Here is a 144,179-nt window from a genome sequence, read left to right as displayed (position 1 = left end):
TTTGTAAAGCTAAGAGGAGCAGCAGATTCAGATAACAATTGATCCCAATGAGTGACACCTTTCACATTGTCTTCACATTGTTATATAAAGATTTTGATTCTAGCTGCTTTAAGGTTTTGACCATAAAAACAAACACTCATACATACAGGGTGTACACTGTCTGCAGGTCTGTTTAACATGATGTTTCACACACTAGAGTGAGTAGCTGTCAAATTTTGCCAGCTACTATGTGGAAAACGTCAACGTTAATATAAAAACAATCTTTTGATTCATAAACACAACCAACAGTATCGCAGACAGTGTGGATTGAAGCCACAAGGCAGTTTTAGAGTGAGCGTGTTTAAAATAGCGTGCAGACTCTTTCACTGCCAAATGCTTGAAATCCATGTCAGGTAATAGGAGATGTGCCACGACCTGAATCAGAAGCAACACAATCGTAGCTGTCTGTAGTTTGCTGGGATGCTGAGATGTGCTTGCAAATGCAATACAGTGCGAGCTAATGGATCTCTCTTCCACACACATAGGGCATTGAAAAGCACAGCACTCATTAGAGCAGCTTTCAGGTCTTTGTTAAGTCAAGTGTGAATATTCACGATTTCAAAAAACACACATTTGCAACAAATTATTTTCAGAGTCAAGTCCTTCCAACACATTGGATCATATGTGAACTCAGTGTTGTCTTACAGCAAAACATCCTCAATACAGCCTCTGATACTGCACCTTTGTTTGTGAACATAGAGACACGATGACATCTGCATGTCTCTATGTGTCAATAAGCAGTCCAAACAGACGCAACAAATTTCCATGCTCTGAACACACCGGGCTTTCAAATCTTTCAATTCAAGGACTGAGAATATGAATATGCCACATGAATAACAAATGACACATGCTAACACACTCCAGCTCATTTACACAATTTTTCCTTTGTTGCATTTTGATTATATAAAACCCTGTCAAATGTCTCCGGTCTGTGTATTAATGAAAAGTTTCAACTTTAATACTTTTGTTCATTTTGAGTTATCTTAAAGGACATAGTCTTCCTCCCCCACTTCATGCATCCACTACAGGTCCAGCGACGGGGTGCCAGAAGAGTCGGAGGAGAAATGTAGGCTGGCAGCTCTTGTGAGTCACTCTCTGTGTTTGCGATGGTCCAACATGCCTACTTACGAGTGATTAATCCTCAGATTCTGTTTTGTTTCAGGTGGAAGTCATCGCAAAGAAATGCCAGTGAACAAACGATGGCTTCTTTAAAAACACCAGATTGCACATCGCTTCCACCAACAGATCTTCCCAGCTGCCCACAGTGGCAGCAACAATCCACCTTCACGCTTCTCCCTATTCCCTGTTCTGCCGCCCTCCCTCTCCCCTCCCCTCTCCAGTCTCTGTGGTCTGTTTAATGAGCTCACTCTGAGCTGTGTTTAAGCTCATTAACCTTTGTGGGTGGTGAGTCCCACTGAGAGGGAAAGCCATTGATACACAGACACAGATATATAGAGGGAGGTTTTTCACACTTCAAACACTTTGATTTAAACTTATTAACAATCTGCAAATTATACTTAAAAATACATCTTAAAATATGAAGACTTCAATCCTTTATAGCTCGAAAATGGCAAGAATTTGAAAAGCTTCCCGATTTGCTGAATAAAAAACAGCTTCAAACAACTTGATATGGTGACAATGAAAATGACTGACATTATCTATTAATAACAGCCTCACCTCTGTCTGCCTGACACAAAGGCTTAATTTCCCCTTACATTTACTTTTAGGGTTGAAAATGTGAGCCTGAATAAAGTGGGATTGTTGCACGTGCATCTTCTAATGGGAAATTGTTAATAACACTGATAACCATTCATTAAGCCCCGTCCCCTTAGTTACTGTTGCGATTCCTTTCCATTCCTTATGTTATTGCATGGCACGTATCCCACATACAAACATAGCAAATGTGATAGAAGACCTTGGCCATATCGCCCAACCCAACCAAAAAGAGATGAACTAACATGGCATTGTGCTAAAAGTCTGAGGCTAAGGCTCCACGTCCTGGGCAAAATGTCAGCCTCATCAGTTGTAAATAAGGAGGAGCATTATTCATGTGCTGCAGTGTAGAGCTAGTTAGTCCAAGTATGATAAGAAAAAACAGCATGTTTTCGCTTGTACAAGAGAAAAGGGTTTTAAAGAAGAACGAACTGTATTTGGGAAAGGTACCACCATCTTGGATAAAGAGTTTGGCTGTACCAGTTTTGGCATGTGTAGAAATCTAAATGCTGACAGGCTTGCCTTGCCTAATTATGGCTGTTACACTACAGCTGGACTATTGCTGTTTGGAGGAGGGGGGTGGACTGCCCAGCAGATTATTTCCAGACAAATCTCAAACACGGTAAGAGGAAGTAGGAAAGAGGAGTGAGAATGGTGTCAATCTCAGGTTCCTCCTATTTGGTCAAATAAAAAGAGGAAGTTGGTGTCAGGCAGTCCTCAGACGGCCTTTATCTGTCACTCTGCAGTATGACGGAAGGAGAGAGAATTTCCTTTTCCTCAGAAAGAAGTGCAAACCACATCCTCAAAAATAACACAAGGTGCAAGCTGAGCATGTACTGTTCCACAGATAGATAGATAGATATACTTTATTTATCCCAAGCTGGGAAATTACAGCCTCGGATCAGACAGTCTCTGCAGCTTTCTGCTCAATTTGGTAATTTTGTTACACAAACAATCTCGCTTTTCAACACATTTTCCCGATTTTTCCCTCTCTGAGTGACTTTGAATAAACACACATTCGCACGGACACTTCCATGAACAGATTATCTGTGTGCACACACACACAACAGTAGTAAAAAGCGTGCGAAGTGCATTAGCTGCGGCTCTGACATCACATGCTCCATTACCAGCTGGCATTATGCCCTGTTTTAGAGCCTCATACCATCCTCCCACCACACCAGGCCAAGTATAAATAGGAACCTCGTTTCACTTCTGACCTTTGACCTCTAATAAAGCAACTGAATATGGTTCATTTCTCACCCCTTTCTGTAAAAATGTCTCCTGTGGCTTTTCAAGGCAAACTGCATTAAAAGGGAAAAATGTTCTCCTTCGGCATCATTCCCACTGGTTCCTGGCTTGAGTTTGGTGGGTTCAAATCAAAAGTCTAGCACTTTGATTTACTCTTGGAGCTACCTTGCTTTTTTTCCTTTTACCAACTGTCTACACTTTGTCTTCCTTGTCTCATCTCTTTCATATCACATTAGCGGGGACTAAAACAATATTGCTCCATTGGTGCTGTGAGCAAAATAGCTTGCATGCAGAATATATGAAATGAGTAGACAAATATCCCTCCCGTCAGTCTCTGCACTGTCCCGTGGGACTTGTGGTTATGATGCTTGCATGTTTCTTCAAGAAAGCCTGGTTGTTTCCATCCCTCTGTCTCTTTCTGATTGTCTTTTCCAGCCACTGCTCCCGGGGGAGGAAGCCGTCATATTGTTTCTCCCTCCAGCAGATGCTCTCCTCCTGCCGTAATCTGTCGGCCGCTGAGCCAATATTATTAGCCGCTGATTTTTACAGGGGTGAGGGGGAGTGGGGGGGGGTTGAATATTCACATCTTCACAGCTCAGTTCACTTATTCTGTGGCAGAAAAGGTTAAGAGCTAGTGAGACCGGAGGAGAGGATTAGTGCTCTGAGAATTGCTTTTTATTACTGTTAAGGTCACAGCCATATTTAAAATCCATGAGAGAGCAGCATCGGTGGATCTGTGGCCAGATGGGAGAGCTCGTCTGAGCGCCTCGCTGCAGAATCAGCTCTGACTTTGATTTCATTAAAGAGACACTGTGAGGCTTCTTATGAATACAAGATAACCACGTACGAGCGGGAGATAACCGCAACAATGGTATCGGCGATCGCTGGAAATCAAAGTGTATCCACACGGAGAGGAGCAAAGAGCCTGTTTGTGCCATGTGATATAATGGTCTGAAAAGGATTACATCATCGTTTGGGATGTAGGTGGGGGGGCTGGAGAGAGAAGACTTGGACTGCCACCTGGTGTCCGTGCCACCAACTGCACCCTCCTCTGATCTGATACCACCAGTGTTGAAACAAAGCTCCTGTGGGTGCTGCTGAATGAGAACATTTGTTCTCCCAGACGTGCTGCATGAATTAGCAGCAGCACCGCTCCTCTATGCTACATGAAACAGGAAAGTGTCCGCACACAGGCAGAAGAGTGGCAGTCACAGTTTTCCATATGAGAGCATGGTAAATGGTCCTTGCATGCACTCATACATCTCCACTCTGGCTAAAGTGTCGCCATTGCTAAAATGCCGTCAGACAGCTGCGTGGTATTTGCAGAGCTGCAGCATGCAGGGCCCGCGTTTCGTGATCAAGTCATTACTTGAGGATTAGGACTCCTCTTTCAAGTCGACCATCTCTGAAGAGCCCGCAGTGCACAGCCGCGAGGGAGCCATCGGGCCTCGTCTAGCGATGAGCTGGCAACACATTGTCACATATTCCCAGAAAAGGGAGCGTGTTTGTGTTTGTTTGCTGCCAAACCGGGAGCAAATCTCAGAAGAGCCTCTTAATGGCACTTACAAACTAATAGCAAAATGGCTTAAAAGCCCCGACTGCTACCTCAGTGTGAGTCTGCAAGAGGCACTCTGCCATAGCAGCATGAGGCCTGTTTCTCTCCTACCTACTAATCATTCGGTTCCTGAGGCAATTCAGATTGCCACTGCCATATCTCAAAGAAAAACAGTGGTGGTGTATTTGATCAGTAACAAATCATTCTTCAGATGTTTTATGGCACATTAGCGAGGTGAAAACCGCAGCTGACTGAGAGTAAACATCTTGCTGGGTGGCAACCCATGCTGAGAAACACTTGTTGAGCCTCTAGTGGTGTCATTTCAAACAGGCTTTCCATACTCAGCTTAATGTTTGGCTTAGCCTGTCTCTCGCAGCACATTAACGCACTTGAACAAATTTACATCTCGTAGCAATCAAGTCCTCTGGATGCTGACAAACTGAAGCAAATGGACATTCCAACATTTCATTCACATTTATTGAAAGATAAGATGAATTATAGGACTAAAGTCACATGGCGCAGCAGTACGAGAGGCATGCTAAGGGGCAAGGAAAACACATACAGAACAATTTGAAATAAACAAATAGGAGTACAATAGGAAATTACAGAAATTAGAGCGTTGATATTAAAAAGCTTTAAACGATGTATACATTACAATACATTAGACTATATAAGAAAATTGTGAAAATATTTCTGCAAAAGAAACCACAAATACGCTTTTGCAACTCTGGCAGCCATGATGTGCATACTATTTAGAGGCACTGAGGTGGAGGCAGAAAAGTTTCCAAAAGAATATCTCAAGAGCTGAGCAAATGAAACCAAATCTCTGCAGGGCCACTAAAGTAAAGTGAAGATGTATGTTTTTTGTGTCACAATAGGGGCATTAAGCAGCAGTGCTGTGCCGCTTGAAATGATGATATGCATGTAGGGTGCAGAAATATTGGGGGTACTGAACCTGCAGCAATACTGAAGCCAATAACATGTTATATTCATTGGGTCCACAGCGCTGCACTGAGCCCCGTCTGAAATTTAAAAGCAAAATTGTCCCTTGAAAACACATGAGTGGTTTTGAAGTGATTTTCATCACTTTTATATTTTTGCGAAGCACTCGCTGGTTGAGAGATCCCAGCAGCAGCATAAACTATGTCGTCCTGGACCTGCCACACTGCTCATTCTCAAAGAAAATGTGGCAGAACTAATAACTCCAAATATTAGTTCAATCATTCACAGCGGCTAACTGCCAGCTCTGCCAGCTCTGAACACTCCACAGGCGCAGATATTTCATCCTTGCTTTGTGATTTCACAGCCACCTCGCAAATGCTGCTTATGATCTCATTTCGGTTGCTAATGTATTCCCGTTTTTCCGACTCGCTTTGTTCTCGGGGTGGAAAGTGTTTAGTGTGCCAAAGTAATGATTTCTGAAAAGTGGTGTTTACAGGCTTGAATGGGAGCAACGAAAGCAGAGTGAGGGAGGCCTCCGAGCTGTATGTAAATTTAATTAGGTTTTCAATCTCAGCTGGTGATTTCTGCCCCTTTTTCAGCCTGGACATCCTAATAAAGACGACTGCCATGCAATTTATGTTTTACAGCAGACATAGCCACAAATTAAGGCAATCATTAGTATAATATATACCCTGTTCAGATGAATTTACCATCATTTTTTTTTTTACAGCCTGTAGGATCTGTATCTACACGCACCCACGATTTTATGGATTTATTGTGTAAAAGCTTGCAGAATGAATATTCTTCACACAAAAGAGAGAGCCCTGTTTCAATAAAGCAAGGAGAGGACGAATGAGGATCATCATTTGCATAGACAAACCAATTTAAATAGCAGATGCAACATCACAGTATGAGCTGGTTTTTGTTTTCCTTTACAACTGTGGTTAAAATAACCAAACAAAGAGACAAGTTCAGAGGAGTACACTCAGTCATAGCATGAAGTGAGGCCATGCTGGAATTGTTATTCAGGTCAAGCACTGTACTATGTTACTGAATGAGCACATTTTAATAGCGCAGGATCCCCGAGGCAACAAACTGCATTCACATTCCAAACACGCCGGTTTCATTTACTGACCTTGAAGAGTCTTGTTTATACAAATTGAAATTAAACGGCAAAGAGGAAGAAAATCATTCCCTGGTTTAATTTACCGTCATGAAGTAAACAGATCACACAGGGAGAATATTACTTTGCCCACAACTGAGATAATGATTCCACTGATAGGACTGCTTACATATTCTGTGCGTGATCACGCCAAAGGGTGCTGACCCCACTGAACAAAAGAAGAAAAACGGCATCTCCCATCTGCAAACTCGCGGAAAACGTGCACTGGGGTGTTATGATTTGTAGTCTTTGGGTTTTAATGTCTATAAAAGTTGCTGTAATGGAACTGGTTGGGCGGCGGGCACAGGTGAGGGGTGGAGTAGTCAGCGTCTCCAAAGCTGGCCGTAAAAGCCTGGGTCCCAAGAGTCCTCTATATGTCACCCAGCTCTGCATCTCTTCGCCCCCCGCTGCACACACGGGCCAACCTTTTGAAATGTCAGTGCGATAAAACCTGATGGATTCAATGTGCTGGACCTGGTGGTGTCAAACGCCATTAGTTTTAATCCTATTTGCGGTGAAATTGCTCTTGAAAGGTAAAGGGATCTATAACTGTCTGGGGCCCTGGGCAACACCATTGTAAATCTCTCTGTGTGCTGATGACTCCTCTCCGCAGGTTTATAGGGTTGGAATGAGAGTGTCTACATGCTGTGTGGAGACGTCCTGTCCCGGCAAACTCTTGGCTAAGTAATGGAGCTGTAGTGGATTGTGGGAGGCCATGCATCTCACTGCACCGCGGTTTATTCCAGCGGCTGAGAAAAGAGCTGTCCTTTCCACTCTGCCGCTCCCTGTTTGCGAGGGCCAGCGGAGCACAGAGATTCATTGGTGCTGCGATAACTATATGGCCTGCTTTGCCGTGGCCCCTTTAAACTTAAATTGCTGCTGTTCACTTCTCTTTGCTCCGTGACATGAGACGCGGGGGGGGGGATAAAGAGCAACATCGTGCAACAGCAAATGCTCACTATGAGAGAGCAGAATTAAATGAATGTAATACAAGGGGAAAATGTACGGTGAGATAAAAGAGGGAAATACAACAGAACACAACAGGGTAGAGGGGTTGTGTGTTTACAGATCCTGTGGTGGAGGTGATTTTCAGAGCGAAGTGTTTCTTCTATTACATTTCCCAGAGGCAGAACTGCCCTGGAGGTGCGAATAATCTGGTGGGATCAATTAAACCAATTTTCACACACTGCACTTTCAATTTGAGAAGCACAAGACTTTCGTGTTTATTTAACACACTGGCCTGTGCGCTGCAACAAACACTAAAACAGCAAAATGTCTGTGGGGCTTGGAAATATCTTTTGACTCACACCAGGTTGGTACTTACAAAGTGACTCAGTACAGAAGGCGCCACCGCTCTCGGCCTGAAACCAGACCATTTGTCATAGCATTTGGCTCGACTAAGGAGGCAGGATGACAAAAAAAAAAAAAGATTTTCTGGTTGTTCTGGTCTGTTTATCAGCACTGGGTTGCACCAGCTATGCTTAAGTTCAAACGTAGCATAGATTGAATGTAATTTCTAAGTCTAAAATCTTACATGTAGGCCCGAGCAGGTGTAGGTGCAGCATTATACTGCATTATACTGTTACAGGGCTAGAAAAGCCAGGCTTTAACTTGGCTAAATTTGCCTTTTGACACTAATGCTACAGTGTTGACAAGGTTAAGGTGTTGATATATGACTCTGTGTTGGAGCTGAAGGTTTCACCCCTCAGTGTCACTGTTGTTGGTTTGCACAAGCTGCCGATTAAAGTTGTATAGCTGTTGCCTAATTGTAATGCTTTGTCCAAGTTTATGTACCTTTTTGTTGTCGTCTGGTGACTAATGTTAGCTTTTTTTTAGCCGAACTAGTAAAGCAAAGTGTACAGTTTTTACGCCACAGGAGCTAAAGTGAACCTTTACGTGTCTGTGGTGCAACTGCAAACTTGTTCTCACATTAACCTGCAGTTCACTGTTTAATGCATTTCCCGTTAGCTGTTCAGCTCTATTACATGTAAGCTATTATATAAGTTACTTTTGCTGTTAGCTTCGTTGGCCAAGCACACCTCTGGACTCTGCTGCCCGCCGGCTGCTAACAGCTAACTACTGCTCCTGTCAATTTCACGATGGATTTGTTGTTCACAATGAAGCATTCACAGCCTCCAGCCCTGCTGTTCACGTATCATCAAGGAGTTTCATCAGATGCGGCAAACACGTGCAGAGGTGACTTCTGAAAACTTCAAATCAATTACATTGAGTACGTATTGTGAAATTAACTATGGTCTTAAGTGTTTTTCTTGCTACTAGTGCAGCAAATTGTTTTTTTTCTGCCTTGATTCAATGAACTGGCACTCATTTCTATAAAAATATTCTCACTGCAGTGGCATATTTGAGAAAATAAGACTATTAGGAGCCAATAACAGACAAATGGCTTAATGACTTGTTAATGGAGATTTAAAGCGATAGCCTTGAGGTGGATCTTCAATAGACGTGTATCCTTTAAGGAGTGAAATGAACCAAAATAAAAATACAGTCTCTAATCATCACCAGGGAAGTGGCATTTACTTGAAATTAGACAGTCTTCCTTACATCAGACTGGGATCATATGTTTTATCCAAACTCGTCCAACAACTTATTAAATTGAAACATATGATTATCCAGCATACTTAGAACAGTGTTGGCTGTGTATTTAGTCTCTATGCAGCAAACAGTCTCTGGTCATACTGTAATGCATGTCTGACCCACTTCCTCTCTGAGACAGAGAAGGATGCTGGGAGCTGCTTTCCACTTCCTGATTCTATGATGAATGTGGTTTCCGGTGTGAGACTGAAACTGTGGCTTTATGACTGTTGATTCTAAGTACGTACAATGGTCTGCATTAAAAAAATGCACACGAGTGACTATAGCAGTAATGCTGTGTGCTAACAAAGTGTTAATTTGAGGTGTCCTTATTGTTAGCCCTGTCCTTTGCTCTCCCTGTTACTGTTTGCTTGTGATGTTGTTGATCAAGTTAGGAAAATTTAAGGTAGGATTAATGCAAATGTAAAACATGTTTGCTGGAAACACGGCGCAGTTTCAGGCTTCATGCTTCACCTCTCCTTCCAGCACATCCGACACTGATTTGGCTGCATCCACTGTCGCCCCTGCTGCTGAACACTATCCAAACAGCACGCTGCACAACTCAAGGAGGACCGCAGCTGCTGACTGCGTTGTGCGGCCGACCTCATCGTGCCAGCAAATCATGAGTGGCTGCTTGTTTGTGTTTCCGTGCCATCTCTCCGCGGTCGTGATTGCATTTGAACCGCGGCAAAAGCAGCGTCAGGAAGAGCAAGTCGAGCATGTCTCTCTCTCCCACTCCCTGATGTCCTATAAAGTCCTGTTACACTGCACAGATGCTGCACAGCCGCTTAGGCTTCCAGGAAATCATCACTGACTGGGTAGGACAATATCCTGTGGCTGTGGGTTAGCCTCTCCTTGTGTTTGTGTGGTTGCCAGTGCTATGTATGTGTCCATGTGTGTTAGCAGGGGCTAATTTGAGCTAAACATGAGGCGTGGATGTGAGGACACACCGCAGTCACGGGCCGCAAGAGTACACTGCGGTGTCATGGTAATGTAACTAAACCCCTCTAATTCAAAATATCAAGGGAAAGCCTCTGAACACCAGATGGTCCCTCTGCAGCCTCGTATCACTGCAGAGAGTTTCCAGTTTTTGGACTCTTAATGCGATTCTGTGCAAGTGGGCTTTTCTGGCAGGCATGCATGCACAGCCAGACCAAAAAATGCACAAGAGGGAATTTCCACCATCCCGAAATGTTCATCTAGGCCTGTGCTGGCGCATGCACAACACAGCAAAAGCTTGACAAAGCACATGAACTCAGCAGCTACAGCCCAGGTTGAGCGCAGCCATATTTGCATTGTGAGCGAGCCATAACTAGCCCTCTCCCAGGGCAGACTGAAACATCCTCGCACCTCGCTGGCATGTAAATCAATTGTGAAATAATGCTTTTTTTTTCCTCCCAGTGAGTTAAACTAACAGCTATTAACTGTAACACAGAGAGGAACGCACAGCGTCACAAAACTAATCTCATTTAAACCTAAGTCATTCAGATTGCAGTGTCAAATGTATTCAAATTCAACATCAGACACGCAGGCAGATCTTGCCACCGTTGTACATGACACTGAATAAAACATTTCTGCTCCTGCATGCTTGGTTGTGGGAGGAAGGAACAGGGGGTTGGGTGAGCTGGAAGGTGGAGGTGCATCACACGGGGCGCAGCAGATACTTCCAGGGCAATTTAATGAGGCTGGGAATGAAATTGTTTCATCCACAGCCTTGCTGTCTGTCATCTGCGAGACTCTCATGCAGACAAACAAATAGAACAGGAGAGATCATTTACTCGCCGCCTACGTAATGTTTGTTTGGTTTGTTGTAAAGACTCGTTTGGTGATTCTGTTCAACTCAGCTCCATCTGTTCGAATTTCAATTGAAGAGGTATCTATGTGGCTCTGCGAAGCTCAATGAGCGCAGCAGAGAGAAGGTTGTTTTTCTTTGTGTTGTGCCACCGAAATTAAAAAGACAATCTAATGTGCTGCCTGAACATCATATGAACGATCTGTAAAATGACAGATTGACTGATCATTTTAGCTCTAAAGCTGATCAGCATTAGCTTTTAAAGCAAATACAGACCTTTAAAGTAGAGGTTCAGTGCCTTGCTAAAGAGAACTCTGACATGTGTGATGGAACCACACGGATGATGGAAAAATCCACAGCTGACCAGCTTCCATTCGTTATAAATGCTTTATAATATTCGAATGTCCGCTGAATAAAGACTGAGATTTGCAAACTGCACTGCTTGTTGACCTCCAACTGTTTTTAAGGAAACACTGACCTCAAGTGGTAGTTAGGCGACACAACACCGACTGCACTGCTGCACTCACTGTTGTCTGCCTGACAAAGTGATATTCCTTTCATTTCTAAAATTTTAATTTGACATTAAGCCCCTTGAGATGCAGCATCTCACTTTTAAGAAGGTCCTCAAACCTAAAAATGTGAAACATAGCAGACAATGAAACTAAAAATAAATAACTGGAATGACAATAAAATGACACAACACAATCAGTATAATAACATCAACAAAACCAGAGACATTAAAGGGCTCGCCCACTATCCCAAAGCACAAATATCTTCTGCACAAAACTAACAAGAAACAAAATAAGCGCTAAAAGAAACAAATAGAATTCTGTCAATAGTACTGTGCCGATCTTTAAACTTAAGATGAAGGTGAATACAGTCTAAAACAAGAACAAGTACATTTGAGGTAAGCAAGGAAAAAATCAGGGATGCACAAGTCCACTTCTTTTCAGTTCCATCCGATACCTGAATTTGGATTTCTGCCAATTACAATTACCCATGCCAATACGCAGTAGAGTATTCCCCTTATTTTGTCCAACAAATACAGTAACACTGAAGTTCCATCCAAACACAATTCTGCATCCAACAAAGAATAAAAAACAGTCAAAGTAAGTAATGACTGACATTGTTTAGAGAATGTTCAAATAGCACAATAGCCCTTTATTATAGGACTACAATTCTGCCCACAATAAGGATGTAAATACCATCAAATTTAAGCTGAAAGTTCTTCCACACAGTTACTAATTTTAACTGAGGTTGAGTAACTGCCACACCTTGCTAAGCCAGAGTGATTGGTTGCATTTCATCGGTGAAAGTAAAGCTGCAGGGATTGAGAGAAAAAGATAAGAACACCGGGTATGTGAATCTTATACTGTATGTGAGTCATTTCCCCTCCCGAATTTTTACAGCAGAAGCAAGGCAAAAAACAAACAAAAAAAAAACAAAAAAAAAAACAAAAAACAAATACAAAATCACCCCAGGTCAGCAGGGGGCAGCATCTATCCATCCTGTGCATCTACTCACCCTGCCCTGAGCCACTCGGCTGTTCTCTGCTGCTGTCGGAGCTCTCCAATCCTCATGCAACAATGGGCAGACTGCTGAGCATGGCTGCCTTCAGGCGCTGTCTGAAATATTGCATTAAACTTGCTATCCACTTGAATGACCTAACAAGTTATGACTGGGAAAATCTGGATTTCCTATGATAGCTGACTTGTTGAGACATTACATTTAGGTGGTAGTGAGCATGGAAGCCAAAAACAGATTGGAAAAAGAAAAGAAAAGAAAAAAAAGACTCTTCTGCTTCAGGATTTATTTGGTTCTGATTCCCAACAAAACGCTATTTGTATTTGCGGCTGTTAAACCTGCCACTTGGAGCTGGTGAATGCGCCATATGACAGCTAATGGGCTTCCAACACGTCTTCCATGTGGTCGTCCTCGCTTCTCCCTTCCGCCTCTCACTATAAAATCCCTGATCTAATTATGTGCACAATTGATCAGTGGGACCATTTCCGCTCTGTCTTCATTAATGGCTAATTAAAAGACACCTATAAAACCAGTGAGACTACTCTGTGGCCCCCAAAGAAAGGAGAATCTTACTGCCTCCTCTAGGGGAGGCTGGGGGTGTGCTGTTGCACAGAAACAATGCCACAAACGTGCAAAAATACCAAAATAATAGGCACTGAAACGTCTTGCGTATAACTGGTGTATGTAAAAAATAGTATCTTCAAAATATCTTACATACTGTATGTCTTTGGTTGTTACATGACTCTAGATATCTATGTATATACCAACCTCTTTCTGCAGATACTTCATTTAAGAAAACAAGGTGCTGATTAAGATTCTACTTACTTAAATAAGAATGGCAACACTGAGGCTAAGCACTGAACTTTCTTGAACTCAGAGCAGCTTGCAAGGTAACTGAAGCTGCATTTTCTGAAGCGCCTCATGGTTTTGATATTACCTCGTGCTGGGGCATAGTACTCTGCCATTCATCTCCGTGATAGGAATTGAAAGCAAGAGGAAAGTTAAAAGCAACTGTCAATGTTGATCAGCCACTGTCTTAACGCTGCAAAAAAAAAAAAAATACTGTGCCTGCAAGTTTTGCATGAGTTGAAATAACAGAGTTTTAATCTCAGAGCGACTGCCTGAAGGTTAAGTGAAGGCTCCAATGCTCCTCTGGAGGTGCATGTGTACTGGCCACGGGGCTGCGTGTTCCTGTGTGGAGGACTGCAGCACTCTGGGCAGTGGAGATGCAGTAGTTCACGTGGAGCCTGGGGTCGGATCACACTCGGAGGAGGAGAGGTGAATTCATCAGCCTCCGCAGAGCCTGTAAGGCACTCCGGCCTTATCCATCACCACGCAGCCCTGCTGCTTTACTGGAAGATGAGGAGGGTGGAGGACATGGAGGACAGAAGCACAGCCTCCCACTATATAAAACCCAAGGTCTGTGTTTTTAACTGCTGTAGCTGCCCAAACCTAAGATTTAGCCGCAATGGAATTTGACCAATTTCACACTGAAAATAACGAGTGTTTCATCAGAACTGTATTCTTGTCAGGACATACAGGCATCACATGTGGCCCATCATGAGTCAGTAAGTCAGACATACTAATAGCATTCTTTCAGATGTGTTAGAAGCCTCTAAGCCAGGCAAGTTGAGGCAGGTTATATTCCAGGTTTTACAGACTGGACCTAACTGTGAAGCTGATGAATAAAATCCTCCCACACTGCAGTCAGATGTTCAGTGTACTGCAAAGTAAAAAAAAGTTTTCTAGCTGTGGTGAAGGAGAAACCACCGTCACTTCGGAGGTGCACAATGCAGAAGAGTCGATATGATGCCTAAAGTGATGCACCTTGAGTTCATACCTTTTTCCATTTTGGTGCCATTTTGGTGCGAATGCTGTGGTGTTTTTGGAGGTTTTTGCACAAATAAAAAGTCTGTTATTTTATGAAGAACAAGGCCCATTGGTTGTTAAATTAATATTCATCACCCCTTGAGGATGATTGATACAATGATGATGATTTCCTCTCTGGGTGAGGGTGGATGGAGGGAACCGAGACTCAAACCCCCGACGCTCGACCAGATTTCCTGTGAACAGTCTGTAAACTGATGAATCCTGGTGTTTTTGGTGAATCCCTGGCCTTTCCAAGCAAAATATATAACCAAGATGGCTGGTTGTGGTGAAACTCTTGTGAGAAAATGCATGCTCACAAGGGGATAAACTTGTTTGACTTCAATGAACCAGTGTTTGCCACCACACAGGACAAACACTATGTCTTAGCAACACTACTCCAAGGGTTCAGCAAAACAGTGCTAATTCCTTCTGCCCAACACTTTTGTATTATGGTGTTGCAGCCTATCAGGATCACTAGCAAGGATTTGAACTTTTAAATGGTAAAAAAAAGAGTTTAGTCATTTCATCAAGTGCCAGCTTCTATCCAAGATACTGAAGGAAAACAAAGGAAAGCTGTGTGATGTGCAGGTTAGGTTTTCTAATTGCAGAAATATTCAGCTGTCGAGCAAATGCAGTATGAATTGTTTTACTCTGTAACTTTATGTTGTGCACTGTGCAGCTGATAACATTTCACAACTTCCCAATGCAAAAAAAGTTTGTGCCCTGTTCTCTGTACACTTGTATAATTTCAAATATACAGTAATATTATGGTGACTTTGTGCCGGGGGGCTAAAAAAATGTATTCATTTCCCCTGCAAGTATCCACAGAGACACACCAGCCTGACTCTAATGGACTCCACAGTCTCTCTCATGTGACTCTCCTCACCACAGGTAAGACTGATAGCCAACATCTGACTAGTCCCACCTCCTTCAGTCATACAGGAAGTGGACCACATGTCTCGGCGGGGCCCACCATCATATTAGTTGTCATTCGCAGCAGGGTTGGCACTGGGAACAGGCAAGAGAGCTGTGGGGTTATTAAGGGACTCAGCTTGGCATCACTGAACTCTTTGGCTCCATGCTGGAAAAGGGCTTACACTGAGCTGATGGGTTTGGGGAGAGGGGTGAAAGGGGTGGGGGGTAGGGCAGAGGAGAGCGATAGGTGTGAAACAAACAGAAGGTGTGTGTATTTGTTGTCTGGTTTAGCACTTGTACATGTGATGATTGCATGCTGACATGTACTGTAGCTGCTTTACATTTTGCACACTGTAGTGTTCAGTTATTATATATCACAGTGACATGCCTTCTTTCTATCACTACTGTCATCCTTTGCGTTGGTTTATATGTCTCTATATGTGCTGTGCTGTTGTTTGTGCTATGTGGTTGATTTTGAACTGCTTTTCACTGTGCTGGTACTTACTCTGCACAGTGACAAGAAAGTTGAATCTAATCTAATTGCTTATATTCAGCAGGTTTGTTTACCATCTTGTGTGTTATCCAACCAGCACTTGCTAATTAACAATAAACACCAAGCGTAGCTGAGGCTGATGGAAATGTCACTCATTTTGAAGGTGGTCATGGTAAATGATAAATGGCCCTTTTCTATCTAAACGAACATAACAATTTACAATAGGCCTCTTGCTCACCCACTCACAAACACTCTCACCAGTGGCAGCGGAGCTACCGCACAGGGCGCGGGCCTGCACACTGGGAGCCAAGTCAGGTTCAATGTCTTGCTCGAGACACTTCAACAGACAGACAGGAGCAGCCGGGGATCGAAACACCAACTCAGAGATTAATGGATGACCAACTCTACTTCCTGAGCCACAGCCACTCCTCATAGTAGTATTGGTACCAATTTTGACCAGATAGATAGATAGATAGATAGATACTTTATTAATCTCCACAGGGAAATTTGCAGTTCCAGCAGCTCAAAGGGTGGAAACACAAGGGCATGCAAAATAAGAACAAGAACAACTTTCAAGTAAAGAACAACTTTCAAGTAATGAACAAGACGGAGGCGCTAAAGGAAAATCAAGGGGATCACCAAAGTCATTAGGGTGCCTCTTTTGGAGACAATGTACTGTACATCTGTACAAAATTTCATAGAGGCTTGAAGTGTGGAGATAACGTTAGCTCTGGCTGTGTGAGACGACACGAAAAGCAACAAGAAAAACTGTTTTCCACAATAAAGCTACGACTCTGGTTACTTAATTGGCTTCAAATTAGGTTAAAAGTTCACACGTTTCACGTTTCATGTCCCTCAATATTAACACTCCAACATTGCTCCAGCATGTGGGTCTGCAATAGATGCTACTGACCACATTAGCCGCAGAACGTGATAACGCCAAATTCAACAGACTTACCAGCAAAATAAACAAAAATAAAAATTTCAAAAGTTATAGGTTGAAGTTTGAAGTCAGTATCGATTCATCCTTGAGCTTCAGTTTTGAAGTGAATCCTGCTACTGGCCCTCAAAACAGTCTGAAGTAAAGTGATGGAACATCTCCATCCACATCTTCATGTTACTGAACTCACAGTTAGGGTGTGGAAGGTAGGAGTCTATGTGTACCTGTGTGGTTCTCTACCTGCATGTCATCACAGCCACAGTAAGGCACAAAGTAAACCCGTATGCAGCCCACCCCTAGTGTGTGTGCGTGTTTGTGTGTGTGTGTGTGAGTACGATCACAGGCCCTCTGATCTGAGGGAGGCAAATGCCAGATCACACTTTCCTTTCTATATGTCTTTCTCACCGTGTCTCTTTTTATCTTGCTGTCTCCAGAGAGAAGGTGAGTGTTGACTACGGTGACATTTGACTAGAGAAAGTCTGCATGGTGCACACAAACACACACAAAGTCTTACCCAGGTGGCTTTCTTCAGCGCACCCCCTTGTCTCAACCCGCGAGGCTGCACTCTGAGCATATTTCCAGTGGCCAAAGAGAGAGAGGGAAAGCTGTCAGGGTCTTGACAGCGATGTCAGATGAAGGGTAGGAGGGAGCACTGAAGGAGCACTAAGGAGTCAGGTAAGGAAAGAAGCATTGCAACTCTGTCTGACACCCACAAACCCAAGATTCCTTTATTAGCATTGGAAAGGTTCAGTTTGCAGCAACTCTGTGGCAGATGTTTGAGTACAGAAAACAGAATAAGACACCAGAGTAACATAGCAGTGGATGTTTCAATGAGTACAAAATTTGATTTTCATAAAGAAGAATACAAACGTAAAATAATGCTACAAAATGAGGTACATGCAAGGACTGTCAAAGAGGGACAATGGTTGTGCACATTTAAATAATCACAGTAAATGATCCTTTTAATAGAACTCTACTGAACTGGCATATAAACACACAGCACACATCAGACCAGAGATCTGTGTGACACAGTACAGGTGACACATGCATACTGTGGCAGCAATGAGTCTGTTCCATCAACATGGTAAAAAAAAAAAGACCCAGCAGCATGCAGAGAAAGCCCAAAGCAGCAATAACAGCCAGTATGAGACTAACAGCAGTTTATCAGTACTGTCGGCAATGGTAATCTGTAATGGTGCAGTGAGAGCGAGAGCACAGGGATGGGAGTGTGGGTGACAGCTACGATGGTGGAAATGTTAAGGCAGGTGACGGCTCAGGGGAAAAAGCTTTCTTTTCTGCAGCCACATCAGAGTCTGTAAAGCCTTCCATAAGGCAGGAGAATTGAGAGATGTTTGCTGTGGAGGGTTGGATCCTTCTAACTGTTGATGGGTTTCTAGAGGCTGGGAATGCTGTAAATATCCTCAAACGCAGGAAGAGATGATCCAGTGATTTGTTAAGCAATTCTGCTAACACTGACGAGTGCTTTTCTATGCGCGGCGGTGCAGCTTACAGTGAGTGCCATACTGCTGTTATCAAAAGTTCTCAAGAAGCTTTTGCAGGGGCGCCGCTCTCTTCAGTCGTCTGAGGAGGGAAAGTCATCCAGTGAAGTCCTTGCTGCGCTTTTTGAACAAGGTCAAGTCTTGAAGTGGAGGAACCTGAAGCCTGGGAGCCACTCCACCGTGCGGATGATGCAGATGAGGTGGTCGACCCGTTCGAAGAGAGTGATTGTCGTCTCCAAGTGGCTGTGATCACTTGTCTGGAAACAGAAACAGACTTGCAACATGTCGCCTTTTGGAGACACTGTGGAAAAATGTTGACGGTTTCCAGAATTTTGTAATGCTTTGGCATGTTTGTAATGTTGGTGAGCTGTGACTCTAAAGCTTTCCATCTCATAGGGATGCACAATACTACTCCTACTCCTACTACTTTTTTTCTACTTGCTTTTACATTTTTTCATTTAATTTCCCCTTCTTTTCTAAAAAGTCCAGCTAACAGACTATAATTTCCTTCTCTCTGGATTTGTTTTTTTTTTTTCTTGCTTTCTTCTTGGCCATCTCTGCGCTGCTACCAGCAGTGGTGTTCTTTCCAATTTGAACTAGTTTGAATTTGCATCCTGATCTCTCAGCTGGAGCTGAACACACTGAACACACGGGTGACAAAGGAAAAATATGCCCTCCCAGAAATTTACTCCGCTTTAATTTTAATTGGACAAATGAAGGGTCTGAGGTACTGCAGGGATGTAATTTACAGAGCAGATAAGCAGTGACAGGATAATAGCTGTTCCACGGACTGAAGATGAGTGTCCATGAACAAGAGGACAGGAAGATGCTGCTAATCTCTGGAGTGACTTAATGCTATGGTAAATGCTAGTCCTTCATAATATTGATCTGTGTTGACATTAAAAGACATACAAGTAAGTCAAGTGCCACTGTTTGGAATGGTTCAATGCCTCGGGAATAACAAAACTGACAAAGTTTTTCGAAATACTGAATGAATTTGAAGTTGCAGCACACTCCAGTTGATATTACATTTAGTAAGCATGGAAATTCATCAACAGACTGTTTTGACAGCAGAGAAGTGCAATACAAGTACAATGGCAGCAGCAAATTGAAAAACCCTGCTGTCATGTGCTCTTCAGGTGAGAAAGAAAATGCTTCGCTGCAACAAAAATGCCAGCCTCTCTTTGGGAATAAAACGGGATAGATTTTGGTGTTTCGTGTCAGCAGCTTTGCAAATCAATGCAGAGTGAAAACAAAATGCCACTTACTTTTTACCCCGAGCGTAATGAAAGGCCCTGAAAGCCATACATCAAATCACAGCCATTCAAGGACGACTTTGAATAAATATCAATATCAATAACTTTCAATATAACATGGATGCCTGGCCATAATAATAACATTGTAGAAACTCAATCTAAGGGCATCAGGTAATACTATATATAATAAAAATGTTCACATTCTAACTTTTGTGTGTAATGTAATGGGGAAAAGTAAGAGGGATATTCAAACATCATAAAGCAAGTGAACCCAAATCAGTGTTGTTTAAGCTAACGACCAACTTCCCTGATGTTTAAACAAGAGCTTAAACTTAGACTTGCTGACTGGTCTATGTGAAAGAAAACACAAAATTGGGCACAATTTAATCAATAAAGTTAAACACTGTCTGAAAAATATCACGTATAAGAACCATTTGAAACCATTAGTTCACATTCTTCAATAACCAAAGGATTTTTGCGCCATGAATTCTGAGCATTATCCTGTAATTTCAGTGTGTACATTAATACACAAGAATAATATGAATAATAAGTAACCGAGGAGTATTTCTGTTGCAGACTAGCGAGGTTAGCAATATTCTAGTCGACGAACAGCCCTAGTTTTAACAACTATGTGCACAAGGAATTAAGATTTATGACTGCTACAGAAAAAGATGGTAAATTCTTAGTAGAAGTGGATAAACTGAGTTTGCTGCATTTATTGTCGGCCATATCCCTGCAGTTATACACTTTCACATCCTTTAGCAGGCTTCCTTTCATGTACAGCAACAATCTTTTCTCACACCACTTTGATGCCCGGCTTTTATGTGTCTGGCCTTGTTTTTTTTTTTTACATCTTTTACCTTCCTCTCTGTCGCAAAGCACCTTCTATTCTATTATATTAAACTACTGTTTTTATTGTTATTATCATTTAGCTGAGCTGAATCTGAATGCCAGCAGATCTGTGAAATTCCTCATCGTCTCCACAAGAGCCACAGATTCACTACAAAGAGCACTGATGCAACCGAGAGACATTCTTCCAGCTGCACACCCACTGAGATACGGTTAGATGTACAAACCCTTTCACTGAAAGCTGAGCTTGTAACTGTGTATCTCACTTCATGAACCCAAATGCCATAAAAAGAAATGCAGCGTGTACTTTTCATCACCGTAGTTTAAGTATTCAGTTAAACAATCTGTGTGTGTTTTTGTGTTAGAAAGGCAACAGTCCTGTTAAACTCTTCATTTCTGCTGTGTGTGTCTATTCAGTATGTGTTCAATAAGCTTTAGTGTTGCCTTGAACATAAAGTTACAATTGACAGTGGAAACCACACCTGGCTCACTTTTCGCCTGGCTAAAGAGGGTTCTGACAGCAGACAGAATAACAAAGTAGGCACAAGGAAATACTGAAATCTGATGTCCAATTGGCTGTTCGCTAAACTGCGAGTGCAAATGTGCAAGTGCAGTTGCTGGGACCAGGCGGAAGCAAACACGGAAGGCAGACAACGTTTTTGGTTTATGCGCTCGGCGAGCAACTTTCATTCAGCTGTCCAGGTGCCATCTTTGAGCCTGGTAGCCACTTCCTACAATACATCCATGATAGCTCTAAGTGCCGAAATTATGCACATAGATGTGCATAACGACAGTGATACTGTATTTAAAGTTTGATAAGTCAGCAGCATAAGAGCAAAAGCTGAAGGAGCGGATCAAACAGTGCGTTTATCTGCTGAAACGCAGTCTTCAGTACACTCATGTCATTAGCTAACTGCATTATTTTGGGGAGTTATATGAGATATGTAACTAACAGAGTTTTAGCTACCTTTCACAAGATACTTTTAAAAGTAGCATTACATTACAAGATTACTGCCTTTAAAAAGTAACTTGTTATGTTACAAGCTTTACCTAATGAGAAAAGAAACAGTACTTTTGCATGAGTAAAAATGAAAGCCTTTTGCAATTCCTTGCACATGTTTATAGGTTATATTATAGGTTATATCGTCCAAAGGGTGAGTGACCTACTGTACGTTAGCCTTTAAATGTACTGACTCTACTGTCATTGCAGATCCTAGTCGACAGCCAATAACACTGTAACACTGCAGGCCAATAACAGGAATAACAGACGCAATATTACACGCTTTACACCCTTGTTTGATTGTATATTTTTTTTTACAATTCAAGTTATTATATATAGAATTCTAAGAAATATTTGAAGCACATGAGAGTAAATAGAAGCCAAGGCCACCTGAGTGTTGTGGAGCAGTGCATAGCTTGCAGATGCGTCTTCTAATTTGAAGCACAGCTCTCCACAGCTGACACTTATCACCCAGGCACAATGTGCCAATGTCTCCCTTTCACCCACAAACTCAAAAGAATGGCAATACTTTTATGGCATAAAGGCTGTCCTCTCTGCCATCTCTAGCTCCAGCTGAGCTACACATGCGTACCTTCCACTAGTGTGCAGCTACGCCCAGAGAGTAGGAAAGAAACACAAACAGTTCGAAAGGTATCAGGATTTTCTTTTTTGTTTTAAGTTGAAAAGTTAATAGATTGTGTATTTGAAAATAGCTAAATAATTGATTAAACTGCAAAAATACTGCATTATGTTACTCATTACAACAAAACAGTAATCTGAGTACTCAGTGTTGGGGGGCACACAATGTTGTCTGATCTCCCAGTTGCATATTTTTACTGATTAGCAGTCAATAGCTGGGCGTCACTATATAAAATTTTACTAATTAATACATTAAATTAATCTAATAATTACAGTTAAAGAGCTTAAAAGAAAACATTAAACTCTGATAAAAAGAAAACCTTTGTAAGTGGATTTAAGGCAGTTAAATATTAAATCTAAACATTTCTTTAGGCCTATAAGAAAAACACTGCAGATCCACAAAACTGTCCTATAGACCTTTTTAAGATACTGCACAGTGACGCCAGGGAAACAGGTGATACCTGTCCTTGGAAACCAGGATGCTCGAGCCTACCGCCTGCCACAGTACTGGCCTCCCATGGTGCAATACTCAGCCATGCGTGAGGCCATGAAGGACACAGGGAGGTGGGTGCGGTCAAGGTGGGGGAGGGTGAAGCAGTCAGGTGTAACAGGATTTTTCTGCAACCCAGCCGACCGTCGCTCAACCAATGCTTTCACCTCTGCCCCGGATCGCTCACCCCTCCACCCATGTGGCTCCCACCCACCTCCCTCTCTGCCCTCCTGCGCTGACCTCGACAGCCCTCACGTCTGGATCCCCGAGGCTGAGCCGGCGGGAGGCAGGAGAAAAACCAGCCGCTCTATTTTAATGGTCCGGCGATAGTGAGATGGAGATGGAAAACTCTTCTCTCTTCTTTCCCGTCCTCGCCTCTCCTCCACTATGAGCTCAGAGTTTTGTGGTGATTGAATTCCAATGCCAATGGATTTACAATTGCAAGCCTGGCGCCGTTGCTGAAGCCCATTCTAGACCCTGAAATCACTCTCCCAGCGCTGTTTCCCCCTTTCTTTGTCTCTTTCAGGTTTTTTTAACGCATAATGACACACTGATGCACTCTGGGTAATGTGCAGAGGAGATGGAACAAGCCCTCTAGCATGCTCTTGAGATTCCAAATCAAATAGCATCTTAACCCTTACACAAATTGATTCCTTAACCCTCAGCCAGCACGGCTTGAACCTTGAATTATGTCATAGATAGGCAGGAAATCATGAGAGAACACCTCGTTTTCATCTTGAAAAGGAATTCACCGTGGCGCTCCTTCCCTCAGACACAACGGATAGATAGATTGTTTCTCTTAGCTTGAAATATTCCTGATAGGCAGCCCCAAACAGTGCAGGAAATCGGATTTCATTTCTCACTCACACAACCGTCTGCCACCTCTAATCCAGTGGCGGGTTCCAGAGTCAGCCCTCCCCCCAATAGGCCTAGAAAAACACAATTTCCTCACCACATCAGTAAGCTGAGGTTTATTCAGCCGCATGGTGGTCCGTGTGGACTGGCTCCCTGCCCTGCCTATGAGTTTTATTAGTGAGAAGGGATAGTGAGGCACACTGAGACAAGGAGATGGATCAAGAGAGACAACAGATTATCGCTTCTGCCACTGAAAAGCCACACTGTCTCACTCACTAACTCCAAATGCAGAAATCTATTGAAATTTTACAAAATTTCACTGTTTCAAACCAAGTAAAACAATTTGTCAATTAATGGATTAGTTGATCGACATAAAATATTTTGCAACTATTTTAAATAATTAATAAAAACAATACATCTTTTCAGTAATTTTTCAAGCAAAAACTTTTCTGCTTTTCTCTGTTTTAAACTGAATATATTTCACCATTTTCAGAAACGATTTGAATCCATTGATGGAAAAAAATAATACAGATCAATCAAAGGGAAAACAATCATTAGTTGCAACCTTAACCTATTATGTAATGTCAATAATAGATGGTTGTCACTGATAATTTAAATCTTTCTTTCTAAATCTTACTTTTAATAGATACTTTAAACTAAGCACCTTCCTCACTTTATCCACAAATTCCTGCAGCCCCCTGCCTACCTGGCCTACTTCCTGATAAGGCCCATGCTGATTTTCACCACCACGTAAGCCATGGCACCGAAGAAATCTGATCTATATTTAAGGATTTTCATGACCTTCTGAGGAAAAAGGTGAAGTGCTCAGTGGAAGAAATGGAACAAAAGATCTCATCCATGATCTAAATGCGCAACATAAAACTCTGCCTGGGAAGGCTACAAAGGCACTATTCATGTTGTATTATACTATGGCAGCGAGAGATGGGGGGGTCGTGTTTTTTAATGGCATACTTAATCACAATTTCATTTGGCTGAGCAGACTGGTATGTAAAGGTCAAAATACGTTTGATCTTACCACTTGAAGCAATATTGTTTCAGGGTGAACCTGATGATTGCCCCTTTCCAAATGGAAAATAATGAATAGTAAATCAAATTTTTTTCCTCAATATGTATTTTAAGTTCTAACCAATGAAATTCACAAAATTAATTTCTATATTTTTATCCCAAAGTCCCTGCAGATGAATAAAGACCAGTATTCCCAAAGAGGAAAGACACTCAGGGGAGACACAATGCCTCTTCAACTGAGCTGGAGCTGATGACTCTTTCATTTTGTGTCCAAATAAAGTGATTATTGTCAATTCAAATAGAAGTAAGTATTTTAACTAAGCTGCACAGAGTCTCCTTATATGAGTTCAGTACATACAGGCAACTATCATTCATGTTATAAGTAACAGTAAATATATTACAGTAGACACTTTCTTTAATTAAGAAGATAATTTCCACGTGTTGGTTTGAAAAAAATGAGAGTTATCCTTGTTAACGATACCTGTTACAAACTGAAATTACAACTATGACACGCACGTTAGGACTGTGCAGTCCACAGCTGGGGAAGCACTGACTGTACTGGAAGCCAGATTTACTCATAGAGCACCATGATGGGTATAATCACTCTAAAATAGAAATGTACCATAACTTAGAGTCATGTGTAATAAACTAATGATGATGAGGTAGATCTCTGACGACCAGCACATACTGTAACCCACCCCACAAAATAGTCCTTGTACGTGTTGTCAAACTACATATTATTTTCATATGCAAGTTCACTTCTTCAAATTCACGTCCTGTAGCATTAAGAATTTTTAATCAGAAGAAGACTGCACACATTTCAAAAAATGTCTTTCGTCTCTGTGCTCAATACAGTACGACCAAAGACCAAGTGTACAGCAATGTAGCTAAATACCATGCGGGTGCACTTAGTGGAACAAAGAGGAAAGCAGAACAGACAATTAGCTGTAACACCTCCTGCCTTTACTTTCAACACTTTACTACTTAATACTTTGACACAATTTCAAAAAATTCTCCGATTTACTCAAAGAGTGTGTAAAACACAGACATGGTCTCCATGACGATAGGTTTCAGAAGAGCCATTGTGAATCTCAGTGACGGTGCAGGGCCTGACTCTGCCAATCTGGCCATGCCCCTTATTCTGAATATTTTAAAGGCTTAATAATAATCTAAACGAGTGGCATTTTAAGAAATACACAGCTGTCACAAACGGGGAACTTGAACTTGAGTGTTCTTGTTTTTGTAAACATGTTTATTCTGCTGTAAAGTTGGGGTATTGTATTCTGGGGGTCTATGGTGATTGACTTGCTTTTGGAGCCAGTCTCAAGTGGCCATTCAGGAACTGCAGTTTTTGGCACTTCGCTGTTCATTTCTCATTCCTGGAGGTTGCTGGTTGGGTTTACTTCATTTAGTAAAAATCTGGACAAGTAAATTCATTACTGATTTATTAATTGATATAACGCAATTACTGTCTGGATTTTTTGTAGACTCACTGTACAGACCCAGTGCAGACACATCTACACAGCTTTTCTTGACAGGTGCCACGATGCACGTGATATCAATGGCTGGGTGTGTTGCGTTCGGGAACCAATAATTGTTTCTTAATTTCACCTAATCATATAGTATGCTTATGAGCTGTACCTGTGTTTGACAAGTCCAACATGAGAAAGGGCTATACATGAGACAGCTACTGCATTTCCTATAGTTGACACTGAGGCATTTCTCTCATGCTAGACTGAAGACATGTGTGTGAAGAAAATGTGAATGTTACTATGTATCTTGTGACAAAATAACAAACACAATTTTAGAAGAAACACAATAGTAACTGCGTATTTCTCCAATGCTAATAAACAACATTTTGCACAACTACAGACCCAAAGTTGCTATGAACCAAAAGGAAACACCTCAATACAATGGCAGGAACCTTCAGAAAATATAAAGTAGAACCCATAAGCTTTACAGCAGACAATGCTTAAAATTCCCACCACTATATACAGCGAACAAACCATCATACAGCAACCAAGAAACATGAGCTCAGCCGTTACCACAGCAGCAAAAATATAACTACAACTAACACTCATTCAGGCACAGAAATGTACAGAGCAGCAGTATGCTAGCAGCCAACAATACCAGCACATGTCCCTCAAACAACGGAATAAAACAGAGACAGCAGCGTTAGCACCTGTAGCTAGCATTAGCTTACTGACTGGCAACCACACAAACATCTGCTGAACAGAGACGGGACAATAAATCACCTAGCCTGTTAGCAGAAGAGCAAAAACGTACCTGTGAAGTAGAGCGAACATCCAGCAGCAAGGATGTTGTAATGCTGTGGTTCGAAGGAGCTGCAGGCAGAAGTGAAACTTTAGCTCGCCATGAAGCGCTGCCTCACGCCAAAAACTGAGTCGCAGAAATGTTCAGTTCCTTATGTTCATTGTTCATGTCCAGACATGTGGTTTTTACTTTGTCTGGTTTCAGCAGCTCCAAAGCAGCAACAAGGCTCTCCTGAATGAGGTTTTAGCTTCTTAGCTAATTAGCTCGCTCACCACAAACCTCTCCTGTGTAACACTGTCTCTGTCAGAATGTGGTCTTCTAAAAGCTGCTTGTTGAGCCTCCAAACTCCACGGAAAAGACCGTTAACTTCATCCCAGCACATTTGTCCTCGCAGCTCATCCAGGTTAGCATATTTGTAGCTGTAATGTCGCTCAAGATGAGCCTTTTTCCATCACTAAGAGCTCACCCCCACAAACTTTAGACACACTGGCCTTTGACTTTTACTGTAGCAAAAAAATAACGCATTGTGCATTTCTCTTGGAACAGGAGACACTCCGCATCTACCAACATTTTGTTGACAGGTGCCGATGCACGTGATATCAACGGCCTGTGTGTTGCGTTCAGGAACCACTCGGAAAAATGTGTGAATTCTGCAAAGTGAGTGAAAACGCACTGGTGTGCAGGTTCTCCAAACTAAACCTCACACTTAATACAATAGTTAAAATTAACCTCCTGCATATATCTTAAATTATATCAATAATAATACTCCACCCCTGATGGAACATATAAATTGATATTAAACTCTGAAAGGCCTTTAGTTTTGCGATTTTCAGAAAAGCCTCTGAATGAGAGAGTCAGTGAGAGTTATGCTGCCTGTACTGTCAACTTCAGTTCTCCTTTCTTTGCCAAGCAGCATCCCAGTGGCCAAACATCCTGTCTCACACTGCCAAGCTGCTGTGAAGGGTCCATTTTGTTTGTCACCATCTGTCTACACATGTCAGACATGTAGCCTTTCATTTAGTGGCCCCAGCATCATGTCTGTGTGTGCACCTATGTGTGCCAGTATAAGAGTGTGCGTCTGTGTGTGCTTGTGTATGTAAACCTTTACGCTATTGATTTTCCATCTAGGTGTACCTGCACATGCACAGACGTGCTCCCCTGGGCAGTGACCTGTCAATCCCCGGTGCTGTCTGAGAGAATTGTGTTCTGCTTTTAGACTCCTCAATCTCTCTGACACAGTGGCCGGCCGTTCACACCCCCACTCTCTCGCCAGTAGCTGCCGAAAGTGTCCCCTGACTGCTGGGCCACCCAGAGAACAATGTGTGAAATGCATGTCATTCCCGATGATGACAATTTCTTTCAAAACAAGGAAAACAGTCACTGCGCAAGCATGGAAAATTCGGGATCCGGAGGCACTCACTGATATTCTAATTGTATTACAAAGCTACCAGTGTAGAAGCTGCACTGAATGCTGCATATTTCTCCTCCCACCCAGAAGAAATTCTTTGGAGAAATGCAGCATTGTTTTTATTTCAGTAGTCAGTTGATAGAAGGTGAGATCTGGCAGCCAGCTGATTGAAAAACATGAGTTTTGTTTTTCAATATTACGAATCAATTCGGCTTTGTATGACTTGGTGAAAAAGGGAATGCAACAGCCCTACACAATGCACACTCGCATAGGTATCATGTTGTGTTTGTGGTTCACAATGCACAGCAGAAATATGAAGTTAAAAATCAGGATTTAAAGAATAGACAATAGAAGACAATGCAGCCAGCCTTACAGTGTTTGTCCTTGCATGCTTTCACACAAAGTGTTTCACACATTCCTGCACACACTGAATTGTGCATTTTCATTAATAATGTGCCCACGGAGACCACAGGGGGTAAATAATATCTATTTTTCATGTCACACACATAATAGATCCAGTGAACCACAATGATATGTTCCCCCCAAAAGCAAAAGACAGGAAAATCATGCACTGGAGTTGGTATCGATTAGTTGTGCCTGGATTTCCCCATTTCATCACTTTCTATGATTACCCCTGTGATTTATAGTGTCTTAGCAATGTCCGTATATTATATTTGAGTGACTGGAACACCTTGCATGAGGAATGGGAAACTGGTCTGCAGACACTCAGAGAGAGAGAGAAACCAGGTGAAAGTGGGGGTGGGATTCATCATTTTAAAAAGCAGAAAATATAATGTGTTGAAGGAGAGTTACAGCCAATTATACTCAATTCTGATTACAATCTACAGTAAATAATTTGACACATTCATTTCTAGTAAATAATAAGAGACTGTGGAGTAAGTACTTGTTATGGTATTGTAAGGTTGGACATTAGTTATTAGCATTTTTTTAAAGTCATGCAGGAGATTTGAATTGTTTTACATTTTGTTAACTCATGCAAACAGCTACAAAATTTGTACACCACACCATTATTATTTGCATACATTATTAGACAAACAGTCTAAAAACCAAAAGATAGGAATTTATGTAAAGCATTGCTCCAAAGAAGAGCATAAAAAACCCTGGGAAGCGCTAACACACAGTTTCACAAGTCTAGTTTTAGTCGTCCAGTGATTGTTCATTTAGTGTTTCCACCATGGCAAGAAACCAACTGCAGAATCAGCCCAGTATCTCAGGGACTGCATCCATATTGGATGCAATGCAGGACGTGGCATGCTCAGCAGGCAACGTGAGGGAGGGCCAGCCCCCTTGTTAGGAAGATCTGTGCTGCTGAAAATACACCGCCAGACCAAGTCACCTCTGTAACCACATATTTAAGGGGAGTCATGACAACAGATACAGATTTTACTATATTCCAGAGATTCCATCGCATTCCTGCTGCAACATCTTTTTGTTGCATCCTCCAAATGTTTTGTGTGTGTGTGTGTGTGTGTGTGTATGTGTGTTGTGTTTATTATTGATATATGACTGGGAGTCTGCATTGGGTGTTTTATTTCAAAAATTGACCAGATTTTCTATGCTGGCCTTGTGTCTGACTTCCTGTCTGACTTAATCTGCTCTGTGCAGATTGAGGCATTGTCTGTCAAAAATAGGCTAGGCACGTAATGGCTATCCATTAATTATAACCACAATCTTTACCAAATCTTAAACAACCGTTTAAGTCACCCAACCTCTACCATACCTCACCTGTAGCTTGCTTGCCTGAACAATCCCAGTGGCTATGCCACATTGTAAAAAAAGCAAGAATTGCAGCTTTCGACAGGAAGAAAATTGTTGAAATTAATCTAAGCTTTTGCAGAATTATCACATATAGACATTCTGACTGCTTTGGGTTTTTTTCTATTCAGAAATAGAGAATATGACCATTGTGGTTACCCAACATTGAAATATTGTTTTTGTCTGCAAAACAAACGAGCACAAACACCTCAGTCAGCTGCAGCACAGTAGCTGACAGCACTTTGTCTTCGGTCGACCAGTCACAGGTAAAAGAAATGACAAGCGACTGTTCCAGTGATTTATATTGTTCGGCTGGAAGAGATTTATTTTTCTTGACAATAACAAAAACCCTTTCTGTGCAGAAAGCAAACAGTATATTATATACTATATATATTTTATATATTGCTTTGTATTGGCAAATGTGTCTGTCAGAAGGACATCTGATGGATTTTCCATTAGCAATAAACACAATGAATGGCACAAGGTAAAATGACTTTCACAAGTATAACCGTTATCATATCCATACAACCTTACGAGTCACAGAGTTTGCTTTATAGACACCTACAAATGATGCACCACTTTAACACCGAAATCATCTTTAGAGATACAGAAAATTCTTCCCCTTTATGCAGCATATTCAACAGGTTCTGCTGTCATGTTGTTCTGTGTGACATACCTGCTGAATAAAGTCACTATGATTCAGAACATGACTAGTATATTCACTACACCCCCTCCATACTTGAAAATGTGTTTTCAGCTAGTTCAGACTCTTTTTGTTTACAGTTCACAGCTTGCGGAAAAGAACTGCATTTAATAAAAGATGTGCAAACGTTGAGTCAGAAAGCTGTTATCGACCGGGGAGTGGCGGAGCTCATGTAATGTAAACAATATGTGATGTCCCTTCCTGCAAGTCTTCTGTCTTGTGGTCAAAGCTCAATTTGTCATCAATAAACATGTCCAGGTATTTGTATTTGTCAAGCTGCTGCACAGCATGGTCCTTGACAACATTGGCATCTGAAATCGATCAACACGTCCTGACGCTAAGCTGCAAAAATGAATTCTCACACCACTGAACAAAGTCCACCAGCAGGCCCGTGGCTGCTCATTTATCCTGTGGGAGTATATTTGTAGAGGGATATGGATAGTCTGCTGTCTATCATCTGCAGGGGAGTAGAAGTGAAGGTAACTAAACTCTATTTACTCACATTTTCAGACTCCTATAAATCTTAAAGAATGCATGAATGCATGTTACCTTATAGACATGATAAAAATATGCAAGTTACATGACAGGCACTAACATGAACTAGAATTTACTTGAATCTTAGCAACCATCCATCCATCCATTATCTATACACCGCTGAATCCTTTGCAGGGTCACGGGGGGGGCTGGAGCCTATCCCAGCCGTCTCTCGGGCGAAGGCAGGGGACACCCTGGGCAGGTCGCCAGCCTACCACAGGGCTACATATACAGACAAACAACCACACGCTCATTCACACCTATGGACAATTTAGAGTTATCAATTAACCTAAGCATGTTTTTGGACTGTGGGAGGAAGCCGGAGAACCCGGTGAGAACCCACGCTGCACAGGGAGAACATGCAAACTCCACACAGAAAGACCCCAGGCAGGATCGAACCGGGGATCTTCTAGCTGTGAGGCGACGCTGCTAACCACCGAGCACTTTTCCTCATCTTTTGACTCACCTACATCACTGATTTTATTGCTTTTTTTTGCTCCATTTGTTTTTGAGGTCATGTTACTCTTGTACTGTGTGTGTGAGTGTGTGTGTGTATGTGTGTATTTGAGCAAAGAGCTGTGTAAGCATAGCAAGCTTGAACGATGTATAAGCATCATTGCTGAGTAAATAAGGAGGATAAAAGTACACGACATACAGAGGTATGAAGACAATACTGGAACGCAGATGTAAGGAGGAAGTACAGAAGTTCAAGGACAAAAGAGATTAGAAAGGTTAGCTTCATTTATCCTGTCAGGGATCCCCTGTGAGTCTGTGGCAACTGTCAGTCAAGTGCAACATAAAAATACAACATAAAAAAAAGACATTACAGTGAAAGACAGGCATTTAACAGCGGAGTGCTCCAAAATGCAACACTAAGTAGAGCAAAGTTCAAGTGACCACCAATCAGTAGCTGGTGTCACAATTTGAAAAGGCACAAAACAAGAACACACAAACAAGCTCATCCGATGTGCCACAGACACACATCGCCATCGTGCAGCGCCGGAAGCTGGACTTTCTAGGTTACTTTCACACTGTAGCTCAGTAGATCAGATTCTCTGATTATCTGTTCACAAAATGATTTGATTATGAAGTCACATGATTGCTGCTGGCATGTAAAGACCACTTCAACAAACATAACAAACAATGCTTCTAAGATACTTTACCTACTCCAGCTTTAAGGAATATGTTTGGGAATTTGGAAAATAAGCTTTTTCGCTCTCCTGTCAAGAGTTGGGTGAGAATGTCGAGACCACTCTCATGTCTGCGCTACAAACACGAAGCTCCAGGCTGCAGGCGATTAGCTTAGCTTAGCATTAGGACTAGAAGCAGGAGGAGACAGCTAGCCTGGCTCTGTCCAGTTTTAGAAATCAACCTACCAACACCTCTAGATTTTACTAATTAACATGTTATTTCTTATATGTTTATTCCAATAGATAGACACAAATGTCAAAATGACATGCTCTGGTTTTCCGGTCTGTTCCATTGAACAGGGCTGCCAAAACGTCCAGTCACATACAGTAAAATGTGTCTTCGTAATAGTTGCAGTTCAAAGAAAACCTAATAAGCACCCATTTCTCTATCTGCTGAGGTTGTTTCTTATTTATTTATTTATTTATTTTGGAATCAGAACGTGTCACTGTAGCCTTGCTTCATTGTTTCTTCCTCTGTAACCCTAAATGTGAAAGACAGGGGAAGCTCTTAACATGTTTTTAAGAGAGGAGTGCTGCACTCAGCTCTGTGAACCGACTGTGATAGCAGCCCATGATAAGCTGAATAAATGACAGCACTCTTCTTTTTGTAGTGGGAGCAATAAGGGGGGAACTGTCCCCACTGCAGTCCTCAGTCAGTCGGTGAAGGCAAAATACTCCATGTCGCTCTTCTGTCAGTGAGGATTTATCTCGACATGCGTTTGTAAAAGGGACATAATTACATCAGTGAGTTACACCTATTTGTAGTAGTTAAAATTACATGTGATACTTGTGAGAATCTCTTGTAAAGCTTAATAAAGCCCCCGCTGGAGTACGTGAAGACATGCAGCTTCACAGGACTGCTTCTATTACCTCATGACAAGCTTGGAGATACATGCTTTTCTTGAGACAGTGATTTTAAACATACAGTCACAGCTGATGATGAAGTTAAGATAGTTATGGAATTGCTTATAAATACTGTGTATGTGGGAAAAGCCAGAATGTATTGTTTAATATCTGTATATTTGTATGGATTAATTAGCAATACTTATTAATGATTATTACGGGTATTTGGTCATGTATTAAATGATTGGTGTTTGTCATGAGGCGTAGCTTGGAGCAAAGTCATAGATGCCTGTTCCACGGAATGAAAATGAAATTGTCAGTGAATTTGCAGTAAACTGGAGGCAGCAGCTGTAGTAACACAGGTGTGCCTGCCTCCTGCGTCATATATGAGGGACATGGAAAGAGTGACAATACGCATAGCTCAAGATAGAGATAAAAGGAGACAAGCAACAATTCTCTTCACAGCTTCACAGAAAATGGATTCGTTCGTTCGGTCGTTATCTCCTGGCTCATCATCTGAAGGAAACAACCTCTACAAGGATGGTGGTGTTTTTATGCCTAAGGCGACATTGTCAAGACTCGTGTGTGCGGTAAAACATTCCTTGGCAATCAATAGCATGAGTTTCCTCTGATGTAATTTCCCCCGGATTGTTGCTGATGGCGTCTGTTTCTCCCATCCGTGAGTGGTGTTGACCCCCACCCCCCTCCACCCCCCGTGTGCTGAGTGGACACCTGCCATCCGCAGCTGAAACTGCACTCTGGAGCTTTCAGTCTTTATCTCTGCCTTTCCCTGTAATATTTAGCAGCTTGGAGCTTTTAGTTTACAACCCCTCATCCAGCTAAACCCATAAAACAAACCAATCAAAAGCCCTGCACAACACTGAGGCTTAGCGAAATCCAATGGCTTTCCTCGGCTATTGATCTTGCCCTCCAGAGCCAAGGCCTTTCTATCGCTCAGAGGCTTCACAAGAGAGATAGAGACACATCGACGCTGGTAAAAAATGGCATTGATTTGAATAGAGCTGCTTACCTCTTTAAGAGGCATAAATTAACTGGTGATTATTAGCCCATGAAAGGTTGCGCAGCTCTGTGTGGGCCTCTAGCAATCTGGACTTGGCCAGTTTGAGACCTTCTGAAGTCTGAGGGAAATGAAACCTGGCCGTCTGTCAAAACATGTCATTGGCACAGGTCAGAATTTAGTCAGCCCGCAGAAAAGCTATAAAGACCGACTGGCTGTGCATCCATAACTTATGTATCCCGGGTACACAGCACTGCACGGCAGGTGACATATGGACAGCCAATAAACACGCTCCGCATGTTTCCTTGTGATAACAGCAAATTGGAACTGCAGAAAGCGCGCTGTATTCTTAGTCACAGCGGCCTCCATGGCGAATACCCATTTGCATGAAATTAATATGTGGATGGGAGAAGAAAATGGCTGAGCTCTCAAGTTAAACTCATTAGCAAGCCCAGCAGGGGCATTTGTTCCACAGTTATCAAGGAATCCTAGGCTGCTTTTCATTATGCATTCTTTCCTAATGCTTCCAGTCTCTATTTGGTTGGAGAGCATTTAGAGATGGGGAGGTAGGGGGGGCAGAGAAAGAAATTACACTGCCTTCAAGCATCATGCGTTGAGTGTTTGGTACACTGAAAAAAGGCTTTGCTTTGTTTCCTGGACAAGGGAAATTGATTCAGAGCTGTAAAATGCAAATTGTGAGAATTTGGTGATTTCAAAACGTGTTTGAGAACAATTATTGCTGTTGTGATTACTGTACATTGTGTAATTAGTAATTTGTTGTCAGGTTACGTCCCAAACATAAGCTCTTTAAGTGCTCAGCTATAGTGACAGTATACACCATTTAAGAGGTTTCAAGAATTGTTTTTAGATATTCTGCTTCCTTTTTTTAACCCTAATGCTAACCTTAATAGCGCCTATACATAGTTCCTAGTTAAAACAAGTACTGTATGATGTTGTGTTTCTTGTGATACATCCTGGAGACCAGAGCTGCCTCTCTGCTCCTTCTGAACACTGCAGGGGCATGTGTTTATCAAAGTGTAAATGGATCTTGGTTTCAGTCTGACAAACGTCTTGGCAGGCAGCGCCCACATGCTCCTGGCACATTCCTGCAAGGACAATGTCACTGTGAGAAAAGGCAAAGCGACGGGCAAAGACAAGCACTTCTTCGCAGACCATGATAGTCAGGGGATCGATCAAGGGCAACACCGTCTATATTTGGTTTTGGCCGCACTCTCGTCCACAGATCAATATTTATCTGCTTATGATGCTATGAAAACAGCATTTCAGCTTCGTGGTTCCTGTGGCCAAGGATACAGTTCATCCATTTAAACACGGATATTCACTAATGCAAATCAAATTACGTGTGTGCTGTCTCCTGAATGTTTAGTTTCTGTAGATCACTATATGTTAATGGAAAGGGTTTAATGCAGATTGCCTTACAGCTCGAAATCTCTAAAACAGTGTTCTTCTTAAGGAGCAAGAAAAAGCAGGGCATACCTTTACCTGTGCCTGGTACCACTTAATATTCATAGACAGAGTACACTTGAAACAAGACCAGTTCAAATGAAGACATCATTCACATCCACTCTGACTTTGACACACAAGTTTGCCCCTTTGGCCTATAGCAGGCCGGCTTTACAGCGTTGACCTCTGAGGGAACGGAGAGTCGGGGAGTTCAAAACAGAGGAAGTCATAAGAGCTTATTAGCTGTGTCGCACCATCCGCTTAAACTACGCTGCGCTCCTTTTTGGCGTCCACAAACCTTTGTTATGGTTGTGTGGCCTACACAGGTGGAACAACCCTTTGCTACGTGCAGATGATGAAGTTCTGCTGGCTTCGTCAACATTTTGCTTTTAAAGGACTGACCCTCCTGCCAAATGGAAAGCAGCTGGCAGAGGGGTCAGCACTTTCAATATGAGGCCATAATGACAAGCGTTGCGTAAGTTAAAATAAGTCAACGTTGACTTTCGGTTTCACACTGGACACGAACTGCAGTCTTCTGGAAAGTCCTGTGTTTGTTTGAGCCATTCATCCACCCCAACTTCCTCCAAATGCACACTTTTGTTCTATTTATACTACGTCACCTGACTTCCTCCTCTGCTCCCGTCATAATTACTACAGCCACTAGAGGTCACCCCTAACAATTCAAGCAAACATTGTTCGTAATAACCTTCTTGCACAACCTGTGCTTTTCTGGTGAATACGGACTGATCAGTAGGTATAATTGTTCAAAGCAAGCTGCTGCTCTTCTGCATGAAAATTATGCCTCTTTGATGCCTTAATGTGGCAATATTATGAGCACATCCAATCGGGAGGAGACATCAGGGGAGACCCCGAAAACACGCAGAAGTAGAATGCCAAAGTTGTTTGTGATTGGTCACTGTGGCTGCCATTATTACCCAAACCTGTATAACCAAAAAAAAAAAAAAATAGATGGATGGATGGATGGATGGAAGTCATTTTCAGCGTGAAAGGGCAACCCAAGAGCTATTTTTTTTTACATGCTCTGTGATTAAAGCCATAGCTGAATGAATGATATGAGTGCAAGATGAGCCTTTGCTCTTGTTGCAATTGACTAGTGTGACTTCGGTCTTATTTATGCTTTGAATATTGTAAATAGTTCCCTCAAAGGTCAGATTCCTTCGGCTGCTGATTTTATTTGCTCTTTACAGTCAGTTAATCAGCAGTGGCCACAGCAGGGACAACATAACAGGTTTCATGAGAATGTTAAGTTAATCTGCTTAAAAGAGACTGCGGCGACATCAAGGTTGTCAGCGATAAAAAGGGCCTGGGTGAAATTCAATTGGATGAGATGAGTTGCGACAGTTGATATAGAGAGCTGCTGCGCTGATGAAATGGATTCATTGTGACAGCTGAAGATAATGAGCTTTACTCAATCAGCTTGAGAGGGCATCCAACTGCTGTTTCAATTGCTACCTTGGTGACGTTCGGGGTCTACCGGGGACAGACGTCACAGACAGGCGGAGTGCGATTGTGGTGTGTGGAGATGGCCGCCCCAGTGTACTAAAAGAAACACAGCTCACACTGCTCTGCCCCCACGGGGACATTCTGATCCTGTAATTGAGCAACTTTTATGTCTTCACGTGTTCTCGGTGTGCATTTGTTGGCTAGTGAAGTAAAGCTGCAGTAGTCAATATTTTCATGCTAACAGTGGATGAACTGACATGTGAAAGTGTGAAAGGGGTTGCTGTAGTAGCCAGACTCACAGATTTACCACCTAAAACTGGGATTCCCCTCAGTGCTATATGGAGCCTTTTATAATCCTTCAGCTCATTATTTTAGTTTTGCAGCCCACAATTTTACTGCTTCGATTTGCTCTCACCGCTGTCATCAGCCCTGTTTCCAACAGCGGCGGGCAGCTGTTTTCAGCTAAAAAGCTATAAAAACCCTCTGTACTACTGCTCAGCACCAAATGGCAGACAGACAAAGTGAGCAACTTGCTGGCGAACGCAGTGGAGCATTTAGTAGCTGCAGCTACTGCTAGCAAGGGCACTCTGTCCTGAACACCAGTCTTGGTATCTTGTAAGGGTCGCGATGCTGGAATTATGAGCAATCTGCTTTTGCACTGTCGATCGCATTAGCAGCAAAAACCTGAAATACAAACATTAACACTGTCGTTTTGTAGGAAACACATAAAAATGTGCATTTACAAAGGATTTAAAAGCAGTTGGTTCAGTGGGAGTCAGTTCAGTATTGCTTATTCTGATTTTGCAACACAGTAGAGCTTCAGGGTAATTCATTTTAGTTCCACATCCACTGCTATTTTTGTCCCAAGTGTGTTCTCGCAGTCTGCAGTGCTAAATGCATTCGTGAAAAGATACATTATAAACATTAGGATTAGACTTCTTTATGTGTTAAAGAAAATTGTAAAAGTAATTTGAGTACAGAGGAAAGAGCTTGTTTATGGTCCTGGATATACTTAGTGACAATTTACAATGTCGAAAGCCTATTCTGTGTAAAGAACAAGCAGTTAATGCCAACATGTAGGACATTTATTATGGTGCATGGTGCAAAAACTCAGTCAGCTTTGCAGAGTGTGGGTGCACAGGATTAGCTCCAAATACAATACCTATCAAAATATCCCTGCATCATGATGTTCTGACAATTCCATCATGGAGAAGTGCAGAGCAGATCTGTCACAAAGGCTCCACCAAAAAGGAAGCTGATGTCCTTGTGTGGGAGGTGCAGCATCTCCCCAAGCGGATGCAGAACACCTTAAGTTAGCACGGGAGAAGATAACACACTTGACTCCCTCCCTTTTGGTCCAAGAACATCCACTGTCAAAAGAAAGAAAGGGTTGAATGATATTAAGCGATGAGCCAAGTGGCGGCAGACCACAGCTGCAGCTTTTCTGCAGAGACACCCACCATCTCTGACATGTATATCCACATCAATGCACACATATTTAACTGTATGTAGTTAGCATGTAGCACGTCAAATTGTCTGACCGGGTCTGAGCAAGAAGTGGCACACGTGATTCTTGACACATTTGCACTATGGGATGACTCTTAATTATTACTGACACACCTGTTATCGCACCTCTTTGGTGCCATCGGTGCTACTGACGAACGGAAAAGGGAATTTTGTTCAAATGTGTTAAGACTCAAATTGAAAGCCCTGGTTCTTGGCAATACTAAAAGTACATTATTAATAGTCATGAATGAATGCCTTATAAACAATTTTAAATATGAATAAATATGGACAGATGATGAGACAACAGGACAGACAACAAGAGCAAGACACCCAGGCAGAAAGAGCCGGTGCTCTGCACTGGTGGTCGGTCTGTGTCTCACCTCTGGCGCGGCCTCTGCTTACCCCTAATGTTCTTTTTTGATGCGAGCAGTCAGTCCAAGAGTAGATCTAATTATTTTCCAATAGTGGTTATCTCCCCATGATACATGAAACTCTCATCTAGAGTGCTACACACCAAAAGTAATCAAGCTTTCATTCAAGAGAAACATTTTAAGGTAATCTAATTCTAACTAAGCTGTTCATGCTGAGATAAATGCTACGTTTGCTAAATGGGGAAAAGTATCACAAATTAAGAGGCATCTCTTTTGGGCTTGAGAACCGTACATTATTTACTGCTCTGCTTTTAAACTACTCTGTTTGCTTATGGTGTAGCAGCAAACAATTACCCCCTAGACATCCGGCACTCTTCCACAGAGAGGTAGCAGTGCCTTGGCACCGACCGATCCCTCATACTATGGGGTCATTTGAGGTTTTCTACATTTTTCAGGGCCTGCACAATGTAATACAAACAGGAAAGAGCCTGTGTGTGCATAAAATATAGAGGACACTGTTAATGATTCAACCTGATGTCATGTTTTAGTCAGCCACATCGCTTTATTATGCGTGAGTAAGCTGATTACAAATGTCTTTTTGATGTCTTTGCGTCCTGGTGTGATGAACTATAGTAAGAGTGTTATCAACGCGCGCTGCAGCAGCATTTAGAGGGTAGCAACTCAAGGAAATTGAGTTAGTGGTGAGCTATAAATACCATGCAACTGTGTTGATAGTGTAGCACTATATGATTTTAGTCAAATGGTAAATGAAGTCCCATAATGTCTGTGGCAAAACGCTAACCTTATTTTATTGGGTTTTTAAATTCATTTATACTCATTTTCTCTATTACAGCCTGGTTTGGCCTCTCAAGCTTTGTGCATTAAAAAGGAGGCTGTGGGCTGAGTGGAAAGAGGCGGGAAGGGCAGCGATGTGAACCAGGCACAAACTGTGAAACAGAGATTTCTGATGGCGGCAAAGCCAGTCTGAGCCTTCCCCCAGAGGGCAGTTTGAAATTCAAAGTACATAAACCAGGGACTCATTTATCCCCACTTCAATCAGATCACATCATAAAAAAAAGATCAGTTGACCTTCTGACAAATAACATTTGCAAACCAAATTTGGCGAAATTATGGACTGAATTAAATAGGATTCAGGTCACTCAACCCTGTGACCATCAGGCTGGTGCATTCCTCCACATAAACTCTTCTTTAGGAGGCTCGAACACTCAGCTCAACATGCTCTACCAATCTGTGTTGGCCAGCACTCTGTTCTTTGCGGTAGAGTGCTGGGGTGGAAACATCAAGGGCAGGGATGCAGACAGGATTAGCAAACTGGTGAAAAAGACATGGCTCTGTCGGAGAGCTGAGCCAGGACACCCTGGAGGATGTGAACTGAACTGAACTCCATCGCAGACAACATAAGATGCACATTTGCACACCGAGCACAGCTGTTAATCCATCTCTCAAACTTACGGGACACATGCATATGTCTTATTTTCACTTTTGTTCGGCCAGTTCCTCCCTCATACCAACATCAAACCTTTCAGGTGGCGCTGAGACACCAGAGGCACGTCTATATTTTACCCGGTCGATTCAGTTCATCCAAACTGTTTCCTTTGTTTGGATCGGTGTGAATGATCCCATTTCGAAGTCAGGTGTGCATGAAATGAAACAATCACACTAAGACAGCTTGAGCGGCCCGGGCCTCCTCCAAATGTGCTGAGGTGTGGTCATACCCCATCAGCAGTGCCACAGTCGAAAAGTGTCTGATGTTGCACCACTCTTGTTCTAGCTGAATTATTCTGACTCCTCTTCTTTGCTTTGCTGCTACTGATGTACTTACATTAAAATGGTATGTCACTTGTATTTAATAAGCCTATATTGAATAGCTACCAGTATACACTGATTCTTATTGACAAATGCTACTGATTATGGTATGTGGCTGCTTTGGGCAACATCACTGATTTGTCACGTGTGCTCCTCTGGCATACAGATGATGCGCAACTGTGTTTTGGTGATATACCACTCTGACTGGTTGATGTCGCTGCTGATTTGCAATTTGCAGAACACGGCAAACAAAATCATTGTGCCACATGTTATACCACTGTCGCACTTGCCAGTCAATGATGAATCTTAATGATGTACGCCGCCTCTCCGGCAACTGCCCAAGACACAACATATCACTGCTGTTCAACAAACATAGAGCACTTCTCATATTTCATAAATAAATGAATAAAATTACATTTTGACATTTTGCCTATTGACATATAGTTGCCATTAATGGCCAGACAGTCAAGGCTATGGTTGCTGTTAGCTGTAAAGGATTAATATGGAGCTACATGATCTGTAACTACCATACACCAGAAAATAAGAAAATAAGCAGCACACCAAAAGCCAATAGTGCCATAGCATAGCAACTACAGCAAGAATTGCAGAACATCAATTCGATGTTGGCATCTTTATAGAGTGTATAAGAAAGCAACTGTAGTCAACCCTTGATTCCAAAAAAAGTTGTGACGCTGCATGAAATCAGGACCAAATAAAACCAGAACCTAATAATTTACAAATGAACATTGTTTTAAGAAGGGTTCCTGAGCCCATGTAGTAAATCTCCTTTCTACAAGCATGTGTTCACAAAGTGGTGAACAATGAAAAATGCAAAAAATAAATAGAAAAAAAAAAGAAAATCCTACCAGCACAGCTAAACTATGACTATTAGGTCATCAAAACTATTGTACAAGATAGTACAAACTGCCAAACAATCATTTTCTACCAAAGAAAGGCGTAGTTTCATCCCAGCCTGAATATAGTGGAAAATTAAAGTGTTTTTTTCAGTTAGCCCTTTCTTACACATGCAGTCTCCAGTGTAGAGGGTACAATACGGGCCCACCCAGTGCTAAACAGCTGATATTGTCTTTTATTTATTACACATATCTGCAAAATTCCAGTCTTATCACCTACAGATTGAGCAAAATTCCAGCAACAGCTGCATCATATGTTGACAGCGAAAATTAGGTTGAATCGTTGACCTACATCCCTTGGAAGAGGCCTAGAAACAAGACGAGCAGTGTGAGAGGAGGAGAAGGTGCAACACCAACATTTACTCCAGGAGAAAGCAGGGAATAATTACCTGTGTGGGGCTTGAAATGGAACAGCTGAACAGTGCACAGATTAGAGTGCATCCTCCAGTGCCCATTAATCAGACACATTGGAATTAACTTTCAATTGACTTTCTTGCCCTTCTGAATAAAATAGACGCCATGGCTGAAAAATGGAGTAAGCGAGCGATCGGTAGTTCAAACATGGTTTGTCACGCCAGTTGAAAAAAGGAACAACAAAGAGCTTCAATTTTCATTTGGGTTTCAAAGTAATAAGAGACAATCTGAAGGCCCTTTCAGCCCCGGACGATTCAATGGACTTCATAACAATGGACTGCATTAAATGACTCAATGCCAGGGAAGATGATTTGTGATTGTTGTAAATTCTGATGATACATAATCCTCCTTTGTCTTTTCCTAACCTGTTTGTCTGAGTTGTGTATTTCAGGAAAAAAAAAATCCACTTTTCTTTCACTTAAAATATTCTTGGCAAAAGCAAGAAAGACTTGAAAGCGTGCATTTAAAGACACTTTAATGGACAATGACATTTATTTTAATGGGGCTGTCAGTGACTAAAAGCAATTTTTATTCAAGTGTTCATGTGATGATTCTCTTATTGGATTCTGTTAGATTATTACCACACCTGGAAAAGTGCTCTGCTTTTGTCCTTTTATTGACTTCATTGGGCATTTTATTCTTCCTGTTGTGAGCACAGGGAGGCATTCAAAGCAATGCCTTAATTGCTTTCTTTCTGGGAGTTAAATAACATGATCAATATCACTCTCATATCTGTCCGGTAAATATGTGGCTACGTGTCAGCAGACGGTTATCTTAGCTTTGCATAAAGACTGGGAACAGGGAGAAACAGCTAAGCCGGCTCCGTCCCAAAATGACAAATCGTAGCATTCTCCTGGAGTCACTGCTCCTGGCCAAGAAATAGTGCGACACATTAGCTCTGTGAAACTGTGATTTATTGTTTTTCAGGTTGGATCATGGCGGAAAATGGCAAAGTGAAATTTATCCCAGCGTCTAAGTCTTAGTGAAGTAGGAAATACTTTCAGCGAACAACTATAGCTGTGAGCTATTTTCTAATGCTAGCCAACCTTGGCATGCTAATGCTAGTCAGTCACAATGCTCTGCAGGCTTCTTCCTATTTTCTTTGTTGTGCAGTTGACTCCTTCCTAGAATTCTGTCAGGTTTGTGCATCAATATAATCAATAAAGTGTTTCATTGAAGAGCGAAAAAAAACCTCTCTAAATCAACAAGCTTGCTAACTGTCAGTTAATGGCCACACAGTAGGCTATATTTAACAGTTTGTACTATCGATGCTACGCCAAGCTAATCAGCTGCTGGCTGTAGCTGCATGTTTAGCCTACAGACAAGAGAGGAGTATCGATCTGCAAGAAAGTGAATAAGCGCATCTAAAAAAAAAAAAAAACAAGTTGCACCACAGCAGTGGGTACTGTGTGTGTGTGTGTGTGTGTGTGTTTTTAGGATGTCTGATTTTTATTTCCAGTAAGTGACATGTAATGCACAAGCTCTAATCTCTTCGGATCCTGGTCTGAAGTCTTCCTGATGCATCGCCATCCTGCTCCACACACTGGTTACCATCACGGATCATCACTATCTGGCTGCATTCTCATTATGGGTGCTGTCACAGACCACTATCTTACCATGGTGCAAAATCATCACTGACGAATCAGAGCCACGAACACATGAAATTAGCTCCGGTGTGTGTTGTGATTCTACATGCGGTGTTGATCTACCCTTGGTGCAGTTGAAAAAAGTCAGATTCCTGCTCACTGATGAAAATAAAACACATGGAATTGTGACATGGCTGCAGTGTGGTCTAATGAACGCAGCTTCAGGAGGGATGAACCATGATTTCATCCTGCCGCTCGTTTTAACGTTACACTCTGCCTGGCCTCCGGGGGGACAGTTGTTTAAAAGATATCCCTCCACACACACCCAATCCCCAACCCCCAACCCCTCTTTTTTCTTTCTGTCCTCTAATCAGCCATCAGGGAGTGTGTGTGTGTGTCTGTGTGTGTGTGTGTGTGTGCGTTGAGGGATTTTGAGTGGAGAGCTGTGCAAAGAGGAGCGATGACCCACAGTCCTCTGCACCCGCTTCGACCTCAGCCGCTGCAATCCCCTGTGGCTTCCCCTCCCTCCACGCGCACCTCAGCCACTGCACGGCCTGACATTCATTCTCCACCCCCCTCTGCTTCCTTACACCCACCCACATGCCCTCTTCACTGGCAGAGCCACATAATTATTTTCTCGGGGAGACATACTGCTTGCGTGAGCCTCTATCTTTAATTACAATAGAGAAAAAGCAGGTTTTAACAGGGGTGACCGGGCGTGCAGCTTTGATGTCTGTTCCTGGCCCTCCACTTTTCTCTCCCCCCCCTTTGGCAAATGGTGGAATGCTTACACATCAGCCCCGTTCTGACCACAGGCAGCATCGTGTTCTTTCTGGCAGTGATGGGATGTAAAGCTTGGTGTCTCAGTCCAAAGCAGACTGCGAATGCTTGGATCTGGGGCTGCTTTTCAGGTGGTGACGTTAGCTTAACGATGGTCAGCATGTTGTCCTGCTCAGAAAGTGAATTCCAGTCTGGCCATCTGCGTGCTTTGATCCCCACTGCCAACTACGACTTTGTTCTTTCTAAGGAGACACTGGCAGGGATTAGTATGGGTGAGAGGGAGTGTGGGCGTCAGTGTGCTTGTACTGTATGTTTAGAGGAGTGTCTTCACTTTGTGCATATGTAGTGCATGCATAAAATTATATTGTGGCGAGATTATGGGTTTTTAAACACAGATGCAGACTGTTGTCAGACCAAAGCTGCCGTGAAGAAAAAAGGTCATTCAATGTGCATTCATGCAAAACGCGTACAAATATTCAGCATTTCGCTTAGAGTGTTTTCCTTTTAGCACATGGAACAGCAATTAGACTAAAATGTAAAGTGAAGCACAACACATATTCATTTTGTGTGTGTGTGGCTCCATTTGTGCAGACGCTGGCTTGTATGTGCATGCATGCAGGCTTGTTTGTGTGTTTGTGTTGACTGATTAGCGACTAGGTCTGTGATTGCTGCTGTGAGCCTGTGATTAGAGTGTTGGCTGAGATGTTGGCTGGTGGCTCTTTTTGGCCACAAACGGACAAGAAACTGGCCTGAATCAGCAGCTCTAAGTCTGCCACCTCCTTGCGAACGAGGCCGGCCGCTTTCCATCCCCGATACCCTGAACTCATGCCAGCGAACACTTTGTTGTGTAAATAAATCGACAAAACTGAAAGCTGAAACAGTGTCTGTTGTTATCTGTAGCTATTATGTGAACTATTTTGTGAAAATGGGGCCCTAATGTCCTCCAGATGTCAGATCAAAACACATCATCTCACGCCACAGTTTGGTGAAACTTTTAAATATTATTCACAGTTTTAGTTTTCAGGCTGATGTTGAACCAATGTCTGTTCCATGCAAAATTGATGTGGTGTGCACGAAACGTTGCCTGCTATCACTGGAATCTTGATTCTGGCTCAAATGTGAGCCGGCTGCAAATAGATTCACCCCAAAGGAATAATTTGACATTTTGGGAAATAAGTTAATTCCCTTTTTTGCTGAGCAAGTAGATTGATCGTGTCTGCATACTAAGCATGCAGCTTCAGCCAGCAGATAATTAGCTTAGCTTAGCATTAAGAAAACAGCTAGCCTGGCTCTGTGTTACACCTTCCTTTACCTCCACGGCGCCCTTGTTAACACATTGAGGTGAGGCTGCCAGGCAGTAAGCAGGAAGTCACTGAAGCAGAAGCATGGGCGCTGTAGAAGAACAACTTGTTATTTCAACATTTCGGTTTTTGCTCAGATTAAACAAACACAATATAATCTTTAGAGGTGCTGGTATTTTTTTTTTTTACCTTTGGACAGAGCCAGAGCTGTTTCCAGTCTTTGTGCTTGGCTCTTGGCATTAGCTTCACATTTAGCAATCATGACAGTGGTATTAATCTTTTCAACTAACTTTGATTTTTTACTTTCTGTGCATCCTGTGCATTAATATGTTATATACTATATTACATCATATATATATTTGGTGTGCTACCCTCCAGTTCCCCACAACATTGCTTGCAATTTTTTTCAGTCAAATAAAGCAATACTATTTTGCATTTACATTTTTTTTTTTTTTTTTAATTATATAAAGGGCTTTAAACACGTTTCAAAATGCCAGGAAGATTAAGGCCTTTTTTGTCTCCGCAAGAGCAATATGATATGGTACTGAGCAGAGGATTTGTTTGTAATTATGGCTGATTCCGCTTTAAAGGGTTTAGCGTTGACAGTATAGAAATCCTAACAACAGTTCCATCAGTGCACTTTAATGCGCCAATCGAATTAGCCGACACATAGAGCTTCATGTGTTTGTTTATGTGTGTGTACGGGCCTCTGTCTGAGCATGAATGTATGCATCTGGGTGCATTTTAATAACATTTCTGTATTCTTTTGAGAATCCATCAATAGCTGTTTTTCTCAGTTTGAGATACCCCCACCCATTGTCTCCCCCAGAAATTGAAAACATAAACTGGAGGAATGCTCACAAGCCATGGAATATCAATCAGTCTGCAAACAAGTCGGAGGTGTCAGCAGAGTAATGGCTTTTGTTTGAGAAACAGTCCATAGCTGGTGCACACAGGGATTTAAAACAATAATCTTTCCGGCATAATGACTTGGTAATATGGATAGTCCATTTATCTTTGATTAGATTTTTTGATGCAGGGTTTCATTCCCTTGGCTCCCTGTTTCATTATTCTTTCTAATTACCTGCACCGATTCGCCCATCAAGCACCGGTACACTAGCAAGATGTAATTGCTTCTGCCATAAATCAAGAAACATTTTGGGGTGTCTCGAGAGCTTCTTCTCCATTAATACAAACACGCCGAGAAGCCAGGCTTATGTTCATATTGATTCATTCTGACATTTTGATATTTGATGTTCTCAGTCTCCAGCTCGATGTTTTGTTCGTTCCTACACTGCTAATTCTTGTCACTGTTGTGCGTGACAACGTGAGTGCAGGAGCCCGCCTCTATCCTTGTCTCATTAACATCAGGACTTGCCTTGTCCCCACTTGAGAAAAAGGCACTTTGCATTTGTGATTGGGATGCCACTGAGTGATGCATTACGGGTGCAGACACAGTTGTCTGCCAAGGTCAAGGAGCACATCGCGTCTTAATGAGGCTCCGGCTCCGATAAACATTCAGCTGCCGGCTCCCACTGTTGCCTCATCTATGTTGTAGAAAAACCAAAAACATGTAAAAATTTGCCCGCAGCTGAACACCACACATTCCAGTCCGCGGGGTTATTATTCTAATTTAGTTAAAGCATTAGGCAAATCAACATCTCCCCCAGCAGCGCAGTGGGGAGAAGTGGCTGGAGGTGGAATGTGAATGAGCTAAGTTAAGGCAGACAGAACTGGGGCTTAGCTGTTAGCCTGAGGGTCAAAGTGATAATGTATGAACTTAGCTCTGGCAGCGGAGCAGACAGCACTACATTAGCGACCAACGAGTATCTCAGAGTGGGTGCTTTATTCTGAGGGCAGCACAAGTCTGCGTGTCAGCTGATCGGGGACGAACATGGACATTTGCTCAGCTACATCAGCGCTGCTGTTCCTGCTGCATCACATTTGTCAGTTGCTTTTTTTCACAGTGGTCACACTGACCTTGATGTAGCTTGTGGTGAATTAGATCATTTGTGTTTATGCCAAAACGTTATGCATATCAGGCACTGAATACAAATGGACGACACAACTTCTTTTCTCAGGAAAAAAACAAAACAAAACTTACATATTTTCCAAAGGTTAGGCGCACTTTAATATTTTACTTTTTAATTATTACATGTTTTCATTTGTAGTCAGTGCTTGCTGCTTGCTATTTCTTGCCCACTATGCTGATTTTGCATTATATTCAACACAAACTACTTTACTTTTAAAAAAACCCACAAGGTCTTTCTTTTATTAAATTCTATCAACACGCCCGGCAGCACATTTCGTATTCTATTAGAATGGCAAGGACACAGAGTTTGCATGCAGTTAGTTAAGACCTGGATGAAATATTAAATGAACGCACCACTACCAAAGACAAAAAAGATGATGAAAAGTTATTTTGATCTCTCACTCGGCTGTTAAATTTAGTCCTGCAGTGCAGTGGGTGTGTGTGATCTGTTGACTTCTGGCTGTCCTTGCTTAATAGCATCTTGTCTGAACACATTCGCTGTGCCCGGCCATGTCTGCCTCTTGTGAACCAAACAGTGAGGAGCAGCTTCAGCTGACGAGAATGCCCAGTGTACTAAGATCAGTGGAGTGTAGCAAACTAAATGGTCCCCAACAAAACAGTTACAACCTTGAGCTTTACAGTAGCTAATATCCTCTCTGGGGCCGGAACCTCTCTTGGCTTCTACCTACCTGTATTTACTGCATTTTCCATGGATGCTATCTGTTATTCACCTTTTAAAGTAGTGCTAATCAATATTTTTATATTAGTAGTGCATTAAAAAGTGGAAGGTGTTGTTTGTAGTGATGAACCCTCAGAGAATTATTACCTGACTGGAGCCTTGTAGCATCTTTCAGCCCACTCTTTTGGTTTTATCTTTATTTCACCACTCTCATCAACCTCATCTCCAGATGCATGATGTTAAACTTGTTAAATTGAACCAGCTCCCCCTCTTGTCTGCATCTGGGTTCCACCCTTGTTCCCGTGAAACCCCAACTTCCTGACACATGATTCAAGCTTGTTCAGAGAAAATGCTCTTATAAATGGACAGTAGGTTTCCGGACTGACACAAAACAGCACACAACCATTGTTAGAGATCAGCTGGTGATCATAGTGGAGCCTTTGGCAGCCAAAGTGCCAGATGTATTTCTCAAGCGCTGGATGAGACCAAAACAGAGCTATGAGAAGGGTGACTATTTGACCTCATCAGGTTTCCTGCCTCATGACCACAAATGTTGCTCCATGTGCTGGATGTGTCAGTCACATGTTCACCAGATTTGGACATGACTAGAAATTCAGTAACCCAAAGGGAGAAATTTTTGGTTTCTCACATTTGGTACAACATCGTGACTCATGATGACACACACAAAAAAAAAGGATGACCTTTGAACCTCAGCTTTATGGCTAATGTCTCCCTCATGTCTGCTAGCATGGACCCCTGTCCTGTCCTGCACCTTTGCTTGCTGTTCAAGCCACCACACACCCGCGATGAGAAAGGTTAACTGCTAATCTTGTTTTTCCAGGCGAGTTGGTGAATAAGCTAGTCAGCTAGCACACAGGCCATCTCAAAAGCGTACCAGCAAATATGAACATGGGTTTGTCCTTATTCATGTAAAAAATTGCTGAGAAGACTGAACCTGTGCTCGGTTTCTTTGTTTATGTTGTGTCCTGGCTATAAAGCATTTCAGATTTCTCCCTCTTTTTGTTTCTTCCTCTCAATAAAACAAGCAAAAAATATTTTTTTATGACTTTGACATGACTGCAAAAATGGATGGCTTTATTTCATTTGTACTTTGATATGACCGTAAGACCAACACAGTAACTTTAAGGGCATCTGTTAACGTCAACACACTGATATTTGTGATTAGTAGGTCACAGCAGACTGACTCGTATGCACATTTTTAGTGAGTTCTGCTCTTTGCAGGGTTGTTACTCCATAAGCAAAGACTTTATGGTTCCTGTGAACACGGATTTAATGAATACATGGTTGGAGATATTTCTGGCTGTCTTGCTGCAGTACTAGATGCACGCAGTTCTATCCAGCCTGCGTCCTCCCACTGAATATGTTCAAGTGGCTTATGTTGAAACACTGAGTGGGATGACTAAGGTGCAGCTGGCAGTGACCCAGGTTAATATGGTTAAAACACTTGAGTGCCAGTGTCTGCTGTCACAGAGGCATGGTGGGTGCTGAATGCAGAAAACAGAAGTCTTCAGAGAGTCCTATAGAGGCGCGTAGGGGGCAGTGATACTGGAGCTGCTGCATAAGCAGCCGTGCTGAGGCCTGCATGGTGGCTGTTCCAAACTGCGATTTCCCCACGGTCTGCCTGTTTCTGCAGACCCTTGAATTAAATCAGCACCTTTTGTGACGGGACTCATGTGCAGCAGGAATCCTAATTAAACGCAGCGTACAAAGGCAATTATTATTAAGTGTAAATGTCATAGAGAGCTGAGAAACACAAGAGCCGCAGGACTGGAGAGGAAGCACATGGGCCACAATCATTAAAACACAAAGGCTTGATGGCAGCAAAGTGCACTATCACAACACAGAGAATATTATAATCAGTGCAGTGTTTTGTATGATTCAGCATAATCTTTGCCTATTTTACACCCTTACAAAACAACATTTACCCACACTTTGGACTTCAGGGACTTATATGTAGGATATACGGACCATCGAACCTCTCAGTCCTCTTGACTTAAGTTTGTGCCTTGATAGAAGCGATGAGGTCATGCTCAGCTCCACAGTGCACTACTTCTCCTCCAACTCTGCAAGTGATTTCCAAGAGGATTAAAAATAATAGCTCTTGAATCTGCTCTCAGAAAACCAGAACTGGTTTCATCCTGAGGCGTGTACCTGCGAGGCATTTAAAGAGGTAAGAGAACACTTACAAGACCACGCTCGTACCACGTCCTCTGACCAAGAGGCGCCGAACTGTGCGCTCTATAGAGGTTTTTACAGTTACATGTGGCACCATCTGATTATAGTGGGGCAGCAAATAAGATGAAGAGTATAAATCTGAGCTCCTCTGGTGGGTATGAAGTGGGATCAAAGTGCTTTGGAAAGCCTGTGCCATGTCTGGGTTTGCTTAATCAAGTAAAAGTACACAGTGAGACTGAATCCCTCTGTACGTGATTTACTTGAGCTATAATTTATTTGGAATTAGAGACGAGGAGCCCGCAATGGCAGGATGGACGTTACAGCATATTGAATTGAGAGGAGCAGGAGATTTGAGCTGGCTGCTGAGGGTTAGATTCGTTCCTGCATGGCTGTGGTCTGTAGTACCCATTTCCTGAAGGATGCTTGTTTACAGTTGTGAGGTTTCTGTGCTGCACTTTGCACAGATCAGTCAACGGCGTGGGCTGCAACGTCAGGTGGATTTGTCGCTGATAAAAGTTGAACTTCTGTTCTGAAGGTGGTTCAAACAGAAATATAAATGAATGCTGCCTCTTTCCCCAAGGGCTTCCATTAAAAATAGGCTATTTATTCGGCGCTGGATGTGTTTGTTAGCTCTAATATGATGGGGTTGAAGCTCCATCCGAGCATGTGATTCGCGAAAGGATGATTCCAGTCCTGAGGTTGACCATGCATGTGTGCAGGGCCAGTTGCATAACACGGGAATTAAAAGCTATAAGCAACATGGATGTGAGGCACTGAAGCCTTCGGCCGCCGCTGTCAGCGGCATCAGAGGTGAGATGGAGCCCGTTAACCTCCGCGTTCCGGATCAAATAGCAAAAATGTGTTGACACGTCCTCGCACACGGTTCTCCACAGTTCACTAACTGATAGGGAGAGAGGGCTGCTGCTGCCGAGTGCGAGTATCTGCTGCTCCCCTCGCCGCGCTGTTTATTTTATCCTGGGAGACCAACACAGCTCGTGAATATTCATGATTGTGCCTCCAAACGTCAGGACGCAGCGGCGGCTCTTCCTCCCTGACAGAGAGCGGAGAGGCTGGGAGGAGAGAGACAGCATGCCAGAGTCCGGCCGCATCTCTCCCACCGCGTACGAGGGCAAATCCGCTCTCAACTCATCCCGCTCCGCACCGCCGACAAGGGGGACAACAATGGACTGACGGAAGACAAGCACGGAGGGAGACAGAGAGAGAGAGAAAGAGAGAGAGAGAGAGAGAGAGAGAGAGAGGGGGGGGAGAGAGAAACACCGCCTTGTTTTTAAAGCATGCACACATCCTCTGGACATAAGCTCCCGGGGTTCATATTTTGCAGAGCGGGACGGATCGAGTGAGCACATCGCCTTTGGAAGCGGGGGATGTCGGAGCGGAGCAGCGACAGCAGGAGGATGCTCCGACGCGAGCGCTCATTGCGGCGCATCTCCTGCAGGACGGACGAGACGCAGCGGGGCTAAGGAGCTGGCGACTTCTCACGTCGCGGAGGAGAGAGATGTTTTGCAACCGCCGCGGGCTGCTCGAGAAGACGAACGCCTTACCCGGCGTCTTTTCTCGCTTGTGATATGTAGCTCCGGCGACGGCGGAGCGTGCGCAGCTAGTGAAGCCCGTGACAGCGTCGCTCGCCGGCTGGAGCCGAGCGACCTCTTTCCCCGCCTTGAAGCTGCATGTGACGGGCGCGATGCCCCGCGAAGAGGTGAGTGCGGCCGCCTGAGCTGTCCGCGGTGCTGAACGGACCCGTCGGCTCCTCCGGGGGCTCCCGCGAGTTGACCTTCTCTCCCCCGGGCAGAAAAAAAGCGCCCTCCCGGAGCACGCAGTACGGTGGCAAAGCAGGCCACCACACACGGACAGCTGCTGGGCTTGACTGGGTCAGCCGGACAATATCCTTCTTTCATGGCTGTGGCACGCAAAATCAAAACTTTGCTGACCGTCAACATTCTGGTGTTCGTGGGGATTATCCTGTTCTCGGTGTACTGCAGGATCCAGGACCGATCCGAGGAGCTCATCCAGATAGGGCGTATTTCTGACCAGAGGCTGCGAGCCAGGAATGGCAAAGTTTCCAACTTGGTGGACAGGCAGTCCATCCTCCAGAGGCTGGAGAGGCTGGAGGATGTGGTCTACAATCAGCTGAACGGTAGGGCTTCATAGCGTCCTTCATGTAAAAAGATGATCAACATCTGTGACCTAGCTGCTAAAGAGGTCACCATCACAATGAAGCAGAGAGTGACTGAAAATGAAACACCTCACGAATTGTGGCTATGCCCGCTAAAAGAAAGTCCTTGTGTAACGTAGATCACTTCTTTTTGGCTTAATTGGCCAAACTGTCTTCCAGGATCGTAAAGATGTGCAGGGTGCATGCACTGTAGTGAGTTTTGCATAGACCTGAAGCATGACTCATGAATATTTTTCAGCCTTTAGCCTCACTTCTTTGGTAGAACAGTGACTAATCTGCTTCAGGTTAAGGTCTGCTGCCTCTAAAGCACCAACTCTGCCTGTTTAAGAAGCTAATGAAGCAGGATGATGTATTGCAGTGCAATACTTTGTATATGTGCTCATGTAGTTTGTGTTGACAGACTTTACTGGGCTGTTACTTTAACAGCCTATCAGACTCCGCCACCCCCAACCCATAATTGACTAGTTGTAAACTTCACATAAACTGACTTATGCTTTAAGTATTGATGTCTGCAGATCTGTCCGGCGCAGAGGAAGTCTGTCTCTCTGCAGCGGCTCATTTCACTGAAGGCGCTGCTGCTGAATCATATCAGATTTAACAGGCTGCCTGAGTTTTGAAGGAGAGTCTAATGTAATGACTCTATAACAGAACGACAGACTTGTATTTCATTACATGGCCATTAATCTGTCGGGCGGATTTGGTCTCCCCAGAAGAGCTGCAATCTTTGAAATCAGGTTAAATTACATATGACTCTGTGCATGGTCTGCTCTCCTGTGGGAAATCAAACGCAGTCACAGCTGATGCGATAGCTACCGTCTGGTATTTGTTTGGCATCGTTTGTACAGATGCTTAAAAAAAAGACTGATGTGGATACAGTGGATGAAATATTCCAAGTTAATAACTCACTAGAATGAGTATCAAGATGCATTTAGTTACATCAGTGTTTGATAACAGCAATGAAGCAAACACACTTTTTTGTTCCCATAATTTATTTTAGAATCACACACTCCCATGCATTACATTATATTCATACAGTTACTGTTTACACTTAAATATATAAATTGGTCACATTAACTGGGCAAAGTTAGTGGTAAGGTTTAAGTGGCTGTTGAAATGAATGACAGGGCTGCAACATGCCATGATCTTCTCAATTATCCGATGAATCGTTTGGCCTACTAAATGTCAAAATGCTGAAAATTGCCCTCTGCAAATTCCCAGAGAGAGAGATTTTAAAATAGCCAAATTTCCATTGATCAATCAACCATGTTTCAGATGGCATGACAACGCATGTTCATCATTGTACAACAGCTTTTTTTTTTTTTAAACTCTGAACAATCTACTATTTCCGTCAATGACCTTTTCCACATCATTGTTAGAATCAAAGAAACACATTTCTTGAATTTAGTGTATTTTCTGGACTGACCGGTGCTCACTCACAGGAGACTGAGGCTAAGTGGGATCACGACAACAGCTTTTTCACAGTGTTGTGTCTGTTGCGGTGCCATACTTCAAGGCAACGTCAGTGGTGTTGTATGAGAGTGCCACAGAAATGATGCACCAGAGACAGATCCTGATGCAGCTGCAGGGGGTTGATCTACTTGTTGAACTGCGATGACTCAGTGAATGCTAAATTTCCTAAATCTGCTGCGTGTTTTCAACCACTGATGTTTCATGCACTAAACCTAAAACGCCTTGTTCACAAGCCAAATAATGAGAAACCAGCATGCTGGAATGTTAGCAGGGTGTTTACTGATTGGTTTCGAATCTATCAGTAAAGTCCATTTCTATGTAATGGTTTACTGTTCTCTCCTGGGAAATAGTGACTTCATCATCTGTGTAAATTACAGGCTGCTATGGTGCAGGCTGAAGGGGGACTGTGAGGGATTGGGGACTATGTGGAGGAGGCAGGTTCTGCTTGTGTTGTTGTATTTCCAGCCGGTCACCAGTAGAGGTCACAGATATCTTAATGCCGCTTTAACTAAGAACATATAGAAAGCCATAGAAAATCTATGAAGGAAGTAGGTGTTTCTTACTCATTCTATCTGGTTATAATGTTAGAGAGATCCAGAAAAAGTGACATTTCACAGCTTCATGGTCCCAAAACAGTTGACTGCGGACTGTTCCTGCACCATCTTGTTGATGTGCCTGATCTTTGGCAGCTAGTTGTGGGTCACTCTGTCACTCTGAGTTACGTTTGGCATCCGGCATGCAGCAAGCAGGCATCGCCTCTCAAAAAATACAATGCATCCTCTCAGTCACTCAGCCTTCTATGGAGACAAAGAAGCTAAGATAGTGGACCCAGCAGTGTTCTGCTCTGGGACAGAAACACACTGTGTCTGCAAAGTTCTTCAAGGACTGAAAGGAAAGGGAATAGTTGTCTATTTACGTAGCATTCATTTGTGAGATTATACAGTGGTTGTGGGTAATAGTATATAAGTTACATCAATTTGTCTCATGCTGGTTTTCAGTGGGCAGATTTTAAATAATGAATTTGAGTTTTTTATTTGGTGAAGAGTAATTGGTAATTGACTTTTTTCCCTGAATGTTGACTGAAGGGCTTCCATCTCCTCTCAGCTTAGATACACGCAGTCAGAAGAGTTGCATTTTGTGTCAGCTGTTTGATGGCAGTGACCATCATATCAGTTTCGCAAATGATTCTCCAAACTGACTCTTGCGCCACAGTCGAGCCCGAGTATCTGCGGCACAATTTTCAGGTCTTTAACAAGTGGGGAGAGTAACAGTCGATTATGGACTGAAGAGAGGAACAAGCAATGAACTAAGTGCAAAGCTGGCACAGATGCCTGCCCTCCAGTTAACATAAAAATACAAGAGAATAAAAGCATCTTGAAGATAAGTGTGAGTGTAAAATAATTTAAATAAATCAGACAAATTCAGCAATAACTACATTCAGTGTCAGGCTGTTACACTGAATTCCAAATTTGAACTTCAAGTTACAAATTGCTGAATTCATTACTTCAGCGAACTCAGCTGTGCCTTGTGAGTGTGACAAGTTCCAGTTTGCAATTCACAAACGCGCCCCACGGCCACATCTCTGAGCAGTCCAGGTCTGAGACAGAATAAGGTATTAGCTGCAGTTTCGTAATTTTTCTTTGACAGCAGCAATGTGTACCAAGGAGCGCACTCAGGCTGGACACGTTCGCTGGCTGTCACAATCCCTCCATGATTTGTCTTGAGCTCATTAATGGCATACTTAATCACATCCTCATATCCCTGGTCACTTCCTCTTTTTCTAAATCGTGCACAGACCACAAATTGTATTCTATGGCCACTGGGAATAACTATGGTGAGAGGAGGACTCAGCGCGGCAATAACTATTACCATGTCCGGCAGCGATATGAAGTAATTGCCCATTCCCTCTGTTGTTTATTGCCTACCAATGGCATGCCGTGGGAGCTGCAGCAAGGTCCAATTAGATCTGGAGGACATAAACAAGTCGCAGAATTCTCTTTTATGGTCGCCCGATGGACGGTCACCACACGGCCGACGAGAACACAACGGTCAAGCTTTATCAGCAGCCCGTTCCGCACAGAAACGAGCACCATGAGGGTTATCAGCAGCTCCGCTGTGCTGTGGATGCCGCCATCTTTGGGTAATCAGATGAGGGGGTTTTAAGCCTGTTAACAAGCTTATGAAGCAGTGTTTTGACCTTAAGTACTGCATTAGAACTATCAAATACCTCTTCGCTGGTACTTACCTGCCGAAGCCCTGCGAGTGTGACTAAATGAACACTACACACAAATAAGATTAGCTGCCGTTGTTTAGAAAGAGACAAAAAGGCGCAGTTTTTAACATCGTCGAGGAGGATTCTGAAGTTCGGTATTAATATGGAACGTTTTGAGCTAAGCTGTAGATATTCAACATAATGTGCTGATATTCAATCAGTGCAGAGAAAACATGGTTCAATAATTCATTCAGTGTTTGCTAGCAGCCCCCTCCATTACTGTTGCAGTGTCTTTCAGGCTTTCCATTTTACACATGGCACATAATGCTGTTTACAATCACAACAGCGGCACATTTACCACCTCTTAGTCATTTCTGAAACAATAGCTCCTACATTTGAAGAGCAGGCTTCTCAGCTCTGGCTCGTAACCCTCAGTTTCTCTGGCTGAAATGATAACCGTCGCTACATATTCTAGCAGCTGCAGCTAGCAGCAAATTAAGCTAACATGAGCACCACGCGTTAGTTGAAAAGGCCTTCGTGGGTTGACTTTTTAATGCTTCAAGCTGACTTTTTTAAAAAACAAATTCTCGTAATTGATGCATTGATTTTGTGTTGTTTGGCTGTTTCAGCTTACACATTTGTTTGTATTTTCAAGTCATACATGTTCCCGCTACAACATACAACAAGCTCTTTGCATGAGGATTGACTGACTGCGTTTGGTGAGTTAGCATGGTGCAGCTTGCGACCGCAGCTTCAGGTTACATTTTAGAAGACAAACACTGTTCAGTCCATTCCTTGCACTTCTGTGGTTACTACAGTTCCATGCACACCACTTCAACATGTGGAGACAGTCATGTCAAGGTGCTTGCTGAGCTATGATTGGACGGTTGCTGCTTGGGGGAGGGGTATAGTCAAGTGCAAGACAAAGATATGTAAAAATAGACAAGTCTCATAAGTGCAAAACAAACCTCTAATAAATAAAAAACAACATGGACTTGATGATTTTCACTCTGATGGTCTTGAGGTCAAACTTGAAACGACCCGACTGTCTTTTCATCGCCTCTCTTTCTTCTGCTATTCTGTCACCGGAAGCAGAAATGCTCTAAAAATAAACTTCTTAAAAAAAAGAAAATCACATTGGCATTAACAAGTGAAGGTGCTACTATCGAGTTTACTCCTCTGACCAGCGCCGGATGTGTCATTGTTTGAGCTCGGCTGTCGTCCCGCAGCTCACGGCCCTACGATGCCTCTTGTCAGCCATGCATGTCACTCCCGGCCTTCTCCCGGTGCGTAGGTGCTGCTGGGATGGCAGCCTCACAGGCCCAGCTGCAGCACCAGATACGCTTCTTATCTGTAATGCCCAATTATGGCAACGAAACCAACACTGTTTATATGCTAAGCCTGCTGGGGCAAAGACTTGATGAGAAATGAGAAATGTCACACTCTCCCTCCTCCTGACACGCACTTGATGCTCTGACTGTATCTTAATGATACACATCGGAGCGTGCCTATATGTTGTTGTGCAGGGTGTGTAATGGCGGCGGCTGCGGGGGACACCACATCGCAGAGCCTGATGAAATGAAATATATTCCATTAATGATATTGAGATGAGGCCCTGGTTTCAGAAGCGGATAAGAATCAATTCAGCTCAGCTTTGAGGAATCGTGATCATGAATTCAGCAGCTCACCTGACAATCAGCAGTCAGCCACAGACAATAACTCCTATTTCCACTGTTGGCCCAGAGTCATGCAGTCATTACATTAATAACGTTTAATGGTGACAGCTGAAGCCTCTCTGCACTTTGATTTTTTAATCTTTTTTGAGACTTTTGACAAAAGCAAGATTGTTTTGAAATGATTACAACCAATGCTGACGATGTAACCAAATACAGTGTTCAGATAGGAACGGATAATGCACTCTGGCATATTAGAATTTGTGCTGTACTATTTTATTTCCTCTGCTAATCTGATGAACTGTCACCACATTGACTTTTAGACATAATTTGGGTTACAAATCACACAAAAAGGTGCTCTTTATAACTGGAACTCCTGCTGGTTAATGCAGCATGACGTTTGATAGTTAGGCTATAATAATCATAATGAATTTCACCAGGTTTGTTGCACGTCGCGGGATAAAGCTTGACTGATGCTGCACAGTGTTGTTTACACCTCTTGAGGCAATATTTGAGCCTGGCACATTTAAGCCAAACCTGGCAGTAGACAGAAAAATGATGAACTGAATTTAGGAACCATCTTAAAAGTGCATGCAAATGTCAAAGAGAGCCAGATGCTTTTTATTTACCACTTTTATTCTGTCTTAACTTCCTCCCTTTGCACACACACTTCCATATTCGTTTTCAATTGAAGCAATATGGCACAATTAGCCGCATTGGCATACCACTGTTGTATGTGATTGATTGGGCTACATGTTGGGAATATGATGTTATTTTTCACAGCGTATGACACATGGAGAATTTAAAAAAGCAGCAGAATACCATTGGACATGGACAAAGGAGGCAGTAGATAATGCCAGCAACTTGCGTAAATCAGGGCACAGAGGAATGCAGATCGCAGTGTGAAATTAGCAGATGCAGATAGTAGCTTTGCTTTGCACTCCACTATCAATCACAAATGTTAGACTGAAGATTATTTCTATTCAGTGTTAGAATGTACTCAAAACACATGCTTGTGTGATATTAGCAGTGGCGTTACTGAAAATGCATTTTCACTCCAGCGAGGCTGTACTTAGTCAAAGACAATGGTTGAGAGTCCACGTTACAAACAGGCAAGAGCCGTGCTGAAACTATGAATGGGGTCTTTACTGGCTCTAATTTAATGTAGCCGCCGAACTACAGTTTTAAAACAATGCAAAATGTGGTTTTTAAGTGGAAAAACAAATTAATATATCATGATAACAAAGATCTAAAAGGGTAAATGGTGAATTTAATGTCCTGCCGATGCAGTTTGTGCTGTTTAGGCGCATATGCTCTGCATTTGGCATACTTGTGCTGTCATGCAAGCTCTTGCAGGGTTTAAACTTTGCAGAAAGACAACACTCGGCTGTTTGGAGATAATTTAGGGGTGTAGTGCTGCTATTTTCCAAATCAGAGTTGTTATCCTCCTGACATGCCTGCTGCTGTTATGAGTGGCAGTGCTAGAATTAATGCAGCTCTTCTCCCAGCTCTCAATATTTCATAGATTTGTTTTGGCCTTTGAGGGCTTTAAACCTCTCTAGAAGGAGTTATTTTCCTCTTCTTGAAGCGATCGCTGAATCCCCTACCCCCTCCCCTCACCATCAATATTTAGAACTCCACTGCATCACTTTGGACACACATAAATCCACTCCTGCTCTTAAATCATTCATTAAAAATGGGGTCATCTTTGAATCTGAGACTCTATCTTACAAAGGCCAAGTCAGACACATATCGAGGGTTGCTGTATAATTCATAACTGTTATGGGTTTAATGTTTCATGTCAGAGGGATCCGGACAAATGGGTTGTGAGGAAGGAGCACAGAGACAGATGCATACTCGGACACAATGAGATTCAAATTGGCACCTGATGTTTCAAGGATCCACATCCAGCTGACAGTGAGTGGAAGAAGCAGATGTTGGGCTGTAACTGCCTCGAAGTGAGATGATGAAAGTGCTAATGTGGCGCGCGGAGTGTGAATCTCTCATCGGAAAGAGCGAGTGAGACAACACTTCACGGGAAGTACATGGAAATTTCAAAGTTGCGTCGTCAAATACGACAGGTAGGATATTAGTTTTCGTTCAGAACTCGGCGTTCATGTCTTTGCAGCTGCAGTTATCTTGGTCGCAGCACTACAGTGAGAAGCGTGGGGGCCTTTAGTCATTGTCATCTTTTTTTTACCAGAACATAACAGCCCACTTGCTGCATGCTTTTATACAAAAGTGCCTCACAGGATCATATGTACATACATTTTTAACTCGTGTTGTGGGAATAGCTCTTAATCCTCCCAGCGTTAGTGCCATGCTCTACCCACCGATTTACACAGTCCAATTCTTCCTTTCAAAAAACACTTTAAAAGCTTCTATTTCTGCTTGTAAAAAAAAAACATGTTGGTTTGTAAAAGAAGCATTTGGGTTTTGCTATTGATTCATTGCATGCATATTCAATTTCTGGTGGACTTTGTGCTTTCTTCCAAACAAATTTCACTAAGAGAAAAGACAACATGGAGAAACATAAAAGAGAAACAAAACATGAAAGATTATCAGAACCAGGCAGAGCAATTCAAGTACCTCAAATTACCCAGCAGGCATTATCAAAGCAGGATTTATTTATCGGCGGCTGCATGAAGACAGAGTCCTGCACAAGATTTGCAAAACTTCACAATCAACGCTTCCAACAGCACCAATTCGCTGCAGTGCTGTTTCAAAGTTACACAGACTAACTCCCCATCATGAGACATGCATCTGCAGGATCTTTACATTTATGCTGAAGTGCTACAGACAGAGAGTGGATCAGATGTTCAGGCCTCTCATCCCCTAATAGAATTTCCTCCAATCAGACAGAGGAAGAGGAAGGCAGGGGGAAGCAAAATAATGCGGCGACCAGAAAACAAAGCTGGCAGGCATTGTCCTGTTTCCAAGACTCACGCTGAGACAGAGAGGCCCTCCAGACTCGAGTCTCCGGCTCTGGAGGGTATCTGTGTTATTGTGTGACATGGGCCGCTATGCCAGATGGCTGGTCCGTGACGTGAACCCCACCCATACTTGTCAAAATGCCACCACATTGGCTGGTGCAGGGCATGCTAAATCCCTCTCGCAGTAGAAGCCAGTTTGCAACCATCCAGCTCCAATTACAAATCTTCAGTAGCACCCGAGGATTTGACGCCATCCAAATATGGTGATTACTCCGCAGTTCCTGGAGGGGTGAAGCTGAGAGCTGAGCTCTTCATTGGTATGCGCTGTTTACTTACTGTCTGTGTGTCCATCTGTTGATATGGAGAACAGACGCAGCTCGATTTTTCTGTGGAGGCCACACTGGAAGCTTGGCTCGCATAACAATCATCTGACATTATCCTGCAGCTTCATGGAATTTTTAAATAGTCAAACAATAGTCAGGCCAGCAGAGACAGATAGGAATAAAGCTGACAACATGTTTTTGTTGAAAAGAACTCTTTAAACTTTAGGGACTATATGGATATATACACAGTATGTATTTGATGGAGGGATGGTGTTTAATTTTGCTCAGATGTATATTTTATTCATTCCTTTTCTTTCAAACTTCTCTGCAAAAAAGACTAAATAGTTCATTGGTTTTGTCAAAAACATGCCTATTGGGTGCACCACGGGTCATAATCATTTGTTTTACCATATGCAGAGTCCTTCACTAAGTAAAAACTAAAGTAACTATTCATTCAGTAGCTCTTGGTTCAATAGAAAGCAGCTGGACTGCTCTGTAAACAAAACATATATGTATCATATTTGCTGGTGTGCTGCTACTTCCACTCTCACAGCTGTACAACCATGGAAGCCTCCCACAGTGATCCCGCCTGCCCGGGTCAAATTGATCACTATAAGTGGATGATTATTATAACCAGCTATTTTTTCTCTTTGTTTCTCATGCGGATTACAATCTAATTGACATTTGTGTATTTATAACATGAATAGAATGTGCTGAAACGGACAGCTTTGCTATTTACTGAATTTTATTGACTGTTTCCAAATACAGTCCAGCTGTTCAAACACTTTTCAAATCAGTCAATGTGGCATTAAGTGACCGGTTATAATCAATCCACTTAGCGAGGCGGCTTCAACCACAGGTGCCTTCCCCTTGCGCGTTTGTTGGTTGTTGTTGGGCAGAATACGAGGTAGCCTGAGGAACACCAAGTTTCACTGCTGCAACTCGTTGGCTCGTTTTTGGAAGTTTGTCATACGCTTGGAAGAGATTTCATTGAGAAAAAATGAGTTTCTTTGCAGCAGGAAATACACAGCACCATCCTCAGGTGGCCAACTGGAAGTAGACGGGTTACCACGGGGCAAAGTATCACAGGAGTGAAATAATACAAAGTAGAATTATGGTAGTATGTTTTTTTCCATCTATTGCCATGTATGAAAAGATCTAAAATGAACACTGTTAATAGACTACTTTATTGCTCTTAGCAAATGATCTAAACAGCATTTGTATGAGAATGATTCCTTCCCATGCTGCTTGATCCATATCCATATAAGTCACTGTAACTGTGATCATAACACATGGTTTCCACAGTATGTCTGTGTGATATGATATGATGTGGTATGATCTGTCCTATGTAAAAAGTTTTGCTCCATTAACATATTAAGTTAAGTTAATTTGGGTTTGAGATTAGAGAGGCCCATTTTTTTCAAAGTCAATTGGAGGACCCAAACCAAATCTTAATAACCCCAGAGAGGGTATTGCTTAATAAATAAATAAATAAATCAGGCTTAAGGCTCAGCCCCCCTCCACATCCAAAATAATTTCCATCCAGTCTCTTAGAGGTCTGAATCAGTGAACAGGCTTTTTTTTCTTTCCATCAGCCAAGGTTTCATTTTTGACACTGCACCCTATTTTTCTCCTTCCCCTTTTTGAAAATGTCACTGTCACAGTACTGAAGTGACGGCCTGTTAAATCACAGCCATGAGTCATTTTAATGAGAGCAGAGGGGTATTTTAAGTCTGACACATTAAATCCGGTGCTGAATTTAGTTGTGTTAGAGCAAAGGAGCCTAACATGATGGGGTTGACCAAGGACTGCAGCTCCCATTCACCGCTAAGCGAACTGAAACGGAGCTTCGATGTGAACACTGAGGCAACATGCAAGAAACACAACAAATGCAAAGGTGGATTGGTGGTGTTAATTTGCACCTTTTTAACATTTTGGAAATTGCAGTTTTGTATTAATACGCCAATTTTCAAGTAGGTGAAGCAGTGAAGGGATCTTTACGTCACTGAACTGATAGATTTACATAACATTTCCACTTTAATTACAACTATGTAAAAGAGAATCTGCTGTTAAAATATCACCTGCTGAAAAAAACGGCGCGTTGTGAGCTCCTTTCAGCATTGTCAATGACATCTTGACAGCCCCATGTGACATTATGTCAGCCACACACACAAGACATGACAAAAAGAAAACAGGGCAGGGTTAGGAAATGTACTTCACTCATCCAGATAACAACCCACCAGCACAGAGTTGCTTCTCATGACAATAACACACTTCGTGAGCGCTGCCGGAGAGACTAAACACTGTGGGACCCTGCACAAAATATTATAGGAAACCATCTGCAAAGCTCAGAATGGTTGCGATAATCAAAAATAAAGACATCACAGGCGACAGGGAGCAGGAGAGGAGAGGTGAGGGGAAACTTCCTACGATATAATGCAGTAGCTCAGGCAGCTGGTGGTGCTGCAGCACCCCTACTGTCCTCCCCGAGGCTATGATTTCAATCGAATTACCCTCAACTCAACCTCTCTGTCCCACTGTACTCCTCGGATGTCTCAAAGGTTTTGAGCAGGTGAGCGCTCTGCAGCTACAGGTGCGACAGACACTGTCAAAAACAGCAGAGAGGCCTCGCCTAGCGCGATTCGGGTCACCTAGCGCGCTCACTGGCTGGTGCATTAAATCTGTGATTTATTAAGGTACGCTGAGGTACAATAAAGCTAACTCACCTTAGCCCACGTGATCCTTGAATTAATTACATTGTTGTGCATTGTGCAAACTGCAGGTGCGACACGTGAATGTGTCCCATCATACGTGAGAACATGTATCTATTCCAGAGTGTCAGCTGAGTGCAGATGTCTCCTCTCTGGACATGGAGCTCTCTGGAGCTCAGCCCTCCTGCGCCCGCAGACGCACCAGCAGCTCCTCCATCCGCCGCAGCTGCTGATTTGGCTCGTTTCTCTTCTGCTCCCTTCGACCGCAGATTATCATGACGTTTTCCACACGACTTTGGGTCCTAGTCTGCAACAGATTCCACTTGAAATGTAGCCAAGTGCTCGAAAGAAAAAGTACTTAATTACTTCTCAGAGTACAAGCACCCAAAAAAGGACTTTGTCTCAGTAAAGTGAGTGCAAGTAATATGCTACGTCAACGCCTGTTTACTGCTGAGCAATATAAATTCTCTCTAGTCTCTATGTGGTGTTGGCCCTTGTACCACTGTGTCTCTCAGCTTCTGCTCTGCACCGCTCGCCTCTGTGGCGTCTGTGTCTGTGTGGGTGTCTCGCAGCTTTTTTATTGACAGACAGTGTAATGATGCCCTATGGATGAGCCCCGCTGGGTCTCAGAGCTGCCGTACACCAGTCTCCTCACACTGCAAGAGAATGTCAATCAGCTGGCCCTCTGCACGGCCTCTCTCCTCACCTGCCTCTCCCTGCGCTGTGTGTGCGCGTCTGCCTCCACACTTGACCGTGTACATCCGCATGATTGTCTTTCTGTCGTGTCATTTTCCTGGCAGGTCTGGCGAAGCCCATGGGGCTGGTTGAGGGACCCGGAGGCCTCGGCCAGGGGGGAGCTGCCGCCACTCTGGGAGAGGACAGTCGTGACGCCGAGGGGAAATACGAGGAGTACGGCTACAACGCTCAGCTCAGTGACCGCATCTCCCTGGACAGGAGCATCCCCGACTACAGGCCTAAAAAGTATTTCCACCTTCTGTTTCTGCTCATTTTCTGTCATGTACATTCTTCCTCCAACTACAGCTCTACACCTGTTTTTCCCCTTGGCAGGGTTGTATAATGTTAGAGAGACTTGTAAAAGGAAGGTTTGCCATTTTAATCCCAGTTGATGCCTTCTATTTTTGTGAAGGTACACAATGTACAGAAACACTGTTTGCCAGGAAACTGGCATTTTCATCAAGCGCACAGTGTTTTTACCTCTTTTTCTTCTTTTTTTGTGTTTTGGTGACTCTCCAGGACGTTTACTGTGTCAAAATAGTTGAGATGCAGTTCAAGGTGCGTGATAAGATGCGTAGTTAAAGCGTGGATTACTGGAATTAATGTCAAAGAAGTTTCTATAAGCTCAGACCAGGTCAAAAACGCATGGCAGACTCATGATATTTTCACACTTTTGTTAAGCGATGATGTCTGAAAAGCTTCTTTTCCACAGTTCAACCACTCCACTTGGCATTAACTTCTCTCACGAGGCATATGACAAAATCAGATATTTCTAAATACATACAGCAACAGTGTGAACAGTTGTCATCCAGCAAATAAAAGTCAGTAGGCTATGCACTGACTGTGAGGATGCACTAAGTGAGACTTATTGACTCAGAGAGTCAGAGTCAGACACATATCGAAGGAGAAGTCAAGGACAGGTTGGTAGATGGTTCACTTAAGACTGATGCAACATGGCGCCCAAATGAGCTTTCTACTTAATGTAAAGTGCTGTATATTTTCCTAATGTCTTCATCTTTATTTAAGACTTACTATGCAAACGCTGGGCATGTACCGTCTGTCGGAGGGCCGATGAGACGAGCGAAATGTCACATGGTTCATAAACTGCCTCTCGTTCTTTTCCATATTAAAAAGAAAAATGCAAATGTCACCCTTGTAAATTTAAAGGCTTCCAGCAGGGGACTTTGCCGCACACCTGGTGGTTTATGGCATTAATTTTGCACTGGCTGCAAAAGCCCAGTGGCATAAGGCACGTTGTAAACTTGCAACCTGAATGATGAGTCACATTCAGTGCATTTTTTTTTTTTGTGCTAGGAACACAATTCAAACATGCACGCTTCTCTCATGTTTGGCATCATTCTACAATGATTAATGCTATCATCAGCATTTCCACCGCTTGATGACTGTGGGGAAATTGTTTGTGACCCCCTGGGTGTTCAATAAAGCAGCCTCTCTGCTCCGGTGTCCCTGATGGAAGTTGTATGTATGTGAGATATGCAAAGCTGTCAACATTCCCTCCACTTCTCAGACATTGTCGCTCCTCTGTGCATCCTCATTAGGGAGACTCTCGAGGGGCTACAACCTGCAAGCAGTGGGTCACATGACTAACGAGGCTAGCAGGTTAGCAGTACAGCTAGGGAGCTAATCTATTTCCTGTGTGACATCATACATTTCAGTAAGAATTGACTTAATTGACATTGTGTTTTTACCACCAAAGTATTGAACCTCTCCAATATGTGACAACGCTCCAGTCAGACCTTCTGAATGGAGTTGGTGGAAGTCTTTTTTAATTGTTATTTGGCGTGCACAACAAGGTATGTTGGCTTATACTGACTGTGACCTCACGTCTGTCCAATATCTCAAGAACGCCTTTTGAGTTTTTGGTGGTTTAAGGTCAAAGGTCAAGGATTTGACTAGTTGGCAGAGGCATACAACCACAAGGCAGCGATTCCAGTCATCTTCTCGTCTTATTGCCAAAATCCTCTTAATCCTTTTTTCTCCCCATTCTGTCAGTGACCGTGTTTACATGCACACTAATATTCTACTGTTATTCTGAATATGACAATATTCATGTAAACAGCATATTCCAGTTATATTTCCTGAATTCGACCTTGCTCTGAATGGAGCATTTTCGGATTAAGACTTGTGGGATATGCTGATATTATTCAGATTTTAGGAGCATTCTTTGGAGATGTAGACAGTTTGTTTGGAATATGCGTCTCAGTTGGGCTTTTTACCACAGCCTCTTTCCTCTAGACTGTACACGGTAAGTGTACACCCACCTTTTCAACTGTGTTGAAGCCTGTGTTTGTTCATCGGTGTATGCACGGCTGCATGTACATGGGAAAATTAGCTGATATTCACTTTCAATACCCATATACAAAGCTTAGAAGCAATATTGCCTTTCTTGGAATAAGGGCAAAAACAGAAATGTTTTATGCATGTAAACGTAACCATTGCGGTACAGTCATTTTGGCCACAGGGCATCTTGGGGCCCTGGCCATACAAAAGAAAATTACTTTAGACACAGCTAATCCCACCATGAAAGGACATGGCCGAGATGATGGTGATACTGAAGAGATATGTTATAATGTTGCAATAAAAAGAATCTTGAATTACTTTATTTTTTTATGAAAGAGACCCAGAGGACACCCAGCAAGCAGGCTTAATGGTCCTTTTGAAATAAATTTTATATTTAGAAAGTGAACTACAGCTGTGATACAGTGAGGGCTGCAGGAGATGGATTAGGGAGGGGGGGAGGTAATCAGGGCTGCCAGTGGCATTTATATCACACAGTGTCAAAGAACAATGGCGACAGGCAGAGACACTGAGAGGGAATCTGACGGCCAAGAGAGGTTTCTGAGGGCTTTAGCGGGGATAACAATTCATTTCATCCACGCTGCTTTGTTCGGAGCTCTTTTTCACGCCCAGAAAAATTAGACAAGAGTGGAACGGGGAGGAGGAGGGCGAGCAAAAAGGGGCTCGCTAATTAATAAAGTCAGCTGAGAGTGCCTCTGGATGGGAAGGTTTAAGGAAATTCTCGTCTTTAATCAAGTAGTTTGACAAAAAAAAAAAAAGGGGGATGAGAGGCAAAGGGGAAGTGAGTGTTGGACGAGTGTTGAAGTGGTCGTTTCTGGTTTTAAATGGCACTGACACTCTTTTGTGTGTTTGCATATGGATTTAGTGGCAGGTTCACAGGTAGTGACCGGATTCTGCAGCTTTTCATACACTCTTTTCTTTCACTACTTCTGGATCTGCGTCTCTTTGTAAGCAATAATCCATCATGTGTCAATTTCTGACATGCAGAATATTTTTTGTGCCTGTATAAATAAGCACATAGTCTCCGAGTGGAAAGGAAACATAGCGGGTCAAACAAGATAAAGCTTCAGTCCGTGACAGCTTTTCAATAGGTACACCGCATGATACAGACTTAATACATTTGTTGTGAAGCTCAGTGGAAGTCAATAAAGTGCAAAGTGCAAACATAATTTTCTTTGCTATTTGAGTTTACGCCACTGAAGCAGCATTTTCGAAAACAAGAGAAACATCCAAGTACTGCAAGAGAAAGAGTTGTTCAGAGAAAGTCACAACGCTGTAACTGCCAGTAACGTTATGGCACAAGTGAGGACTTAGGAATAGGGTGTTTTCACACCCAACCTGTTTGGTTCACTCTAAAGTAGCTGTGGTGCGATTGTCTGGGAGGCTTGGTTCATTAAGGCTGATCTGAAAGCTGTCAGTCGAACTCTGGTGTGAAATCAACCAACCACAGAATTTTGTGTGGCTGAAGGATATGCTATGATCAAAGCTAAACGGCTACTAAATCCATCTGCTGGCCGGGAACTGTCAAGGCAGGGATCTCATAAGCGATCGGTATAAGCAGCGGGTATCACACTGTAACCATGGTAACACGTATGTGTGTCAGCGTGCGAGTGTGGTGATTGGTGAGTGAAAAATAATGACGACACGGCAACTGTGCCCTCGTGGTGTGACGGTAAAAGATGCCTCTCTTTCATCCTGGTCACTGTTATGAGCCAGAGTTGGAGTCCAATAATGTTCATAATCAGATATGTCTTAAGCTCTTTGAGACACCAGGGAAGATTAATTGAAACTGAGGATTCAGTAAAGTGCTGCATGGTTTGCTTTCAGTCCCCACGTGGGTCCAGGTAGCGCTGCTGATGATACAGGATGACTGAGGCAAAAACAGTCCAATGAGTGAGTTACCTGTCAGCTCATGTAACTTCATGTTCACAGCTCTGGGGTCTTTTGTACAAGTGTATTTTTCCCTTGTTCTGTACCAAATGAACTGAACCGGAGGTGTGAGAGCGCCTTCGGTCTACCCGCTGTAGCCGGCTGCAGCTCTCCGCCTCATGCCGCATGAAAGACGGTGACACATTTCTGATTCCTCATTCCGATTCTGTAATTGCGTCCTGCGGGCAAAAGGTGACTGCAGCACTGCAGGAGTTAGGTTAAATGCAGGAAGCAGGCAGATCCTGTCTAATGGGCTTTTAATTGAACAGAAGTCATTGAGCCGAGGACTTTGATGACTACAGGGAAGCGAAGTCCATCGCCATGACTGCAAGATCCGCACATTCTCAAGTCTCTGTCTTTTTGTTCCCCATTCATGATAATTACGGCCGCAATTGCCTCTCTCACAAAAACCTGTAATCCCCTTTCACCGCCTGTATTTCTCTCTTGTGCCCTTCACTTCTGCAAGTGACATTCTTAACTGAGATAGCAAGGGACTTAAGTAGGCTCTATATTGTGGTGAGGCTGAGCCTGCCATTCGCCGTCCTTGGGAGGCTTAGGTATGATAACAGATCATTGGGCTGTGAAGAGAAAAACAATACAGGCAGGCAAGCTGATAAGATTACTGATGCCCACAAAAGACACCAAAAGATCTTAAATGTAACTCATGTCACTCATAAATAGAAAAATGCAATTCAAGGCATGAAAGCTGCCTTTTGCCCTCCATTTCTCCTCCTCCAGGAGGATTCTTATTCAATTACACCTAATCGCACTTCTATCTCTATTGTCACTTTGCCGAAGATTTGATGTATATATTGTCAAAATGGTTGTCAAATCCGAAACTATATTGAAGCGCAGCAGATGCTCTGCTTTCCCAAGGACCCTTCGTCTGGTGTTTGTTTGCCTGTGGGAGGGTGATAACCAGAAGGGGAGGCTGAAGAAACAGGCTTACCTCATCTCCTCGGCGTCTGATTCTGCAGAATGGGATCGTAAGGTCTGCGCGGTGCAGGAGCTCCTGCTGCAAATTGTTGCTCTTTCCAGTGCTAGAGTTTATCTCCTGTATGGGGGGGGCTGGAAAAATGACAAGGCAAACGATTATCTTTCTGAGAGGACTGCTTGCGGATTGGAAAGTTGCTTTGGTGTTTCCTGCACTGCACGGGTTACAGAAGGTTAATGTGAAATTTCGCAGCAAATAAGAGCGGCCAGCGGGGAAAAAGTCAGAGGGAGCGGCCGGCTGCAGGCTGGAGGAGGAGGAGGGTGGGGAGGGGTGTGTGTGTGTGTGATAGGAATGCATCTTAATCTGGCGCTCTGTTTCTGTCAAAGCTTGTTCCGGGTCAAATTATGAGGGCTGTCCAGTGAGCTCAGCCCCATTACAAACAGATGAGTCGATCGCTCATCCTGTTACGGCTTTACTAGGCTTCCCCGCTACTGCAGACAGGTACAAATTTAAGGCTGAGCGATTCCATAAATTGGATCTGGTAACTAGGGCAATGGAACTACAATATCACTTTACGATGTCGACACTGAAATCCAGCCTCACACCACATCTCAACTAGAAGCGATGAGGCCGGTTACTCCGGTAATATTCATTAAATGCAGCCTCTCCGCCAGTCGTATAACCGAACGGGAGTGAAATATACATTACTTTGTTTTGCACAGTTGCCACGTCGTGGCTGTGTCTCTGCAAAGAAGCATCGCGGTGCAAAAAGTCCCCCCCTCAAACTCACTGGCAGATTTGTCATTGTATTTATAGACCTGGCAAGGCTGATTGAGAGAGGCAATAGAGGAGGCTGTGAGAGGGAACAAAGGAGTTGCTGAGGGAGAGCATAAATGCACGGGGAAGGACTGAAATGATGCAGCGGAGGGGTTATCAATCAAAACACTTGTGCATTTACTCTTACGGATAGAGCGCCAGAGCAGGGCTTAAAGTATAGATAGACGTACGCAGTGTGCTCCATCATAAACACTCTCTGTGGTTTAGTTTTCCTTTTATTACCTCTGCTGTCAAATACATGTGGGCTGCGGTTATGGAAGTGATTGATAACAGTGCATGAAATTAAGCTTTCCCAGTCCAGAACATCAAGCACTCTCTGACTTGGCCAGCGAGACTGTAGGCAGCGGATTGTCAATCCTATACATGAATCAAGGCCAATATTTAGATAAGGTGGTGCAAGTAATTAAAGTAATGAATGAAATGAATGAAAGAAATGATGTCTGAGTGCTTCTCAGGTGGTTGTTATGTTCCAACCGCCTTAAAATCCAACGCTGTCAATACATATTCAGTTGATGAAAAGAGAAAATTAAGGTGTGGAGACTAAAGAGGGCTGGCTGTTAGGGTGGTTGTTGAGGGAGTACAAATTTCACATGGCAAAAGACAGATTTTAGCGTGACCGCCTGAGCTCTACAGAGCTTTATAGCTTCATTCAGCTTATTGTTTTGGTAAACTCTCACTGTTCTCACAATGTAAGATGGTGGCAGCTATTTTCATTGAAAACGTCCCAAAACCACTCTCCTCTACCTGTCCGACAAAAACAGCAGGCTAACACAGTTAGCGACTAGCTGGGGAACACGGTGGAGCATTTAGCTGCAACGTAGCCTGATATCTTTCTCAGGAGTTGGTGGAGACCAAAACAGAGCTAAAGGGACAGAGAGTGAATACTGGACTCAAAGTCATCAGCTGGCGATAATCACGACTCCAAATTAATGCTAATGTTGTTCTGTATCTGCTGGATAGCCAGCTGTTTGCCAATTAACAAAAACTACTTGGTGACAAAAAACCAAAAAGAAATCTATGCTGTTTTCTTGTTAATGCCATAAAGCCTGTGCCAGTGTCTGCACTGTACATCTGAAATCATTTTAGTGTTTAAAAAAAAGTGAATAGACAGCATCTCTTTTTGCTCTCCAAAGCTAACTTTAGCGACGGTGCACACCATTACCAGCAGCTGTCATTATTATCATAAGTCACTAACTATCTAAATCAGGCATGTCAAACACCTGGCTGGAATCAATTAATCAGCTGTTCTCAGTCTTCAGCTGATAACTAAGTGAACCCTTGATAAAGATTGGTTGGCCTGGTGTGCTCCTCCTTGGTTGGAACAAAAACCTGCAGCCACACGGCTCTTTATGGAATGAGTTTGACATGCCTTATCTAAATACAGCACCTCTGCATTTCATAAACCTTAGTGCTATTGAGCAGTGTTGCTAACTTTTCTCTGACTGACTGATTTTGAGACAATGTTAAATGCTTGACACATCTTATCCTATATATCTTGAAATGTAACTATGCAGACAATAAATGCAGGTCTGCAGCTTATAATTCATACAAAATAATCACAATTTAAATTGCAAACACTAAATGCTTAACATGTCAGTTTCCTCCACAGTCGACATTTTATCATCTTTATAGGGCTAAAAAAAAAACTTATATCAGCTATAAATATCTCTCTGAAACTGAACAAACAAGCTAGCCTCCAAAACCTCCCAGTGCCCTTATTTTCTCACTGTCTTCTACCTGTCCAGTCTCTTTTCTAACATTGTTTGAGGAGAGAGTCCAGTTAAAGTACACGTCCTATTTGCATTTAAAGTTCAGACATTAATTGACAGTTTAAAGTAGTGCCACGGTAAGTTGCATTAGTAGAATAAGCTTACATCCTCATCGAATTAATATTAAAAGCAACCAGCTCAAATTGCATGGGATGAATATACAATGGAAGCGTACCTTCCCCAGATATGTTGTGTTACATCAAGTGATGCCAAAACCAAAGCAGAAATAGCCATAGCCATCTTTAACTCACATTTTTACTGTGATGTGTGAGGCATTTACTATGTGGCTTCACAAGTGAATAAGATACCATCTGCTGTGTCATCCTACATAATTGCTAGTTTCTCTCTTGCCAGTTCTCATTGTTGAAAGGTGAGAAGCTGCTAATACATGCCCGCCACACACACACTCACGCAAACCACTGGCTGTGAAGTACGAGGAGGGTTCCATCGGGTGGAGAGAGGAGGATGTAACTTTAGCACCACGCTGGGATCCATCTGCTGTGTGGCCGTCCCCCTGCGGCCTGACCCCACGGATGCTGCTGACTCAAGCTGACATCCCAGTTCACCGGGGTATCGGCGCGCCGAGCACCAGTAGAGTTCAGATGGCTCACAGCAAGGGCGGAAGAGCAGCAAATGTGCGGTCTTTGAACAAAAACGTGTCCGGGGTAGCATTGCCACACCAGAATTTTGACTTTGACAACAACCCAGCCAAGTTTTGTATCTCCAAGTGCGATCACACAGTGAACAGGGGACAACATCAGGGTTTGATTTCATGCAGAAATAAGACAGCATAACATCAGATTGTACATTCTGTGCTCATCACTTCCTGTCGGCAGTGATCGCATGCAGCGCCACAATTTCATGTGGGCCTTCAGAACAGGTCTGATGTGTTGAGATTATGGATGCCCTTGTCTGTGGCGGGCCTAATTTGTGATGGTTCATTTTTGAATAACATCCTCGCCAAGTGCAGCTTTTCAAGGCCGAATTTCAGCCTCCCTCGTCGGCTCCATCACATCTAATAATCTGTGATCGCATGTGAGACTGATGCATTCTGACAAATCAATATATTGTCTCATTAATACCTCCAGCTTGAATGGTATTTCACCTGGCAAACGCAATATGTCACCTCTTAAACACTGCTCCGCCTTGATGTTTCGAAAAAGATTTCAAGAGCTTAACGGGATTTAGTGAAGCTGAACGAAACGCATAGATTTGTTTACACCGCAGCTGATTTATGTCAACTTGATGTTCTAATATGGAGCAATATTACAAGTGTTTCATTACAGCCAAAATCTCTTGTAAATAATTCAACCACAACAGTTACAATAGCCACCTCATTATCCCTACATAATGAGTCAGCACTGCTGAATAAGATATGTGAAAACATGGAGAAACAAAGGCAGAAGCGAGTGAAATGCGTTTGTCAGCTGTTGCGTTCGGAGCCCTAATTGGAGCAGCATGGAGAGATTCACAAGATGCTGCCTGTGTGTGTGTGTGTGTGTGTGTGTGTGTGTGTGTGTGTGTATGTGTGTGTTTAGTTGCCATAGGGATCAGCTAAGTGCTTCCGTCCAGCCAACAGTTATTTCTGACTTTATTTCTGACTTAAAAGCCACAGTATGTCTGGGCGAAAATACTGTATTTTACTGGAAATAACAGGAAAGTTTGACAGAGTTGAGACTGCCGGCGGAGGAGAGGAACAGCGCTGTCGAGGCTGAGTGTGTGAGGGAAACTCAAGACAGATCCAGTGAATGTGCCGTGTATTCATTAGCACGGCGTAGTGTTCATCTTATTAAATGGGTCCTTGTATGTGGCAGCAGGAGGTTGGATTCCAGTGACAGACGTACCAAAGAGGTTACCATGGAGTCCAGGTATGAGTTCAAGACAAGGAGGCAGAGAGAGGAGTGGTGAAAGAGCTCACTGATTAATAAAGGGAGGCTGGATACAAGGAGGAGGACTGCATTTAAAAGTATTCTTCTACCCCGGCTTTCCATATCATGCTGGTTTTGATCACAATTGAACTCATGTGTACGTGGAACATAGAGAAACCTCGTCATTCATCTCCCGGTGATTCTAACGTTAGCTGACTGTCCGTGTTGGACTTTTCCACATCCGGACACGCTCTGTCATTTCTGCACTGAATGATTTCCCACAGCGATTGAGGACAAAGCCAGTTTGGCTTTTGGCTGCCTGGAGTCTGCTGCATTTACCAATCTGACAGGATCTGGCTTCTCCATCTGACCATTAGTGATGCAAGTGCCACAGTGCAGTTTATCCTCTACATTACAGAAGTCAGCTTGCAGATAACTGCATCCATATTCATATATCATATCTGATTCATTTAAGATAATTATGATAATCTGTTTTTTTTTGTTTTTAGCCTCAAGGGAAGGCACTGCTGGCCTCCTTCAGGATGAATTCTGAACTATAATCTAGCGTCATCATCAGGGCAAAGCTTGAATTTGTGCAATACTTTGGTTGCCTGTAAAACTAATTCCCATCAGCCTCAGCTGTACTTTGCGGTTTGTGCTAATTAGCATTGTTAGCATGCTAACATGCTATGGTAAACATTATACCTGCTAACATCATCATTCTGAGCGTGCTAGCGTGCTGACTTTAGAATTTAGCCCATAGCACTCAGTCGCATACAGCCTCACAGAGCCACTAACATGGCTAGCTGATGACACAGGTGTGCACAGAGCAAACGGAGATCAGAAACCTGGATATGGTGTTTGTGATGAGCCCTGCTGTGCCAGCTTGTGTCTCCGCTCACTCTGCAGGTGGCTTGTTAGCGGAACCTGGAACACCTGAGGACCCCGGGGTGCTCCCAGTCTGGCTGCAGTGCAGTTCTGGGTGACCACGTGTCTTTAACTCTCTACTCTGCCTGCTCCCTGACTTTTGCTTACGTTTTCAACACCCACATACATGCATCCATCACTCTTGCACACATACACCCCTGACTATGCTGATATGTACACTCCACATCTCAATCCTTTACTTCATTTATTTCAATGAAAGACCTTTATGTGAAAACTTTATCATGGTGCGCCTCCCCTTTTGTTGTGACTTCCTGAGACGGGTCATGCACAGTCCTCCAGGGCAGCACAAAGTACTAGCGAGTGTCGTCAGACTTCTCAAAATCAGGACAAGGACAAACGCACAACCAGGATTCTCTCAAAAATCTGATTAACAGTGGAATACTAGAGTCTATGTAAAAACACTTAATGATAAGGGGAACAACAGGATGGTCACAAACATTCATAAGACACATTAAGCTCAGTTTTTAACCTATAATATAATGTGTGAAGATGCTGTGTACCAATAAGCAACTCTGGCTCCTAAAAATTATGTTCATGTACAGCTCATTTGCTTGATCAAATACATCCTGGAGGACAGCAATTTCTACATGGTTGCTTTTTGTTGATAGATACAGTTTGTAGAAACGTTCAATGTCAGTGTTTTCCCTTCATAATGATAAAAAACGTAATCTGGGCATTTTAATGCAAATTAAAGTATACAAATGTGGTTTCTAGGAAATGGTATTAAACATTTTATGGTCTTATAGGAACAAGAACATTACAGCAAATCATGACCTTCTCCTTCTTTACAATGCTGAGTGTAGTGGGTGCTACAAAATGTGACTCGGTCATGAACCTGTCAAACGGAGAAAACAACACATGCATTCCTCTGCTGACCCTGGAGGAGTGTACTTTTTGCTCAGTATAGGGTTTCAGTATGGCAGCTATACTGCAGCAGCAGTCACAGTACAGTGCAGAACATCCAGGTCCGGGAGCTGCAGCTTCACCATCAAATGGATGTGGGCCTTCAAATGATATCTTAGAAGGGTGCTATTTTTTGCCTTGTTGGTTTGGTGCACTGAGAGAAAGTTATCCAGGATACATGCCTTTGTTTTTGGAGAGAAATGTAAGGCTGCATGCAACCTGGGAATACAGTGGGAATGTGACACCGAACGTTTTACACAATGTTTAAGTGGAAAAAGAATCTCAAACTCCAACCAGCAGAAGGAAAACTGTGAAGCTGATTTATGTACATCCATCTGATAGACCATTCCAGGTGAACGTTCAGACTTTTCAAACAGCTGTGGCTAATCACGATTTAATCTGCATCCCATTTACTGCAGGTGTGCACCACTGCACTTGCTCACAGGCATACCTAAATGGAATGGAGCCATCGTTAATAGGAGCTGGTGATATGAAATCTTTGAGCACAGTATATGTATATGATACACGAAATGGTTTGAAATAACCATACCATGTCAGATTTTCTAAATTCTAACCATGACCACACCACAGAAGTCACATTCCCTTTTAGTAGCAACTTCTTCTCCCTCCTCTTGGTTGGTCAAGATGCCTCCTGCATAAACAGTACATCTTTTCTGTCATGTCAGCCAACTGCTCATATGAAGCGCAGAAGAGAGAGAGCGACACATGACTTTCTCAATGAATGATATATAAAAGTGTCAATGTGCAGGTAGTTTTAGCACTTGCTGATATATCTTTCATTTATCTTAACAGGTGTAAGCTGCTGACGTACCCGGAGGACCTTCCTCAGATCTCTGTGGTCTTCATCTTTGTGAACGAGGCGCTGTCGGTGATCCTGCGCTCCGTCCACAGTGTGGTCAACCACACACCAGCACACTTGCTCAAGGAGATCATCCTGGTGGACGACAACAGTGACAGCGGTAAGACCTTCACAGCTTAATAAACAGGATTGAAAACAGATAAGCATCACAATTTTAAGACTTACGTCCTGGTAACATGTAGCTTTTAACCCCTGGTCTCTAACTGCATAGGTCTATCTTGCCAGTCACTAGGCTTAAATCTTTCTGATCATTTCCTTTTTGGATCATGTTTAATTGCGTGTATCCTCTGAGACTTTAAATCGTAAGACCTGTAGATCCTGCAGTTTATCAGCGTCTCCTGCTGTAGGTTTGCTTATTCAGTTGAGACAGTCCCCCTATTTATCATGTTTTCCCTCCCCTGGTGGAAACTGAGGCGTCATACACAGATGAGCTGGTGTGATGCTTTTGGACTCCTGCCAGAGTAGTCAGTTTTCTTATGCTATGGTTTCTGTGCATATTTTGGTATGTGCATTTGTGTTGGTGTGTGTGTGTGTGTGTGTGTGTGTGTGTGACACAGTTTTCTGAGTGTGTTTGTGACTAATGGTTGAAGGGATAGGGAACCCCAGAGGGCCGACTCTTGAACACCAGGTTCTAAAATAGCTTTAAAAAAAAGAGGAAGAGAAGGGATGGGATTTGTCTCGTACTTTTCTAAACTGCTGCGCACTACTGTCTCCATGGCGATGCGGGCAAATGCTTCAGTTGCCTCCACAACGAGATGCCCACAGCAGCTGACGATGCTCGACTCCGCATCCCAAAAGCCTTCCCGTTTGGAGAAGGAGGGACAATGAACTAGATTCCAGACGACATTTGGCCCTCCTTCACTTGGCACAGAGTAACAGGCCTGCCTCCCTCAGGCTGGCAGAGGAAGAGGGTGCATGAATAACATACTGAAAGAAGGCCGAGCAAGAGTCACCACTGGCACGTCTCCACTCCCCGCCGAGGCTCTAACTGCCCACCATTAAACAGGAAGCTGTTAAAAGCCAGTGACCAGACGAAGATGGAAGCCGACCCCTCTTCTCATCATGTCATTATTTCAGTGTGCCCCACACATTTTGACACTCATGAGGGTTTTCCTGATATACAGGTTTGAAGGATGACGCTATTTTCACTGTAAACACATTTTCTGACAGTATTTTATTCTACTTCTCCTCCTTCCCATAAAATGTTATTATTGCAAGAGAAACAGCATTTTGGCTCTCGCTTTCAGAGAACTCAGTTATCTGAATTATTTCAGTACTTGGTGCGATTTATCAGCAGAAATGTAAGGAATACTTTGAGGCTGCTGTTTCCCTGCGACTCCAGAACAGGGTCCAGGCCAGCTCTCTCATGGAAGTGGTTAACATTGCCTGCCTATTTTCTTATTACACAAGCCTGTAATCAGAATAGACTGGTGAGATTCATCCAGCTATTAACTGTCTTCTTCCTAAGGTCGTCCCCACTACCCTCACACTAGCAGCCTCAGCAGCAGGGCTTAAAGGTACTTTGTGAGACTGCTTTAGTGAACGACGTAGGAAAAAAAAATGGTAGGAAAAGGTTATGATGTCAGACAGTCGTCGTCGTCACTTTAACTGTGTACTTTAATTATTCAGAGGCTTACAGCAGTATATTGATCACATGTTCTAAATGCAAACGAACAGAATTGAATAAAATCACAATTCGATTCCTTTCGTTTTCTCCATCTTGCTATTCCACTCACACCCTCCGTGCATGTTGAAGGAGATGGCTGGAAGTGGGAATGCAAAAAGTTCAAAAATCGATAAAATCTGCAACAGCTACTCTCGCAGTGGATTGAGCGCGAACACGATCACCACCAGCAATCGCGAACCCCCGTCTCATCCTCAGCCTGATACAAGCCAGAGGAGCTCAGCTTGATCCGAGTGATGTCTTAAGATGGAAAAACTCTGCTCGGTCTGCGAGATGAATTCTATCTATTTTTCTAAAATGTAGGAGTCTTGCACCTTTTTACTATCCCTGCATGGACAGCCTCCATTAGATGACCTGTGAGCACGAGGTTAACCGAGTTTGATCACAACCAAGAGGCAACATGACAAACAGCTCAGGTCATGAACCAATGTTTGGCTAAACTTTCTACAACCCTGATTCCAAAAAAGTGAACGCGCTGTGGAAAACATAAAGTCCTTTTTGACATATACTCAGTGTCAGTTAACACACACTCACACATACAAGCCCCTCCCCCACGGGCATCACAGTGCTAGATGGTCTGCCCGTCTAATTAAAGACCTTTAATTTGTACAAATAACATTGTTGGAAAGTTAAGGTTCTTCTGATTCAATTGATGCAAACCATTTAAAGATACAATCACAACAGCAGGTACAATCAGCACCAACAACAAATAAAGAGCCATTGATTATCAATAAAACTTGTTTAAACGAAGTGGCTACATTGGCAAAGGTCCAGATGATCCAATTCAGCAAAACTTTTAGTCCAAACACTAATAATCAACAGAAAGCTGTTCTATTATCGCAAATTAGCTGGCAACATGCTAATCTTCCGTGCTTTCTTCATTATAACTCCAGTTAGCATGCATGTGCATGTTGGTCTCAAGATGGCCGCTGGACTCTGACCTTTTGATTGACACCTCACTTGACCAATTAGGATCTTCCATTCCATCTCCACAGCCGACAAGAGTCTGTGTTGACGGGAAGAGCCTCGTTCTCTTCTTTCGGTTAAAGATCGAGCCAGTTGCAACTGACTGTGCAGATGACTGGCTATTCATATAGCCAATGAAATTCTGAAAATGAGAATATGCTACTTCATTGGGTCCAGCCAAATCAAGGAATTCAGTGCAATTTGAAATGAGAAATATAATAAACGGCCTCGGTGTGAAGATATGTTGTAAATATAAGGATGGATACACAACATATAAATATAGTGGTTTAAATAAAGATCTTTTTTTGAAGAATGCCTAGACATATCTTTAGATATAAAAATATTCATTTTCTGTGGTTTTGTTATGAGTTTTGACTGAACTTGGACTAGGATAAGGCTTCGTGCTGTGGTCCCATTGTGTTTTCAGCTAACAAGGCCTAGAAATAGTCATCTGCAAGCATCTATCGGCAAAAAAACCCCAAAACAAAACAAAACAAACAAACAAAAAAACAGGCAAAAATAAAAACCCTCTACTTCATGTAGATAGATGTTCAAACATCTATTTCTCAATGCCAGTAGAGCTTGCAGTAATTCTGACTGCTGACTTTTTCTTACTTATTTTTGCCATTCTAAACCTATTTTACTGTCTAACCGCCATCTCCTCTTACTGCTGTTTCCTTGGTGTTTTGTTGTTCTTTTTTTCAATTGGGTGGGATGGCTGGGCAGGTATTGGAGACATGCAGGTCCAATAATCGATAACCAACTCTGGTTCTTCTTTCTCTTTTTCTGGGCTACAGGTCCACTTTTTCATTTGGAACTCTTTTTTGCCCTTGTTCTGTCTCTGTAACTTAACGGCCTATTATCTGCCCTCTCTTTTTAGGTTGCTCATAAGGTCTCCTGAATTGGGCATCGACATCCTTTCTTCTGTCTTCCTTGTCACTGCTATAATCAATAATCTTTGATTAACGATTAAGGATTAAATGACCATGTGTCATGTGAAAGGTGTTGCTCATAGTGATGAACCAATAGGGAATTTTCATGCGACTGCAGTTTCCCTCAGCTCTGCAGTGCATTTACCATCTTTAAATACATTGTTTTGGTTTTGGCACACGACTTCATTGTTTTGGTTCACTCTCACCGCTCTCATCAGTGTCATTATCAGCAGTAGCAGGTGTTTGTTTTCAGCAAAAAAGCCCTAAATACGCATTGCACGCTACCTGCCCAATGCCAAACGGCAGACAGGCAAAGTCTGTTAGCAGATAAAGGGCCAGATATTTCCCTCAGGAATTAGTGGAGAGGAAAACAGAGCTAAAAATGGGTGCATATTGGACTCACATTTGCCTGAAACATGACTCCAAATGAAGCTAATGTCGCTCCATGTCTGCTGGATCTGTAAAAAGGCATCTCTTTGCTAACAGGTTCACCGTATCAGCTTCATGAGGTGACAGTGAGTCAGTGTTATTGCAGTGCCTCCAGGTGGCCAAAACAAAATCACGCAGAATCGACAAAACGAGACAAGCACAACTGAACAATTCATACATAGACTATGTCTTGCTAAGTGTGTATGTAGTCTTAGTAACCACCTTCATCAACAAATGACACGACTGACTTATATCCTGATATTTAAATCACAAAACTGGCATCCCATTCCCACTAATTAGACCCTGGAGATTGACCCAGTTTACCACAATAACACTCCAGGCATGGAAACTCATTAGAACTGTTGGAATAAAGTTTTGTCCACCCAGCTGGAGCTAAACTCACAATGAACCTAAACTTACAATGTCTGCCTCTGTCACTTCTTTAGTAATCTCTACTGGAAAGCATCGCAAACTCATGTTTCACATTAGACTGTCATGTGCAGCTCACTGACATCACGCCACATGACTATTAGGTGCTGTCCACCCGCGTTGTTCGTGTTTAATACGGGGTCAGATTCAGGTCGCTTTCTGTGAACCAACACATCTGCCGGCGGCTCCGACTGTATGTTTACCATCGGTGATGATAATTTGTGCAGATGTGTGAGCTGTTCCTCGGGAGCCGCTCTGCTGTGACATTAGACAATTAACATGCAGGCGAGACTGCTTGACCTTTTCTGGATGGCTCTGTCTGCCCCCTCTCATTTAAACAAGGCTCCGTGAGACGAGTGGAGGTACAGCCGCGCTCACTCCTGGCATAATAAATCACACGCAGGAAGCATGTTTGCCTGGTCGCTGCGACACGTTTCCTTTGCAGGGACAGCCGGTGACATTTATTGGTGGCTGAGGGGTTTATTCACAGCGCTGGTTCCAGAGGTCTGAGCTACACTCGCGTTCCCATTGATGAGCTTTGGCTGTGTGTGTGCGTCGGGAAGGACGACTCCAATTCATTGTTGTTCGCCATGTTAGCGGCAAGGATAGGCTTAATGAGCCCTACAGGATTCAATCCCAGCAAATACCACCACCAAATTGATAACTTAATGATTCATATAATGAAAACAGGATATAAACTGAAGACCAGTTGAGTACAGCTTGTGTTATTAATTTCAAGGCGAGCTGAATTACTGTAAGCATTAAATCTAACTAAAGCTTCTGAGTGGAGGAGTGGCTCAATAACATACTGCAGGAAATGTGTTCGACACATTGTCACACTCGCCAAAAATGATTTTGAAATAGATCCTGTTTGTAATTATTGAGCAATGATCTTCCTTTATTCTCATTCGGTCCAATTCATTCGAGTTATGTTTGAGTTCTCTGACTTTATGTTCCATTAAAAATCAGCTGCCTCCAAATGAGGGGCCGACTCTTCAGTTACAAAGAACAATTCGCGAGCTTGTCGCTCTAGTCGAGACACCCAATCACACATCACTCTGTCAAACCTCACCCGCAGCATTCAGTCACCGCTGGCAGCCAGGAAGCGCAGTGTGTTTTCATCTGTGGAGCAGATAATACAACCAGCCAGCATTAGAGTTAATATATGAAAAGCAATGAAGAGGGGTGATGAAGAGACAGAGAGCAGAGAGAAAGAATTTAATTCAGCTTACAGAGTGTATCCCTGACAGTTGTTCTCATCATTTATCTGTCAGTGATTCAGAGAAAATCGGGCGTAATGTTGCCTGAGTGGAATTTAGAGCGAAGTGGATGCAACAATGCTAAGAGCAGGTTAAGGGTGGAGGAGACCAAAAGTACAAACTCATTTACCGCAGTGCTGATTCCAATAAACGTGTGGGACGTGGATAACCTCCGTATTGCCAGCGCACAGACTATTTCCACAAAGCACAGGTCGACTGCCAAAATGTTTCCCACCATGCTGCAGCTCAGCATTTGGATGTTATTCCTGACAAGCTGTTCTGCTGGGACAAGGAGTGTCATTTTACCTTGGCTACAACTCTTTTTTTTTTGTCTTTTGTGAATATTTAATGAACATCACATTACTTGTGGTGAGCCAGTTTACCCATTAGGTAACGCCGCTAGTCTGCTTGTGATCGATGAAAGCGATCAATTTCAGACTTGTTTCTGTATCAGTGTCTGAGACAAGTCCATAAGTCCACCGCTAGAAGAATGTGGCTTGCGGAGCAGAAGTAAATCCCTTTTCTCTGAAGGTGATCATCTTACTCTACTGGACCGTTGTAAGTACACAACAACACAACACTGACGGGAGCTGAGGTTGAAACAGAAAATCCTGGGGGTTATTTTTAAGGTTTTAAGGTATCCTGCTCGTTAGTGAGCATATAGGAGACAGAAAGTCAGAGGATGTACCTCAAGCTTTGCTGCATGGAAGTGAATTCTAAGGTTTTACCAGTTTAAATAATCAAAAGCATGTTTAATACCTCCCTGCCATCTATCTTTAACACAGCGGCTTCCATAATCCCCCATGTTGCCAAAGGAATTTATGGTGCTCCTTGCGCAGTCTACTATGCATTCATTTTGAATTCATAGTATGATGGATAGTTATTTATCCTGTTCAATGTTGCACTGCCAGTCCTTTAAAATGTATGCCATGCTCCATAACTCTCCTCCCATGGATGCAGTCCAATGTTTTATTTTCTGGGATCAGAGGGAGGCCCATAACTTTTCTTCTTCCCAGCAAAGCCTTGTAATTATTACACTCTAATAGCTTTTATCATATTGTAGCTGCAGGGTAGGCCGATGATGAAGGAGACCTGTTGCACAGGGTCTAAACCTTTAACAGTGCATAGAGAACCAAATTGCAAACATTTTTAGACCCTCTAAGAGGCACAATGCCGCTTTAACAGCCACTGATCCAAATGGGAATGAGGTAAAGCTGAGCCTCATCATTTATAAATGACTTTACGTGACATTAGTTCAAGTGTCTGTACCCACCGCTCTGAGATGCTTTATACCAAAGGATGGAGATGAAAGAGGAGAGGTCTAACTTTGATAAGATTTTTTTTTTTTTTTTTTTTTTTTGTCTAGTTTTGCTTTTCTTTTGATTTTTTTGTGAGTGGAAGAGGTCACCCAACACTAAAGGTTCCTGGGATAAAAGTAAACCTAAGTCATGTTTGTGAGGATGAAATGCTCTAACATCCTAACTTCACATTAGACAGTAGCAGAGGAAGTACACAGATCCTTAGCTCAAGTACACTTAACTTAAAGTACCAATAGAACAATGCAAAAATACTCTATTCCAGGCAAAAAAAAAAAAAGTTCTGCAAACAGCAGAACTGTCAGCACAGTGAACTTAGAGTATCAAAAGTCAAAGTAATGACCTCTGTTTTACAGAAAAATGTCCCCTGTGTCCCCTTACATTTTTGATGCTGATGCATCACTGCACAGGTACTATTTTACTGTTGTAACTCTTGTTTTAGTCCATTTATTCCAAAGGTTCAGGTGCTCCAACAAATCACAAGATAAATCGGAGGGTTTATCCTGAGCAAAGAAGTAAAAAAAACATTGACCAAACAGTTCTTTATATCTCACCTTGACTTTTTCTGAAATCATTTAACATCTTTGGGACAGTTATTTCCATGAAACCAGGTGAGACATTTAGTGGAGAAATCATTCTTAAGCGGAACTGCTAACAAGCTGCGAACTCGACACTGCTTTTCTTTAACAATGCTTTGTATTTCTTAAGATTATCAGTACTCAAGTACAAGTATGGATGTAAGAAGTTTCTATCCACCTCTGATATCAAACAAACACACTCAGAGACAGTCAGCATGTTGTTGACCGGTGGGAGAAAGCACACACAGACATGAGGAGAGTGCAGTCACAGCGCTAACCACTGAGACTCCCTGCCACCAATTTGTTCATGTTGAACATGAGAGCGGCAGTCAAACAGAAAGCAACACAACCACAGACAGAAAGACAGACACCAAGTTCCCATGACTCAGTTGTCGTTTTAATTTGGTGTCAAATGCTAACGGCCCTTTGCTTCAAGGGTCACTGCTTCCAAATTCTCTCCCTGCAGCTGTCTCCTCAGTCACACTGACAGGGGATTAGACTGCCATTTTTTCTTTTTTTTTTTTTACTTTAGCTGGCTGATTTATGTTGCGAGCCAAAGTCAGAAGCTAGGTGTGGAGTGCCACAAGCGCCCTTATTAATCTCTCCCTCTGAAAGTGGAACGCTCAGCAGCAACCCAGAGGAGGAGCTCAAACAGCCATCTATCCTGCGACGAAACACAGACAGCAATTTGTGCAACTGGCTGTTTACCCGGCAAGCTTTGTTTCCAGCGATGACAGCCGGCGTCATGTGTGCGAGCCGAGCAGGAGGGATGTTTTAATACAGCCACAATAAAGACGTCAGGAGAGGAAGGCACAGAGTCACGCTGTGCAGCAACTTCTAGCAACCTTGATGATTGTCTGAGATCGGCTCGTCAAGTGAATGCGGCTTCTCTTGATTTAATTAGATTTGATATTTTGAATTTAAAAAAATAACGCGTCTTCGATGTCAGTGATCAGAACCGCTTTCTGCAAAAATAAATGGATGCCCGGTAGATCTTTTGCCTTTCTCATCACTTTGGTCTCCTTTTTATAAAGCAATAATGAGCCGCTAAACAAAAGATCCCATCATATTTTCTCCTGTCGATATGTATAAGGCTGCCACTTACCAGCAGTGTGAGGCACTAATTCATTACTCATAATACGGTATAGTTATGTGATATTATTTTTTGTAGCAAATACTGTGAGGAGATGCAATTTGAAAGCAATTAGTAATTAGGCCCACATTCCAGTTCTGTTTCAGCAACATTTTGGTGGGGTTGGCTTCTTTACTGCATTTACCCAAAAAACGCTCACCTCCACAGCATGCAGTCCAATGGGATCGTGGCATTGATGCTGGACGTTATGGCAGCTGCAGCTTTACAGGAGAAGCGTTGTCTCCGAATCCTCCAGTTCTGTCACTCTGTGATTCCACTGCGACTTCATTAAAAACTGTCAAGCGTGACAAAATATATGAGGGAGGGTGAGGATGCCAGGTTAGAAAATTGATATAGTGCTTATTTTCATTCTGATGTCGCTTTGTGCCGCTCCTCCTTCTGTGCTCTGCCTCTCGCAAGCTACACGCTAAGCACTGTTAGCTTGCCGCAGGGGATGGAGATCTGGGAGGGTGACAAGAAATTACCAAAAGGAGGAGTGAAGTAGGTCCAGAACTGCCTACATGCGGCCTTGCTCGTGTTAGACGCTGGTGCGCCTACCGTCAGGAATCCCCTCCGGAGTGCTGCGTGCAGTTAGCGGTGGCTAATGCTAAGCTAGGTGTTAGTGGTCAATAAATACTTCCAATAATTTTGCCCCATTTTCTATTTCTGCATTAACAGAGAAGTTAAGTTTCAAGCAACTTGCCAGACAAAGGTTTCCATAATTATACCTTAAAACTAATCCACTGATGTCTAAATAAAGAATAAAGACATGACATAAGCACTCTTTGGCAAATTAAGTAAAAACAGCTCAACATGAGTATCAGATTATCTTGGAAACACATTATCAGTGTTCGTTCACTGTCATTTGGACGCCAGTTAAAGGAATATTCTCTCTCATCTGCCCTCTTTCAGTGGAGCTGAAATTCAACTTGGACCAGTACGTGAACAAGCGCTACCCGGGCCTGGTGAAGATCGTGAGGAACAGCAAGCGGGAGGGCCTGATCAGAGCCAGAATACACGGCTGGAACGCGGCCACGGCGCCCGTCGTCGGCTTCTTTGATGCCCACGTCGAGTTCAACACTGGCTGGTAAGAAAAGGTCATGTTGAACACGACAAGGTCCAAGCTGTTTCTCTGTCCTCTCTCACCTTTGCCTTCGCGGTTTGCTTTTTATGTTTTCAGCACAGAAGGATGTCATGTAAGATCATTATCGTTGAGACGTGCAGTTTAGTCTGCCCGAAGCGTTTTGACATGGTGCCAGGCCGTTTTCTGACTGAGACAGCACTTTTCAGCAGAATGACCCTTGTTATTAGTAAGGGTTTACCATTAATTAGCTTTTTTGCTTTTAAATTGTGAGTAATGGGTTTTGGTTTGAGCTGAATAAAAAGACACCGCACTTTAAATGACACTACCTGTCCAAGAAATACACACTTATGACAAGAGAGAGAGAGCGAGAGCCAAACACGGTGGAAGGCGAGTGTGAGTGTAATTAAAGAGGGAGCTCAAACGTTGAACATTTCCACATTATTTTACCTGCAGGCTCTGGCCTTATTTTGCGATATGAAATTACTTCTGGGGGTCTCAGAACAATGTCTGCATGCTGCTCAAGTTTACCAGCAAACAAGTCACTCAAATCAATGTAATTGGCACCTAATTTGAGTGTGTCATGCTGTCAGTGTTTGAGGATGCAGTGTAGCTCTCGTTCCCTTGGAAGCTGCCTGGGAGGCAGGAGGGGGACAGGGAAGCATGAAGGAAGAAGACGAGGGCTGGAGAGCGGGGGAGAAATGTTTCACTTCTGCACTGTTTACAGCGTCCCTGGATGCAGTTCTAACTAGATATTAGGGATGCACACAGACATTCAGACATTTTTCGCAAATGAACGGATAATGTGGTCTGAACTAACAGGGAAAGCACAAGCAGAGGAGCCTGGTCTCACTCCCAGGTCGTCAAACACCAACGTTTTGTCGTGCATTCGACTCGCAAAGCCTTCCTGCCAGAGAACCTCTCAACCTTGTGGTTAACGTCGTGCAACAGTCAGAGTCTGGTGAGGTTTCGGCACCAACAGTGTTTGGTCTGGTACCCGGTCTTCTGGGTGAAGATTGTGTCTGTATGAGACACAGAGGGGCGTGACAAATCGTTGATAGTTGACAATAGTGATAACAGATAGAGGGATAATGAACAAGCTGCTCAGAGTCGTTACACAGTCAGGTTTAAATACACAGAAATCATACACACACTGCTGCAATACAGTGGTGACAGGACAGCGCTCCACATTACTTGACTCATAGTCATCAGATTCAAGCTTTTCCTTCAGTATTCAAGCAATCCAGCTGGTTGGTGTCTGTACAGTGTGAACGGGAGCTGCTAGTAGCCGAAGCTACAAAGGATGATTTTCCATGATGTGGATTTGCCAAAACCCCAACCTCAATAACTTTGAATCAGTTTGTACCAGATTCGTTGTGCAGTGCAGGGTAAAGCCTGACCGACGTGACGCAGGTGTGATCTGATAATGAATCCTCGCTCTTTGTGTGACTTGACAGTGGACAGAACCAGATCAGTGGAAGTTAGGGACCCTCTCAAACGAGCATGCAACGTTTTTCAGATTTTTGTCCTTTAAAAGTTAAAAATACTGTAGCATGATTGTTTGCAGTGTGTGTGGAGAGTTATAACTGTATCTCAGTATATATACACACACACTCACATTTGTAAATCTAATGCACACTTAGATGTTCACACATTTGCTGATAACATTGCTACCATACAGGCCCCTGTGTTTTTTGTTTTTGCATTCTGCAAGCATTTTTTTTTGCTTTCATCTGGATGTCAGACTTCCTTTTTTCCATCATGCAGTATGGCCAAATGAGTCATGGCCCCTGTTTTATAAATGATCAGAAATTCTTATCATCATTTTTTAGTCATAGACATTTCAGATCATCTTTATCCTGGCCTCCTCCCATTATCTACACAACCTCCACTGTTTAGAAAAATATGACCTCTACCAGCAAATACTGCCATGCTCACACAACATGGAAACAGTACTGACACGCCAGTTAAAGCAAGCTTTATGTTCATTGCATTAACTGAAACAGCACATAAGAAGGTCACGGACTCTCTTGAGGTTTATTAAGATAACATGAAAGCACTAAAGGTCAGGGTGAGCGTGACCCTGCTTATAGAATTAATTAAGCGTACACATACTGTGTACCAGCCATTTACTGTACCACAGAACACAGTGATCCTGTAACCCCTGCACAGGAGTGATGTGATGTACCTTGATCGTTGCCTCGCAGCACGCTGTTTTGGAGCATGAATGGGAACCTCGGGCCTGGAGGCTGTGCAAGATGAGCTGCTCAGCCAGCAAGCAGCACTCAGGGAGAAGGTTGCATCATTGCCTAAGAGCATTACGGATAATAATTGATACCCTAGTGGTTCCCTCATCTGCTTGCCCATCTGTTCTCGTTCAAAAATAGCCGTGCCTTTCATGCCCCCACATAACCCGTTCACCTCTGTATAGGTTTCCTTCCTTGTCAGTACTCTCGCTAACAAACACCCTCCACCCCCCGGCTCTACATGCCGAAGCTGTGTCGGCAAATATCCTTTGAGTTAGTTCACCTGCTGCCATCGTGTGAAACACACACACACACACACACACCCTCACCCACAAACCTGCCTCCATCTTCCTTTGATAGCTGGTTGCCTTCTTTTTTTTTTTTTGTTATGCTGCTTCAGATTTGCTTTTGCATGAGGTTTTATTTACAGGAGTCAATGAAAAGTAGAGCAGAATGCCTGTGATTTTTCCACAAGCAGGTGCTGGGTAAAGAGATATAGCAATGGAGGAGATGACAGGAATCTTCTACAAGCTTGTTCATGTTGCTTACACACCTTTGTGTGTGTGTGTGTGTGTGTGCATTTGTTGCCTACTGTATGTGTGCAAACCCTCTGTGCTGCTCTTTTATTTAAATAGATTCACTTCGTGGTAGCTACACTATCTATTTATTACAGCAGAAGAAGCCCCCTATTTATCATAATATAATTATTCACCGCTGCACATACAGTGATAAGTGAGATGGATGGTTCCTCTAGATGTTGTGGTGAGTCTCCCTCAATGACCTTGTATAGACGCTGCCCGTGCATACTGAGCCAGAGACAGCGCTGCCAGCTCTCAGCTGCAGTGTTGGGATTCATTGGCATGGCGTTTCCCCCGGGGGGCTGTACATTTGCAGCTGAAACGTATTGCTGGTTTGCATTACTGTTAAAGCAAACATAATTGTATCATACTGTACAGCGGACTCGACAGCTGTACACACCATGTAGGTTTATGAGGAGTTAAGCGAGCGGTCTCCAGCACGGAAGCGATGGAATCTGATTTACAAGGCTTTGCTCTGCTTTAATACCAGGATATGAAATCGTTGCCTATCATTAATGTAGTATTGCATCAGCTCAATGTTCACAATCCATCTCCTCCAACTCTTTGCATCCATCCATCCCCGAGACGAAAGTTGTCCATTTTGCTCGTAGACAGGACCAGTTCCCCTCTGCATGCTCTGTAAATAAACAGGATTAATGGCAGGAAATAGGAGCGTGCTGTAATTAGGACCTACTCTCCGCCACTCTTGAACCATGCAGCTGCAGAGGGGAGGCGCAGGGAAATTGATATTTATTTGCTTTTTGAAACCCCTGCACAGTTGCAATCTCAGGTTATTAACGATTAATGATTAGAAGTGTAGCAGCCGCTCCCTGCTGAGTGTGCGCTGGAGATAAGATTGTCATTGCGGGGCGGTTGTAATGGAATACATGCTTAAGAAAGCAACACTTTGATGAAATTTGAATGCTCTGCTGCTGTGTGACCCGGTGCGTTTTTCTACGAATAAGACAAAGTGGAGGAATTCATTGAAGTAACAAACAAATAAAACTAACCTCGCTTCCTGTAATTATGAAATATGTATTATTTGTCACATCCATATTTGATATCAGCTCCTTTGTTAATATCATGGAGCTCCATCCGCTTGTAATGCTGTGCAGGTGCATTGGTATGATATTAAATTCAAATTTCAGATATCTTGAAGGCTGAGGAAATATTTTTTCAGCAAAGGTAAATCATTTCTTTACTCCTGCTCACCGTGTCTGGCTGTGGCTCAGTGTTTATATCTGTCTGGAGACAACAAAGAAAGCTGCAGCCGTACTGAGTGCTTCATAGAGCACAGGCCAGGCAGAACTCCAAAACCACAGAAAAGACAGAGATTTATGCCACCTTTACATTTGTATCATATCAACCCCATCCTGAGCAAATGCATTTAGAAGCAGTGTGGAATCTAGCATTGCATCGTAAGAACCTTTTCCGCCTCATGCCGCTGCATCCCGCTATCTACTTCCAAAAGCCCTGCCGCCATAATGAATTGAAATTCTGCGTGGATACCTTTACTTTCTTTAGATTCTGAATTTTTCATGGGAGGCTGGGCCATATTAATATGTGCTGTACATGGACATTTCTGAGCTGCTCTGTTAAAAACAGCCAGGCAGGAGGAGGGCCTCACACTTACAGAGATCTAATGCGCTTAAAAATGGCTAGAGGCACTGCAGGCTTAAACTCTTCTCAAAGACGCTGCACATATGCACATGCATCAGACGCAGCAAACATAAATGGGCACGATCAGAGTTAATTTTAACATTTTAACACCTCCGTGTTTATTTAGCTCTTCTTCGGGTGTTGGTATTTACACAGTCATTATTGACGCCGTTTGGTTCAAACTGAACACTCAGTGTGTTAGCTGTCCTCCACACCTGCATGCATGTAGAAATGAACTCTCTCACAGTGTCATTGTTAATTATACAGATGCAGGTATGAATATGCTAGATACAAATGGCTCATCCAACACACCTAATACAATAAACAGTGAACAGCATAAACGATGCTAAAGAACAGAGAACGCACATATATAACCCCTTTGTTAATCATGCTGTAATAGGAGCTATTACCCAAACCATTGTAAGTGTTAATAATACCAAAAATTGAATCAATGAATAAATAAAATAGTTGATGAAGAGTTGAGAAGATGTGCTCTTAATACAGTGAACTGTTAATTATATACATTATATATTATATTACAAATCTATATAAGTACGCATATCTAGAATCACATCGATACAAAAATGTATCAGACTTTAAGTGATGTTGTCATGCATATGTTAGCAAGGTTAGCAACATAACTGTTTTTCACTGCAACATACCAACATACAAAGAAAGCTTGTAAATAATGTGCTGAATTTATAATTTTGTCTCTGCACCTTTCCACCAAACTTGATCATGTACCACCACCAGTATGAATTGAAGTAAATGTAGCGGCAGTTAGCTTTCTGGTAGCATGATCAATGCAGAAAATATAAAGTAGATATAGCAACATGGAAAAAAAAAAACACATCTTGCAAAAGTGAAAACAGGTCTGAAGCCAGCTAGTTCTGAATTGTTCAAATATAATGCTGTGAAGACACCATTTTTTCACTTTACTTACTTAGTTTAACAATTGGCAGTAGTCGCCCGTTTTGAGGCGTTATAAATCAACATGATCACACTGAGTTCATTCAGAGGAAACAACCTTGTGTTTTACCACCAGCGTTTTGTTCACATGTAGTTAAATGAAACAGATCTCACTGAAACCAGAGTTAAATTAACTTTTCATAAAGTGAGATTTGTGAAGGCTCTCAGAGATGTAACTCTCCTCAATTGGCTGTGCTATTCTTGTGCATGTTCTCACATCAATTATTTGAGTCACCCATGAAAAGCTACAGTACACCAAAACTGCATTTTGTCCTGCATGGGTGGCTCACATGTTCTGCTGCATTAGATCCGATGCACACAAGGGGGGCTTATTTTAGGCGCCGACGGCCCTGCTGGTCTTTAGGCGTATTTCAGAGCGCAGTTAGATTCCATTATCTGATAAATCCCTGCTTCACAATCGTTAACAGTTCGAGGTCCATTTATCTGGATGTTTTAAATAAAAAATGCAGTCTCAAAGGGGGGAGCTGCAGGGGTTTTACGTCAGCACTGGACAAAGGAGGGACAGATAGTGAAACGGTCTGTGAGGTTGCATCAAGCAGACACACATTGAGATTGTACAGTGATATTTATCCTGGCTTGTTACACACCGTACTGTTTGTTTAATTCCAGAAGATGTGTGTGCAGCCTGAAGCTCCACAAAGGTACCGGCTATCATCAAAGACAAACAGGCAGCCATGAAGAGAGCTCCGCTACATGAAATGGCGTGGTGGAGCGAACAGCAATGAATGCTGCCAACATGTATTCACGATATTGGATGAGTCATCCTGGCAGAGGGAAAAATCTATTGTAATATGGAACGGAGTATGATTCAGGCTGATGTGGATGAATAACCCTCTCCGTGTTACACACATGAAATGGCAGATAGAGGAAGAGGAACGACACAGGCTCGACTGTCAAAACCGGATGTGTCGTCATTTCCAGAGCGTCTCTTATCTTATCAGCCTCATGAATCCCGGAGGCGCAGGAGCTGCCGGCTGGCTCAGAGGGGTTTCGGGGTTCTCAAGGGCGCGGGGAGATGAATGGAAGACGCAGGGACAGCAGAGAGCTCCTCTCAAGGTCAGGGACAAAACAACCACGTCAGGAACACTGCTACATTAAAAAAAAAACCCTGTCTTCAGCCCTAAAGTCTTTATTCCAGCATGTACGCACACATGCTGTACACAATATGTTGGCCTTCAGTCGGCAAGGTTTGCTCATGCTGTCTTTTTCACACAATGGAATGACTCATTGAGCTAAATAGCTGTGTGAAGCATCAAAAGCTTTCAAAACGAATTCACAATATTGCAAACAGCAGCAGCAAAAACACAGAAAAGATGATTCAGGCCGTTAATCCTCAGAAAGTTATAACTGTCACATCTATTTGATTATTTTCCATCAGCGGGAGTATCTGGCAGACATCGACACATCTGTACATCATCTGTTTCCACACAGACCAGTCGGCCTGCTGACTTATGTGTGTGACACTGGCGTTGAAATGAGTGCGTTTTCACTGACGGCACATGAAAGTGGGCATGTTTTGGTTTGAATATGGAAGCTATTCAGTCTCAAAACATTAGTGTGAAATGTGTTGTGACACAGGCTTTGGGGGGAAAAGAATGAAACCATGGATGTATTAAGAGAGCTGGATGCTGTGCCGCCACTCAGCCCCGCTGCCAATTTGTTCCAGTGGCCACTGGCGGTGGCCCAAAAAGCACTTCCCATAAACCACCATTATAAAAAGACATTGTTGAAGGAACACCTCCAACTTGCAAACAAGGTCAATTATTACTCTTTGTATTAAGAGTTTTTTTTTTATCCGTGAAGGTTTTATATTTGTAAACCCTTTCCAAAGCCTAGAAAAGCCAATTTAAAAGTTTTTACTACTACTAAGTGTCTTAATTGTGCATGTGTGTGCATGCATGTGGGCCACATAATGCAGAAGAAGCGCAAAAGCATATTTGGTGCTTTGAATTTGTGGATGATTCAAGTGAGTGGGTGCCATTCACCAGTCCACTGTGCATTTCCTGATTTACATGACTGCATTGCATCTACAGCCACAGGCATCATCGCCTGCTAACTTTTGCAATCCATGGATTCCTGCAGTGTAAATACATACAAATAAAACCAGAAACACAAAAATTGGATGAAAAATGAAAATTTCTGGAAGGAAATATATGCAGCAGGTACCCGGGCCAGCCAACAGCTGCACACTGCAGGCAGCCTTCCGGTCTTCAGCGGTCCCTGCAGGATTGTGTTTTCTTTTTTGTTGGTGTTGCTGTTGTTGTTCAGAAAACAAGCACGAGGACTTAATGGAGATTGATTAGAATGAAACTGATTTGATGGCGCGGAGGTTTGTTGAAATTTATTGTTGACAGAACTGTCAGTGTGGTTTTGGTGATTTACAGGTGAAGACACGGTGATTATACGCTGTGTGGCCACTTTATTAGGCACACCTGCACAGTCTGACGCAATCCAATACAACCGTCCTATCAAAAAGTGTCCTTTTATGGTGCCTTTAATGTTCAGGTTAATGTTCAACACCAGCTTTAACTATGACCTTTTTAACACGTTACAGGTTTCTTTCTTAGCAAAAGCTGGTCAAAAAGTGGAATCGCACATATGTTACTGCATGAGAAATAGTTCGACATGGCTCTGTAACAGTTAATATGGCTGCACAGTAACGAGAGAGAGAGCCGGCCTGCCAGCCTGTCAAAATGCCGGCTGTAGTCCTTTTACCATCCACTCTCGTGTTATTAAATGATGGCTTTTTCTAAGTACTGCTTCATCTTTTACTGACATCACCCCATATAGTTCATTTTGGATCTATTCCCCCTGTACTCTCTGTCCCCTACCTTCATGTGATAAGTAGTAATTTTGCTATTGGAAGATAAATGGGTTTCACTATTTGAAAAGGCGTGGATGAGGGGGGAGAGGAGCAGGATCTGGGCGAAGATGGAGGGAAAGAAAGTCAGTGGAAGGGGCCATAGGGAGAAAGCTGGAGCGTGGGAGTATTTGTGAGAGACACATTTATCATTTTATAATTGCATCCTCTTTTTTTAAATTTAGAAGCATATCATGTGAAGAACTGAGCGTATGGAGAGTTGCTTTGAAGATACCGTGGAGATGATCTCTCAGCATGAGAAGATTATACTAATGTCGCCAGTGCCAGCAGCACACGGCATTCTCTACCATATGGATCTCAAGCCCATATTGCCCCGGGCCAAGGCTTTAAGTAGCAGAGGGAGCTTACTGTATGTGGCATCGACGGAAAAACGTTCCAGTGACCACGATGCAGGCATAAAAATCAGTATTTTGTCTTATGAGTAGAAATCCACCTAAATGACACTAAAGCTCCTACAGCAGCTAAGTGTTGCCTCTTAAGGCCTATTAAGAAAACTGCCAAGAGCAGCTCTTACTGTCAAGAATAGAGAGAAGTTTAAAGCTAAGAGAAAAGGTGGGTTGATACTTTTGCTTTGGATAATATCACACCTTGTGACTGGCTTTGGCTGTGTTGGTGTATTCACCATGAACGAATACAGCCGAGCTCTAGCTCCATGCTGAAGGTGCAGACGAGAGAGCAATCAGTCAAAGTCTGTGTATTTCCCACATGTTGAACTATTCCTTGAAGAGAAATCAGTGTTGATTATTAACGGGAGCCTGGACATGCTGGATTCTTTATTATAGGTGGCGTAAATCTACAAGAAATGAACTGTTGGATTGCGGCATGTAGGATTTGAGCGCTGCGGATTGTAATTAGCTCTGCTCTCATCTACATGCGCAAATATGTTTTGTACATTTATTTTGACCTAGTTACTGGACGGACTGCCTGGAGCGAGTCTTCTTGACCACCCCTCCCACAGGCTCAGTAGCTGCCGCTAAAATGCTCCACGAACCAGGACTTTATTAAAGTATTCATGTTCGGACTGACAAGCCCATAATTTTCAGGTGTTTCCTCTAATTTAGCCTGTTCAGAGCTGCTGTAGCCTCAAGATGTTTCATGCTCATTTGATGTGTTCCACAAGAATGTGTGCCAGCCAAAGCTGCCTCAGAGCGAAAGCCATGAGATGAAGAGTGCGTGGTGCGAGGCAAGGCCTTTTTCAGCAGCTAACCTGTAACCCTGCCCATACAGAGAAAAAGCTAGAAAGAGAGCGGATAGTTTTCCCAGGAGCGGACTAAGCCTCTCTTTTAACCTAATGTGTTTTGCTTTGTCAGGTTTTACCTCTTATCAACGTTCTCACCAGGATAAGTGTCACATTTTGACATTTCGTTTTCATGAGCGGGAGATATAAAATAAGACATGCTATTATTTGTTGTTCTGGGGAAAATTCATTTCGCAAGACCCTCACATCGTGAACGGAAGAGGATCCCAGCAGCCGCTCTGACTTTTGAGTAAATGCTGATTCGACAGACTGCATCATCGCTGAAACCCTGTGTAAAGCGCCAGAGCCAAAGTCGAGACGACATCTGCAGTCATCCGTAGCTGCTCCTGGCATCATTTTGTGGAATTTAGGAACTACAGTACATACTGCTCTGTTCAGTATGTTTAAAGAAATACATATATGGGTTGATTTCCTACACATATTTCCTATGAAACTGCATTAACAGCTTTCACTTTACATTTGCATTCAGTTCCAATCATTCTCGAGCAGATTTATTCCCTCACATTGTTGCAATATTAATACCTCAAACCTCTGCAGGTCAGAATGAAAATACGCACTGCTTTATTATATGCCCTGTAACACACTGTTCTCCTCTCGCTCTTTTTTCGCCTTTTGCAACAGCAAAACGAAGCTTCTTCACGCTTCGAAGTCAGCTCTTAACTCCTGCCTCTTTTCTTATCCAAAGGGCTGAACCTATTCTGACCCGGATGAAGGAGGATCACACCCGCATCATCCTGCCCGCCATAGACAACATCAAGTACAACACGTTCGAGGTGCAGCAGTACGCCAACGCCGCCCATGGCTACAACTGGGGGCTGTGGTGCATGTACATCATTCCGCCGCAGGAATGGCTGGACAAGGGCGATGAGACGGCCCCTATCAGGTGAGGGCCTCGGCTGGTGAACAGCGTCCATTATAGATGAGGATGTTTGATGAAATATGGATAACCCTGGGATATGACTTATTTATGTGTGGAACCATCAACCTAAGCTGCTCTGTAGGCTGCGCTGCCCAAACACACAAATAAAGCAGTCCTGTAGAAACCTGTCTAATTACCATGATGAATATCTTCATTTTGATGCAGGATCACGAGGCCACGGCGACGCAGTGTCATTAGCGTAATTGTGTGTTGAATATGAGCAGGGCATTCCACGATGCCACCGCTGATTGGAGGACAGCGCTGGCTTGTATCGTGTTTCTGTATAATCCAAGAACTGATTATGTGTGTCCAAGGTCAAATCATGTTAGGTTACCAACTGAGGAAGAGCACAGGAGTATTCATGGAAATGGTCTTACATGCTAATCGGCATCTGTTTGACCTGGCCGTGCTGCAGTAACACCCACTGCAGAGTCCATGCAGTTCAGCCGAATGCTTTATCTGTGGACGTGAGCTTGCTGTGACACGAATGTCGCTTCAGCTCTTACGGTTCTCCTGTGACCGAGACCAACACATTACACATTCACAGTAGGTCAGATAAGACACTGCAATTGTGGTCAGACCTTCTGGTTTCAGCATATATCTGCAAAAAACAGTGACCAGATAGGTAAAAAGAATATTTTTCAATCACAGGATTACAAAGATGCTCTTAAAAGCTAAAGACAATTAGTATAATGTCTATTCCCACGACACTACTTTCATGTGTACATCAGTTTTTGTTTTTTTGTTTTGGAAGAAATATGGTTATAATTAATATAATTTAAATAGCTTTTCTCCATTGCTCTTAAGCTAGTTAAGTTAAGTAGTTAAGTAGTAGTTAAGTTAAGTTTCATATTAAAAGAAAACGCAAAGCAACATCATGTTCTACGAGCCACTGGAAGGCTTTTAATGTGAAATAACGGTGAAGAAAGTGTTGTTTCCTGGCAAGTAATTTAACAGTGACTAAAAAAATGCCCCTGCAGAGTAAAGCTGTTTAGAGAAAACAGTGTTTCTGATGAGTATGTCAAGTTAATGCTGTGTAAATGAACATGATATTGAATATATCAGGACAACAGTAAACGCTTCCTGGTTACTGTACGTTACTGCGCAGTGGTGACAAGAGAATCCGAACATCAATGGATGTTAAAAGCTGAGTCCGATCTCTCATTTGTCCAGTCCGTGTTTTTTAATCAGCGTGAACACCAAAAGACTATCAGAAGCCACATTGTGGATGTGTGATACAATATCAGACCCTGAGGCGTGCAGCCCACCAGCATCTTCTCTTTGAAAGATCAAATCAGAAGAGTTCAGCGCTGCCACAACAATGGGGAAATCTGACATCATTCAACAGAGAAGATTTCCATGATTTTGTTGCCATGGCAGATGGCTGAGCCTGCGTGAGCATGAAGGCACAAGAACAGAGAGGCAGCAGCAACTGGAATGTGTTCAAAACCAGCAAGAGAAGCGTAGCTGCAAAACGGACGTGATCCTTTTAATTGATGGTCGTTGATACTGTTTGATATCTCCGGCTGGGCTCGATTCTTGAGTAAATACAAGCAAAATATGAATTTGAGAAAGAAAAGCAGATAAAGACATCATAAACGTGGTCATATTAAAATGTCCTTTAATGACACATTGTAGTGGCCTCCCAGATGCAGGCTGAACACTCCTTGCTGCCCCACAAATGGCAATGTAAGGATTTATGAACTATCATGGCTGAACCGTCTTATTCTGTGGGTATTTAAAAACTCTTGAGGGACACATTGAACAGTTCATTTGCTGCTTTACATGAAGGAACAGTAACTGTAGCTGCTGGTGCAGGAGCCAAGCGTGCGTGGTCAAGCCAGAGCCAGCATGAAGAAGCTCGGCTTTTGTTTTTCATCTTTTCCATATTCATGGCGCTGCTGGACAGCAAATGTTGCTGTGGGCTTTGTGCATTGCCACTGCAATATTAGTGCAATACAATTTGGAGTTCAGAACTGAAGTTAAAGCGTCCAGCATATAAAAAGGTGTCATACCAGAATGTTTTTAAATAGAAAACGAAGTGATATGGATGGAGAGTGACAAAAAAATATGTAATATCTGTCCTCTGCAGACGGGTCAGAGGACAGTGATACAATAGCAGCATGGATTGGTATTCTGTTTTTTTCAATGCACTTCAGTGAGGAAGCAATAGCTGAGATGTGTTATCTATACATCCAGTGTTTGCAGAACAACATTATGATTCATTTGGAGCTGTGTCTCCTGCCACCTGGCTATTTTAAGTCCAGTATTCACTTTATTTTAGCTCAGATTTTGGTCTCTACCAACTCCTGAGGGAAATATCTGCCAAATGCTCTGCTATGTTCACCAGCTGTTGGTGCGGAACAGGTAGTGGCCAATGGTTTTTTTGTAGAGCGATTCACTGAAAACAGCTGCCATTGTGAGAGTGAAGCAGAGCAGAACAGTTAGCTGAAACTCACATAAAGCAAATTCTCTGCAGGCTCATTACTATGAGCGACCCCTCTGATGCTGACGCATCGTTCTCACATTATCATTTGATGATTTTTCTTTTGAGGTTTGAGACAAGATCAAGGACAAGCATTGAGGGCTCCAACAGACGTAGCAAAAATAAAAGTAAACGCAATCGCACAAGCAAAGTAGCTACAGTAGCATAAACTTCCCTTCTAGCTTTTTCTAGAGCCTGATCATCTTTTGTATCAAGGAAAGGATTTAAGGAGCCTGTCTGAGGATGTGGGGCTGCACGCTGGCTGACGGGGAGTTCAGGGGCCTGCAGTGTTTTATTGCCGACCTTGTCGTGATTTAAAGTTGATCGGTAACTCTGGGGGCTGATTCTGAACCCATTGGCAAAGTGAAGTTGCTGAAAATGGGAATATGGTGAATTTATTTGTATCACTTAAAGCCTCGACTGCTGCATTTTAACCAAGCTGCACGCATGAAACATCTTGCTGCCAGAATGTCTTGGAATATCCCGAACTACTGTCTGCTAAAACACTCACACATACCACATGTTGACCAAGGGCAACAAAAACTGAATTCCAAACGAGAGATTCATTACCTTGCTCAGTCCAGCGCAGGCAAAGCAATAACAGTTTCATTTGATGCACTCAAACAAACAGTGTGATGACAGTTTGGACCTAAATATATCAAAGCTCCATGATAATCATGCATTATTGAGCATCAAATGCCAGACTTGAGATAGGAGACAGGTAGGAGCACAGCCTCAGACACTGCAGAGCTGGTTCATGTTCTCTATTGACACTTTGCTGCAAATGGACAGATCGCCTCAAGGCACAGCTGAAGCGTGTCGGCTGTGCGGATTTCTATTGGAAATCATTCTCCCACTTGTTTCCTCGAGGTTCCTGCCCATCAACAAGAGGGCCATTCAGAGCTCAGTCTCAAAGCCTTTTCTGGCCGTTTGAACACATTGGACAACAAGGCCAGTAAAAGGGGCACAAGAATGCACAAAACAGCCACGCTCAGACGTGAGAGTGCAGAGGATTGCAACCATGTTAGAGACTTGACAGCGATTATTGACAGGACAGAAAAGGAAGGGAAGGGAAATGGCCACCAAGTGCTTTTGATGGCCGGTCAGGAACCAGAAATCGTCAACCAAAAAAGGCAGAGACTTCTTGAGATTGACTGCTGTGGCCTGAAGGACACACTTTAAATCACTTTTAGGGCAAAGAAAATATGAGCATCAGACTGCTGAAGGGATGCACCTTAACCTGATACTCTCACCTGTTGTTTTTGGAGCGTTCCACAGCTTTCCCAGTCTTCTGTTGCTCCGACTTGCTTGAAACATGTTGCTGCATCAAATTCAGAATAAGCAGATATTTACAAAAAAGGTAACTTTTTAAATTAAGTATATGTGAAGTTTTCATTACTTTTAAATCCCATGAATATGTCTCCATTTACCTCTCAGACTTATTTGAAGCATCGCGGCTGTCGTGCCATTTTAAATGAGAGGTCACAGACAAGCCAGATGTGAGGTTCGAAAAGCCGTTTCGACAGCAGTGTCATCATCTGGGAGAGAAGTAAGCAATCTGAAACCAAAGTCTTTTTCTTGCCAAACTGCATCCGTGTATCAGATGTTCATACTGCGTACTGCAAGCAAATGATCTGTGGGCCAAAGTTAAAGGGGTGTGAGGGGCGGATGAGCCCTGCAGGCTGACCATCTGTACACTAAAAATAACCAAACCTAACGACACTAAACGAGAAATCCACTTGAAAATTCCGGCAACAATCTGTGATGTCAAATGCAGTCGAGAAGTTATTTTGTGAGTAAACTCCTCTTGTTTTTCTGCAAACACACTCTCTCTGAAGTTTGACAGGCCTCAGAGAGGTGAGTTCTCTGTGCTGTTTCACATGTCGGCACAAAGAGACAGCACAATGGCTGGTGTGTCATTCCCACTTAACAAAATGTTACAAAAAAGCCAACAGGGGCCGTGTTGTATTTCACACACAGCTGATGGCGGGGTCACATGGAGTAGAAACTGTGGCTGCATTGCATCACGGTTTATTTGACGTTTCTGTCTATGCAGAAACTGATTCTTTTTAGTTTGACTGTTGAAGGCGCGTGAAATCGCGACTCGGGACCAAAACTGTCGCCGTTTGATTCTTGAAACCTAAAGTGGACGTGTGTGGCACTCAGCCTCTCTATTTTCTGCATTTTTAGAGGCACCGCTGGCTCTAATTATTCTTTTAACTGGCTTTGGTTAATTGGCTGTAGTTGGAGAATTACTTTTTCATGGCTAAATATTGCATGTTCGATCACCTTGCACACCAGACAAATGAGAGGCACTTAACTCGGCTCTCATTTGTTCTCTTTTCTTTTCCCTGACTATTATTAATGTGAGGATATTTCTGCTACAACATTATACCTTACCTGGTGTGGAAAAACATCACACACAGAACAGATGTGGTTTTCACCCCACCCTCACGTGCGTCTGACATGCGGTGCTGAGTCCGTGCTAACGCGCAGTAGCTGTGTTTGCATTGGCAGGAAGTTTAATCTAAAGAGAACACTCAAAGAGAGCTGCACTACGTTCGCACAGTGCAGACAGGCAAGGTAGGTCACTTGTCAAGAGAGGAGAAAGTATGAGGTGAGCGGGGCTGTGGTAGTGCTGCGTCTGTCTTTTTATCTGCACTGCCAGTGCAAATAGTGGCACTTCAAAGCCTCTCTGCCACCACCTTATAATTTAAACAAAGATTACATGAGGCTACATCAGGCAATAAGAGTTAAGTTAGCGAGCGTGGAACAAAGGCATTTGGTATAATTAGCTAAAGAAAGGAAAGACGTGCTCAGCATCCATTTGAGTAAGCTAAGAAGTGTTTGTAGCTGTAATTTGCTGTCTGTCACATACTTTATATGAACAGGGTGGGAGACCATGACTAAATGATTATTAGAAGCAGTGTCAAACTGGAACTCTCAATCAATTACACTCTCACATGGTTGTTTCTCTCAAATGTCTTATTTTGAGAAACTCATCAATTTCAATACAAATGTAACACATCACCTTAGTGTTAGTGCCAAGCCATTAAGATTCATGGCAGCAAAAATGGTAGGAAAGCTTTTGATTTATCTGCTGATCAAGGATTGTCAAACTAACACTCCATGATGATGGTTGTTAGCTGGGGTCTGAACCTAAAAGCAAATGTCTTTTTGGCTCAGTGCACTCTTTTAATACGGAGTCAGTGAATCATAATGCAGAGCCTCCTTCCAGTACTTCCTACTGACATGTCTCTCAAGCTGAATTGGCACTCACACACATTTGCCTCTTCTGTGTGTGTGTGCGTGTATATGTAACAATAAATGGCGAACTTGCCCTGGGAGCCATTCTAGGAAGAAGAATAAAGCCACTCACTGGTCACTTTAGAGAAAAAAATAAAAAATAAAATAACGCAGCGGAGCACTCTGTATGGATGTAATGCTTTTTGTCCCAGAGCACTTAAGAACTGACAGATAATAGCAGTGAAAAGCAGCCCTGGGGGGACAGCAGCTAAAGTGGGACCATTTCTTCTAGTAAAGGTGGAAAGTAGCCACTTCCTTTTGTGAAAAACATGTCTATCTCCTGCTCTACCAGCTGAACTTTGGTAGCTTTCGAGTTGCGCTAGTTTTGAATGCATTTTCAAGTTTTTTTTTTTTTTGTTTTTTTTTGCCGAAAACATCAGTCATCAGCGTAACGAAATCTGACAGCTACAGTTAGAATGACATCCGGCACGGCTGTACTGGACTGGGATGGGGAATAGGGCTGGTGTCATGTTTTATTTTCTATTCCGTCTTTGCTAGTAACTTTAAACTAATTGAATCATTAAAGCTGCACTAATCAGTATTTTTTAATGGACAATGTATCAAAGAACAACGTGTACTATGGAGGGTGTGGCTCATCGTGACGAACACACAGAGAATAGGTTGGGACTCGATACGAGACATTCCTGCTTCGATAGCAGTGGCTGCTTTGTGAAACTGCAGCATGCTGAGCTGGGCTGATGATAAATTCAAATTGTTTTTATTATTCATGTTGTCACGACTGAGCCGCCCTGGCCTCTGTGGTCAAGGAAGGAAGACACAGCACAATATTGAGAATGCTCAGAGAAAGAGGTCTTGATGTCTTCTCAGTGCTCTTAGGAAGCAAAACCAAAACTGTGTCATATCTGGACATTTACATTCAATTGATTCAACTGATCAGTGTTTAAGGCTGCACTGTAACTTCACTATGAAACGCTGCTGCTAATGCTGAATGTTTTTTTTTCCCAAGCTCCATAAGAAAAGTGTCTAAATCCCGAGATCTCTTCTGCCTGATCGCGCTGAATATTTAAGCGTTTGCTGTGGGCGTATAAAAGTTTGGTGGCTGGATAATGGAACTCAAACGGCGCCGTCTCTCTCTGCTCCTCCAGGACTCCAGCCATGATTGGCTGCTCCTTCGTGGTTGATCGTGAATACTTTGGCGAGATCGGCCTGCTGGATCCTGGCATGGAGGTCTACGGAGGCGAGAACATCGAGCTTGGCATGAGGGTAAGGACCGCCGATTGTCACCCGTGCTGCTGTCTGGCTGCGGGAGACTTTAATAAATAACTTGAAACGTATACTGTTTTCCTTTTTAAACTGAATGAAGTGTCACCGTGTTAAGCAGAAGATGAATTTGCTCGGGGGAATTGCTGCGAGAAGAATTGGTTTTTAATGAGGCATTCTCTCAGAGCTGGAGGGTGTTTCATGTGCAGTCGTACAAAGGAAGGCCACACAAACAGTCATAATTACAAATCCACCATTTGAGGGGGTAATATTTAGATGTACAGTCCTGGTTGGAATGATTTGTGAAATCTATATTCAGACTTTGGAACAGCTTATGATGAATTTTTTTTTACGTTTCCCAGTTGGAGGGATACAGCTTAAGATACAAAACCCAGGGGCGTCAACAGAAGCCGTGATTAAACTCTGCAAAGTTTCTTAGATGGGAGTGGAGGAGAAAAAAAAAATCCCCTTAATGCAAATCTTCAGCCAAACCAAAGGCTCTAAAGCCTGTATATGGAAAATGTAAATCTCTTTTGCTGCTACTTTGAGTTGAATTTAACGCTTCATGTGAGCGAATGGCTTGCTGAAGAATTGGGTAGCGTTTAAATTCAGAAAATGTTTCTCTCCAGCCGAGTGGAACCATTCTGAATCTAAACGCACTCCTCAGCTTATTGGAATGAGATATGCTTGAAAGATCCCACTCCTTCATTTAACGTCATCCCCCCACATCCATTTCAAAATCTCGAGATGGCTTCAGCGACACCTCTGAAGTGTCGGCCGCCTTTGAAAAAGCACTTGAGCGGAGGCCGGAGAGTGGATCTTGGTTTACGGATTGCTGGAGTGCTTTATTGAAGCCACAGACATTTACAGTTGTTGCTGACCATTTTAGAGGCCCTCATTATTCCACACAGAGTGGCTTTTCCCCTGCATCAATAGCATGATTTTTTTTTTTTTTGAAAGATAATGACACAATCATCTAGCGTCTTGTGTCTTCATGTGATCCTTATTTTGGCATTATCACAGAGCGATAACTCAGCATTACGCATTACGTGCCAACCGGCGGCGGCCTCCCCCAAGGTTACCCAGTGTTTTCTCATTCAGGAGAGCTGCTTGTATGTACCTAACAAACCATGCAGCTGAGTGAGATGAAGTTCCCGGGGCGGATCAATTCGGCTACAGCAGCTAAATAAAGTTAGGCCAGCGCTGTTGAGCGGTGTGATACAGTGTAACAGTGAACTTGTTTTGGCTCTCACAATGCTGCTCATTGACTCTTGTCTTTTTTTCCTCTATGAATATTTACTGTAGCTGTTTGATTCATGGAGTGAAGAGAATATGCCTCTCTGGCTGCAAACACAACGCCACCACAAATGCAATTACCTCTCCTCCTGTTTGGCCCGTCTGCGTGGAAATGAAACACATGCCACAGAGGAGGGGGCCATTCAGCACACGCACAAGCTCGGTTAGGTCTGCCGTCAACAACCGGCTTCCACCATTCATATTGCACAGCCGCTAATGGAATGGAGATGGGCTCCTGGCGAGTGGACGGCAATTAGTCCTCTAAGGCTGCAGCGGCTCAGGCAGCTCATTGTAGCGCCGGCTGAGGAGTTGCCATTTGGGATAGGCTTGATTGACGTGAACATGTTTAACAATTAGTCAGGGCAGCTCACAATAGCTGAGCCTGCCCGGGACCATCTGACTACGGGGGGCTGATGAAAGGCAGGGTGCACGCAGAAAGGTTATGGCGTATTTATAATTTACTGCGAGTTCCGGTTTCTGCTGCTTGCTCTGGGTAAAAAAAGGCTGCCAGGATCCAAAGAGCTGGCTTTTTTGTAAGCAGACAGGAGGCTTGGATGTGGCGTTGTTTCTGTGAGAAAGAGAATAAAATAAAACCAAGGGAAGAGAAGATACATCACAGAGCTCAAGTTTTGTTTGTTCGGGCGTGCAGTAATTCACAGGGCAGGTCCTGTAAATGAAAAGAAATGAACAAAGAGAGGATAAAACTGCAGAGACAAAGAAAATGGATATGTGCTGAGGGACAGATGCAGCATCAACATCAGCTGGATGCATTCTCACCGTTGTCCGATCAGCTACTAATGCTGCTTCCTCTTGACACATTGCCCCCCTTTTCCCACTTCTACTAGCAACACAGGAATGTGATATCTCTGCCTTTTCAATAATTGTAAAGAGTATGTCTGAAGTGGAACATCCTGCTCACCACGAGGCTCCGTTTGCAAACAGAGAAAAACGGTTGGGGACAGACATGATGAATTCTGCCAGAAGTGTCAATATGAGTTTATCTTGTAATGTGTCTCCCACCCCTCCTGCATCACCGAGCCTTTGCTGATATAGCATCTCAGGAGACCAGGGCATTGCCTTTCATTTCAAAGCTCCTGTGGGCGCAAGTATTATACTGTGGTAACTCCGTCAGCAAATATAATGCTACATAAAATCTAGCCGGGGTCATCCGAGCAGCCGCTTGCTCCTGCTACTTCCACTCAAAGCTGAGGCGGAGTGAGACCCCTGTTAAATTTCAATCAGAGCGTTGATGCGTTAACATTATCTACTTATCTACTTATTATCTACTACCTTATGGGTACAGAAATTTTACTGGACGTGAGGAATTCAATGTAAAAAAAACCACATGAAGCTTAGAACTTGTGAAAAAGAGAGTTTTAATCAACAGGATAATTGTGTTTATTCTGCTGGACAGACAGTAAATAAAGGCCTACCAGCTCATCTGTATGTTGAGTCATGACAGCAGAAATATGGAATTAATTGGACAATATTTAAGTATTTAAATCAACATAAAAACAGTTCTTAACACTGAAGTCTTGTCTACACAGGAAGCATTCAGCTGTGTTTTTCTCATGTTTCAAGCATGTCTGATGGAACAGAGACGTTTACTTTAGTAAATCCAGCTGTCTGCACAGGCTGCAGCATATTTTCATGCTTCCGGTCAATTTTCTTCCTTTTTACACGTGCAACTACAGGGATTGTGTAGTGGGCGACATATTTGTCTGACTCCAGTTTGTATTGTGCAGTGACTCTGTGCCAGATGCAGTTCAGCGTAAACACTCACTTATAGCTGATCATCACTTAGAAAGAAATAAAATCACGACATTCAATCGTGCCTTTTCATTTAAATCCTAACTTTCTATTATGTGTACAAATCTGGTTAATAAATACTTTCTGTCTGCCCACGTGGTGGGAACCTCTTTTCTGCCAGAAAGGCCAATCTGAGTCTAAATGGGTTTACCCCACACAATATGTCCATGCCCACACTTTGCCATCAGGAAACCATCCAAGCTGCTTTATGAAATCTGCCTCATTTTCATAACAATCCAATCAATCAGTCAGTTCCAGGAAACTCAAGTGTGATCCCATGGGGTGGCCTGCTTGTCTCAGTGACATTTATTAAACTCACCAGGAACTCCTTTCAAGAAGTAATGAACCAAAAAATTATTCCTTTTTTTTTTTTTTCTTTGAAGTCTCGTCTCCGTAACCACCTGGGCTGGGCCTCGAGGCATCTGGTCATAATCTCTCTGTAGTGAGGAGAATGGAGCTAATTAAAGTCTAGCAGTACCAGCAGCTAGACAGGAGTGGGACATAATTACACTTCACTTGGTCCCCTCTGCATCCCAAGAAGAGTTATTACACTGTGGTGACAGTTTACAGTACAACAGCTCAGAACACTTATTAATTTGGGTTTGCATTTGATTTTTAATCCGTTCTGTGTGCTAAATATTTAACAGAAAATGCACCACTGTACATAATTCATTTTGAAACAGGATTTATTTTAGTTTGACTCACCAACAGGGTCGGCAGCTGGAGCTGCAGCCGTGGCTGTGACACAGCTCATGAGCGGTGAAGGTACTTTAATCCCTTTAATGCCCATTGCCACAGTTTGTATCAATAATCTTACACCTTCTCTGAGTCATACCTCAGTCAAATCTTGAACACACAGACATGATAAACATATATTTTTAAACATATTTTAGACTTACACTACCCAAAGTGTCAAATGAAAGTCCATAAATCTGCTTAGTAATCCAGTGATGGCTGTCTGTACATCCATGGATGCAAACTAAAAATTGCTAATAGCTAATTCAGCAATTTAATGGTGCCAGTGTGCCAGAATATAAACAAACACATTCTAAATATTGTTCACAGCGCTCAGGTTGCAGCCCACAGCTAGCTAACTGACTCCAGGTCAGCATCATTCTTACTGCTAACATTCCCCAAACCCCCCAGTTCACTTGATTTTGTCTGAGGGGGCCCCGTGGTGTTCTACTTGAAAAACCCCTGCTAAAGAAATATAACAGCTGGTCAGCACCAAGCTTTAACCCACACAGGTGGCAGATGCACTGCAGAGCCAGCTGCAAGTGAAAGTTATAGTTTTACCGTCCTGGACCAGCTCGTCACTCCAGTGTTGAGTTTTCTGCCTCTCTTCTATTCCGCGAATGTGATAATTACTGCTTATATCTCATCTTCCGTGCAGTTTGCTTCAGTTAATTCCAAATCAACTGTAACTGTAACCTGTACTTAAAAGATGGATTACCTGTTGACCAGGCTGCATCAATTACCAGTCAACCAGACAATAAACCCAAGACTTAATCTTAAAGCATGCTGCATCTTAATCCACCCACTACTCTCATATCGCAGTCCATCTACTTTTTCCAGATGGTAACTTTGCCATCAAAGACAATTTAAAAAAAAAAAGAATAGAAACTGTGAACTCACGATGAGTCAGTCAGCATTATTTCCAGCAGCACAACAACAGGTGCTGCTTCAAAGCAGCTGCTGGATGCAGTCAGATGTTGCTTTTAGTTTACTCTGAGAGCATCTGCCCCTCTGATACAAATATGAAAGCTGGACACTTTATCACAGTTGATTAACCTCACAGGCCATCTGGATCCGTAGATACAAATGGATTCAGAGCGAGCTGACACACTCTGTGATGTAAAAGGTGCGATGACAATGCAGTTTATTGTGCTCTTATGTGTGCGCATGTCTATATAACAACGCAGTTCGTGTCACATTTTCCGTACAGTTACTGTTGCACTTATGATACTGGGATGCAGGCACTGATGTTGTATTACAGTTAAAGATGATGTTTTGAGTCTGTGAAATAGATCGTTTGAGTGAATTTTGCTCTTACACGCGTTCAAAGTTCAATCTGTCATTTTCAGAGTGACTTCAACATGACGCAGAGGATGAGGAGGTGGACAGTGGCTGTGGTCGACTTAAATGGATTTATGCCTCTTATGTTTTACGCATGGCGACTGTGTGCGTAGGCTCCTAAGCTATGCCACAGGCGACACCGTCGTTGACGTACGCGTCCTCAAAATGTGACAACACACTTTGGCTACAGCAGTTAGTTACGTGCACATGGGGACTGCAGGAACTGAGACTGGCTGCTTGTGCAACACCATCAAACACACCCTGGCTCTGGAGCATTTAATTCTGTTCATTGTGCTACATTGTGGTGGCGAAACCATCTTTGTTCAGTGTGCAAAGGTCATAAGTAACTCTGCCAGGTGATTGCTGTTCTTCTGAAAGAATGCAGTAACACAGCAGCAACGCCTGACACTGATCCTTTCCCAGGACTGACACGGTAAATCTTAGTGTCATAACAGGCTACAATGAGTCAGACGATGCTAAGATAAGCATGAAGCAGGCAACATCCTCATAAGCCTGGTCCTGTGGACACTGTCTGTCCATTCATAACATATCACACAGAGAATTCGTCATACAGGAACAGTGGGGATCATACAGATTATACCTTGAACATTTCTGACACACAACCAATCAGAGCAGCTGACCAAACCTCTGTAGTGCTCGCCTTGGACTCCTACAGGCTGCAGCCCTTCACAGCAAAAAGCGATCACCTTGAAAAGGACAGGCGCGTCGTTACAAGGCGGCATTAAGCCCCGGCCATCTGTGGACACCAGCCATTCTGGCAGCTTCAAAATCACCGGCGTGCCCATGTCCATCAAGCAGCAAATGACGGTGGGCGCTGACCATATGTGAGCCCTTTCCAACAAACTGAGTCATTCCAAAGATGAGAACAAATCTGAGGCGTCTGAGGAATTCTGATATTACACTCCATCAAACCGAATAGACAAATGCTGAGAAATATTGGATAAATGCCATGATGAGGAATGCTGTAGGAGATTGCGAACAAGGCACCATATACCAAACATCTGGTAGTTACATATGGTGCAGCGGTGTATCCTAAGTGTCGTTCAAGACATGTTTTCCATCATCTCAGAATAAACAAATGTTATTTCATGGCTGCCTGGTCTTGGTCTGGAGCTTGTCTGGTCTCAGTTTCACTTGTCGCAACTGTCCTCGATCTTCGACCTGCCTTAGGCAACCTGAACTACAGCCCAGCTCCACTGTGCTCATCTCATCTCTGGTACATGACTGACTCATTCTCTCAAAAGACCATAGAGATACAACATGGGAGGAACCATCTGCTCTCCATCAATGCCGCCTGCATAAAGGTAACAATAGCATTGGACATTGATTGGGCATTTGTCTTTTTCAATGTCTGCATTATTTAGTGGCTGAATCAATCCGTTGGGGCTTAATGGACTCAGGTTTACTTACTCAATGGTTCATTACTGTATGTTCCAGCCTGCATCCGTCTCACAGCGGAGAGACAAGTGAGAATAGATGCAGTTGTAAAAGTTCTGTAAACAAGACTCGGATCAGAGGAGTTACTGCAGCTACTGAAGGACTTACTGCCGACATATGGCGAAGTGGAGCAGCTCTGCGTATTCTTTGTGTTTTGTGGAATTTACCGAGGGTTTGCATTCAATCAGCTGACATTATAAAAACATGTTCCTGATTTGCATGTATCGATGTGTTCCATGCATAGATAATATAAGACATAAATTGTCTTGTTACTTCAGATCCTGTTGATCCAGACCATATCCATAATTTACACCTAAACAGATTATGTGTTTGGAAAGCGTACTAAAAATGACATGAAGCACACGCTTCAGCCTGGCTTTGGAAAGATGGCGTGGCTTCCTGAGCATCAGCACGCTTCGGAGAGCTGCTGCTTTGGTGTTCAGGGCCAGCGGGATAAGTAATTAGACAGACCTTGTCAGCTTGCCTATTATCCATGTGAATCATAAACTTCATTAAAAACCTCTTTTGAGAGTGACTGCAGATACTCCCACCTTAATTTGAGCACTTTTTGACAAGGTAATTAAGATCATTTCAGGTGAATTGTGCATTTCACATCCTTCTGCTATACAGGACATGGAGAAGCATCAAAAGCTCTCTCTGTGGATAGTATCATCACCAGGAAATACAGTAACACTTAAAAAGCACAAACTGGCTCATCTCATCACTATCTACGCATTGGTTAATCTGTTCACGTAATTGTCTCTGTTGGATGTCTCAGACTCAGGCTGGAAGCTTGAAACGATCTGACAAGCCCGACGTATTTGAAGAGTACTAGCACGCGCTGATTTGGCCGCACCAGCAAATCGGCAGGCATATCAAAGACGGAGGGCAGCAACTGGATGGAATTAGCTTTTGACAGGCCCAGTTAAAAGGGCCTCTGTGTCTATCTACCTCTCCATCAACATCCACCATTTTATGGATGTATGAGGAGGAGAAGCAGGAAAAGAAGGAAATGAAGCGAGGGGCCGTGGGGAGCGGCACGTTTCCAGCCTCCAGAGGAGGGAGCCTTCAGTTTCCAACACTTTGAAACATCACTCACCAATATGCAAGAGAGGAAGAGCGGGGCGAGGGCTGGCATGGCGGTGATTCTGTCCAGTGTGACGGCTTAACTAACTGGAGAAAATGTCTGTGTATAGTCAAAGGCAACAGGTGTCGTCAAAATGTTAAAAAAAACAGAGGGCTCAGCGTACTGTGGCACTGGCAGACAAACAAACCTCAAAAAATACTTTCGCATTCTGGAAAATACTGTTATTTACTGATATTCAATACCTGGTGACTGAATAGTAAATATATAGCTACCATCAGTAGCCAGCTAGCTTAGCTTAGCAGACTGGGAAGATGGGGAATCAGTAAGTCTGGCTCTGTCCAAATGCCAAAAAGAATCTGCACCACATAGCAGCATGTAACATTTGCAAACCTGAACAAAAGCAGAGGTGTAAAAATCTTCACATTGGGGTTTTATGAGTGTTACGTGCAGGGCGGTTTCTTGGCCGGGTGCAGTGACCTCCTGGACCAGCAAGAGATGAAATCTTAATTGATGAGCTTCAGCAGATTTTGTTACCTCTGGACAGAACCACCCTTTACGTGAAGTCTGTGCTCAGCTTAGCTAACCGGCTGTATCAGTCTTCTCATCTAATTCATGACAAGAAAGCAAATTATTTCCCAGCACGCTGAGCTATCCCTTTGCCAGTTTTTATCTGAAACTGAACAATTAAAAACTAAAGCAGGGTCTAGGCTACTGACGGCTCATTTAAGGTGCAACACGTCTGTCAAATGTCAAGTGTGTTAAAAAAGACTTCAGAAGACTTCAGCACACAATGACTCAGTGACTCAGGGAATCGTTTTTCAGGTGCTCAGATTTCTGCCTTTCAAAAGTCATTTTCCTCACTCCTCCAACGCCCCGTTCAAAGAAAAACACTTACTGCTACACACTGTTCTTGTGAGCGCTCGTTAACCTTTTAACCGGATGCTATCTTGTTGGGGCTCTGTCCTAATGAGCTAGCTTGTGTTTTGCGTTAGGTAAAAATGTGAATTTATTATTCATGGCGATTGTAGGCTGTGCGAGAGACTTGTCAATGCTGCATTTCCTCCTTCGCCGATGGAGGTCGATAAGTCGTAAATTACTGAATGCACGTTTAACTCCTCACATGCAAGTGTGAAACGGAAGCATCTCATTTTATCACGAGAGTGCCTGAGATCCTCCTAGTTAGCCATAATTCATGAGATAAAAAGCACATGACACCTAAATTACTGTTGAGTGTTTTATGCTGAGTGACGGATTTCAGTTATTAAATCAGACTCTTTGCAGTCATTGACAGTATAATGCTACTTCAGTTATTTCCCTTGTCATATTCTTTTCACTAGGCCAACAGCTTTGAAAAATGACTTGCTACCATGTGATATTCACAGTTTTCAGATCTTGAAATTAGTGTTGGTGTGAATAAACATCGTGTGCATAGTGACACTGGAGCTGATTCTAAATAAGGAAAAAGGTTCGCTCCATGCCCGCTTCAGTAAATGCTGCTTTCTCTGTGTTTTATGTAACAGCACAGGATGGTTCAACACATCACAGGAAACTCAGACTGTGTCCACTGCACTCATTAAATCCCTTGATTTTTGTCGTGATGTCTTAATGTCGTTTTCCCCATAACCTTAGAAAAGAGTTGAGAGAAGACATAAACATGCAGTCTGACTAGTCTGCACCCTTAATAAGCCTTTCCTGGCATTTCTTTGAAACGGGTGAACCTTTTCGGGATATTATCCTGCAAAAAGACATCCCTCGGGTGTAGAGATTGCAGAGTGGAGAGCATTTCAATTAAAAACAGGGACGTGTAAAATTCCCCAGACGCAGCCGAGCACACACAACTCATTATCTCAAGTGGATACAGCAAGTCTGTGGTTGGGTTTCTTCCAAAATAATTGTGAAAATGTCTGTGTGAATGTGAATGAAGTCCTGTGACACAGGTCTGCGCATGAATACACCTACCTTTGATGTGAATACATAAAGGGTTTATAAAGTCTACGGACACAGGATCCTGGTGCCAACACTGTATGACCTGTAAATCTGCTTTTAGAGTTTGTTTTTTTTTTTACCTGAAATTAAAGCTGCTACAATCAATATTTTTATACTCAGAATGGATTAAATTACATTGTTTAATCTGAAAGGGATCACATGTAGTGACAAATCAGAATCCGAAAAGAATTATCACTTAAACCTGCAGTTTCTCTCAGCTCCACTGAGCATTTTACCATCTTTAAGCTCGTTGTTTTGGTTTACACTTGAAAAACACTCTGAATGTATATCTATATGGTCATATTTGTGTCATACAACACATGAGCCGATGAACTGATGATTGGTATAGAGTTGATGATGTAGTAGTTCTCAATCTTAATCCTCAAGCATTACAGCCCTCATGGTTTTCTTACAGTCAAGGACTGACTCACCGCTGGGATTTGAGATGAAAAGTATTTAGTAGCTGATAGGACAGAAATCCAGCATGGATGTGTACTCAGGTACGAGGACTGAGAGCTGCTGGATTGATGCACAGTCAATTTGAATTGCTGGAGTCATGATGATCTGTTCAGGTTTAGAAATGTCACCCTGTTGAATATCCACAAAATAAAAAGAAATCGATTTTTAGGTTTATTTACTTATGGTGAAGATACACAGAAGGCAGAAACAAAGAGCACAAAGAGTAGCCTTAAGTTTCCATAGTGACAAGTCACCACACCAGCTGAGAGGAATACTTAATAAGTTGAGCTGTTTGAAAGTAAAGAGATGAGTTACATAAAGTTAATTCCCTGTGTTCTGCCAACAGTGCAGTAACGACACAGTAGTAATTATCTTCTGCTCCATATGGAGAGGAACAAATGACAGGAGGTATTAATGCATTTTCATGGTGTTTTGTGGAGGAACTTCAAGTAAGCAGGTAGATTGACAGTCAATTAAAGCCCCCCAGTGAACCAGAGACGCTACAACATTTGTGATATGACACTTAAAATAACAGCCTTGTTCTTTTGTTTGATTGTTAAGTTTTTAGAGTTTTTGAATGAGTTAAGTTCAGTTCAGTATGTGCCCTTTTTTAAACTGCAAGCATCTTCGGCCACTGTTACTTGAAATGGGATTATTGGAATGCAGTCATAAGTGTTGGACAGTTGGTCATTTTGAGCTATCAGTGGTGCCAGATGTAAAATAAATGAACAGATACAGACATACGTATTCTTCCCCAGCCACAGCTACAGCAAAGGCAAAAGCGTTGATATCTCATGTGCCTCAAGCACCATGACCCCGAAATGACAATAACCTGATGTGTGTCATTTTCCACAGGAAGAAACCCTGCTATGCTAAGCATTGATTTTTAGAGCAGTATGGCAGATGTCACGTATATAGCTGTGCATATGTTGAAACGTGCACAGAGAGGACAAGGCATATTGGTATCCTGGTAGAAAGTGACACATGCTCTATTTACACCTGGTGTTAAAGTGGGATCTGGATCTGGATGCGGCAAGTCAGCCCCAAACCCCCTTAAAAACTGCATTTTGTGAGGGAAAATTATTTGACCCCTCTGGTAAACTTGGACCACCAGACTACCTCCAGATGTGGTCAAGCAGATCTGATCACATTCCGATTACAACCCATATACATTTTGGATTAAAATGTGATTTTCCATATCTGGATAATGGGTCCATATTTAGATCAGGCGTGACATAGTGACATTGAACGCATCAAGAAAGCAACAAAACATGACATTTTTTAACTTTCTATAAGTCTCTAAATGGAATTACATGTAAAGGTAGAACACTAAAAACAAAATGAAGACTTTCAAGAGCTTTCTATCAAGGTGAAATCAGGTGGAAAAATATCACAGCAGCAGAAGAAAATATCAGATACAGTTTTGCATGTTTGCGTTGCTGAAAGCGGCAGAATGCTGTGTCTTCTTTTTGAGAAGATCAATAGCCCGAGTGAGTCAGTCGGTCCTTCTCTGCACAGTAAAATAGCTCCAGATAATCTTCCTGTCAGCCGTGTTAAAATGAGATCCCTGAACGTCTTCACGTTGGTGTATGTTCGTGGCCGAGCTGTTTCAGCCGTGCACACAGAACGGCTGAGAAAAGTGGAGATGAACTCTGGTTGACCCCGGCCTACTGCTACACTCGTCTGAGCAAACCAGTGCCTCTGTTTGTTGCTGCAGGATAATTTTTCTCGCTGTCTGTCAAATACGTCAGCTGTCTAGCAAGATGAGGCATTATATTAAGTCTGCATGACCTCAGCACCCTCTTTCATCATCTCAGTCTAGGTTCTTAGCTGTGCACTGGCTTCCTCTATTCTGCCCTGTTTCCCTTTTCAAACACTGACTGACAAAAAGCCATGTTGGCAATATCATCCATGCAGTTTGAGAACTAGTGTGACTGAAGGTCAGGGGTTATTTTCAAGTGCCCTATATACTATGACATATACTATGTACGATACTCTAACAAAGTCCTTGTCAGAAGGTCAAAGAGCGCTTGAAATCTCCTCCCTCCACAGCTTTCTGACGTCTGAGAGGGCTGTGCCTGAACTTCTCTCTCAAGCTCTCCTTTTTCAATCTTTATCCAACTATTTGTGTCACGTTTTGTGTTTAAAACTTAGCACAACATGATGAATGTCTTGCAGGAGAGCTCTATCACCATATTTTATCGATTAGCTCCTGTGCAACGGCCAGCCACCGGTTTGTGTTTCCTCTTATCTTAACCCAGGCCCTACAGAGGTCACTGGTGAGACACAGATCCCGCTGTCAGTATCAGCGGCAATAGCTCTTCACAGGCTTCTGATTGGCCAACGTGGCTTCAGGGTCGGGGTTATATCACTGCCTGTTGTTTCGTAGCAGTTCCTCATAGGACGCTGGTTGGTACGAATGACTTTAGGCCTGGCTTAATGGATTCTCAGCTTGCCTGATCTTGTGATCTAGCTGCCATTCGAAGTAAACTTACATTTCTCAAAGGTTGATTCAGTCCTTTGCAAAGTGAGACACAGATGGATGCCCAAATTTGATGTTTTGTTGTACTTTCCAGATTCAGTGGAGAGTTTTCATGGCCCATGATAGTGAAAGCTGTTGTGACTTTTTTCAGCCACGTGTTTTGTTTGTTTTGTCCCCCATGAAAATATCTTAGATCCAAAGCGGTCTGAACGCCTGTCATGAGCCTGTATGTGCTGTATTTTTCCCAGTTTATCGATTGCATTGTGTAATGGCACTGATGGAAACCTGTTTACTGCTGTTAATAGCTTTTATGCTTTTTATGGCTGATGTTTTCTGTGGAGCTTATCACGCAAATGGTCCAGCTGCAATTAACTGACTGCATGTACAGAGACAATTAAATTAAATTAGCAATTACATTACCACTACATCAAAGTGCTCTGTGTTAAGTGCTTCCTCTTAATGATGCGGGCTGCAGTTTTCTGAAGGGTCAGTGCCAAATGGACTTCACAGAAATGCAGTCCTGAGGACCTGTGCGTAGGAGGTCATAAGAGGTGGAAGATTAAAACAATCTTATTTGGTATTTAGATTTTATCATATTTCCATAATATTAGAATATTTAAAGGAACAATCTGTAACTGCAGCATGCCCCCACCCCCTCTGTTTCCCCTGCACAGTAGAATGTTATTGAATGCTTTAAAACATTTAAAAAAAAACATTGATTTTCCATGTGCTTGGACAATTTCATTGCATGCTAATTTATTCTAATAACAAGGTATTCCAATTTCGTCAGTCAATACAGCAGTAGATTTTCCTTAGTATAGAACAACTCAGTTTAGTTAGCGTAAATGATTCCACCTATAGTTCAGTGATTTGCAATAGAACAACGTAAAGTGAGACCCTGTCATTAGCAGAGGCACTCTGCATGGTGTTGATATATTTTCCAGTGTGAACACGGAAGCACAAGCATCCTTATTGTCTTTCATGTCGAGGGGTAAAAAAATCGAATATTAAGCCTGATTTATTGCTGCTAATGCTTTGAATGGAGCCCTGGTTAGGAAGATACAGGCTGCAGGAGAGAGTCATGAGCAGTCCTGTCTGAGCCAGCAATCTGCTGTCCTGTTTTTCCTCCAAATCATCAGATCGGTGGTTCTCTCTTGCGTTGAAAAAGGTCACATCCGCACTGATGATCCTCAAAGGCGGAGTTGGCTCTCTGCAGATGTCCCAGGTCGTTTGCAGTTAAATCAAGGAAGACATTTTTCCCAGCCTCCCTCATGTTGTATCGTAAGTGGTGTGGGATTATTTTTTCACATCACCACATAGTCTCTCAACACGGAGAATAAAGGGTAGAATGCAAACAGATTATTTTTTTCTATTGCGTTGAAAAGGTCTTTTCACTCCATTACACATTCCACATGTACGGGGGAACTGTAAACACTGTGGAGAGGTGGTGCAGCCCAGTCAATTTTGAGGCCTGCACCTAGAGGTGAAGAGCAACTGAATTCAGAATTTAAAACAAAAGCTGACGGCATGATACTGAGATTAGATTGACATTACCGCTGCAATAAAAGCACATCTTCCTCATTCATTTCAATTATTGAAAAATGTGGCGTCATCTGCAAAAAAACCCCCAACACTTTTTAAATAACCTTTATGAAGTCTTTTGCCGTTGTGCAGTGTTTTATCCCCGAGCAGTCCTTCAAAATAAACTGCGTCCTGATACAGGTACATGAAGCAGCCCAATGCAGACACTTTTTTTTTTTTTTTTACAGTAAGGGTTACTTTTGTTTTGAATTTGTACATGAAAATTTCAGACCAAGTCATCTGAATGTCCTGATGGTCAAATCTCTGGTGCTGGCTGGTGAATAAACCGAATGGAGGACGATGGAGATGATTTTTCAGTCACACAGTCACCATGCAGTCTCACATATCACGAAAGGCAAACACCGCTGTGTGCTGGTGTCGATCTCAATGACCCTTGGAAGAGAATCCCAATCTAAATAGAATGTAAACTATTACTAACACAGAGAAGCACCACTATAGTCGACCCTGTTACTGCCATCTTTGATGACGTGATGTGTGAGGTCGGTCAAAACTCTGGCAGCAAGGAAGCTTCTTGTTCATCCATTCTTCTAATATAATTTGACCTTATAGCATTTGAGATGTTTTGTCACCATGATGCATGCCTGCACATTGTGCAAATACAATCAGTCACTCTCATTATACTGAGGGATTTGACAAAGTAAGTAAAGCGCATAAGATAAAACACATACAGCCGTCTCTCAGACACTGGCCTGCTCCCAGAGGTAAACAGGGCTTTGCATGTACGGAGGAAGCTACAGCAGCGCAGTTTATTCAGCCATGATATCTATTTTTTTTTTTTTTCTTATCAGTGGAACAGTTCTTACTCCTTTTCTGCCCTGAGAGTATCTGGATCTCAGAAAACACCCACAGCTACTAAAATTGGCAGATGATATAGCATTTTGCTTTGTTGGATACCTCATTTAAAAGTTTCTTGCAGTTTAGTTAGCATGTGATTGAGCACACCACATGTTGTGATATATAATTAAAAGAAATTATGCTTATTGAGATGATTACAGCCACACAGTACTATTATCAGCTGTCTGGGGAAGCAGTGGTTACAATGTGCAGCGAACTGAAAAAACTATATGAAAAGGAAAGAAATATTTAACAGCAGATCCGCCTATTGTACAGCCTTACTGGTTATTTTTAAAAATACAAGGATGTAAGTAAGAAAGTAGTCCTTTCCCTCATTACTGACAAAAACAAAAAAAATCTTTGTGTTACTTGCATCCAACGACTCTACATGAAGCAGGATGTGATGCAAAGAAACTAAAGCCTGTTCCACGAGCTTAGTTAGCTATTAGGTTTCTGACCTTCTGGAAATGGTGGTTGAGAAAATATTGATCTTCAATTTGCTTTTAGTGCTGGGCAAACTGCTAACTGCAATTACACATATACACATTTTCAATTATCCATGAGTGCTCCATGCACATATTCACAAGCACTTAACACGCATAAATACTTTAACTCATACACACACGTGCACACACACACGTGCACACACACTATTGATTTTAAACAGAAACCAAGATGGCATTACACAGGGCCTGCTGTGGTATAAAAGGTGATGGGTGGAATCTGCGAGAGCTAAAGACTTACCATTAAATTGGTATTGGGCTTACACCCACATAAGTGTCACAACCATGACGGCTATTGTGGAAAAGTAGCACTTGTCATGGGCAGCAGCAAAGCAGGTAAAGCCTACTCCAAAGAACTAATGGATATTTTCGGCCAGGGTCACTACGGATCATCAGCGGTGAAGATGAGGGGTCAGCCAGTCAATGGAGGTGTTTAAGCTTGGATCTGCCTCAGTGAACTGCTCCACCACTGATACATCCGGAACAATTAACGCTTTCAGGTTGAAGGAGAATAAAAGAGGATGGATTCCTTGATTAACATAGAATTAAACACAAGCTTTCATACGCCCTTGAGCATTATAGAAACATGTGAATTATGATAATTGGGACTTGCGTAAATGTTTGACAGTGTCTCATTTCCATGAATGCTGCACACTCGGCCATATGGCTCTAAGCGTACTGAATCAAACACCTTGGCTGCATGCAGGAGCACAAGTTGACGCAGCTCCCTCGGGTGATGCCCAGTCTGTTTCAGCACTGCCAGGTAGCAGAGCTGGAGGATGAGCTTTATGTTATTTTGTGTAGTTATTAGATGGCACTAATTAGATACCACTTTACAACCCGATAGTTCATGAATGACTGATTTAGCTTTAAGTAGCTTTAATATAATATAATGATTTATATGAATTAAATAATGTACTCATCTCTTTCCTAGGGGATAACTCAGATGATATGTGTTTTTTTTTGTTTTGTTTTTGTCAATCGAGTCCATGAAATTGCCTGTGTGCCCAAAGCCTGATATACAGTAACTTAATCCTTTTTACCATACAGCTGCATTGTTTCCCAAAACTATTAAAAACGCATGAGTGAGTCACACAGTTTCCCTCGGTGACATGTTCCTTCATTATCACGAACATGGGCACTGCAGTTTATTTTGAGGCAATCCCACATACACTGTGCTGCTGCCAGAAGTGCTCACCAGAGCACCAAATGTGTATTAAACCATCGCTGAAAATAGTCCCTAACAAATGCTCTGCTTACTCCTCGTTTGAGAAACATTTGGCAAAACCCACAGTGTCCAGCTGTTTTAGGAACTTATTTAGCTGATTTTTATTCTGCATTTCTGACCGGATTTTAAAGACGTACATCTCATCGGTTATTACTGGGGCTGAGAGCCACTGACAAAGTAAGGAAGCTGTTAAGTCTTGAAAAATGCATAATCCGTTTTGGTCTCGATCATGGGATGTATCGACAGTTACAAAAATACTGCATAAATTTGCCACCCTTATTCTTCAATGAGCAGATCCTGAGTCACTTTGAATCTGCTGCTGAGGAGCAGCAGGTTACTGATAAATAATCATTAATTTCTAATTACTGAAACATTATTCACTATTTGTGTGCTCCCTCACCTGGTGGCTCATCCCACTGGGTAGTGAATAATCCTTCATTATTTCAAATTGACCTCACCGTTACTTGTGATTTTTGCAAAGTAATGCATCATCCCATAAAACTATAAAGTTTCTTTACAAGCCAGACTGAGTAGATTTATCACAACAGATTTGAATCATCATGCATTTGCATGTAGGGGGTAGTCGGCTTAATATACTCACTAGTCACAAAAGAACGACAATGAAGGAAGAGGATGAGAAGGCCCACACCTGATGTTAGTATTATTGTTAGTATAATTATTACTATCACTTCAATGGTACCCTTATAGCCTGGCCAAGGGAACAAAGCTATGGGGAGAAAAGCTCCAAAACATGATTATTGTGAACACGCCCTGAAGCACAAGAAGCTGTATTTACTTTCATGGCATTAAATAAACATGGTTAGCTCAACACAGGCTTTACCCCTGCTCTGGACTTAATTGAGAGAGTAGTTTTGCAGCAGCAATCTCCTTTAACACCCAGCAGGGGGTATCGTTTTGGGTTCAGAGAGAAGTTAATGGATCAGAACATCTGCTACGCATTGTGGCGATGATCATTAAGAGACTGTGGGTGGTGGCGGCTCCGCACTTTGTACGGCTGGAAGGATATTACCATATGCTGAGGCATTCTGATGACGTTGCAACAGTGTGTAACTCCTGGGCTGCTTTCCTACAGCATGGCATAGACTTCCAGATTTGCATACTCTACATCAATGGAGGATTTTTTTTGCAGAGTTTTAAAATTCAAATCTTTTGCTGCACACTAAGAAATGACTGTTACACTACCACGTGACTGCCTGTCACTATTTTCTTACCTTGAGGATGTCGGACGAGTGTCACAACATCCCTGAGTCTACAATCGATCAATACTTTCTGCAGCAATTGATGCTTTTCAAGATGACATTTATTGCTTGGCTTTATATATCACTCCTTATGCGATGCACACTGCGCTCTTCAGATCAGATCTTGAACTATTGATTCACACTTTCATTTTCTCCTGCCTTGATTATTGTAATTCCCTCTACACGAGTCTCAGTCAAGCTGCTCTGAACCTTTTACACTCAGTTCAGAAAGCAGCTGCCAGCCTATTAACTAGAACTAGCCAGCGGTCCCAGCAGTTCTTACTTGCCTCCATTGACTCCATGTAAAATTCAGAATAATCTACAAAATCTTGATTACTAATAAGGCTCTGCATGACCTCGCCCCCAGTTACATTCCTGTAACTGGGGGCGAGGTCTCCTTGTCCAGTTTTCCACTTCCCGACCACTCCGATCCTCTAATCTTGGCCTTTTATCCATCCCCGCTCCAACTGCAAAAGCAAAGGTTTAAAGCGGCTTTTAAAAACACATTTTTATAGGCAGGCCTTTTTTATACATCTCCATTCTGGGCCTGTTTTGTTTTTGCTCTGTTGTCTGGTCTGTCCCTCATTGTGCTGTGTTTTATATGGCATTGTATTTTTACCTTATTGTTTTATTCATTTTTATCTCTTTGTGATTGTGTGTTTTAAAAGGTGCTATAAAAAATAAACCTCTACTTACTTACTTACATACTCTTGGTGTCAGGATTTTCTGTTGTCATAGGCAACTCTCCATGGCCTTTTGTATTTGTGGGCCAGAGCTCACAGACCAACTGATCACACACTTTTGTAACACCTAATTGCAGCATCAAGAACATGCGTATCATGTTAGAGGAAGATAATATAGCTTTAAGGAGAAGCTGGTGATATAAAGTAGAGTAAAAGTACTGTAAATAATGACTTTGTATGTTCTTTTCCAATGTAGTGGTCATTGTGCATGCTGGACTTTGTATTTTGTATATTTGGCTTGGCTCGTTTGTGAGCTGGAATATGCAGTGGCAGATTTCAGTGTGTCCATGCATTTTATATGTTAAGCGGTAATTCCAGTTAGGTGATGCAACTGATGCATTAATGAAGACACATGTTTGACCTTTATCCCTGTATTTAAATTTGCTCCCAGCCGTGGCAAGATATGAATATGTGTGTAGGCTTATTCACATTATAAGTTAATTCACTTGCCTTGTGTTCAATGCAAGATTTCATATTGTTAAACATTCTAAATATTGAATAGAGTGTACTTGTGTTTTGTGTTGCCACACGTATATTGAGATTTGTCAAGGATATGACATGAATTACTGTGCAGGGATAAATTGGTAAACTGTGGCCATTTTGAGCGAGCAATGCATTAAAATGGACAGAGGAGAACGGCTTTATATGAATGCACTAAATTATCATTATTTTGGTTGATCTTGGCTATCCTTCCCATTGGTCGTGATTGGGTGCTCACTGAATAAATTGCTAAGATCTGGAAATGTGGTGAGGTCACTATAAAGAAATCAGATGGGATAAGGACAAGAAGCAGAAAGACATTCAGGCAGGTTTTTAATAAACTCCCAGGATACAATAACCGCTGGAAACATCCATCACGGTTTACGGACCAGGCCTCTGAGTCAACACTGACCTTCAGCACTTGCTGTGTTTGTGGCCCTGCACAGTTTTCCTGTGCAAGGATTATTACTGACATTATAGCTCTACTTGCTTTTGGATTCACCTTGAAATACAGTGATCAGATAGTCTGGCTAAATGGTTGGCTTGTTTCTAACTTATCTGATTTCCTGACAGCCGTGTTTTGTCCGAGCCGACTTTGTTGCAGCACGGTTCCTGTGTTCCAAGATCTCAGCAATTACTTTGTGAGCACAATGTTATCGTGACCGATTGGAGGATTAATGGCCGAAACTCTGAACATAAGAACCAGATTGTAATAAACTAGAATTATCCTTTAATCCCCATGCTGCTTGATATTCAGGAAGGTTTCCTCTTCAGAGGACGGCAACTGTTTTTCAGCTTGACTTCGTGCCACATGCACTCCAGTGGTAACAAGTTTTAATTGTGGAAGAAGCAGCCTCAACAGCATGTCCGTAGAAACCTCTTAGACAACTGCAGCTTAATCTTCTTCTAAGTCCTGATGATCAGTGTGTTCTAAAGCCCCATATTTTAGCCAAAATATGATGAATACATCTTTGCTAACGTCCCATGTGGACGACTGCCTCATGAGCGAGAAAAAGGAGGCATCTCACTGACGTAATTTTTCATATTTAGGGTTAGGGGAGGGTCCGTTTTGAGTCAGAAAGATAAAGTCCAAGTGAAGTCACAAGTCCTGAGTGCAAGATGTCCGCCTTCATTCCCATAATGTTTATGTAAATCTCCCTGCCCTCCCCCCCTCCTCCACACAAACACTCAACCTGGACTATAACACACACACACACACATGTATACACCCTGGACTCTACAAACTCTCACTGATGTGAACCCCTCCCCTCAGGAAAACAACACACAGTCACTTTATTCACCACCAGTTGTTAAGCTAATTCTTTTTGCACTACCGTTTACATTTGCACTATTACATTCTCAGTGTTTCATTGTTTAGTTTGTACAGTTTTTATTTAGATTGTACAGTTTTTATTTATCTCTTTTCTAATATATGTCCTGTCACAAAGGGTTGAAGAGTAACGTAATTTCGATTCTCTGTTTGTCCTGTACATACTGCAGAATTGACAATAAAGCTGACTTTGACTTTGAAAAAGAGCTTGGTAAAGGCATCCCTATGTGAATCCACATTTGATCGAAACCTGGACTTTCTTTCCTGTTGCTATCTAGGTGTGGCAGTGTGGGGGGAGCATGGAAGTCCTCCCCTGTGCCAGAGTGGCTCACATCGAGCGCACCAAGAAGCCCTACAACAATGACATTGATTACTACGCTAAGCGCAATGCCCTGCGGGCCGCGGAGGTGTGGATGGATGAATACAAATCCCATGTCTACATGGCCTGGAACATTCCCATGAACGTAAGTTTTTCTCCGTCTTAGATCGCTCCCTTCCTCAGTCCCTGAGCTGCCGTCGCCCCCTCTCCTCCCTTCTCACTTGCTCATTCAGACACGCAGCCCGGTCCTCCGGAGACACTAGTCAATAGAAATTCAAAATTCAGATTTCATCCCACTTGACCTTCACACTGGCAGCAGAACGAAGGCAGAGCGGAGAGGCAGTGGATTCTCACTCCAAACAGATGAGAGGCGTGCACCAAGTGAACGAGAGGAGCCTCCTATCTAATGAGTCTATTTCCAAACACATCACTTTAGCTTAATTGCTTTCAAGGGTCTTTTGAGATGGGCAGCAAAATAATAAACAGCTACTTTCATTAATAAAAAGTTTGATATTGAATCCTAATTGCCTCCTCAGCCACGCAGAATGAGATGATTGTCAGCGAAGGACGTCAGTGAAGGCCTCTGAATGCTCTCCAAAACAACACTGCTGATCATAACAATATAATAAAGGGTTGTGCCGCAGTCATACACCGGTTGAATATGCTGCTGGTGCCTGCATGGCGTTTAGACATTTGGCACAAACATCATTACATGAGTGCTCACTAAGTTCAGGTAGAAAGTGCCAACTGTGGAAATGCTCTAACCCGCATGTGTGTGTGTGTGTGCACAGCATGGAGTGCATGTTGGGGAGGATGGAGGGGGCCAACTTTGACAAACTAGCCAATCGGGCCACATCTCCTCTCCAGTGCAATTACAAACACAGTGGTATGGCATGTTATTACCCCAGCTGTCCTGTGGCGCAGAGATTTTTTGTGTACAGTACAAGGACCTAACGCTACGATTATTCCATCTACCTCCCTCCCCCCCGTCAAACACGCCCATACACATAATCACAGAATCTTGTTATTGTCTGCGGTACCCACTGAGAGCACAATTACTTTGGTGGGGGAAGGCTTTATGATTCACCACAGAAGCCAGCCCCAAGTCCAAATACTAAACAACATCTCAGTGAAATTGAATGCATTTGTTATTGTTGCTTTATGGTACAAGAAAAGTGGGCATTTCCAGCTAGAATTCATTATTAACAGATGTTGAAAGCACGTTCAGCAGCTGGCTGTACAACTGATGAGGAGGATTTGCCTGGAAGCCCTGTCTGGTAATAAGACAACTGTGCGTGTGTGTTTGTGTGTGTGCGCCTTTGCACCAATTGTCCTTTCATATGCGTGCAGAGCATATTTTCTATGGCAGGACAGGGTAAGTGATTCTTTGCATATTCATGCACATTTAAACAGTGTACTGCACATACTGATATGGATTTTGCGTGTGTGTGTGTGTGTGCGCGCGCGTGCGTGTGCATCAGGATCAGGCCACGCAGTGTAGCTATTGGGTATTCCCCTAATCAGTCTGGGAAGCCACCTCCATAATGCAAGCAAGGCCGTGAGGGCTCATAATTAAGCAGCTGATTAGAATTTGCTCAGCACAGATCATGTCTAATGAAAGAACAATGAAGGTCCCCCATGACAGGCGCATCCATCCATCTCTTAACTAAATGCTTGTTGAGTCCTCTCAGCACCTCAACACTCTTATGTCTTCCATTTCTCCAGCAGCTAGTACTCTCACTTGGTTCTTAAGTAAAGTGCCCCCTGGCTAAGAGGGTTTTTTTTCTTTTCGTCTTTGCTCTGCACCATTTGTTGACAGAACCCTGGAGTGGATTTCGGGGATGTCTCCGAGCGCTTGGCCTTAAGGAAGAGGCTGCAATGTCGGAGTTTTCGCTGGTACCTTGAACACGTCTACCCAGAGATGCGGATCTACAACAACACCATCACATACGGCGAGGTGAGAAAGATACTTGCTAACAGGATTATAGGAAACAGTCTGCATGTTAATTTTTCTATATCATCCCTTGTAATTCTATTACAGAGCCGCGGTTTAGAGAGGATGCAAACACTGAGACAGCTAATTTGATTCCACGGATGATAAATACAGAAAATGAGTGAGAACTTATTAATTTGTGAGCTGTACATTATCAGGATCTTTTTTGAGAAACATTTCCCTGCAACACAGATGTCAGCAGCTACATGAGATCTGCTGTAGTTTGTACGAATTAAACACGAACTGAAACGTGCAGATAAACGGTCATCGCAGTGACTGGCTCATACCCTCCACATCAAAACATGCCAAAAACAAAATGACTACGAATTCGCCGTAGGCAGGGAAGCAAAGGTATCGTGTTGCTATAGCAATGCAGCATCACCACACAGGATTAGATGCAATTTCCTCAGAATGAGTTTTAATTAAACACTTATTAGTTTTCCATTCCAACTTGATTGTTTTGGGCTTGGCTGCTCGCTGAGCACAGTGGGGGAGGAAGCAGGATTATGACAGGTTGAAGAACTGAACACATTCCAGTGTCAGACACTATTTGAAGGTTTGCTCAAACACAACATTTTTCATCATCTCAATTTCAACAATGGAAAACAGAGGACAATCAATATGCTGGGCAAATGCAGTGTTTGAATACATCAAAATTATCTTCAAGATTCATCAAAGTTGTGTGAATTTACTCCCTCCTTTGTTTCCCCTGCTGCCCATTTTGGCTCTGTCACCCAGTTAATGGATTCCTCAGAGCGGCAGCCACTTAAGTGGCACTATTTCAGATCTGTCGACAAGCCTTGTGTTGCCACGCAGCCACCGCAGCAGAAGTGAGCCTCATCTGTCACTGAGCATCAGCGCCACGCTAGGCCATGCTGACCAGACCAGCCAAGTGGAACCTTCCCTGACAACAGCGCATGATAGATATGTCACAACCTGGAAATGAAGCCGTACGCATTCAAATCACACAGAACCGAAGCTCACGCTCAGTGCACACCACCATCTGGAGGCCTGGAGGGAGAGGCAGAGCTGGGGCTGGTCACTGCATGATGATATCCTACCGTGGCCAGTTCATCACTTTGAGATGCTGTGTGAGCGAGCCACAATCGATCTGGTAGACAGGAGGCGATGTGACATGCACACAGGAATTTACTTGCTTTCAGATTAATTTTTGGGGCAAATGTGACCACAGCATCCAGAAAATTATTTTTCTCAGTTAATATGAGCTACTGACAGGCTGATACAAGCTACTGTAGTTTTGGGCTGAAGTAAACAACAGCCAATATGTTCATCACATATTTAAAATGTACAAGATTTGTGGTTTACCCCTGTCATGCTTATGAATTTGCTTTTTGTGGTTTGCTGCTCCTTCACAGAGAATGAGGCAGATTTTTGCCCAGCTGGCACCCCTGAAGCTAATGAGAGAAATGAGAACCAAAACAATTATTGTCCATTTTCAACACATTATTTTTCTTTTCTCCAAAAGCAGAAGTGAAAAACAAGTTGCAGCTTTTCAGGCAGTGTTGTGCGGGACTATGTCTTGGCGGGGCATGGACTTCATAGCGAAATTAAATAAAATGTGTTAATTAGTGATCTTATTTAGCTATATTGAGCTACTTAATTAGGTAGGCCTCAGCTTCAAACAGTTTTTAATGAACAGATAGGAAAATGGTCGGCATCTTCTCATCCACTGCACTTGCTGTCTGATGCCCTGGACTGGGCTGACAGTACAAATGCTCTGTGTATTAAAGGCCAGAGCAGACTCTATCCGCTGAGGAGACTCGGGTCTGTTGGAGTGCAGGGGTCAGTCCTGAGGAGGTTTTTTGATTCTGTGGTGGCACCAGCCATCTTTCTATGGAGTGGTCTGCTGGGGCAGGGACATCTCAGCTGTTGACAGACAGAGACTCAGCAGACTGGTTAAAAAGGCCAGCATGCTGCCGTCAGACTTTACAATCAACACTGCTCCCAGCAGACCACACACACGGAAACTGTCAAACTCGCTCACGTACATTATAAGTGTACTTACTTACTGTGCAACATCAATATTTCCTGTGTGCAGTAATGTGAATTCAACCATTTTTGCAATTCAGATGGTGATGACCTGCCCTCTACTGTCCAAGAAGCTTCTCTCATTCAGACATTCATTAAGTACCTGCACCTCTTCTGCTGTCTTTCAGGTGAGGAACAGCAAAGCTAGCGGCTACTGCCTGGACCAGGGCTCTGAGGACGATGACAAAGCCATCCTCTATCCCTGCCACGGCATGTCCTCCCAGGTCAGACGAGACCCATCAGCTGTGTGTGCGCCCATGTTCGTTGCTGTGTTCGTTAAGCAGTCGTGTTCATCAGACACTCAGTCAATAATGCAATTAAGATGTCGGCGTGTTTTTGTGTGGACTACCCTCCTGGCAAAAATAGACATTCATTCTTGGATTCACAGATCACCAGATTCTGCATTTTAACACGTGACTCTCCTCAGATGATGCGGTGTAATTACTCTCCTCTTTAAGCCCCTAGAAGTTAAATCACATTTTATTTAATAAGTGGTGGTAGCAACAGCACTATAGAGACAAATATGTTTGCCTGATTGCTTCTCATTATCAGAACACTAGACTCACACACACACACACACACACACGTCTCCCGCTGAAGCGTTTAAGTGAACAGCTAAGACACACCAAAGATACACTGAGGGCAGATTACAATATTATTACCTAAATCACCAGTGAAGTAGCTTGAGTAAATTGTAAATACAGTGAAATGTAAATCCACATTTGGGAGCAACATAAATCGATTCAATCAGGAGACATATTCATCTTGAAAAATGACTCTGGTTGACAAGTAATAAACTATCAAAGATGTTTGTCAGGATACTCATGGATGGAGAATTAGCAACATATGGTTTTACTGTCAGTTTGTAAGTTGTTCCACTGTAAAAAAAAAAAACATGAAATGGGAGTTTCAGGTTGGTGATAATCAAGCAGAGTGTAAACGCATCTCGGCATGATAACATCCACTAAACCTGTGTGGGTGTAATTATTGGAAAATAAATACAGATGGCAAGAAATACATAAAAGTGACATTTGCTGCAAAAAATATGCACTGCATTTGCAAAAGCTGCAGATTTCAAGAGCATTAAATTCAGAGAACCTGCGCAGTGTGGAACATGAGCTGCATTTATGCATGGCTTTGGCATCTTGACTATACAAATATGTGCAAACTACTATTGAATTCAGTTCAATAACCTAGAAGATCAATCAAGATTTTTTAGTAGCATCGCCTTTGCTTAATCAATATCACTGTTGAGGTTGAAAAGGTTTTTCAAGTCCATGAGCAGCTGTCACATTAAATGATATAATCTCTCTCTGCTCTCCAGTCAGACAGGCTGCCTCTCGCCTCCTGTCTTAGTAAATTAACACTTACTGTAAATCTAAAAAACGTCGGTAAACACGCTCAATGACAGCAGTGTTGACAAGTACTCTGTATTTGCATTTAAAGTGAAATGGACAAAATGAACGATGACAGTATAAAGTTAAATATACAGTGTTCAACACAGAATCATAATCAACGAGAACCTGAGTTGTAGAGGATAATGTGTGGGTAAGTAAGTAACTTCATCGAAGGCAATTTTCTTTGTGGACAAACAATGTCTTTGTGCCATTTTCTATTCTTAATCTGTCCTTACTTCTCCTGCTGCAACACAGTGTGGGTGAACACATTTCCACAAGTCTTCATAAAATTTTGCTGCTCCAAAAACACTCTGTTAGGCTGCAGCCCACTGAAATCCTTTCACTCCACCAGCTCCTCTTTTTCTGGAGCTCAACTTCTTACGAGTTATGTAGAGATGTGCTTTTTTTCGTATGAGGTGCGATTCAAAGATGGGAATCTTCCAGATAACTTCAAAACTAATTCAGAGTCACTCTTACTTAACCATGCAGTCATATAAGCTTCATCTTCCCAAACATCTCCCAAGCAGAAATCCATTTGAAGTCATATACAGGTGCTCCTAACTGATGGGACTTCTTTTTTTCCTCATTCAGTTAAAATTGCATCTTTCTTAACATTCTACAAAGCATATTTTAAGAACACTTTAAATAACATAACATGTATTTTGACTTTGTGAATTTATTTAATATTTTTTTATTCATAATGCCTTTTTTGGCTTTTTTTTCATCCTCCTGCCCATTAATTTTCATCATTTGTCATTTGTTTGATTTTAACCTGAACCTATTTCAGAATCATGTGAAGACCTGAACATCTTGAGTGATCTCCCTGCAACTTCACTCAAATAATTCAGACTCTTACGGTTTTGGATCACACAAAAACTGAGAGACACATGGTCTTGAGAATTCACATTAACGAGTGGAACAAGCCATGAACATACTGCCTTTAAAGACACAGACTATGTTTTGCATTATAGATTTTATGTGGTTCAGTAATACTGCATGATGTCAGTCTGCATGCTGGATTTGGAAGCTGCTCATCGGTCAGACAAGGCAAAAGGTACACGTTAGTACTGACCCAGACGCAGTGACTGCACTGCCTGATGAATGACAATTGAGCGAGGTATCGCCAACAGCTCTAATTGAGCAGCTCAGTAGGAAAACTGGGCCACTCCCAGGTGAGAGTGCATGTATTTATATGACTATGCAGTCAGATGCTGAAAAAATGTGTGCTCAGCATAATAATTGACTTGAACAGATTCCAGGACAAATGGCACTGTGGGTGGGAGGCCGCTGTCCTGTTTTTGTGCCTATTTTCCTTTTGTGCTCTGGAATAAGAGACAACCCTGAAAATGACAAATCATGCAAATTCTATTCATGCATCCCTCTTTTTTTCTTACATTTTCCATCTTTCCAAATTGCCCCTCTTGCAGGTGAGTGACATGTTCATTATCTGTCATTTGAGGGAGCAGGAGGCCAGCAGCTCACTAGCCTCTTGTCTTCTCTTCTACAGTAAGAGCTCACTGGGGTCCAGCAATGTAAAGCCTCACTGCCTCTTTTAATCCTGATCCCCCGGGGAAACAAACAAATAGAGATGAATTTTGTGCCTTTGTATCATTAGATTACAGCGATGACTGACATTACTGTGAGCGGGACGAATTTAATTTCCTGGGACAATGTGATTTTGCATTCCTTTTTACCATTGCTCCTTTTACTTATGAAAAAATATAATTGGCCAGAATAAATCTTTATTGTAGTCCTGATGAATGAGTCTCTCTGCTGGCTCTCCCAGTGGAAATCTAAATCATGGCTTCTCACCTTTGTCCGATGCAGTGAAAGCATAGTGGAGTAGCTGCATCATACTCATATACACACCTAGCGGTAGCCTGCTAGAGTTAATGATGCATCTTTTTACTTGCTTTCTTTCTGTTGATGAGCATTTCAATGCTAAAACATGGATCAGCAATATTAAAAAAGAAAGGAGGTTCAATGTGGACCAGTAATCCCACGCTTCCTGCATTAACCAGCAGAATACTGCCCAGTCTGAGGTGTGTGGAGGTGGGTGTGGGTATTCTGTAGCAGCCTGGTGTTGGTGACAGGATGTTAGAATGCACCATGATCATTTTTAAATCATTGCACACTGCTTTACTAACATTCCTGCTTTATCTATGTTAAATGGGGTGTTTTATTAAAGTACTTTATTTACATTTTTTATTTACTTTTATTGCTGCACATTTACGTTGAGCATTTATTTTGCTGCCGCTGTGTTTCTGAGACGTCTGTTCTCAGTGCAAAATCTTTCTGCTCACCTAAACCGCAGAAATAGTCTGAGCACTGCTTACGCTGTTCCTTCGGACTCAAAATCAAACTTCCTGGATTTCCCCTTGCAAAGAATCCCAACTATGTGTCGTGCCCTTGGGTGTGCATGGTGCTGATGAACACCTTCTGCACTGCTTATGCTGTGGGGCCTCTTAAATCTCCCCTTTAGAGGTTTGTGTAGAGGCTGGAAGCTCACTCAAATTCCCATGCTAGACTGTGGTACCATGTAGAGAGGACCTGTGCAGGGTCCAGAGCTGAAACCCTCTTTAAGACGTTTGCCATAATCTGTGGCATAAACTTACTCCTGGTGGAGCGAGGTACAAGAAGGGTACAAATGTGGAGATTACAACCCAATACAATGCACAAACACTCCATCTTATGTTTACATTGTTACAGCGTAGCACCATTAATGAGCTAATTAAGAAACTTGATTAGCTTGACCTCCAGAAAGCGGCTACAAAACTTTTGCGATGGCAGGAAGGCAATGAAGCATCTAATGCTGCTGCAAGAGGCGCAGGTTAATTGGCCTGGCAGAATCATTTCCTTGCGTTAATTATTTGTTATGGTCCCATTTTAAATGTATTAGCGTATAAAAGGCTGCCAGACCTAGCTGTAAACAGGTATTAGTGGGGATTAGACAGGGTTTTCTTATGCCAGTTGTAGTTTACACCATGGATAATTCATTTTAGAGCCTTATAATGCAGAAAGACCCAAGACAGCAGTTCAAAATTCTGTCTGACCTGACTGTCTGCCACAGTGACCTTTAGTCTGCCACCTGCAGTAAAATAACACAAGTTCACAACATTATGTGTCTCTCATTAGACTGTTTGAAATGTGCTATGTAAATACTGAGATTCTAGTCAGAAGAATTGTCCTTATCAGCACCCTCACGACCAGCCCAAGCGGCTCCAGTGAACCTTGAGTGACGCACAGAGTGGGGCTTCATTCTTTTCCTGTTTGTTCCGAGTGGCTCTTTAGGGCAGAACATTGGATTAAAAACCACCTGCCTTCATCTTTTCTCACAAGGAGCGGCAGCCACACGGAACACTTACTGCAGCTCCACTTTCTCCACCCATGCTCCAACAGTCCTCCACTCACACACACTGGCATGGGTTTGCAGAGATGTTTACATGTTAAAATTGATTGATAAAAGCATGGGGCTTATCTTTGTATGACCACAGTAATGGGTTTTCATACTATTAAATTTGAAGTTTCAACACATTCATTTACAGGTTTGTAGAGATGGTAGTCACAAGAACCTTCATTCCATCTCATTTTTTTCAGTCAAACCCTCTGAAAAATCTGTTCTTAAAAAAAAAAAAAAAATCACACATACAGGAAAGGATATAGCATTTTTTTTTTTTTTTTTTTTTTTTTTTGCATCATTAAAGCATTAGAGTCCATTGAGCGTAAGTCAGCTTTTCAGCAGTCTGGATTCAGAGGAATTCTGTTCCACTGATTCTCCCAGGACGAACATAACATAGCTTCCGTGCCTGCGCTTTAACTGAGGACAGCGTGTGCGTGTGTTATTCAGGACAGCCGTGAGTGTGTGTTCCTCTCAAAGCAGGGCTGCCGTCGCACTAAAGACCTCCCTATCTTTGGCATCTCATTTTTCAGAGAGGATCACTCGCATAAATAATAAATGCTATCTCTACTGTATCCTTACGTAATAGATACTTATCGTCACAGAGCCTTTCATGTGCAGGATTAAACAGCGAGGGATCAAGTTTTGGTTTGGGGAAATATTGCAGCATTAATAAGATGCACACTGTGGTTTCCGTGCGGTGCCATTCACGGATATATTCTATAATCTTGCATTTTTTAATGTAGGAAGTAGGAAGTTGTCCATAAATGGTCAAAATTGAGATAAGACCTAAATCTGACTTTTTGACATATATGATCTTTTTTTTTTACAATATGGTGCACCATTGCACCAAATTTCTAATTTCTGTGAAAATGTGTTTGTTTGTTGAAGCTGTGATTGCTGCTGCAGTTTGTGAGTCCAGCAGTCTAACACATTGGTTATCTCTTTGTTGCAGCTTGCCCGCTACTCCACTGAGGGGCTTCTCCAGCTAGGACCCCTGGGGTCAACCACCTTCCTGCCTGACACAAAATGCCTCGTTGACGATGGCAGAGGACGCACTCCCAGGCTGAAAAAATGTGACGCCGTTTCAAGGATCTCCCAGAGGCTTTGGGACTTCACACAGGTAGAAAGAAAATACATGATCTGATTCTTTGATCACTGGGTCAGACACACCAAGCGCAATGAAATAATACAGACAATTTTCTGGATGCTTAATAGCTGTCGTTGAGGCCAGAAAAACAGATGTCAGAATATACGATAAGATAAGATTCATTTTAATCCCCAGCCAGGGAAATTCAGGTATTACAGGCAGCAGGCAATAGCCAAAAAAAAAAAAGCAACAGAATACAGAAATATAAACTACAAAATAAAAGCTGACTATATACAGTATATGTATATTTTATACAAAGGACTATATAAAAAATATGTAAAAAATATATATTGCCACAAAAAACTATAAGAAATATTGCCATAAAAATATACTGAGTACTAAGTACAGCATTTACACTATTGCACAGTAATGTAGTAATGAATATTTATGTGTCACAGTAGAATACCAGTATGTATTGGTAGGTTAAGTACTTAATGTGAGTGAAAAAAGTAATATTGCAAATATGGGAGTTATTGTGTGATTGAGCGTTTAGTGTTGCAGCCATCCATTTTGGTTAAGACTAATGTGCAAATTCAGTCATATGTGCATGTGTTTTTGTTGCAGAATGGTCCAATAATCAGCAGGGACACTGGTCGATGCTTGGAAGTTGAAATGTCCAAAGATGCCAACTTTGGCCTTCGCCTGGTGGTCCAGAGATGCTCCGGACAGAAGTGGATGATACGAAACTGGATCAAGCATCCCAGGCACTGAAGCCAGAGAACAACCTCTGAGACAGTTTGGGCAGGGTTTCAAGTCGCGGTTGGATGTCAAATGTTGGACAGTTCAGAGAGGAGCGGGGGACTGGTGGTGCTAGCGTGTGGTAGTTCACACTACAGACTGCACTGAGCTTCCCGAAGGCCGCGGAGCTTTCCAACACCGAGTCTTAAAGAAGAATATGGTCACGTTTTTGACTGAGCTGCGCGTTCCCAGAGACCTTACTGGATGCCGCGTTGTGTGAAATGGTCCACATTTCTGACATTCAGCTACATGTACAGAACAGAGAAACAAGACACCTGAGTGCAGCCCCTGAAGGTGGCTCGAGATCCTAGTAATTATTTTCTTTCTACTGTAAACTAAAGTATCACATCTTTGGAGAAGAGACAGAATGTGTGTGTGTATGTGTGTGTGTGTGTGTGTGTGCGAGGGTGAGTGCTTTGTTTTTTTCTGAGTGCATCTAAGCAAATCAAAAGATATGATTGCTGTCAATTGACATCCACATCAAAATGATTATTTTGGGCTGTGATTTGAAAAATTGGTTTGGACATATTGTGCTGCCCTGGAATACATGTAGACGGCTTCAAAGGGGCTGCCCATCACATGACCGGAGGCATTTCACCTGCACTCACACAAACCACTGCAGTTCTTTGTTTCTTTGGACTGTATTGCTCTCAGTGGACAGGAGCAATCATGTGCCTTTTTTTCTCATTTTTCTGCTTAATCTGACCGGGGAATGTCAGTCCCAAAAGCATGTACAAAATTATTTGAAAATTATTAATATATAAAACAATGTATAAAACAGTCTAATGATAGTAATATATTGTAAAAAGTGAAAAATTGATATCCGTCCTCTGATAACAATTAGGATAATAAAATCATTTTTATGATGAGCCGCCTCTCCGTCTTTCTCTTCCCAGGTGTTTGTGTCACTGCTGTTGTCAATTCAAAGATCTCATTGTAAACTTTTGTTGTGTGTACTTGGCTGTGGGTTACATAAAAAACTACGCATTTTCTTTTGTACTATTGTAAAGCCAGTTGCTAACAGCACCAGAACAATTGCCTGTCTTTTGTTTTGCCTGCACTTGCAAACACCTCAAGCCTCCATCGGGTTTCTGGCCCTGTGTACTGTGATTGTTCCAAGCCGCCCACTGTATAGCAGGTCTGCAGAAAGCGCTGAAAGCTTTCCAATTATTTTACCCAGAAAGAAACTTCTTTACTTGCTCGGTTTTTCTCATGTTCAGCCAAAAATGTGTCAGGTACGGATGAATGATTGAAAGCATCTTTTGACGTGCTCAATATCAAAACATGTTCATAAGACGCCCACAATCTCTTTTTAGTTATATAATATGTACTTATAATACTTTCATTGACGTGCATTGTAATAAATTTACTATACCAACCCTGGCAGATTCTGTACTGGTGTCCCTCCCCTGAATAGTGACTGTCCAATCATTGCAATCATAGCAATGGATGGCAAGCCTGTCGAGCCCTGAATTTACATGCACTGATTGTTGCATTTTGTTTCCTAAAGCAAAAACACAAGAGCAAAAGTGTAAGTAAACTTTGACACTGTGTGTTTGTCTGCTGAATGTAAGCTGTCGAGCTAAGTTGCATGCTACCTACACAATACGCCCGCATTCTTCCTAAAGGTAACGGGAACATCATTAATTAACCGTATTAGTTAGTAGGGTTACAAGTTGCACAGCCAGTGTGTAAGATGTGCAAACAAGCAGGGCTATATTAGAATTAAAGATGTCAGATTTTTTACAAGAGTAACACTGTATTTCCATGTCTTCTGCATGAATTATCAACTGGTGAGGATACTGATTGACTTTCAGCTTTAGTCTCAGTCACGGGCCCAGTGTCATGCATGTAGCCATCAAGCGCATATTTACCAGCATTCACTGATATTAATATAGATTTTTAGGGTGAGAACAAGATGTGAAAGCTCGACTTTCTTTTCCCTTTAACACAGACATCATCTGCGGCAGGGTGTCAGCTAAAAAGTGCTGTCTACCTTGAAAGCACTGAATAGAGAATAGCCTCTTGTTGCATTCACAAGAGGCTTCCTTGTGTGTCCAATCTATTTCTGCACTATCCTCGAGCCCAGATATACTGAGCATTTTAGGACGCAATGGAAAGTGAAAAGTCCTTTTTACTGGGGTTAGCCATGCTATCCAACCAGCATGTTCCACAGGCTCATTTTAATTTGGTTTCCAGCTGGTTTACCCTGAGAGATTGCCTGCACTTGCCACCACGTCATGCTTCTTTGCCTCTAATCATTTCACATAAGCAATGCATCATCTGTGTGTCCTCTAAACGAAGGCTGCTTCGGCCCTCCCAGGGTAATATCTTATTCTGGTCCGCGACAAGGTTTACAAACACACACCACCAATGGAATGTCTCGCGGACCCCGTGTCAGGAAAAAGCCTGTACCGGGAAATTATTATTCTAGCAATATGGGACTTAACACCTGCAGAATAATGTTACACCACCGGATGGAATGAATGGATTCAGCGGGTTACTGCTCTGTGCCACCGAGGCTCGCCTGCTGGGTCAATTTACAGCTGGCTCCGAGAAGTGCGGTACAGATGGCTGACGGCAGACACTGAGAGCTACAGAACTATATGTGGCTCAGCTGTATGTACATTTATGTGTCGGGAAAAAATGACCTTCATTATTTTTTGGTTAAAATTACTCTTGGAATCTGGGTTGGGTTGCTGCACCTAAAATCAGCTCTTTAACTGTGAAACGCTCTTTGCAGACTTTGCAGAGCCTGGAGGCTGTGATCATCTGGGACACACAACAGTCATAGTGAGTCTTTGTATCCATGCCTCTGTTCTGTGTGAAGACGTAAAGCCTGAGTGGTAGTTTCATACTCAAAGAATACATATCGGGTGGATTTTCATTTAAAGTTAGGGTTATGGATTAAAGTTACGGATTAGGGTTAGTGTGTGTAACCAAGTGAAGTGCTGCCACATGTATAATGTATCGTGTTACAATTGGCTGTGCACAGTGTGTGTATGTACTCGTCACAGCAGGTGAAAGGGAAGGTTAGTCTGCATTAAAGGTTTCATTTTCCCTCAGATTGGATGACAGCATGACAGTGACTGATGGGCTGGGGGAGTGTGGGAGGGTGGGGGTGAGATGTGTGTGACAGGGAGCTGGAGGCGGGAAGCAGTGTTGGGGGCTGGATGGACAAGGACACCACATCCGTCTCATGAGCAGGGGACCCTCGTTCTTTCTCATTGTGATACTGACAATACTCTTTTTACGCCTGGGCTGCAGCCAAGAGGGAGAGGTGACTTCATTATTCAGACAGCTGCAGGCTGGGGGGGTGGGGGGCACAGGGGGTTGGTGGGCCTGCTTTCAGCAGTGGCTGACAGAAGTGTTGCAAAAGGCAGCATTTCCATTGTGAGGCCAAACTGATGCTAATTTCCTGGACTGCCAGAAATGGATACTGTTTGCACATATATTCATGGCTATGAGAGAGCCAGGAGAGCCATCGGTGTATTATTTATCTGCAGAGAAACTGACAGCAATTACTGCTGTGTTTGGAAAGCATAGATGTGGACACATCTCCAACTCAACAAATGAAATGGTGCAAAAGTTTTAATGAGCAAAGTTTGAGGAGCAAACACACAAACCTGTATAATCGCAGATGATATAAGAAATAAACCGAGATTCGTTTTATAGAAAATTGTATATGTAGGTGCAATGTAGTTATCTTTGGGGGCACAGACATAGCTATATTCTTCTTTCTTTACATTAACAGGATCAAACTGACTGTTTGGCTCTGTCTACCTAAATCCATCAATGAGGATTATAAAAAAAAAAAAAAAAGCGCCTATTTTTCTGTGGTTTGGATAGCAGCCAGACTTTATGGGAACTGTTGAGTGGATCATTCCTGCACACATTGATGTCATAGTTTATGAGCCCTTGTTGAGGTAAAATGATCATTTCTCTGTACAATATTTCACCTCCTTAATAGTCCTGTCCGAGACAGTCCTCCTTCTGGACTGATATAACAGGAGACATTTGTCCTCGTCATATTTTTGCCTGTTTAATAGTGTGCCAGTTAAAAAGACATAAAATGGAAATAAATAATGGTATTATTGGTATAAATAATGGAAAAGAATACTCAAATAAGCTCAATATAAAATGCGACCCCGCCACCCAGGGGGCTTTGCCTGAGCAGGACATCACCTTTAAAGACAGCATTGTTTGGTGTCCTGGGTCGTGTAACACAGTGGTCTCTGGTTTGATCCACATCCCTACTTAAGTGTCCTTTACTATGATACTCAGATACTGAGTAAGAACGTCATGCTATTAGCAACTTTTTGGGAAATACACTTGTAGTACCTGGCACAGATAATACCCTCCCATACCTGACACAAACACCTCTTGGTAGGAGGCAGGAGAAAACCGTGAAACCGACTCCACGGTCCACAAAACTTTATGACCAAACTAGTATTCATATCTAAAATCCAAATTAAAAACAGCAAAGGCACAAGTTGAGACAATAAACAAATGGATGGTGGTAAACAGAATTCACTCAAAGTGGGAAGGTCAGGTGTGCTCGTGCACACCACCCACCAAGCACCTGTGGGAGACAGCAGGCCCAATACCAAAAAGCATGCACTACACACTTAATGTCTACAATACCCACTACAAAATATCATGCAGTGTTAAGAATAAGTGCACACACCAATATAGAGTGCAGGCCCACCACAGAGAGGAAGTAGTGTGTCGCCATGGACCCGGCCTTGTACAGAGTTGTTGATGTACAGAGGAGAGGGAAGCCACCTGCATTACCATCCCAAATGACACACAGTAGGTGCCCAGCACTTAACAAAGCCTGGTCTAGCCTACTAAAGGTAAGCCTCAAATGCCAAATATAATGGTGCATAAGACACAGGCAGCTGGTGGGAGGGGATTAGGAATCAAATCAACAAAAAACCAAAAAAAAAAAAAAAAAAAAAAAGAAAAAAAAGGTAAAATAGCAGTAGAAAACAGCGAGTGGCCCCTTTTTAGAAAACAAACAAAACACATTAGTTGCCAATTCTAATGCTGTAATGTATTGCCCATAGAGGAAGGGATAATAAAGTATTTGCAGAAAGTATACAAACTCCTACATCACAGTAATCAGTAATACAGGAGGAGGAAGGGACAATTTAGGTGCTACAGTGATATATACACTGTACATATATATATATATAAACACACATGTAAAGGCCTATTGCTTCACCACTCTCTCCAGGTCTCTATAGCCACAACAGCCTGGCGGTCACCTCTGTCATAAACTGAAACATACAAATAAACTTTACTACAAAAACTAATATGCTGTTCAACACAGGTAACAAAAAAAAAAAAAAAAACACCATTAACAAGGCATCAGAAGCACGGACAAATGATGCATGAGAGTAGCACAAACAAAAACACAGCACTCGCCAAAGCCATTCAATGTTACACAATAGGGCTTAAACTACTATGGGCATTACCGCCAATTGGCTCCAGCTTCCAACTGTGAAGGGCAGGCCGCTCAAATCTGGCTATGACCCTACTCAAAGTCATAAAAACAGCCTTTATGCCGCACTTGTTATGGAACAATGGCTACCGGAACAAACACCACAGTAACCTGTTTGCCTACCTGCATAGAGGGAGAATCTGCCACCACAAGGTGTGCTGAGTGAAAGATGACATGCTGGTCATATGACCATGTTACGTGACGGTGCGAGTGCATCGATCACCTAGATTCCCACACACTTATTTGCTTTCCTTTCAATATTTAGATGAGAAGATTTGATGTCACTCTCTTGTGTGTTAAGTGGCCTAGTGGGGCAGAAGCTGGGAGACGGTTAGCTTAGCTTCACATAAAGACCTAGAAGAAGTTGCTTACACATCTTCAATGCTAAGAAAAAACTCTAAAGCTGAAAAAGACAAAAGGAACATGTTTTATCATGTTTGTTTAAATGGTGCGTAAACACTAATATAAGAATGTATGTAAAAATTTATGGCATGGTGTAATTATTTCAGTTTATCACACTTCAGCACAGCGTTTCAGCGTCCGTCTAAATTCACATGTATTTTTGAACTTTTGAGACCGCCAGGCAAGCTAATTGCCTCCCAGCTCCAAGTCCGTCTTAGAGAGCAGTAGCTTTTCACATCACTCTGGGAGACAGCAAATAAGCGTACATACCAAAACTCATCCTTTGCCAGCTTGGCCTGCATAAACATCTGTATAAAGCCTTACTGCAGCTGTTGCATGCATCTTCAAGTGGAATCAGGACCTGAGCACCTTCAGTTCAAAACAGGAGCTTCCAACTGTAGTAATACTTGTTTAACCTGCAATATTATCATGTTGTGAAAAAGTTATGTACGTCTGGGTTTATGTTAATCCCACGTTCCTGGCAGAGTGACAGCTCATAAGAGACAAAGACAGACAAGGCAGACAAGAGATGTATTGAGTCTTTGCAATGTGTGCTTATGGCATATATGCACATTTGATAATACTTGCATATAATGCCCTATTCCCTGAGCAGATTTACCTGTGGAAGGGAGAATAGCGAGGTCAAAACAGTCTGAGAGCTTGGCACCCAGGCAGGATTGTGAAAAAAGTCATGCTTTGGGCACTTCAACAGCCATATCTGCTGTCAAACAGACAAAAGTTCATGAAGATTTTGAAACGCGCCCTGCTCTCATGGCTTGGATCAGCGCTACTAACTAGACAGCCGACGGCAAGATCAAACACCTCGCAGAGCAGTTTTTCTGTTTGTCTCTGCGCCTCTCTCTTTAGGTGCACGGTGCAATTTCCTAATCAACAATAATTGTTTTATTCTGTCAATACTGCAAAGGGGCGATGGAGATTTCAGACGGTTATGATGTACAAGCTGATGGGATGAGAGAGTGGAGAGAGCGGGTACGTGCCTGAACAGCTTGTGGATCTTATAATGAGATCTCCAGAGATGAGCAGCACAGTAGCTCCAAGACACAATTAGGCCCAGCGTTGCTCTGCCTCCAAGATAGAACTGTATAGGCAGCACAGAGGTGGTATGTGTGCATGTGGGGGTGTGTGTGTGTATGTGGATGTGCGCGTCCTGGTATGTTTGAGATTCGAGCGATGCAATAAATAATGGACAATTTTTAAAGGGCCAAGTACAGCATATGAAAATGACCTTTTCACTCTGTTTCTCTTCATTGCGCTTGATTTTAAATAATAATAATCTGCTTGGTGTTTGGTTATGTTTGACAAGCCCGTGTGTATGGCGCTATGTATTTATATATTGATTGGACTTTCTGTAGCAAGTCAGATCACATCCTCTCTCTCCAGATGAAGCTCCAGGCAGGTTTGGAAACCTAATGGGAAGCCAGCCCGTCAGCGTGGTCTCTGGCCCATTGGTTTGGACAGCAGCGGTCCTTAATGCTCAAAAAGGAAAAAAAAAAAAAAAAACCCAACCAAGGACAAACTGCTCCAGGGTTCAAAATAACTGCTGTAAACTAGTAAAGTCTGAAGATGCCTTTAGGCCCTGATTTGGCACATGAATAGAGAAACAGGTTTGATCTGTTTAGTGGGGCTTAACATTTAATGCAATAGAGCACGAAAACCTGTCTGCAGGGACAGTTAGGAGGAACCTCTGGCTTGTAGAATGACTGTTATTGTAATATGAAGCTGTTCTGGCATTTAATAGGAATCGACCACAATAAATAATCTATGACCTTTTAGACCCACAGAAGTCACATCAACATGAATAGAACTTGTCTAATCCTACACAGGTCCCTGACCTGCAAGTCTGTCGTGTGGGGAGTTTTTTCTCCCCCAACACAAGTTCAACCTAGAAGACGCACCTGGACAAATAAATA

General features: G+C 42.7%; 1 protein-coding gene across 1 annotated transcript; it reads left to right on the top strand.

Moving 5' to 3' along the window:
• Positions 1–52,592: 52,592 nt before the first annotated feature.
• galnt9 (polypeptide N-acetylgalactosaminyltransferase 9) lies at positions 52,593–136,313 on the top strand. The gene is made up of 11 exons (XM_041937530.1): positions 52,593–52,833; positions 64,995–65,175; positions 77,250–77,416; positions 86,954–87,128; positions 97,420–97,617; positions 104,551–104,668; positions 125,576–125,761; positions 127,436–127,573; positions 129,787–129,882; positions 135,408–135,575; positions 136,167–136,313. Exons 1-11 carry the CDS (start codon positions 52,593–52,595, stop codon positions 136,311–136,313), a joined length of 1,815 nt encoding a protein of 604 aa, XP_041793464.1.
• The last annotated feature ends 7,866 nt before the right edge of the window (positions 136,314–144,179 follow it).

The sequence above is a fragment of the Chelmon rostratus genome, chromosome 5 (genome assembly GCF_017976325.1).
Source record: "Chelmon rostratus isolate fCheRos1 chromosome 5, fCheRos1.pri, whole genome shotgun sequence".
Classification (NCBI taxonomy): Eukaryota; Metazoa; Chordata; class Actinopteri; order Chaetodontiformes; family Chaetodontidae; genus Chelmon; species Chelmon rostratus.
The sequence above is the reverse complement of the archived record's forward strand: the minus strand, read 5'-3'. Positions and strand labels throughout refer to the sequence as shown.

Coding starts and splice junctions, on each gene's coding strand:
- galnt9 (XM_041937530.1), top strand. CDS start 52,593: ATGGCTGTGGCACGCAAAATCAAAACTTTGCTGACCGTCAACATTCTG. Junction 52,834..64,994: donor GGTCTACAATCAGCTGAACG/GTAGGGCTTCAT, acceptor TTTTCCTGGCAG/GTCTGGCGAAGCCCATGGGG. Junction 65,176..77,249: donor CCCGACTACAGGCCTAAAAA/GTATTTCCACCT, acceptor TTATCTTAACAG/GTGTAAGCTGCTGACGTACC.